Source organism: Macrotis lagotis, chromosome 1, assembly GCF_037893015.1.
Source record: "Macrotis lagotis isolate mMagLag1 chromosome 1, bilby.v1.9.chrom.fasta, whole genome shotgun sequence".
NCBI classification, from domain to species: Eukaryota; Metazoa; Chordata; class Mammalia; order Peramelemorphia; family Peramelidae; genus Macrotis; species Macrotis lagotis.
This window is the reverse complement of record NC_133658.1, coordinates 779073494-779185486: the sequence shown is the minus strand read 5'-3', so window position 1 is coordinate 779185486 and position 111993 is coordinate 779073494. Positions and strand designations below refer to the sequence as shown.

The 111993-nt window shown below is 33.9% G+C and overlaps 3 protein-coding genes and 1 pseudogene across 3 annotated transcripts; all 4 read left to right on the top strand.

Annotated features, from left to right (window-relative positions):
* The first annotated feature begins 19490 nt into the window (after positions 1–19490).
* On the top strand, positions 19491–50118 carry LOC141508190 (caspase-4-like). The gene is made up of 9 exons (XM_074216575.1): positions 19491–19658; positions 23596–23856; positions 26683–26783; positions 28566–28739; positions 34815–35049; positions 38200–38340; positions 39299–39408; positions 40197–40300; positions 40802–50118. The coding sequence occupies exons 1-8, from the start codon at positions 19652–19654 to the stop codon at positions 40293–40295; spliced, it is 1128 nt and encodes a 375-aa protein (XP_074072676.1). The 5' UTR covers positions 19491–19651; the 3' UTR covers positions 40296–40300; positions 40802–50118.
* On the top strand, positions 50029–80465 carry LOC141508189 (caspase-13-like). The gene is made up of 10 exons (XM_074216574.1): positions 50029–50118; positions 51722–51958; positions 57750–57824; positions 58361–58455; positions 65615–65788; positions 69696–69930; positions 70487–70639; positions 75962–76071; positions 77923–78058; positions 80213–80465. Exons 1-9 carry the CDS (start codon positions 50112–50114, stop codon positions 78019–78021), a joined length of 1185 nt encoding a protein of 394 aa, XP_074072675.1. The 5' UTR covers positions 50029–50111; the 3' UTR covers positions 78022–78058; positions 80213–80465.
* Positions 70646–75955, top strand: LOC141508191 (ADP/ATP translocase 3-like; annotated as a pseudogene).
* A 10496-nt stretch (positions 80466–90961) lies between the features above and the next one.
* LOC141506986 (caspase-12-like) lies at positions 90962–107725 on the top strand. The gene is made up of 9 exons (XM_074214229.1): positions 90962–91256; positions 94173–94244; positions 95803–95892; positions 97332–97426; positions 99645–99818; positions 100242–100476; positions 100966–101112; positions 104679–104788; positions 105453–107725. The coding sequence occupies exons 1-9, from the start codon at positions 90962–90964 to the stop codon at positions 105549–105551; spliced, it is 1317 nt and encodes a 438-aa protein (XP_074070330.1). The 3' UTR covers positions 105552–107725.
* Positions 107726–111993: the final 4268 nt, after the last annotated feature.

The window sequence follows — 111993 nt, the reverse complement described above, 5'->3', positions numbered from 1 at the left end:
TTGAACTCAGGCCTTCCTGACTATATGTTTAGTGCTATATCTATTGAACCTTTAACCTTCTAGTAAGTATTCTGGGAATAATTCTAAATGTTTAGAATGAAATAGAATGTTAATAAATTTTCTCATTTTCCAGCCATCAAGAAGCAAGTGGACCTTAGATTTAGAGACAGGATGAAACTATAGCATTTATCAAGATTTGTTCAATTAAACATATATTATTTTGTTTTATTTAGCAAGTATTTTTTTTAGGTGAGAGCAAATGCTAAATTATCAGAATCATCATAAACATTCAGAACATTTATCCTATGTAGTGCTTGGATAAGGGGATTACAGTATCACCTAATCAGCTGATGATAAGGATAGGATAATCTTTCTTTTAAGTTCCATTTGTCATTAAATTAGACCAACTTGATCTCAGATAGCTCTATGAATACACATGGCCATATTATTACTGCTAGAGAATTGATGACTGACTAGAGGCTCAAGTATTTTGCTCATGGAGTTTTATCTCTTCTCCATTGTATTCTGTCTTAAGGCAATGCACAAATTCTATTATGCCACTTGGAACATGATTAGAGCAAGTTCTTAACTTCTTATTCTTTTTTCTGATTTTGCTGTACTAAAACCTAACACAGAAAACTCCACATTTTGGACTAACTACAGTAATGCATATTGCTCATTAAAATAGGTGCAAAACTGAGATCCTGGAATATGGATTATGCTTCAAATAATGGTCCAAGAAACACAAATTGAAGGAAGTTTGGAAGCGTGCTAAAACCTTTCATTCAAAATGAATATATTTAAAAAATGATATTTTTCCTAGACTAAAATTATTTCTAAAAATTTACCATTAAAATATTGGTTAAGATAAAACTAATATTCTTTTTTTAATTGATGTTTTATTTTCCCAGTTACATGTTATGAAAGTTTTTCAACATTCATCTATATGCAAATGCATATTTTTAAGTTACATAATTTCCTTCCACCCGGCACTTCCCAACCTTCTCCCCTTAATGGCAAACAGTCAAATTTGTATTAAAGCATGTTTACAGATTAGTTATTTTCTGTATAAGGAATTAGGAATTAAGGGAAAGAAAGAAAACCATGAGATAGAAAAGAAACTTAGTAAAAAATGAATGCAATGTTCATTCAGATTCTGAAGTTTTTTTTTTATTTTTGTTCGTTTTGTTTTTCTTCCTCTGAATGGGGATAGCATCGTTCATAGTCAGTCTAATAGGGTTGTCCTAACTCTGAACTGTTGAGAGAAACTGCATTCCTCAAGATTGATCAACTCACAATGATGTTAATGTATACATTGTACATCTCTTGGTTCTATTCCCTTTGTTTCACATCAGATCCTGTGATTCATTCCTTGATTCTCTAGAGTTCAACCATTTATTGTTTCTTATAGAACAATAGTATTACATAACATTCATACTCAATAAATAACTTGTTCAGGCATTCCCCAGTTGATGGGTATCCCTTCAATTTCCAATTCTTTGCCACTACAAAAAAAGAACTGTTATGAATACTGGAGCATGTGGGACTTATTCAATTTTTTTTTTATTATTTCCTCTGGATATTGACCTCATATTGGAATTGTTGGGTCAAAGGGAACAATCAGTTTTATTGCTCTTTGGGAATGGTTAGATCAATTCACAACTTCACCAACAAGGAATTAATGCCCCAATCTTCCCACAACCTCTCCAACATTGATTGTTTTTCCTTATCATCTTAGCCAGTCTGATAGGTTGTCAGGTTATACCCCATAGTTGTTTTAATTTGCACTTCTCTAATCAGGAATGATTTGGAGAATTTTTTCATATGATTATATATAACTTTAATTTCTTCATTTGAAAACTGCCAGTTCATAATATTTGACCATTTATCAACTGGAGAATGAAATGGACCCTTATAAATTTTATAGAATTTTTAATATATTTTAAAAATGAGACCTTTAACAGAGTCCCTAGCTATAATAATTATTTCTCAGCTTTCTGTTTTCCTTTGAATTTTGGCAGCATTTGTTTTATTAGTGCAAAGGCTTTTTAATATAATATAGTCAAAATCACATATTTTGCAAATGATACAGTACTCATTTATTGCTTGGTCATAAATTTCTCCTTTTCTATAGATCAGACTGAGGGAGTAATTCTTGGTCTGTTAATTGATTTATTGTGTTGCACTTTGTCTAAATTCTGTTCTTACATAATACCAGGCAGTTTTGATGACTGCTGCTTTATAGTGTAGTTTTACATCTGGTAGAACTAGGTCACTTTCCTTTACATTTTTCTTCATTCATTCCCTTGATATTTTTGACGTTTTGTGGGTCCAAATGAATTTTGTTACTAATTTTTTTCTAGCTTAATATAATAATTATTTAGTAGTTTGATTGGTGTGACAATGAATAAGTAATTTAATTTAGGTAGGATTGTCATTTTTATAATATTAGCTTGACCTAACAATGTGTAGATGACATTTTCCCAATATTTAGATTTAACTTTGTGTGAGAAGTACTTCATAATTGTGTCTGGGTTTGCCTTGGAAGGAAGAATACCAAGTTATTTATTATTTTCTGCAACTACTTTAAATAGAATTTCTCTTTCTATCTCTTGCTTTTGGACTTTGTTGTTCATATATGTACAAATGATGATGATTTATAGGGGTTTATTTTATATCCTGCTACTTTGCTTAATTTGTTAATTGTTTTAAGGAGTTTTTAAGATGATTTTCTCAGATTCTCTAAGTATAAAATCATATCATCTGCAAAGTGTGAAAGCTTTGCTTCCTCATTGCCAATTCTGATTCCTTCAATTTTATTGCTAAAGCTGGCATTTCTATACTATATTGAATAGTAATGGTGATAATAGGTATCCTTGTTTCACCAGTGATCTTATTAGAAATGTTCTGAGTTTATCCCCAATACATATAATATTTGTTGAAGTTTTAGATAGATATTATTTATTATTTTATAAAAATTCCATTTATTTCTAAACTTTCTATTGTTTTAAATAGGATTGGATGTTGCATTTTGTCAAAGACTTTTTCAGCATCTAGTGAGATAATCATATGATTTCTATTGGTTTTGCTATTGATATGTTCAATTATGTTGATGTTTTCCTAATATTGAACTATCTCTGCCTACCTGGTATAAATCTTACCTGATCATAATATATTATCCTAGTAATAACTTGCTGTACTCTCATTGCTAAATTTTTCTTTAAAATTTGTGCATTAGGTGGATTGGTCTATAATTTTCTTTATCTGTTTTGGTTCTCCCTGATTTAGTTATCAGCACCATGATTCATAAAAGTAATTTGGCAGAACACTTTCTCCTTTTAAGTAAAGTAGATTATGTAGAACAGGAATAAATTATTCCTTAAATGTTTGGTAGAATTCACTTGTATATCTATCTGGACCTGGAGACTTTTTCATGAGTTTATCAATAGTTTCTTCAATTCCTTTTTCTGAAATAGTGTTATTTAATAGTGTTATTTTATTTTCTCTTCTGTTAATCTATGAAGTTTGTATTTTATGTAAATATTTGTCCATTTCTCTCAGTTTATCCAATTTATTGGCATACAGTCTGTGAAAATGAATTATCTCTTTAATTTCCTCTTCTTTAGGGGTTAGTTCACCCTTTTCATTTTTGATACTGGTAATTTGGTTATCTTCTTTCTTTTTTAAATCAGATTAACCAAAGGTTTACCTAAATAATTGATTTTTAATGAAACTAACTCTTAGTTTTATTTATGAGATCAATGGTTTTCTTGCTTTCAGTTTTATTAATTTTTCCCTTGATTTTCAGAAGTTCTAATTTGGTATTTCATTGGGGATCTTTAACTTGTTCTTTTTCTAGTGTTTTCAGTTGCATACCCAACTCATTTATCTCCTCTTTATTTTATTCATATAGGCATTTAGAGATAAAAATTTTCCCTTCAAAATGACCATGGCTCCATCCCATAAATTTTGATATCACTTTTGTTATCATTTTCTTGGATATAATTTTGATTATGGTTATGATTTGTTGTATGATCCACTAATTATTTAAATTTAATCTATTTATTTTCCAATTAGTTTTTGATTTATCTTTCCATGACCCTTTAATACATGTAATTTTTATTGAATCATGATTTGAAAAATATACATTTATTATTTCTGCCTTCCTGCATTTGATTATAAGGTTTTTACGTTCTAGTACATAGTCAATTTTGGGATAATGTGTCATGTACAGCAGAGAAAAACAGATATTATTCCTATCCCTATTCAGTTTTCTCCAGAGGTTTATAATATGTGAGTTTTCTAAGATTTCATTTACCTTCTTAACTTCCTTCTTGTGTATTTTGTGGCAAGATTTATCTAGTTCTGATAGAGAAAGGTTGAAATTCCCCATTATTTAGTTTTGTTTTGGCATGGCAGTGGGGTTAAGTAACTTGCCCAAGGTCACACAGCTAGGCAATTATTAAGTGTGAGGACAGATTTGAACTCAGGTCCTCCTGACTCCAGGACCAGTGCTCTATCTACTGTGCTACCTAGCTACTCCAAGATCCCCCATTATTAAAGTTTTGCTGTCTATGTCTCCTTATAATTCATTCATCTTTTCCTCTAGGAATTTGGAAGCTATACTACTAGGTGCATACTTGTTACTAATGAAATAGCTTCATCTCCTATAGTCTCTTTTAAGAAGATGCAGTTTCCTTCCTTATTCCTTTAAATGAGATCTATTTTTGCTTTTGCTTTATCTGAGATCAGGATTGCTATCTCTAATTTTCAGCTGAAGCATAATATATTTTCCTTCATCCTTTTATTCAAAGATTTGTGCATCTCTCTGCTTTAAATGTGTTTCTTTTAAACAACATATTGTAGGATTCTAGTTTTTAACACCATTGTGCTGTCTGCTTCCATTTGGGGGGTAATTTTTCCCATTCATGTTTATGTTAAGATTCCTAAAATTCAGTCTTTCCCTACATGCTATCTTTTCCATTTATATTTTTGCTTTCCTTTTCTCATCACCAACGTTTTAGTCCCTGACCCCTTTAAGTTTTATTTTAAAACTTAATTTTCAGTTTATTTTCACTTATACCTTCACCTTCCCTTCTATCAACGCTTTCTTCCCCTTTCTTTCTACACCCTCCAACTTCCCTTTTGAGTAGGATTTTTTTTTTTAGTTTTCTCAAGGCAATGGGGTTCAGTGGCTTGCCCAAGGCCACATAGCTAGGTAATTATTAAGTGTCTGAGGATGGATATGAACTCAGGGACTCCTGACTCCAGACTCCAGACTCGGTGCTCTATCCACTGTACCACCTAGCCGCCAAGAGTAGGATATATTTTTAAACCCAAGTGGGAATGTATCTGATTCCCTCTCTGTATCAAATTTTTTGAATAGAATTTACTAAGTGTTCTAATATAATAAGTCTAGCTTTTCATTTGGACTTTTTGTCTTAAACATAATGATGTTATCTTGGTCCTTTTCAATGGAAAGACAAAAACCCACCATACGCATATCCTCTAAATCCAGTTTCTTCAATTATATTCAATCCTTTAACTGTCCTAACAGAAATGTAATTCTCAAGAGTTACAAGTGTTAAGATAAACCAAAAACTAATTTGATATGAAATAACTTAATTTTAAATAATGAATGGATTAAATGGCATATAATACAAATAATCAATAATTTTATCCAAGAAATGATACAGTTATCAAACCAGTATTTATGGAATGCAACCAAGACAGTTTTGAGGGAAAACTTCATATCTCTAAATATCTATATGAATAAAATAGAGAAAGAGATCAATGGGTATATAACATAAAAGCTAGAAAAACAAATTAAAGATCCCCAATGAAATACCGAATTAGAAATTTTGAAAATCAAGGAAGTGTTTTATTAATATAAAACTGAAAGTAAGAAAACCATTGATCTAATAAATAAAACTAAAAGTTAGTTTTATGAAAAAGCCAATGAAATAGATAAACTTTTAATTAATCTGATTTTTAAAAAAAAGAAAAAATTTTACCACATTACTAGTCAGTATCAAAACCAAAAAGGGTGAACTAATCACCAATGGGGAGAAAATTGAAAAGATAATGGGGAACTGCTTAGCCAAAGTACATGCCAATAAATTGGACAACCTGAGCATAAAGGATTAATATTTACAAAAATACAAACTGCCCGGATTAATAGAAGAGGAAATAAAATACTTAAATAACACCATTTCAGAAAAAGAAATTGAGAAAACCATCAATAAACTCCCTAAGCAAAAGTATTCATGTCCAGATGGATTTAAAAGTGAATTCTACCTGTTTAATGAACAGTTAATTCCTATGCTACATAAACTGTTTTTAAAAATAGGAAAAGAAGGAGCTCTGCAAAATTCCTTTTACAACACCAACATGGTAATGATATCTAAACTGGAAAGAACCAAAATGTACAAAGAAAATTATAAACCAATTTCCTTAATGGATATTGATGCAAAAATCTTAAATAAAATTTTAGCAATATGACTACAAGATATTATTACTAGAATAACACACCATAATCATGTAGAATTTATACCAGTTAGGCAGGGATGTTCAATATTAGAAAAACACTCAACATAATTGAATATAACAATAGCACAATCAACGGAAATCTTATGATTATCTCAATAGATGCTTTAAAAATCCTTTGATAACATAGAACACTTCTTCATATTAATAACACTAGAAAGTTTAGGAATAAACAGAATTTTTCTTAAAATAATAAATAGTTTGTATCGGAACCATCAACAATATTATATATAATGAGAATAAACTCGGAGCATTTCTGATAAAAATAGGCATAAAACAATGGTGTCCATTATCATCATTATGATTCAAGATAGTAATAGAAATGCTAAGTTTAACAATAAGAGAAGAAAAAATTGAAGGAACCAGAATTGGCGATGAGGAAATAAGTTTTCACTCTTTGTAGATCATATGATGATATAATTAGATAACCTGAAAAAATCATCCAAAAAACTCCCACAAAACAATGAACAAATTCAACAAAGAAGCAGGATATAAAATAAACTCACATAAATCATTTGCATTTTTATATATGAGCAACAAGGCCCAAGAGCAAGAGATAGAGAAATTCCATTTAAAATAACTATAGACAACATTAAATACCTGGGAATCTACCTTGAAAGACAAATCCAGAAACTGTGTTACACAATCATAGAAACACTTCTCAACCAAATAAATAGAAATCTTAAAAAATTGGACAAATGTCAGTTACTCATGATTAGGTCCAGCTAATGTAATAAAAATGACAATTCTAGCCAAATTAAATTCAGTGCCATACCAATCAAACTACCAAATAACTATTTTACCAGGTTAGATAAAAAATAGTAAAACAAATTTCATCTTGAGCAACAAAAAAATCAAGAATAGCAAGGGAACAAATAAAAAAAAGTAACGGAAGGTAGTCTAGTTCTATCAGATCTGAAACTATATCATAAAAGTGGAAGTCATCAAGACTGCCAAGCACTAGATAAGAAATACAGTAATACATCAGTGGATGAGGATAGGTTCTGAAGAAGTCACAATAAATGACTTCAGCAGTCTACTATTTGACAAAGCATTAGCTTCTGGGACAAGAATTCACTATTTGACAAAAAATTGTTGGAAAAACTGGAAAATAGTATGGCAAAACTAAGGATAGACCCACATCTCATAGCCTATATCAAAATAAGGTTTAAAAGGGTACAGGATTTATACATAAAGGATGATACCATAGGCCTAAAGATACTCTATCAGAGCTATGGAAAAGGGACAAATTTATGACCCACCAAGAAATAGAGTACACTATAAAATGCAAAATTAATGATTTTGACTACATTAAATTTTAAAAGTGTTTGCACTAATAAAATCAATACTCCCAAAATCAGAAGGAAGGCAGAAACCTGAGTTCTGATAAAGATAAAGTTCTCTTTTCTAAAATATAAAAAGTACTGCATCTAATTTATAAGTTTATGAGTCATTCTCCAGTTGACAAATGGTCAAAGGGTATGAATAGACTGCTTTCAAATAAAAATTTAAGGCTATATACAATCATATGAAAAAATGCTTCAAATCACTGAGTAGAAAAATGTAAATTAAAACAACTCAGGTATCACCTCACACCTATCAGACTGACTAAGATGAGTAAAAGGGAAAATGACCAATGTTGGAGAGGTTGTGGGAGGACTGGGATGTTGATGCATTGCTGTCAGAGTTGTGAAATGATCCAACCATTCTAGAAAGCAATATGGAACTATGCCTAAAAAGCAATAAAACTGATCATACTCTTTGACCCAACAATTCCAATTCTAGGCCTATATCCAGAAGAAATCATAAAAAAATGGGAACAAGTTCACATGTTCCAAAATATTCATAGTAGCTCTTTTAGTAGTAGCAAAGAATTGAAAACTGAGGGGATGCCCATCAATCGGGGTATATCTAAACACATTATGGTACACAAATACTATGGAATTTCATTTTTTAAGAAATCATAAATAGTTGGACTCTAGAGAAAAATGGAATGAGTTAGAGGATCTGATGGCAATCAAAGGGAGCAGAACCAAAAGAACAATGTACTCATGCACAGCAACATTGTGAGATAATCAACCTAGATGGGACCAGCCCCTCTCAGTGATTCACAGAGCTAGGACAACTATATTAGACAGGCTAAGGATAATGCTAATCCTATCCAGAGGAAGAAAAACAAAACAAAACTAAAACAAAACCACGCAACAAACAAAAAATCCCCTTCAGAATCTGTTGAACACTTCATAAAAATTATCTCATGTATCTTTTCCCCTTAATCCTAATTCCTCATCCTGAAAATTCCTAATCTGCAAACATGATTATTAGAAATATATATATATAAAATGTTAACCTGACAATGAGGGGAGAGGGTACAAAGGTAGGGTGGAATGGAATTTTTAATTTATAATATATACATAGACACATACACACACACAAGGATCAGGGTTTAAAGGATTTTATTTTACTTTGAAAGATTCAATTTTAATGCCATAATCAAGGTACAGATGACAAGAAACAGGAAGAGCTCACAGATACCTCAGATGATAGACTCAGGAACAAGCATCTCTATGGACTTCAAGAGTGGACATTGAGATAAAACCTGATAAGGATAAATGTAAAGTTACAAATAAGGGTTCACATATCAACTGGATAAATTCAGAACAGGGAAAGTATGACTAGAACACAATTTGTGTGAAAGGGTCTTATGTTTTAGTGGACTGCATATTCCATATGAACCAATATTGTGATATGGGTGCTTTTCAGAATACACTAAAGTTCTTTTTGTATTGACAAAGAACTGGAAATTGAGGGGATCTCCATCAACTGGGGCATGACTGAATGAACTGTGATATAAAATTGTGATGGAATAGTATTGTGTTATAAGAATGACAAGCAGGATACTCTTAGAAAAACCTAGGAAGACTTATGAGTATTGATATATAGTGAAGTGAGCAGAACCAGGAGACCATTGTTTATGGTTGGTTGTTGTCCTTTGTTCTTGAAGAGGACCAAAATGACATCATTATGTTAGAGTCAAGTTATTAGTATGTCAGGCTATAACTGATCAGACCAATGTATGTTCAGAATGCTGTACTACAGATTGTACACAAACAGGTCATGTGAACATTTGGGGTGCAGTCTCTGAATTTGCACATCTTGAGTTGAGTTGAGACTGTGCAAAAGCTTTTTAATTTAATGTAATCAAATTCATCTAGTTTGTTTTTATTGATGTTCTGCATCTCTTCCTTAAGCATAAACTGCTTCCTTTTCCATAGATCTGACAGGTAAACTACTTCTTCAAATTCTAGTTTGCTTATAATATTGTTTTTTATATCTAAATCCTGTATCCATTTTTATCTTATCTTGGTATAGGTTGTGAGGTGTTGGTCTAATCCAAATTTCTGCCATACTAACTTCCAATTTCCCCCAACACTTTTATCAAAGAGAGAGTTTTTATCCCAATACCTGGACTCTTTTGGTTTATCAAACAGCAGATTACTATAATCATTTCCTGCTATTTTACCTAGTCTATTCCATTGGTCCATGATTCTATTTCTTAACCAATATCAGCTAGTTCTGATGACTGATGCTTTTTAATATAATTTTAGATCTGGTAGGGATAAGTCATCTTCTTTTGCCCTTTTTTTCATTGAATCCCTGGAAATTCTTGACTTTTTATTTCTCCATATGAATTTACTAACCACTTTTTTGTTTTTAGGATTTTGCAAGGTAAATGGGGTTAAGTGGCTTGCCCAAGGCCACACAGCTAAATAATCATTAAGTGCCTGAGGCCGGATTTGGCCCAGTGATCTATCCATTGTGCCAACTAGATACCAATTTACCACTTTTTCTAACTCAATAAAGTAACTTTTTTGGAATTTTGATTGGTAAGGCACTAAAAAGTTAGATTTTAATTTTAGTAGAATTGTCATTTTTATTATATTAGCTCGATATATCCATGAACAGCTGATGTTTGCCCAATTATTTAAATCTCATTTTATTTGTGTGAGAAGTGTTTTGTAATTCTTTTCAAAAAGTTTCTGAGTCTGCCTTGGCAGGTAGACTCCCAAATATTTTATAATGGGATTTCTCTTTCCAGCTCTTCCTGCTGTATCTTGTTAGTCATATATAGAAAAGTTGAGGATTTATGAGGGTTTATTTTATATCCTACTACGTTGCTAAAGTTGCTAATTGTTTCCAGTAGTTTTTTGGATGATTTCTCAGGATTCTCTGGGTAGACCATCATGTCATCTGCAAAGAGTGAGAGGTTTCATCTCTTCCTTCCCATTTCTAATTCTTCGATTTCTTTTTCTTCTCTAATTGCTGAAGCTAACATTTCTAATACAATGTTAAATAGTAGTGGTAATAATAGGTATCCTTGTTTCACCCCTGATCTTATTGGGAATGCCTCTAGCCTATTCGCATTGAATATAATGCTTGTTGATGGTTTCAGATAGACACTGCTTATTATTCTAAGGAACAGTCCATTCATTCCTACACTCTCTAGTGTTTTTAGTAGGAATGGGTGCTGCATTTTTTTCATCTTACCTTATTTTATTTTATTTTATTTTATTTTTTATTCTAATTTTGTACAAATGTTTTTTTACATTAATAAAATATTCTTGTTTAAGACTAAACGAAATACCCCATCCCTCCCACGAATATAGACTTGCTTGAGCGATAAAGTAAAGGGGAGAGAAAAAAATTAAAATAAAAAAATAGTAATAATTGAAGGTATGGCCAGATGGCCCAATGGACAAAGCACTAGCTCTGGAGCCATGAGCACCCGAGTCCATATCCAGCCCCATAGACCCAACAATCACCCAGCCATGTGACATGTGAGCCACTCAATCTCCACTGCCCTGCAAAAACCAAAAAGAAGGAAAAAAAAGACCCAAAATAAAATAAAATACTAATAATAGTAGGGGTGGCTGGGTGGCAGACAGAGCATTGGCCCTTGAGCCAGGACCACCCGGGTACAAATCCGGCCTCAGACAAACAAGGATCACCCTGCTATGTGTCTCCAGGAAGGCCACCCGGCCCTATTTGCGCTGCACCCTCCCCCAAATAATAATAATAAAAAATGTGCTTCAGTCTTTGTTCCAACACCAACAACTCTGTCACGGGTGGATCACATTCTTTATGATAAGTCCATTGCAAAAGTTACTTCCATATTTTTCCAGCGTTGCCATTGCTGATCTCAACTCCCTCCTTTCTTATTTCTCCACTACCATGTACTATATTTTCTCTCTCCTTTCACTCTGACTCCGCTTTAGGGTCGCTGAGTGGCACAGCAGATAGCTCCCTGGTCCTGGGGCCAAGAAGCCCTGAGCCCCCATACCACCCCTTAGGCCCAGAATACACCTGGCCCTATGGTCCTGGACAAGCCTTCCAATCCCAGCCCCTTGCAAAAAGTATAAAAGAAAATGTGTTATATCTGACCACTCTCCCACCATGGTCCATCCTCTCCTCCTTTATTCATATCCCCACCCCTTCCCCCTGCTCCCCCCTCCTTCTTACTCCAGATGTCTATACCCCATTGAGTATATATGCTGTTTCCTCTCCTAGCCACCTCTGATGAGAGCAAATTTACCTTCATTCCCCCTTCCATATCATTGCAATAGCTCATTGTAATAAAGAAAATCTCATTATATGAAATATTTTGACCTATTCCCCCTCTCCTTTTTCTTTCTCCCATTACATTTCCCTTTTTTTTTCTATTAACTCCATTTTTACACCATATTTTATCTTCGAATTCAGCTTTCTCATGTGCTTCAACTATAAAAGCTCCCTCTACCTGCTCTATTAACTGAGAAGGTTCATATGAGTATTATCAGTGTCAATTTTCTATGCAGGAATACATGCAGTTCATCCTCATTAAGTCCCTCATATTTTCCTCCTCTCCTCCAATCTCCATGCTTCACCTGAGTCCTGTATCTGAATATCAAACCTTCTGTTCAGCTCTGGCCATTCCAAAAGGAACATTTGAAATTCCCCTGGTTCATTGAAAGTCCATCTTTTTCCCTGGAAGAGGACATTCAGCCTTAACTTCTTTCTTTTTATTTTATAATTTGATTTATCTAAATCTGAGAGCATGTGGTTGAGATCTCCCACTATTAGAGTTTTGCTGTCTATGTCTTCCTGTAGTTCTTTCAGCTTGTCCTCTAAGAATGTGGATGCTATCCCATTGGGTACATATACATATATATAGATTCAATATTTAAATAGCTTTATTTTGTATGGTACCTTTTAGTAGGATAAAGTTTCCTTCCTTATCCCTTTTGATGCTATCTATTTTTGTAGCTGCTTTGTCTGAGATAAAGATTGCTTCCCCTGATTTTTTCACTTTAGCTGAAGCAAGATATATTTTGCTCCATCCTTTTACCTTTACGTATCTCTCTGCTTCAAATGAGTTTTTTATAAGCAGCATATTGTAGGATTCTGGCATTTAATCCACTCTGCTATTCACTTATGTTTTAAGGGAGAGTTCACCCCCATTCACATTCAGCATTATAATTACTAACTTTTCATTTCCCTCCATACTATCTTCCTTCTGTTTGTATTTTCCCCCTTTCCCCCCCTTTATCCCTAATCCCCAGTATTTTGTTTCTTAATACTGCCACCTTCAGTGTTTTTGCTATCTTATATTCACCCCCTCACCTTTCTTTCCCCTTTCCCTTTTTCCCTCTTCCCTTCCCTTCCTTCTGTTAATTCTCTTTTTTCTCCCCCTCCCTGCCTCCACCCCCCTCCCCTTTTCCCCTTTCAATACTTGAAAGGTAAAATGGTTTTTAAGTTAACTGTGTTTTTTTTTGTGTGTAAGTTAACTTTAAGCCTTAATATAATAAGATTTACCCCATTCAGTCCCCTCCCTCCTCCCATCTCCTTCCTGTCCCCCCTTTTTAAAGGAGGAAGTGTTTTGAAATTGTTCTAAGTCATGGAAAATCCTGAATATCCATTAATGGGCTTTAAGTGTCAAAGTTATGTTTCATTTTAGCACCAATAGGGAGTCACTAGTTTTGAGTAGGATGCATACAGACCTATTTTAGGAATATCATTGTCTGCAGGAAGGGGATAATAGACTAAAGAGGTAAAGTATTTGAAGTGTAAAAATGAATTTCGGGGGCAGCTAGGTTGTGCAGTGGATAGAGCACTGGCCCTGGAATCAGAGTACCTGAATTCAAATCCAACCTCACATACTTAATAATTACCTAGCTGTGTGGCCTTGGGCAAGCCACTTAACCCCATTTGCCTTGCAAAAACTAAAAAAAAAAGGAATTTGGAATCTATATACTGAATTAGTATGCTGGTAGGAAAACCAGAACAGCTGATAGATGTGAGAAACATTGTGGAGATTGAACCATCAAGATTTGCTGATTGATGGCATATATGAATTGAGGGAGGAAACATATTAAGCATTTACTAACTGCAATTTCTCTGTTGCTAGTTCTAATCTTACCAACCTTCTTACGATAAATTGCTTACCCTTCTTTGATTTTTTTTTTATTCCAATAGAGCCTAAACAAACAAAACAACTTTGTTCTTAGGTACATCAAAAGGGAGAACAATTCTTAACTTTCTAATTTGAGATTTTAACCCCAAAGAGTTCTAATCCTGTTTATATGAGGCAGCTGGGTGTATTGATCTTGGACATTTACTAACTGTGTAACTGTACAACAACTGTACAACAAATACACACACATACACACACACACACACACACACACACACACACACACACACACATGCAACTCCTATAATACTAAATTCTGAGGATACAAAATTCCCTTGAAAGTTCACCTTAAAGGCTACCTCTTACCAAGAAATGTTAATAACAAAGGAAGAGGGGGCAGCTAGGTGGAGAAATGAAAGGAAGACTGGTCCTAGAGTTGGAGGGGGACCCAAATTCAAATAGTTTGACCCTGGGCAGGCCACTTGACATTTATTGAACCCCCGCTCCCACTTCTGATCCCCAAAAGGAAGATTAGAAGGATATATATCTTCACAGAGGATACAGGGAGATCTTTATTTCAGGAAAGAACTATTTTGTCATTGGGTGCACACATATGGAGTTGAGTTGGTGAGGCAGAAAACAGTCTTTTACTGAAATTCTGTTCAATTATTGAGACTTTACTAAGTTTTGAGCTAATGTGCTACAAATATTATCAGTGTAAAGACCCGACATCTCAAAGAACATTTAGTCTAATTCCTTTCCTGCATTTTACAGATAAAGAAACTGAAGCCTAGGAAGCTTAAATGACTTGACCAAGGTGATTCTGGAAATAACTGTCATAGATGGAACTTGAATCTAGGACTTCTGATTTCAAATCATTAGGTGGATGCAGCCTGGAGGCTCTGCTGGAAGAAAATGCAAATATCTGAGCTGTGGGAATGTATGTTTGTGGGGGTCACACAGGCTACATTCCCAATCTCATGCCCAGCTTCCCTAGTACCAACTAACCTCAACCCCAACCCTTATTCTGATCAGGTGTTGGGTGAATCTAGTGGAAAATCCAAAGACCCTTGTGCTTGTCTAGTCCTAGGTCTTTGACTCTGACTTCCAATGGCATGGTTTAGTCTTAAACTGCTGTACTGAGCCTCTTCACTAGTACTTTTCTGTTTCCCTCTAGTTCAACTTAGTCTGAAGCAGAGCAGAACAGGAGACCTATGGTGGAGACTGTTTTTCTATTGGCTGCTTCAGTACTTGGGGCACCTGAAGTCAGAAGAGCTGTCCCTGGTGGACTGCATCCCCTGGGGTCCCCTGGAGAGAGCTAATTTCCCCAAAGTGGCAGATCTCCTGGTCAGCTCTCTAGGGCAGCAAGAGGGCTGGGAATTTCTGAGAGAAGTTGGGCTTGAGGGAGCTGATAGAGCAAGCCAGGAATCGTTGCTTGAGGGTTGTCAAGGTTCCTTTCTTTTTTTCGTTTTTCTGTATCTCCTTCCCTCTCTCCCTCCTCCTTTGTTCTTTCCCTCTTTCTTTACTTTTATCTTCTTTTCTTCCTTGAAATCCTCTTCTAGGGCTTCTCAGACCAACATTATCTTATATTCACTCTGTTTAGAGTTTGTGTTTACAAGTAGTTTCCCCTCTAGATTTCTGCACTTTTATTCCATTTGTTGTTTTTCAGATTTCAGTCACTTTTGATTTTTTTGTGACCCTATCAGGGCTATTCTTGGCAAAGATACTAGAAACATTTACCATTTACTTCTTTACCCCATTTTTTAGATGAGGTAATGAGGTAAGCAGGGTTAAATGACTCAAAGAGGATCACTCAACTAGTAACAGTCTGATTTCAAATTTGAACTCAGAATCAGAATTCTATCCTTTGTGTTACCCGGATGCCCAGAATCTTAATGGGTCACCCCATAGTCATGCAGAGACTTCAGGACTGACCTATGCCCCTCCCATTTAGGATTTGATTTTCAGGTACCCTGAATTAGAGAGGAGAGAGAAAACAGGAAGAGCAAGAAATGTCAAAGTATTAAAGAGGGCATGATATTTGAAATGATGGTGTAATATTTGTGACCTCGCCTCTCTGGATTTCTCAGCCTAGTCCAGCCTTTCCGGGAAATGTTGTCATCTAACAGTCAGTGCTTTATGCACTTACAATTTCCTGTAAGAGCCCTGGTGTTTGCTGAACAGTTTTGCCCACTTAAAATCAGTTTCCAGTTTGAAGATCTGAAGTCAGTCATTTAAAAATTGTTATAGCTTCCCATTTATTCACTTAGAATTCAAAAGTAAGAACCAATAGTATAACAGCATTAAGCCAAGCTTCTATTGTACCAGAGACAAGAGGACCTTAGATCCTTTCCTTTCCTCTACCTGGTCTAGGAAGAAGATCCTCCCCTTCCCTTGAGAACAAGATCAAATTCTACTGCCTTCAAGAAATTTTCTATAATCCATCAGCCTGCAGAGATGGCTCTCCTGAACTCTTTGTTATCTATATGCTTTTTCTATAGGTGTGCCTACTTAATATATATGCCTATTGCTTAATTGATTCACTATATCAATTTTAAATTTTACAAATCATATTATTGTGTTTTTTTCAATCTACAAGCCTTTATTTGTGAAGTCTATGGTACTGATACCCAGCATACTTCATTCTAACTCTTCAGGGTTGAAACTGCATTGCTCCTTAATGCTGCCTTCCAGCTCCATTCCTGCTTTCAATACCCAACTATCTACTTAGGCAACAAATAGATTTCTCATTTTCTTCTGCTTTTCTTTCCTAACCCTTTCTACTTCAGTTCTTCCAGTTTCCTCAGGTAAGTATCCATTGTTCCATTTGTCATCCTGGATCTCAGATTGTCTGTTAATGAGCCCATCAGTAAAATGTAAATGTATGTGCTGCAGGAATCTGGACTATTTCCTCAACTGTTGCGTGAATTAAAGTCTTGCAGGTTATAGCAGATATTATATCTCCTAGGAGGGGAAGATGCAAAAATACTGGCAGTACCCTTGTTTAGTAAGAGAGTGAACCAGGTCAAAGGTGTCCCCGATATCAGAGGTAATGGAGAACTTCTGGAGTTTATTGATAAGGAAAATGACAAGGACTTTAATTATGTCACATTTGTAGTAATAGGCGTATGGACAGGGGAGAGATTTGAGATGAGATGCAAACTACTTAGGAGGTTAATGTAATGTATAGAAAAAAGGTAATGTATTCTTAGATCCAGTGACCTAGCTTTTTCCATGAATAAGCCACTCCATTTCTAGCCTTCTCTGCTTGTCCCCCATTCCTGGAATACTCTTCCCTCATCATCTGCTACTGATTGTCCTGACTTCCTTTAAGTCCCAATTAAAATACAATTTTTACACCTACATCTATTACTGAATGGGTGTTGTCTCTGACAAACTGAGATCCTGAAAAAACCTTAACTTAAAATGGCAAAAGATTTCCCACTGTATCGGGGCCATCTCCAGTTGTCCTAATCTATAGTTTGTCTTTGGATCCAGATAGTTACAGAGGAGAAAGTGAAGCTGTCAACTTTGCACAGTCCCTCCCTCAGATAAATGCAATTCACTTGCAAGTCACGGCATCACCTTCCTGATATCATGGTCCCTTTGAAAAGAAAGCACAAACAATAGCCCTTCCTCTTCCCAATTGCATGGTGGGAATAATCGCCCCCCTTTCCTAAGTTTTGCTTGAAGATTTCTTTTCCATTCTTATATCTAAGAAGATTCAGAAAAAATTAGTGTATGGAAATTCATTTAGGAATTACCGTAAGTGTATAGGGTCAGGCAATGACTACTATTTTATTCTCTACCTGGCTATTACATACACAGTTAAGTGTTTGTAATTGAATTAATACCTCTGGGCTGGACTGGTAATAGACCTTGATGTATTGGTTCAGCTCAAGATGTGCTTTGCCTAAATGATTAACTAAGTCGGTTACACTGAATTTGGGAAAAATAGCTAGGGGATCCAGAACAGGAACCAGAATTATCTAAATATTTCTAGTATTTTATCTTCATATAACTTGAAATAAATATACACAAAGAGCTAGATGATTTCTAAATTCCCCTTTTTTTCTATAAATTTTATGATCTTAGTAAAAAATCACTTAATTTCCTTAGCAACCCAAATAGGAGTCAGAAGAGGAAAATAAGGCATTATTATATACATATAAGGAAAGTAAGGTTTGTGAAGGACAAGTTTTTGTTTGTTATCAAACAGCCAGTGTTGGGACTCTTTTTGCTATGTAGCATTACCCATTGAGTAAAGAAGTGACCGGGAATTGAGACTAAATCTTCTGTTAGACACATTGTTTGAACCTAGGACAGATTTTTCCCTGGCTCTGGAGGTCAGCTAGGTAGTACAGTGGATAAAACTCTAGTCTTGCAGTCAGGAAGACCTGAGTTCAAATTTGAATTATGTGACTCTGGGCAAATCACTTAAAACATGCCTCAGTTTCCTCAACTGCAAAATTGTGGTAATAATAGCTCACAGGGTTATTAGTATCAAATGAGGTAATATTTGTTGCACCAGCCCTGGAGTCAGAAGGACCTGAGTTTGAATGTGACCACAGACACATAATACCCAGCTGTGTGACCTTTGGCAAGTCACAACTCCAGTGCCTTGCAACCCCCTTCTCCCCCAAAAAGAAAAGAGATAATATTTGTCAAACTATGCAGAGTGCTTGACATGGAGTAGGTGCTTATTAAATGACTATTCATTTCATTATATATAAATACATATCAATAAATATATTTATATACATGTATCCACACACCACACACATATATGTAGGAAGAGACAGAGAGAGCTAGAAACAGAAACAGAGACAAAGAAAAAGAGAGAGAAACATAGACACACACACACACAGACAGACACACACACACACACACACACACACACACACACACACACACACAGAGAGAGAGAGAGAGAGAGAGAGAGAGAGAGAGAGAGAGAGAGAGAGAGACAGAAATCATCTTGTTTAGGTGCAAACTTTTACAGATAAAGAAAACTGAGGCAACAAGATATTTGATGTATGTTTATTTCAAGGTATATGAACATAGAAAACTGGAAGTGTTAGATAACTGGCTCTGGAACCCCTAGCTATTTTTCCCAAGTTCAGTGTGGCTAAGGTAATTATTTCTACATAGCATAGCCTGAGATGATCCATATATAAAGGGCTATTACCAGACCAGAGAGGGGTGGTATTATTAATTCAATAGCAAACTTTTAACTGAGTTTGTAAAAAACCAAAAGAGAATAAAACAGTAATTATTCTCTGTCTTCCTGTAAAAACAAAAGTTGGGAGGGGAGAAAAACAGAGACAGAGTCCTAGACAGAAAGAAAGAAACCATATATTAGAAAAGAGCAGGCAAAAGAAAAGAAAGAAAAAAAAAGAGGGAGGAAGAGAATAATAGTGAGGGATCAGGAAGAAGAAAGGAAAGTGAAAGGGTGAAAGATGGGGGCGGGGTGGTGGAACTGACTAGAATAGTGTAGACTTAGAAGGAACTTCCTGATAAAAGCTCGGTATTGTAGAAATCAGCATTTTCTTAACTGGGGATTTTCCAGATCTACTTCTTCAGGCAAGTTTTTAACTAACTTTCGATAAAAACCACTTTCAGACCTACTTTTAAGGGGAGTAAACCAGAAGGATTATGGCTGGTGAGTAAGAGAATTTTCATTTACTTTAAATTCAGAATTAGAAGCAAGACTCCTGGATCTTAAAAAAAAAACATTCAATTTCTCTTTGATTTCATTTTGAAGGAGGAAGAAACTAAGGTAGACCGATAGCAAGTTGTTGTCTGAAACTAAAATTGTTTTCATACCACTTGGCATTTCCATGATCTGAGCAAGTCTGTTCTTAGACACAAATGAAGATGATCTAACTGATATCGAAAATCGAGGGCCGGCTTATTCCCATCTCACAGATCCAGGAAACAAAATGGAGAGAAGGGCAAAGACTGGCTTTTTTCTGTGTGGAGAATACTCTCAGGGTGTCACTACACATTTTCAAATGCTTCCCTGCTTTCATCAGATATCCCCCTCTTCAAAAATTTTCACCAACTCTCTATTGATTATCATATACTGCTCATTTATCTTTTTACCTTTCAAGAATCTTTATATTCGCCACCAATTTACCATACTGAAATCTTTCTGCTCCTATTGTAGTAGAACTTATAACTGTCTCTAATAAACAACTTCTCCCTCCCCCAACTCTGTAGCTGTTTTATTTAAACTTGTCTCCTGATTGGATCAATCTCAACCTAACTCCTATGTTTTTACTTTCTGCTGCAATCATGTTTCCTTTCCTTTCTGACTCTGTAAATTGTTCTAATTATTCAAGTTTCAACCATATCATTTCCCCTCAGTTCCATAAAGAATTACCTAATTAAAAAAAAAAGTAAAGCAAAACAAAAGAACTTTTTTATTATTATCTTGGACACCCAAAATAGGACATTTCTAGTTACAAAGAACACAAAATAAAAGATGCAAAGAAATTTAAAAAAATGGAATAGTAGTACTCCTGGTTCAGAGTATAAACAGTTTTATTGTCCTTTGGGTGTAAATTACCTTTCAAAATGTTTACCTATATAATTTTTAAAAAAAATTATAAAATTGCTGTATGTTACTTTCAAAATTGTCCTGCTTGTCTCTGATTTTTCCTGTCCACTTTCTTCAGTGTTTTTAAGAAATATTTCATTGACTCTCCTTTCCCTCTCCCTCTCCCTTCCCTCCCCCCCCCCCCAACTCAATGCACAATATGAGACAGAGAAATTTTGGGAGACCTTTGGAATAGGCTAGGTCAGAAAGCCTAAACTAAGGTGCTAACTGCATGAATAGAGAGAAGGGATTAGATTTCAGAGATGTTTTAGAGGTAGAAATGGTAAACTTTAGCAACTGAAAGATATTTGGGATAAAAAAAAGTGAGGAGTTGAGAATATTAGGGAAATTATGAAAAAAGGATAGTCTATGGCAGCAATAAAGACATTTTGAAGGGGAGAAAGTTGGAATAGATGAGTTATTGTAATTCAGCTTTGGACTTAGTGTTATTTCTGTTGAACTCTTCTCTAAATTCATTAACTGGAAGCTAATATTATATAATTTATAATAGAATTATAGGTTTAGAGTGGATTGGAACACAAAAATTTAGTCAGTCGAACTCTTCCCCATTACCCACTTTACAGATTAGAAAATAGACACCTAGAGATCTTTTGACTTGCCCATTGTCACATAGATTGTAAATAGAAGATTTAGGATGTAGACACAGCTAGAGATTAACTTTTATATTCTTTGTGCTTTCACCAGAGCTAGACTCCAAAGTACAAAAAAATAAGCAAGCAAAAAACCCCCCTACAAGGTTGAGTTCAAAGATTTTATCTCTAATCCTAGGTATGCCAGTAAAATACTAAATTATCTTTTGTAAATTTTTTTTAAAATTTTTGATTTAATGCAATGGCTTCAAGTGACTTGCCCAAGGTCACACAGCTAGGTAATTAATAAATGTCTGAGATCATATTTGAACTCAGGTCCTCCTGACTTCAGGGTTGGTGCTCTATTGACTGCACCACCTAGATGCCCTTATCTTTTGTAAATTATTAACAAGTTCCTTGATCCATTTACTTTTCCAACTTTGCAGTATAGTTATTAGAAGGCAAAAAAACCCCAAACAAACCTGGGTTTCAATCATATCTCTCATTCTTTTTAGATTTCTGATACTTTGGGTAAGTTCAGTTTTATTATTTGTAAAGTGAAAATTATATTCTTACTCCACTTACCTCATAGGATAGCTATGAGGTTGGACTATGTAATGTAAATGAATATAAATGTGAATAGTTATTTTTCACACTTTCTGGGAAGATAAAAGATATTTGATATCAAAATACTTTAATGGAAGTAAAACTTCTGTAAAATAAAAGGGAAGTATGGTGAAATAATACCATAAATATTTTTTACTATAACATGGTACAATGGGAAGAATATGAAGTTTGGGAAGAATTTGGAGTTTGGTGGTTATTCAGTCATGTCTGACTCTTTGTGACCCTATTTGGGGTTTTCTTGGCAGAGATATTGGTGTGATTTTCTATTTCCTTCTCTAGAAAGTAAACTGAGTAAACTGAAACAAACAGGGATAAATGACTTAGGTAATGTAGTAATTGTTGGAGACTGGATTTGAACTGAGCTCTTTATTACTTCAGATCTAGAACTCTAATCACTGTTTCACCTATCTACTCTGGAATTTGAGGAACTGATTTCAAATCCTGACTCTTGTATGTATAGCTTTATGACATTGAGCAAATCCCTCAAGTAGGAACACGTCTCTCTCTGTGCCTCTGTTTCATCATTTATCAAATTAAACTGTTAGACCCCTTAAGGTCTTTTATGACTCTAAATCTTTGATCCTATAGTTTTAATAGATGGTCACACCAGGGTCTTTTTCTTGAAGTCAATTTGCCAAATGCATGATATTTGATCACTGACTTGGTCTTAGGATCCTCCTACACTCTCATGAAATTATTCATCACATAGATTTATCACTTGTTTTACAACAAACATTAAGGTATCTATGAGGACCATACTATTTACTTCATAGAAACTGTCTTATGATAAACCATAATAGCTCAGAGTATTGCATTCATTACTTTATGTTTGTCTGTTGAGACAGTTCCTGAACTCATTTCTTTGCTCTGAATCCATTGTCTCTCCTTGTATGCATCTTTAAAGTAATTTTCATGAACCCTGGCCCTGATCATATCATGCTTTTGATAAAAACAAACTTTTAAATAATGCTGTTAATTTTTACAATTGATTAATTTGAATCATCAAAAATCATTGACATTATTATATATGACAAAATGAACACATCATACCCCTGTCCTTTCTAGACTATCACATTCATGAGGTCAGGGAAAAGAACACTGGATTTATAATCAGAGGAACTAGATTGAGACCCTGTCTTGAGGTGTTACTATGTGTATAATCTTGGGGAAGAAGTCAAGCATTCTCATGTAAAATGAGAGGTCAACTAAATCTTCAAAGTCCCTTACAACTCTAAATGTATTATCCTATGAAAGCCATTTAAAGTCATATCTTTTGAAGCATCTAGCATGGTGCTCCTCACATAGTAGGTTATTAATCTGTTTGTGGAATTGAATTTTTTGAGAGATTTATTTAGGATAATTCCTAATAAAGCAATATAGTGGTGGGGGAGAAAGAGAAGTTTTAAAAGATTATTATTATTTTAGACCAGTGCTTGTAAGTGATAAATAAACATTTCTTGATTGATTGGAAATAAATAGAAAGAGAATAAAGAAAATGAACAAGGACTCTGAAGGGGAGGAGGAAAAAATCAAAGACAGACTTATCTGTTGACTGTCCTTTTATAAAATAGTCAAAAACTGTTTTGAGTGAGAGTGCAGACATGGAACTGGGAGAAGAGATTTTTAAGAGATTAAAAAAGGACTTAAAAAGAAAAAAAGTATTGGGCATAAGAATTTAAAAAGGACCTCAGGAATCACACCATGTAGAGAATTTCCTCTAAAATTAAGGAAGGAGATGTATCCATTTCCAAGATTAAAAGTGATATCTTTGGTTTCAACAGATAAGAAAATCAAGAAAAACCCATTAAGGGCTCTTGAATTACTGGGGAAAGGCATAATCAACAGTGTTTTAGATGATGTTCTGGAAAAGAATATACTGAAATTGGAGGAAGATGAAGAAGAGGAATACCGTGAAGCTCAAGCCAATGACAACCCTGAAAAGAAAGCTAGAGTCCTGGTGCATTCTTTGACTAAGAAATTGACCGGCAGCCTGCTTAACAAAGATGAACAGGATGACAATGAGGAGAAGTCACTATCTTCTGGTAAGATTCCTGACTCAGTGAAAGGAGTTGCTAAATAATTTCTGAGATGACTCAATTCTCTACCTTTCCAAGACAAGGCTCACTTATCAGTGATTATCTCCACTGTGCTCTATGTTCCACTTATTTCTCATCATCATGCCAATATTTTCTCCCTCTACCCTTTATTTTCTTTCTTGGGCATGAATGTTGATATTTCTTAGGAGAAGGAATTGGCTACTGAGGAAATAATTTGTATTGTCTCATGTAGTTTTCCTCAATATTCAGATATGTCTTTATATTTCTGACTCTGTCCTCTAAGTTGGTAACACCTAAGGGAGATGCCAGGAGTTTTACAATACCCATTCTATTCCTTCCTCCTTTAAGCTTTTGCTCCAGAGAGTTGTATAATGCAAAGATCTTGCAGTCCTGAGTCACTATCTATTCAAGTTTTGATTTGTGCATTTGTGTGGACCTAGAATTCCATGATACTCAGATAAGGCCTTGTTCTACTGTATCTCATTTATAATAACATTACCATGAGAGAAAAGCTTTTCTCAGGAGTGTCTTTATTCACATCTTTGCCCAGTCTGGAGACAACTCCAACCCCTAAGTAAGTGTTTTGAAAATCATAGGGCACCATCTTCCTCTGTCCCTTGGAGTCCTCCAGTTTCAGGTCTCAGCTGGAACAACATTATATTGAAAGGAAAAAAAAACATATAGAAAGAATTAATACGAATAGCACTCAAGTGAATATAAAATTCTATCATGCCTTTTGACATTTTACTTCTTTCTATATTAAATTTCATTTTATTAACTTTGTTTCATTTTTATGCATTAGGTATGTTATGGGAATTTGATTTCATCATAAAGCATATCACTCCCAGTTTCATGTAATCTGCAAATTTAATAGACATAAGATTATAGACCTTTATCTTTGCTGTTAATAAAACTTTTTAACAACATAGTATCAGACACAGGGATGTGGCTCTCTTCTGAGGATTATTAATACAAATAACAGTGCCTTGATGATATAAATAAATACTTGGTTGTTTGATTTTGATAACCTGTTGCTCAGTCATTTTAGTCATTCTCAATTTTTTATGACCCCATTTGGGCTTGGCAAAGATAGTAGAGGGGGTTGGCATTTCTTTCTCCAGTTCATTATATAGATGAGAAACTGAGGCAAACAGGATTAAGTTTCTTATCCAGGGTCACTCAACTAATTAATATATGAGGCTAAATTTAAACTCAGATCTTCCTGACTCTAGAAATATATTTACTGTACCAGCTAACTGTCTGATAATCAAACTGTTTGCAATTATTAAACACTAACTGTGTGCTAACTGCTGTCCTAAGCATTAGTCCTTGATAGCTACAGAAATAGCAAGAAAGGGATGCTAGTGATGAAGTATTAAGTAACAAACAATAACTTTATGAAATTCCTTCTTTGTTCAGAAAACTGTATAAAGTTCTAGGTAAGATACAGAATTCAGATTAAATAGGTTTTCTGTCTTCATAGATCTTCCCGCCTAGTAGAAGAATAATTTAGGATAAGATATAAGTACTTTTGAAAACTATGTAAACTCTGAGAGGGAAAGTCACTGTTGACCAGAAGGATCACAGAAGACATCTTAGAGGTGTCTTTTAAATTAGACTCTAAATGATGATAGAAATTTAACACAAAGTAATTTTGAATTGGAGGATATCTCAGGCACTGGGAATAGGTGCCTTAGAAATGGGATAATTAGGTGGTGCAGTGAACATAGTACTGGACTTGGAGTTAGAAAGACCTGAGACCTCCCTCAGATACTTATTAACTATGTGACATTAGCAAGTAACTTAACCACTTGATTTCAGTTTTCCTAGGTATGAAATGAGTTTGAAATATAACTTTCCTTACAGGATTATTGTAGTATATTAGTTAATATTTGTAGAATGCTTCACAAACCTTAAAACACTATATAAACATTATGATGATGATGATGATGACAGACAAGGAAATGTCTTTGGCGGTATTATAATGTAGACAAGTTTGGATGTAGTATGACTAGAAAGTATAATATAAGGCTAGACTGGCAAGGCAGCACCAAATTGTAGAAGACATTGAATTTTTAGTAAAGAAGTTCGACCTTTATTGGGAAGTAAAAGGGAGTCACTCAAGATTTTTGAGTACCTTAGTGACTTAACCAGATCAATCCAGAGGAAGACATTGGGAAGTATAAGTTACTGGAATATCCATGAATAGTAGTGCCTTCCTATAAGCTAGTAATTGTGCTTTGGAATCAAGAATTACCATGGCATTCTACAACCTCTGCCCTCATTGGGTATTTCAAAAAGAATAACCACTAAGTCATATCTATTTTTTGATGGGCCAGGACAAAAAGAAGGGAATTTAGGATAGCTAGCAAGAAAAGATTTAAGAAATCTAGAAAGTGAAATGTTTGACATGAAATATGAAAAGGGAGAGTGTGAGTCTAGAATTAATATTTTTTTCCACAGTGCCCTGAACATAACTCCAAAGAATTGCATTTATTTTATAAGAGGTTGTGACTTCTCTGCATGTTTTCTTGAGAAGCAAAAATTCCTATGGTTAAAGCTTGGACATTTCTGCATATCACGTTTGTTTCTTCACTAATTCTTCTCTTTATTCTTAATGATTTCACTATTTTGGTCATGGTCAAGATACAATTTTTAGCCCTGTGGTTTCAAAAACCTTCGAAAATGTTATCTCTGTGGTTGATATATGCTAACCTCTTACAGTCTTAAACTAGGGCAACAATTAGGGCAGAAGATCAGTTTGATTACCAAGACAATCAATGTTACTATTAATATTTTTATCTTTTGCAGCTTCTGCAGCAAGCCAGGTCATTTCAGCTAATCCCACAGATATACTCAAGCTCTGTTCTCCAAAACATTTTCAAAGACAGAGGAAAGAGAGGGAGACAGAGGTACTATGCAATTTATTCTTTTTTCTTTTTTTTTTTTTTTACAAGACAATGGAGTCAAGTGACTTGCCCAAGATCACATAACTAAGTATAAAGTGTCTAAGAATGGATTTGAATTCAGGACCTCTTGACTTCAGGGTCAGTGCTCTATCTACTGCATCACCTACTTGCCCAGGTACTGTCAAGTACTTAGCATTTAGCTTTTTCTCTCCCCTATTTAGAAAGAAAAACAGAATAGAAAAGCAAACGAGCGATATGCATAATCAAGTCAAACAACTTCCTATATTGATCTCACCCAAAATGATGTCTTATCATATATTTTGACTACACCACCACTATTAAATAGAGGGCTATGAGTTTTATCATCAGGACTTTGGAATTGTTATTGATCAATGTGCTGATCAGAGTTCTTGAGTTATTCAAAGTTGTTTAATTTTATATCCTGGTTCTAGAGGCTGGAGAGAGAAAAACAGAAAATTGTTGTCATAGACATTTGTTATATGAAATGTGAATTTCTTAGATATTTCAAAATTACTCTAGCGAGAGGTCATTGAGCAACCTCAAAGCCTCTGTGGATCAGACTTTGGATGTCCTTTCCTTTTAGCCTGAAAGGTATATTCTCCAAGCTAGTCATTCAATATGCAAGCATATGTATGCATGTAACTGAATTTGTATGCACAGATGACCTATGACACTTATGAATGGATCTGTTCTAGATACAAAGAACATTCTATTTTTTAAGTATAATCTCTTCTGTAAAAGAGTTTGCGATTTAGTTGGAAGAGGAGATAGAGAAGACATATATATATATATAGAATGAAGGGTTTAAAAAGTAATAATAACATGAGGTAAGAAACCATATTGTTCTAAATATATGTTTTTCTCTCCCACCCACAATATGACAAAATTTGGTTTATAATTCCATTATTTTTCAGATAAAACTATGTGTGCCCCCCCATCACTGATACTTCATTATAGGGGAATGGTTTACATTTGCAGAGGGCCTATTTTCAAACAAATTTAGTACTATAAGTGTCCTATCAATAGAGATAACATATTGTCAAAGCTCAAAAAAAGGGGAAGAACATAAATTGAGAAAAAATTTGTAATGCAAATAAGACTAGATCTAAACTTGAGCCAAGGGTTAGATTTGAATGTTGGAAGACCAGGTAAAGAATGTTCCAATTTTGCTCAAAAGCCTTAAAAATGAATATCCATTCCTATTATTCAAGCATACAAGTATATATGAATACTATATAACACTATATATTCATGTTTATGCACAAATTTTTATATATCTATACATATGTGTATAAGTATTTTATATACATATAAATTTACATATATACTTAGAGTAACCTAGTATTTTAAACAAATGTGTGAATGTGTATCCATACTTTATCTATATCTCTCTTAAATAAGTATCTATATACGCAAATATGCATATCTGTATTTCCATTTACATGTCTTTGTCTATATTTATCACCACATCATTCAGATCTATTTATATATGTATATATATGCCTACATCTAACTGTGTATGTATGTACATATGTATGTGTGGATCTACATACACACACTCATGTACCCATATACTCCTCAGTTCTATAAACTATTTTCCACATTAATCGCTTTCTTTAATAGACAATATCTATGAGCAAGAAAGAATGAAGTATCATCTTTTTTTGCAAGACACAGGGAAAAGGACAATATATAAAGGCACTATGATTGGAGAATGAAGAGGAGAGTGACTTGATCAACTTACCCCATATTTTTTCTTCACAGATATACCCAGTGATGGAGAAGGAAGGCCGTACACGTTTGGCCCTCATCATCTGTAATATACAATTTGAACATCTCTCTGAGAGGAATGGAGCTGAACTTGACAGTACAAGGATGGAAATCCTTCTTAAAGAGTTAGGATACAATGTGGATGTCTTAAAGAATCTCACATCTTTGGTAAGGGCCAGAGGTAAGCCCCTTGCCCCACTGAAAAGATCCCAGTCTATTGATCTGGGTACCACCAAGATATACTTTTACTGTTCTATCATAAATTTGATTCAACTTTAGGAATTCTTGGGTCTTTGCACAGTTCACTTTCACAGAGTATGACTCAGCACATCAATGGACTGTTTGACCCTCTTCAGAGTTGGTGCCCATAGTATTTGATAAACTGTTTATATTCCCCTTTGAGAAACTGCTCTCTGAATCTCTCAGAATTATAGTATTTATACAGAACTTCAGAAAAGAAACTGATGTATAGTAAGAAAAATGACCTACTCAATGACAAAGAGAGAGTATGTCTCCTCTGACTCTAATATTTCTATTTAACTAAGAGGTCCTGATTATTGGAGACTTTTATTTATTGAGTTATTTGAGTGATATTCTCCCTCTTGTTTCTAGTACTGTTATCTGAAATGTCCCCAGGTTATCTTGGCTATGAAGTGCATTATTTTTCAAGTGCCCTAAATACTTTACTGTTAAATAGCATATTCTGTATTCTCGGTCAAGATCACTTAGCTTTGCCACATGTCCATTATCTAACTGCTCTTGCTCTCAGTCAACATTTTACTAAAATAACCAGATTTCAGATATATTAATGTTTTATGAAGGAATGAACCGCATTGACCTTTGTATTATAGATTTAGAGTTTGTAAATAACAGATCCCATTAATCTTATACAGGAGGTTAGAAATCTATCTGCACAGTGAATTTGGACTATTGTGATTTGTTTAATGGCCTTTTTACTTAATAAGTCATTGGCTTTGGGTCCATCACTCAGGCTCCCCCCGGTCTCAGATCCCTTATATATCAAATATGTTGGTGGGATTAGGTGACCTCTAATTTCCCTCCCAGTTTTAAATCTGTTAATAAGGGAGTAAGTGAAGAGATTTGACAATTCTTTGGCATTAGCAATTCTTTTAATTTTTTTTGTTTTCTTTTCTAATTATGTGTACAGCATTATATCCTGTCAACATACATTTTTTTGTGAGATTTTGAGTTCCACATTTTCTCCTACCCTCAGCCCTGTCCCCTGACAATAAGTAGCCTGATACAGGTCATACATTCATGTTCAGGTAGATTGAATTATGTCGACATATTTTCATGTTACTCACTTTGTGAAAGAAGAATCAAAACAAAAGGGGGAAAAACTATGAGAAGAAAAAACATGAAATAAGTTTTAAAAAGTAAAAATAGTATGATTTGATTGATATTAAAGCTACATACTTTAACTCTTGATGTGAATGATATTTTCCATAACAACTTCTATAGAAGAACTGAGTCTATCATAGTTGATCTCTACAATATTTTCTTGGTTCTATTCACTTTACTCAGCACCAGTTCATGAAGTCTTTCCAGGTTTTTCTAAACTTAATCTGTTCTTGATTTTTTTTCTTGCTTTTGGCAAGGCAGTGCAGTTAATTGACTTGTCCAAGGTCACACAGCTAAGTAATTATTGTGTCTGAGGCTGGATTTGAATTTGGTCCTCCTGATTCCAGGGCAGGTACTCTATCCACTTAACCACCTAGCTCCCCCTACTCTTGATTTCTTATAGAATATTAGTATTCTATCACATTCATATAACACAGTTTGTTCAGCCATTCCCCAATTGATGGACATCCTCTCAATTTCCAATTCTTTGCCACTATAAAAGAACTATTATAATGTGGATCTTTTTCACTTTTTATGATCTCTTTGGCATTCAGACCTAGATCAAAGGGTATGTACAATGTTATGGGTTTTTGGGCATAGTTCCAAATTGCTTTCTAGAGTGGTTGGATCAGTTCAGAACTCCACTAACAGAACATTAGTGCCTCGGTTTTCCCACATTCCCTCCAACATTGATCATTTTCCCTTTGTGTTAAAGTAAACAATCTGATAGGTGTGAGGTAGTCCTCAGAGTTGTTTTAATCTACCTTTATTCAATAAAGATTTAGAGTATTTTTTCATATGACTATAGATAGAGATTTTATTTCTTTTTCTGAAAACATTGATCATTTTCCCTTTTTGTTAAAGTAAACAATCTGATAGGTGTGAGGTAGTCCTCAGAGTTGTTTTAATCTACTTTTATTCAATAAAGATTTAGAGTATTTTTTCATATGACTATAGATAGAGATTTTATTTCTTTTTCTGAAAACTGCTTGTTCATATCCTTTGACCATTTATCAACTGGGGTATGATTTGTATTCTTATAAATTTGATTCAATTCTCTATAAATTTTAGAAATAAGTCCTTTTTCAGAAATGCTGATCATAAAAATTATTTCTTAGCTTTCTGTATTCCTTCTAATTTGGTTGCATTGGTTTTAATTTGTGCATATATATTTTTTTAATTTAATTTAATCAAAAGCATACATTTTGCATTTTATAATGTTCTTTATCCCTTGTTTTGTCATAAACTACTCACTTCTCCATAGATCTGAAAGGTAACCTTTTCCTTGTTCTCCTAATTGACTTATGATATCATCCTTTATATCTAAATTATGAATCCTTTTTACCTCATCTTGATATAGGGTATAAGATATGAATCTATGCCTAGCTTCTACCATATTATCTTCCAGTTTTCCCCAGCACTTTTTGTCATATAGGGAGTTCTTAGCCCTGAAGTTAGAGTTTTGGGGTTTATCAACAGTAAATTACTCTACTCTTTAATAATTTCTTTTTTTTTAACCTAATGTATTCCACTGACCCACCTCTATTTCTTAGGCAGTACCACATTGTTTTGATGACTATTCCTTTATAATATGGTTTTATATGTGGTATGGCTAGGTCAGATTCCTTTGTAATTTCTTTTTTCATTAATTCCCTAGATAGTCCTGATCTTTTGTTCTTTTCAATTAAATTTGTTATGATTTTTTTCTAGGTTAATAAAATAATTTTTGATAATCTGATTGGTATGACCTTGAAATAGTAATTTAATTTAGGCAGAACAATCATTTTTATTATATTAATTTGACATTGCCATGAGAAATTGACATTTTTCCAATTCTTTAGATCTGATTTTATTTGAGTGAAAACTGTTTTGTAATTGTGTTAATATTATTTTTGAATTTGTCTTGGCAAATAGACTCCCAAGTACTTTATGTTGTCTACAGTTAGATTAAATGAAATTTCTTTTTTTTTCTCTTGCTGCTGGGCATTTTTGTTCATATATAGAAATGCTGATGATTTTTACCTTGCTTAAGTTGTTAATTGCTTCTTATACATGTTTATTCTTAAGTATGCCATCATATCACCTGCAAAGAATGAAAGTTTTGTCCCTCATTACCTGCTCCAATTGCTCAACTGACATTTCTAATACTATATTGAATAATAATGGTGAATAATGGGCATCCTTCTTTCACCCATGATCTTATTGGGAATGCTTCTAGCTTACTCTGATTACATCTGATGATAGCTGATGGTTTCAGATATACACTGCTTATCAGTGTAAGAAAAACTCAATTTATTCCTATATTCTTTAGTCAATTTAAATAGGTATGGGTGCTATATTTTTTTCAAAAGCTTTTTCACCATCTGTTGAGATAATAATATGATTTCTGTCACTTTTGTTGATGATATAATCAACTATGGTGATTGTTTTCCTAATATGTCACTAACCCTGCATTTCTGTATAAATCCTGATAACCTTATCCTTTTGATAAATTTCTGTAATCTCTTTGTTAATATTCTGTTAAAATATTTTCATCAATGCTCATTAGGGAAATTGGTATATGATTTTCCTTCTGTTTTGGTTCTTCCTGGTTTAGGTATCAGTATCCTATTGGTATCATAAAAGGAAAACAAAAGCAACATTTATTTTTTAAAAATAGTTTATATAGAATTTTCTTAATGTTTGGTAGAATTCACTTAAAAATACATTTGGCCCCAGATTTTTTTTTAGAGAGTTCAATAATGTCTTCCTCATGTTTTTTCTGAAATGAAGATAAGTATTTTTTCCTCTTTTTTTTTTTTTGCAAGGCAAGTGGGGTTAAGTGGCTTGCCCAAGCCCACACAGCTAGGTAATTATTAAGTGTCTGAGACGGGATTTGAACCCAGGTACTCCTGACTCCAAGGTCGGGGGTGTATCCACTGCACAACCTAGCTGTCCCTCCTCTTTTGTTAATGGGACAATGAATATTTGTGTAAATATTCATGCATTTTACTTAGAATATTAGATTTATTGACCTGCATTGGGGCAAAATAGTTCTGAATTATTATTTTAATTTCCTCTTCATTGGTGGGGAGAGGTTATCCTTTTTTTTTTTTTTAGGTTTTTGCAAGGCAATAGGGTTAAGTGGCTTGCCCAAGGCCACACAGCTAGGTAATTATTAAGTGTCTGAGGCCAGATTTGGACTCAGGTACTCCTGACTCAAGGGCCAGTGCTCCATCCACTGAGCCACCTAGCCAACCCAGATGTTACTGTTTTGATTTTCAGTACTGGTAATTTCAATTTCTTCTTTTTTTTTTTAAATCAAATTAACCAAAAGTTTATCTATTCTATTCACAAAAGCAGCTCTTAGTTTTATTTATTATTAATTCAATGTTGTTCTTACTTTCAATTTTGTTAATTTCTCTTTTATTTCAGAATTTCTAATCTAGTATTTAATTGGGGATTTAAAATTTGTTCTGTTTGTAGCTTTTTTTAGTTGCATGTCCAATTAATTCATTGATCTCCACTTTCTCCATTTTACTCATGTAAACATTTGGAGATTTAAAATTTCCTTTAAAAGCTACTTTGGTTGCATCTCACAAGTTCAGTTATGTCTCTCATTACTGTCATTGTCTTGGATGAATTTATCAGTTATTTCTCTGATTTTTCCAATTGATGTTTAGTCTATCTATCCTTGATGCTTTATTATACATAATTTTTATTACATCTTGATATAAAAAGGTTGTATTTTATATTTCTAGTTTTCTGCATTTGATTGTTAGGTTTTTATGCCCTAATATATGGTCAGCTTTTTGTGTAGGGGTCATGTTCTGTAGAGAAAAGGTATATTTTTACTTTCTATCTTCATTCAATTTCTCCAGAGGTCTATATCTAACATTTAAAACAATTATATTCATCTCCTTAATTTCCTACTTGTTTATTTTGTGATTAGATTGATCTAATTCTGAAAGAGAGATGTTAAAGTCCCCCATTAGTATAGTTTTACTTACTATGTCTCCCTGTAACTCATTTATTTTCTCGTCAAGAGTTTAGTTGCTATATCACTTGATGCTTATGTTTTATTATTGGTCTTACTTCATTATCTATAGCATTCTTTGGAATATGTGATTTTCTTCCTGATCCTTTTTAATTAGATAGATTTTTGTCTTTGCTTTGTCTGATATCAAGATCACTTCCCATTTCTTTTATTTTATAGCACATGAAGCATATATACAACTGACATGGCTGAACCTTAGTGAAACAAATTAATAATATCAAAGTATGTAATATACTTCATTATAACTTTATCTACAATCATTCTTAACCAAGATTTTATTTTTCCCAATTATACTTAAGTACAAGGTTTGGCATTCATTCTTGCAAATTGTATATATATATATATATATATATATATATATATATATATATATATATATACTTCCTCAGTCTTTTAGTCTTTTACTTCTACTCTGTAGGTATCTCTGCTTCACATGTGTTTCTTACAAACATCATATTATAGGATTCTGATTTTTATTGCACTCTGTTATACCATTTCATGGGAGAGTTCATCCCATTCACCTTCATAGTTAAGATAACTAACTCTACATTTTCCTCCATTCTACATTTCCCCATCTGGATGAATTGGTATATATTTATATATAAAACAAATATGTATTAATTTATACATATATTAAATATATATATATATATATATATATATATATATATAATTAAAGAGAAAATGAAGAAATAAATGAGATCCAGTAAAGTATGTGTACTCCATTTTGTGCAGTAAGCTTTGGAAGTTCTTTAAAAGGTCATGATTGCATTACCTTATATAAGTATGTTACTATACAAATAGACTGCATGTTCAAAGTAAGAGACTTTGCTAATTTCTTCTAGGAAATGGAGTCAGCTCTAAGGGAGTTTGCTGCCTGTCCTGAGCACAAGTCATCTGATAGTACTTTTGTTGTGTTCATGTCTCATGGTATTCTGAATGGAATTTGTGGGAAAAGTCATCAGAAAACAAATCCAGATATACTATCTTATGATACCATATTCAAAATTCTAAACACCAAGAATTGCATCAATCTGAAAGACAAACCAAAAGTCATCATAATCCAGGCTTGTCGTGGGGGTGAGTATTATGTTTGAATAACCTGAAAAATATCTAATAATTTTCTAACAATGAAAGAGAATTATTTTATTTTTCTATTGAAGGTGACAATTGACATGGCTAAACCTTAGTGAAACAAAATAATATCAAAGTTTTTAATATAGTTCATTAGAACTTTACCTACAGTCAATCATTCTTAAATAAGATTTTTTTTCCCAATTATACTTTAGGACAAGTTTTGACATTCATTTTTGCATATATATTTGTAAATACATATATATATATATATTCATATAAAGCATTTCCATATTAGTCATTTCATAGAAGAGAACTCTAAACAAAAAAAGAAAGAAATGAAAAATAGTATGATTTGTTTTGTATTCAGACTCCAATAGTTAATTTTCTGGGAGTGAATAGTATTTTTAATCATGAGTCCTTTGAGTCGTTTTAAATCATTGTATTGTTGAGAATAGCTAAATCATTCACAGTTGTTCATCATACAATATTTCTATTATTCTGTGCAATGTTCTCTTGGTTCTGCTTACTTCACTCTACATAAGTTCACTTCTTTTTGTCTCTTTTTAACAAGTTGTTGACTGATTTTTAATGATTTTTCTTGCATTGTTCTCATTTCTCCTCTCTAACTTGATTTGCAAAATCTTTTTTGAATTTATCCACGGCCTGAGAACAATACTTTTCTTGGAGGCTTTGGATGCTTTGACCTTTTTATCTTTCTTTGAGTGTGTGTTTTGATCTTAAATATCACCATAATAACTTTTTTATGGTCAGATTATTTTTGCTATTGTTTGCTCATTTTCCCAGTCTTTGACTTGTTTTTAAAATTCTTTATTAAAGTAGGACTTTGCTTGCAGGTTGAAGCGTATATAGTTCCAAGTTTCCTGGGTTTTATGCAGCTATTTTTGGAGATACTTCTGGGACCTACAAATTTTCAATTCTTCCAAGGTGGTTTGTTCTAAGGAGAGGTGTTTACTAATCTTTTGGCCTGCATTCTGTTCTGTGAATGATCACAAATACTCTTTTCTGCCCTGGAAACTGTGATAAGGGTCCCTGATCCCCTGCTGTTTCAAGTCCTGGTGTGCTCCTGTCCTCTCCCTGGGACTGAGACCTAGGACTGCAACCAAGATCCTAGTTTGGGCAGAACAACAGAGTTTTGACTTGGTGTTAGCAAAAGGACCCCTGATAATTTTCTGACCAGTTGTTCAAACCCTTTACTTTCAGTGAGCTGAGAATTCCAATAGCAGCTGCTGCTCTTAATTCACGCTCCCAATACCTGTTTCTGTTTTAGTTTTTTTTGCACCCTTATTGAGATGGCACAGCCTTCACTGGACTGGCAAATCTCACCAGGTGCAGCAATCTTTCCTAACAACATTCTAAGATGTCTTGGACTGGAAAATTTCACCAGGTTTTTTTTTTCTTTCTAGAACATACTACTCTAGCATTTGTTTAGAGTCATTATTTAATGATATTTTGAGGATTTGAGGGAGTGGTTGGGTGAGTCCTGGACTTTGCCATTTTGACTGGTCTCAGGAAGAGCATGTCAAAGTTTGATGTTGGAAGGATGGGCACAATAAAACAAAATTTCCTAACAACAATTGATGTACAAAAATGGAATGGAGATAGAGTAGGTGACTTTCTCCTTCCTGAAGATATTAAGGGTGAAAGTATTAAATCACTTATGGATGATTTAAAAGTTATTCTTGGTTACATATTTATTGGACAAAAGAAGCACTGGAGTCAGTTCCTGATATTCTGTGCCTCAGGTTCTATCTGCAATGAAATGATTGTCCTGCTCCTCCCAGACACTGAATAACTTCCAATTCTGAAAGATTAACACTGAAAATTGATATGGTATAATGTGTTGAATGATCCTTTAGATAAGAGTAATGTGATCCATTCAAAAAAATTATGGGTATATAGAGAGGGGACCTGAATTCAAATATTGACTGTCCCATTTACTGTCAGATAGCCCCTTAATTTATCTGTGACCTCAGTTTTGTTATTTGTGAAATGAAATGAAGGTTAAGTTAGATACTCTAATGTCTCTTCCAATTTGAGCTATAAATTTATCAGACCATGATGTATGAGAAAAGTCCTTGTTATGGTGTGTGAAAGATGAAAGTATAGGGGAAACAAAGCTCAATCTTCCAAACATATCAATTTATTAAACAATATGTGGCAATTGCCCAACAAAACAATATCAGCCATTTTTTTAAATTATTATTTTTTTGACTTTTGCAAGGTAGTGGGGTTAAGTGACTTGCCCAAGGGCACACAGTTAAGTAAGTATTAGGTGTCTGAAGTCCTACTTGAACTCAGGTCCTCCTGACTCTGGGGGGAGGGGCAGTGGAAGGGGGTGCTTTATTCACTGCCCAACCTAGTTGGCCCAGGACAAAACCTATTCCTCTGGCTTAGAGCTGGACCCTGGATATAGGGAGAGACAGCTTTTTATACTTTAAAAACAATCAAATAAGACCATTTAATTAAAAGTAAACAATACAACAGTAGATAACTGATTTCCAAGTAGATGAAAGATGAAAGATTTTCCAAGTTGAGGAGAGAATGAACAACAGATATAATTTCCTGAATTCAGAAAAGGAGGTGCCTTTCACCTCTCATGTGTCTGTGAACAATCAAAGGAACATAAAAAGAATAATTGATTAATCAACTTGGGACTAGTTTTCAAGTAAGATATATGGGTTGGTTGAGACATACAATTATGAGAAAATTCCTTGTATACTTTCTTCGAATCTTAATAGGTTTCTGATCAGAATAAACTTAATTAACTAATGATCTCTAAATATTGGGTAGTAGTGATCTAGTTTTCCATCATGTAGGGCTAGGTTCAAACAATGCATCAAATTTTTCTCCAAATTCTTACAACTGAAAAAAAATTTTTTTTACAACACAGAACTTGGACTAGACCCATAATTGAATAGAAAAAGAACTGAACTAGTTTTGGAATTCAGTGTCAATATGAGATAGCTGTGGTTCATATTATTCCCATAATTAACTACTTTCTCAATCCCCTCAATTTTCACATGGATCTTCTTAAGTTTTGGGAAATAATGATGAAAATAAAACAAAAACTCACATCGGCAACACAGTCAAAAATGTGTAGATGATACAAATAATGCATTTCCTTTTACTCAGTGAACAGTGGGCAAGTGTGGGTGAGTGATACCCCAGAAATTGTTGAAGATAGCCAAAGTGAACTGCAAGTCTTTGAGGAGGACTCTGTCCGGAAGACCCATTTAGAAAAGGACTTCATTACTTTCTGTTCCTCAACTCCACGTAAGTCAATAAACCTAGAATGTCAGGTGTACCAGATACAAGTACAGGAAAGGTAACCTTAGGATTTTTAGGAAATGAAAAGAAAAGACCACTTAATTTCCATAGTCCTTTTCTGCTAGTTACTTGTTTTCCCTGTCATATTAAGATCTGAATTACCAAATGCTTCAGACACTATTTTTGCATGTCCTCTTTTCAAATGATTTATCAGTTATTCAATAAACATTAAAAGAAATATGCACATATATATTTGCATACATTTATAGACACATTATCTATATATGTATGTATGCATTTATGTATATCTGTATATCCTATTCACAATGCAGCAGCATGCATATATAATTGCTTGCGTAATACATGTGCTTCTGTTTGTATTGTTACCTATAGTTTACACCTTAACTGGATAAGAAATTCTTTCTGAAATTATAGTAGCATATTTAGCAAGTAAGATAATAGCATTAGCAAATTATGAGAATATTTGCTAAGCACAAAAAGACAGAATAAATACAGACTGGAGTCTAATATGATTTATTAATAAGGGTTTCCTAAAGTTTAGTTGTAGGTTACTTTTTTTACAAGATGGTGGATATAGCTATGTAAAGGAAAGAAAAATATTTCAGAGAGGTGGGGAATATATAGGCAAAGATTATTACTGATTATCATTTACTTTACCAAGTTTTTTGATAAACATTATCTCATTTGGTCCTCATGACAACCCTGTCAGGAATTATTATTATCCTCATTTTACCTTGAGGAAATGGAGGCAAACAGAGGTGACTGACTCAGGGTCATGAAACTAGAAAGTGTCTGAGATTGAATTTGAACTCAAGTTTTCTTACTCACTGCCAGCTCTCTGTCACCTAGATTCCTCTAAGAAGTCTCTGAATGGTATTTCCAAATATCTCTTTGTCTAAGTGAGGCCCATGACCCTGAAGATTAAAAATCTCTTTCTTTTTAGATAATGTTTCTTGGAGAGATAAGGAAAAAGGATCAGTCTTCATTACAGAGCTCATTCATTGTTTCCAACAGTATTCTTGGTGTTGCCACATAGAAGAAATCTTCCGAAAGGTAAAACTTGTCTCCTTAGTTTCTTTCATTCATTTGCTCACCTATTTGAAAATATTTGCTTAATGCCCATTTGTCTGCTTTATCTGGCCAATACTGGGCAGAGAAAGGAATAGAAAAATCTACCTTCATTGATTTTAAGGTCCTAAGGGGACTCAACAAGTATTTACAAACTGGGAAGAAACCAATTTAGGACAAAATATAAAACCAGTACAAGATTATTGATATAGACTATCAGCAAAATACAACAAAGAAAAAAATATCACTTTGAAATATGGTTAATGAAGGAGGGCTTCAGTGAGGAGCAAATTTTACTTGAACTATGAAAGGACAGTAAGTTTTACATTGCCTAAAGGAAGGGGATAGGGAATTTCAGGGAATATAGGAATACCACAAGGAGACAGGTGATTTCTTTTTCTGTTTTTTTTTTTTTTATCATTTCTTCTAGTTAGAATTTGTTCTTTTCTTCAAAGCACAACTCAAAATGTTATTGTCTTTCCCTTTTTTTCTGTAGTTGAAAATCATTTCTTTCTTTTCAATGTTTTTTCTTTCTTTCTTTTATTTTTTTGTAAGGCAATGGGGTTAAGTGGCTTGCCCAAGGCCACACAGCTAGGTAATTATTAAGTGTCTGAGGCTGTATTTGAACTCAGGTACTCCTGACTCCAGGGCTGGTGCTTTATCCACTACACCACCTAGCTGCCCCAGTTTCTTCATCTTTTTATACTACATTTTGTTCCATCTTTCTGTTTCTTCTCAAAAGATGATTGCCTCGAAATCTATTTTCCTTTTAGGTTCAGAAAGAATTTGAAATTCCCAAAGTTAAGGCTCAAATGCCCACCATTGAAAGATTGTCCATGACAAGATATTTTTACCTCTTTCCAGGCAATTAAAACCAGTAAGTAAATGTAACCCTTGCAAAGGATTAAACAAGAGGTGAAATATGTGTGTGTGTGTGTGTGTGTGTGTGTGTGTGTGTGTTTGTGTATGTATTTTTTTGGGAAAGACCATCCTGCCTGAGCATCTGTCAGAGTTAAGGATACCTCAGAAAGATATGGCTAAGCTACTATGATGTAGCCATTGTTGTTCATCTGCACTAGAAATGGTTTCTGACCCATCGAATTTTGTGAGGTTTGGGGAGGAATATGGCATGGCAAATAATCAGAAAATAAAATGGATAATAATTAATGAGGTGACAACCAGGGTATACTCTCCCTCAGCTTTAAAAAAATTAAGCTCCATTTGTTAAAGTCCAATTACAATTATTCCTTTTTTATTACACTTGGGAATGACTGGGAAGTCATACTTTTGAGAGTGTTTGTTACGTGAGGTACTGGTGACAGTTGCTTATCAATTCTGTCACTAACTGAATTCACATTTATTCTGTCTTTTTTTTTAGGAAAATCCAAGTTACTGGGACCTTAATGTATCCATCTTTTTCAGAAGAACGTTGCCTGAGACAACTAAAATAGGAAGGAAAGGATTCATTGTTAATCTAAACATATATCAGGCATATAAACACATATATATGTTTGTACATGCACATATATATATCACACTTGTGATAGTTCTAATAAAGGTATAATTTCTAAGATATGCAGGCAACTCATAGAAATATATGAGAACAAAAGTCATTTCACTATAGATAATTGGTTAAAGCTGTTCTCCAAAGAAGAATCCAAACTATTTATAACCACATGAAAAAAAATGATCCAAATCAATAAGATAAATGCAAAACTAAAAATTCCTGAGATTTCTTTCCTCACAACCATAAAAATTAATAAAACTTATTAGAATGTGAATAGTCAATATTGGAAGAATTGTGGAAAGGTGGACACAGTAATACATTTTTTAGTCAAGGTTTGAATTATTCCAATGTTTCTGGAGAGTGGTTATGAATTATTCAAATTAAATGACTAAAACAGCTGTACTCTTGACTCTAGAACCTCCAGTACTAGTTGGCTGTTGTCCTCCTTGAGGAGGATCAAAATGACATCATTATATTGGAATCAAGATACAGTGTGTCTGACTGTTACTGGTCAGACCAATATAAACTTGGAAGGTTCTATCACAGTCAGGCACAAATAGTCTATATGAATTTTCAGAGTTGAAATGTCTCTAAATTTGTAGATCTCATGTTTCTTTTGAGTTACTGCAATTCTTCTTTGCTCATAAAGCATAGCATCTTCTTTGATGTAGTCACAATATACTAAGTTGTCCTTTGCCAGTGTATCCCCTGGTATTCTGTTGATTCCAATATTCTTCAGAGAAACTCTGAGGGTGGCTTTGTGGCAGTTCTGAATTCCAGGTGAGCACTTGCCTTGTGTGCGTTCTCTGTAAAACAGTCTTTAAGGCAAACATATGTGCTAGACATACATGACAGTGCTAGGTGTATATACCAAGAAAATTAAGGAAGACAAAAATAAAGGGCCCACAATATATTTATAGTAGCTCTTTTGTGGAAGCAAAAAAAAAAAATGATCTCAGCTAGATGCCCATTAGTTATGTAATAATCAAATTGCTATACATGAATGTAATGAAATATGATTGTGTTTTAAGTAAATGTAATTATCAACATAGAGAAGCATGAAAGTACTTATATGAACTGATGAACACTGCAACAGAATAAGGAAAATAGAATTAATAATTATTACAGTACTGTAAGCAGAAAGAACAATGGTAACGACAGCAAAGGAATGTCACAACATTATTATAAATGACCAAGCTTGATCCCCAAAAAAGATATTAAAAAGATACTTCCACCAACTTCATTGCAGAGGTAGAAGAATAAATATTCTATGTAGCAGTACAGATAAAACTGGACTTTTTCAATGTATTATTTTGTTTTGTTGAATTTTTTCTCTCTTTTTAAAAATATTCTTCTAAAATAAGTCATTTCTCTGTGAGACATTAGGATGTGAAGGGAATCAGGGATTTGAGTGAAAAAATGAAATAATTTTTTTTAATAAAATAAATCTTGTCTAAAAGTCTAATAAACATGAAAACATAAATTATTGGATTTTATCAGAGCTAGATTTTATTTCACATGGTATGAGAAATGTCATCTAGGTCTTAGTTTGGGAAGTGATGCTACTTATACCAAGTAGTTTGGTAGAGCAGAAGTTAGAACTTGAGTCAAGAAGACCTGAGTTCAAATCTTGGCTCAGATACTTTCTAGGTAGGTGAACCTAGCTAGTCATTTAATTCTGTTTGCCACTTTCCTCATGTGTGAAATCATTTGAAGAAGGAAATGGCAAATCTTTCTGGTATTTACCAAGAAAACTTTAATGGGGTCATTAAGAGTCAGACATGAGTTAAAAATAACTGAATACACATTAATTTATTTATTTACAAATTTTGTCATTGTTAATGGTTTTGTTGTTAAAGTAAATATAAACCCCCTTCCCCCTGACACAAAAATAGAGAATCCTTAAGAAAAATAAAGTGAGAGAAAAAAATTATACTTAAGTCTGTGGTCAGATAACATCAGCTATTTCACTGGTATGGATGCTATTCTTTATCATAAGTCCATCAAAGAAGTTGCTTCAATATTTTTTCCCAAGGTTTCTATTGCTTGTTGTATTTTCCCTCCCTTCTATTCCTCCCCACTCCCATTTATTCTATTCTCTATCTCCTTTCATTTTGTCCTTCCTCAAAAGTACATTGTGGAGCAGCCAGGTGACCCAGAAAACAGAGCACTGACTCTAGAACCAGAAGAATTAGAGCCCAAATCTGGCCTCAGGCACCCAACAATCACCCAACTAAGTGACCCCAGGCAAGCCACCCTATCCCAGTGCCTTGCAAAAAAAAAATGTCTTATATTTGACTACCCTCTCTCAGGATCTTCCCTCCCATCTATCACCTACAACCCACATCCCATTTCCCTGTCCTCTTTCTCCCATCCCCTTCCTCTCATTTTTCCTCTAGGGTAAGATAGATTTCTATACCCTATTCAGTGTAAATTTTGTTTCCTCTCTGAGTCATTTTTTTAAGGTTTTTGTAAGGCAAATGGGGTTAAGTGGCTTGCCCAAGGCCACACAGCTAGGTAATTATTAAGTGTCTGAGACTGGATTTGAACCCAGGTACTCCTGACTCCAGGGCTGGTGCTTTATCCACTGTGCCACCTAGCTGCCCCTCTGAGTCATTTCTGATGAGAAGGAAGGTACACTCATTCCCCCCACCTTTCCCTCTTCCACTCCACTGTAAAAACTTTTTCTCGACTCCTTTCACTTTCTCCCAGTACATTTCTTTTTTTGCCCATTGACTCCACCTTTAATATATTACACCCTCAGAATCAGCTTGTCTCTATATATGCTTATTATTCTACATTTTAAGGAGTGATTTTCTTCAGAGAACTTTTTTATGTCTTTTTCTATCTGACCAATTTAGCTTTTAAAGGTATTCTCCTCATTGGCCTTTTTGGATTGTTTTTTTTTCAATAGCTCTAAACTAGATTTTAACAAGTTTTTTTCTTTGAAATTTTTTTTGTATCTCCTTCACCAGGTTTCTGTCTTAGTTTTCATGATTTTCTTGCATTGCACTTATTTATTTTTGCTCTACCTCCCTTACTTGATTTTCAAAATCTTTCTATGCTCATCTGTAACCTGAACCCAATTCCTATTCTTCTTGGAGTCCTTGGATACAGAAGCTTGGACTGTCTTTTGACTGTGTGTTTTGATCCTCCGGGGACCAAAGTAATTATCTGTGGTCAGATTCTTTTTTTTCCCATTTATTCATTTCCCCAGCCCGTGACCTGGTTTTAACATGCTCTCCAAGTTTATGAGTGTTATTGCGATACCCCCAAAAGGACCTCATTTCCTTCAATGTCTTATGAGAGGTTCTGACTGCTCTCTTGGTCCGTGTTCTGGTTTGGGGATGACCACAACAACACTCCCTCTGCACTGGAGCTATAAGGAGGGTCTCTGCTCCATTGTGGCAATAGGGAACCCAGACTGTGACCAGGGTCTGCATATGAACAAAGTCACAGTCTTGACCCAAGTATAGCAGAGAGACCTCAACAGTCTTCACCTACCCCTTATACCTTCTGTGGGCTGAGTGCTCTGGGAGCAGCTGCTGGGATGCTTGGGTGGCTCCTCAGGCCTGCTTCCATTTCCCCGGGGTTGGGACAGTGCTGAGGTCTGAGCTGACCTGGGCTCCTCACTCACTCTGGAAGAGTTTTCCTGTGGGCCTTCCAAGCTGTCCTTGGTGATCCCTGGATTGGGAGGTCTGGAAACTGCTCCCACTGCCACAAAACCTGGCACCCCTAGGGACCCAGGCACTCAACAGGTTATTCCTGGAATACTGGAGTTTATTTGCTCTCAGCTCTGCACAGTACTGGCTGCACAATGGCCCCTTCTGACAATGGTGAAACAGACCCTTCTTGCTGATCTTCCAAGTTATCTTAGGCTGGAAAATTATTTAACTTGGTCTTTTCTATGGATTCTGTCACTAAAATATGGTTAAAGTCACAATTTTAAGGTAGTTAGAATGTTCTTGAAGGGAGCTCCTGGGAATTCCTGCCTCCACATCACCAATTTGTCTCTTACCCCCATGACCTCTTTTAAAAGTGGTTAAAAAATTTTTAATCCTTATTGATAAATGAAGAAGGAATTCTGGACCAAAGTCAGAAAATACAACTTTGTGAATTCTCAAGTCATATTCAAATTAAACTTTGAATCTAGAAAATCATTTAGCAGTCTCTATATTTTATTATTAACTCTTTCTATATGTCATTCCAGTCAGAAGAGGAGTCATTAATTTTAAAATATTTTCAAAAGATTTAAATTGAAGATTTCTTTTACTCAGTGGTGAAACCCTGTCCTAGTGGGTGAAGCAGAATAAGGTCTTACTATGAACTGTCAAATAAGGGAACTTTTGAGTCTACTAAAGTTTAGGTTGGAGTGAACTATACATAATTCATGGCTCTAGAACTGCATGAGAATAGGAGTGGAGGCACAACTTAGAGTGGTGTTAGAGTGGGTGGGAAGGAGTTGGGATACATCATATGGATGAAGCAAATTGCACATGAGAAAAGTAGTCTGCTTGCTCTGGCCTCAGAGTTTTAAATATCAATTTAACCAATTAGTAAGGATCTATAAAATAGTCACAGGCACAGGGCAAAAACTACCACTACTCAGTAAATGTAGAGTTGACTACCTCATAAGAAGACTTAAATGGCTGAGTAGTCATTTGTTGTTTGAAGTAAATTGTTTACATACTTTCATAAAAATCAGATGAACACACTGAGAAATCTTATTATGGATCAAAGTAGCTAGGGAAGGGAATATCAGACCTAAAATGATTTTAAGAAGATATATTTAAGATTCTCAAAAGAAAGCAACATGAGATTTAAGATTCTCAAAAGGAAACTTAAAGTAGAATGAGAATGTTAACAAGAAAATTTTAGTGGCCTAGTCAAATTTTTCAGGATCAGCAATTTAGAGTTGAAAGGGATTTTAGCAGTCATTTAGCCCAACTTGTTACTGATGTCTCATGTAACTCATTGATTTGATAAGTCTGAGTAGTTAGTAGATTTTAGATATGGAATTTGAACCTAGGTATTCCAAATTCACAGTGAATAGAGTGTTGGACCTGAAATTAGAAAGTCCTGAATTCAAATCCAGCTGTGAACTAGATGAGCCTTCACAAGTCACTTAATCCTGTTTGTCACAGTTTCCTCATATGTAAAATGAGCTGGAAAAGGAAATGGCAAACCACTCCAGTATCTATGCCAAGGAAACAATAAATGGGATTGGATACACCTGAGACATCTGAACAACTTTTGTTTTTTAGGTTTTTGCAAGGCAAATGGGGTTAAGTGGCTTGCCCAAGGCCACACAGCTAGATAATTATTAAGTGTCTGAGGTTGGATTTGAACCCAGGTACTTCTGACTCCAAGGCTGGTGCTTTATCCACTATGCCACCTAGCTGCCCCTGAACAACTTTCTTAACTCAAAGTTCAGTATTCTATTCAATATACTACATTGCCTTTAAAATTAATGAATGGAGGAGGAGGAGGGTTGGAAAAAGTGAAGAAAACTAAAATAGTGCACAAAAGAGAACAAAAGAAAAACCTAGATGGAAGCAGAGGAAAAACTGTGTAATTTGAAAAACAATGTATAGTATTTATTATATAGGTTTTCTTGAAAAATAAATTTATTATTTTATATTGAATCCTCTCCTAAATTCTACTGTATGGATAGCAATATTCTTTTTTATTCTTTTCGCATTCTGTATCTAAGTTTAAAATAAATAAAAAAATGTATAAAATAATTATGAACAAGGTGGGGGAAAATAGAATCTTCTAGAGAGCTTGCTGTAATTAATCATCAGATGTAAATATGCATGTGCAAGATGTATGAAAGAAGAAATAACAGAAGTAATTAAAGGTGAATAAAAGAGGCAAAATCTTACAAAAAATAAAGTGAAAAAAGACTAAAGTATAGTTTAAGCTGAGAATGCAACCCTAAAACAACAAAAAAGGTTGTTTTGATTTTCGTTTTTAGTTGAAGGTAACAATATTGAAGCTTAGTAGGGATAAATATGAAGCCCCACACAAGTTTAAAAGTAAATAGATCAGAGAACATCTTTATATTATCTATGTCCATTTCTGTTTATAATGCATTTATTGAGAGAGAAGAGAGACAGACACAGAGAAAGAGAGAAAGGAGGGAGAAGAGGGAAGAGGAGAGAGCCAGAGACAGAAACAGAGATAGAAAGAGAAAGAAATAGAGAAAGAAGTGAGTGGGGAAGCATACCACCTGGCAGAAGAGAGGTAATTAAAAGGGAAATAAAATTTAGAAAGAACAAGGATTAGAGTCCAGTAGTTGTCATGTAAGACTTATATTAATCCTTAATAGCCCCTCTAATTTGTAAACTACCCAGCATCCCCCCGAGCAACCTAATCTTATTTATTTAATATTCATTTATCTTCATTATTTATTCATTTGTCTGTCTGTCTATATATGTTTATTTATACTAATCTACATAGTACTGTAGATTGCCCACAGTAGTGAGTGAGCATTCCACAGAAATTACATTTAAATTTAGGACTTTCTAGCTCTATGGACTGTGGGACCAGAGGTGTGAGTTTCCTTGACAACATGCTTCCTACATGTGTACCTTACAGCCATTACTGTCTAAATTGGGCCTACTCTTTTTTATGTATTGTGTGTGAGAAACAGAAAGTTGACAAACAATTGATGGAGAGACAGAAGCACAGAATCAGAGTACAGTTTTTTGGTTTTGTTTTTTGAATGGTGTGGGAGAGGGAGAGGTATATTTTGTAGCTCTTATGTTTAATCATTTCTGTTGTGTCTTACTGTTCATGATTCCCATTCCCATTGAGTGGTTTAACTTTTGCTTCTCCAATTCATTTTACAGATGAGGAAACTGAGTAAAAAGAAGGTTAAGTGACTTGCCTAGAATCACCTGGGTACTAAGTGTTTGAGGTTGAATTTGAATTCAGGTCTTCCTGACTCTGGATCAAGCACTGCATCCATTGAGTCACTTAACTGTCCCCTATTATTTTTACTATGTGATTTTACAAAATTTGTTGCTTAGAACTAATTGTTTTTGCTCTATGTCACCAAAGAGGAAGGAGTGAATTACAGTGTGGGAGTAAAAAATGAATATTGAAAACTATTTTTACATGTAATTGTGAAAAAAATTAAAATTAAAAAATATATAAAAAAGAATATCCTAGGAACCTATGGGACTAATATACACTGAGGATTGTTTGGTTTTCTAATATATTTTCCAGTAGCATACACTTTAAAAGAGACGGGGTGGGGGGAACCTTATTGTCGTTAAGGGCTTTTTTATGTTTATAACATCATTCTTGGACCATACAAAATTGTCAGTTTAAAAATGAGCCTACTGTATTTGGTAAAACATTTAATTAATTCACCCTTAAATAGCTCCTAGAGTCATTGAATTTCAAGTGCCACTAGCAGTTGTCCTGGCAGCACCAAACCAAATTATTTCTTTCTTTTTCTTTATTTAATTTTATTTTTCCAATTACATTCAAAGGTAATTGTCAATATCCATTTGCAAGTTTATGAGTTCCATGTTTTTCTACCACCCTCCCTTTCCTCCCCACTTCCCATGGCAGCAAAAAAAAAATCCAAAAACAAATGATTCTGAGGATCTTATGCTGTCCAATGTCTGGGCATTCCCTGTCCCTGCTTTAAAGCCATTTAAAGGAAAACCAAGTGTCTTGTTTTTAGTGAGAAAAGGCAAAGAATATAAGAATATTAGTTGTGAACTGTGATACATTTTTAGCTAGAATTATAAGAAGCCCAGTCCAGAGAACTTTTATTTATATTTACATCTCAGATAGTGGTGTCCTTCAGGGTGCCCATGGTAAAATGTTTATATAATAATGATGATGATGATGATGATAATAATAATAATAATAATAATAATAATGGAAATTAAACAATGAAGTAAAACAAATCTGCACTAATTTTAATCTACATTATTAATATTTTCCATAACATTCCTATGCCTAAATTTACAAAATGATAACTCAGGCCTTGATTTGTAATATTTTCAAATTTATGAGGTATAAGTGTTCTTTACTTTCTTGTTAATTTTTAATATATAATTATTACTTACAGGTAATGTCTAAACATTTTACCATGAACACCCTGAAAGATACCACTTATCTGACAGGTCTAAATATGAATAAACTTTCTCTGAACTCAGCTTCATATAATTCTAGCTAAGGATGTTAGTCACTGACATCTAGCTCCAATCCAGCCTTGATGGTAACCCATTTCACTGTTAGAAAATTTTTCTTCAGTTCTAGTATCTTTCCCTCATATTATCGGCTAAGTACTCCATCTTACCCCATTTTTCTGTCAATATTTTTTTTAGAAAACATAAACATGTATAATTAATAATTTTTAGATTTTTATCAAACTTGTTTTTCAACCTCTCCTTAATCATTATGCAAAATAAATTGGATAAAATTTTCCCAGAATTGACACCTATGGATAAAAAAAGAGAATGAGAAAAAAAGGTATAATTAATTTTGTTAATTTTCACCCAAAGTGTTAGAACATCTTTTTGGGCATACTTCATAACTCTACATACCTACTTCAAAGTGTGCACAGGAAAATGGGAAATAGAAAAGAAGAGGGACTTTGTAACTATGTGGAGATTCAATGTGACTTTCAATCTAATTCCACACAGATCTTCCTGGAAATGCCAGGTAATTGGATATTCTGAGAGATCAGGAGCAAAAGATGATCTGTGTGGTTATAGTATAAAACATTCCAACAATAATCAAAATAATGACCAATTCTACCCTAGAGTTTTAAGATTTGCCATTCATTTTGACCAAAGCTTCTTTCTTATTTATGTATATGTGTGTATGTGTGTGTGTGTGTGTGTGTGTGTGTGTGTGTGTGTGTAAGTGATGCACCAAATATGTATTTTTCATTTTTTGTTCTTTCCCTCCCAGAAAAAAAAGAGAGGGAGAGTATCAGTTTTATATCTTCATTCTGCTAAGGGAAAATGATTCATTCCAGAGGCCTATAAACCACATTCTCTCCTCCCCTCTCTTTTTCTGGCAGAAATGTACTTACTGCATTTCAGAGGCAGAGGGTTACAAATCCTTAACTCTCCCTTTGTCTAACTAGAGTTACAGAGCAAGCGTAACTTTCATTTTCACTATCTTTTAGAATAAGTAAGTCAAACAGATCATGGCTGGTGAGTATGAATCTTTTTATTTTTCTTTTGGTTTTGCTGTGGCGGGGGTGTTGTGAAGTAGGAGGACTTTTGCTTAATTCTAGTTCTAAGCATTCTTTTTCTTTTGTTGTATCCTGGGAGCACCAAAAATAGAAATATTCTTAAGAGTAGTTTTACGATGTTGATGAAAGTTTGAGAGCAAAGGAAAAGGGTTATCACGTGTGAAATAAACCTTCCTGATATTAGTGTTGTCTTGGTTTGGAAATTATAACAGGACCAGGTCCAGAAGCAGGAGACAAGAAAGATAAACTGTCTCTATGCTGATTTCTAAAGGTTTTCCTGTGGTTCCTGTTCCAACAGTTCCAACAGCCCCCCCCCACTTTCCTCATCCCTAAATCCTTCCAGTAACTATTCCCCTAAGTTCATATAGTCATTCAAGTAATAATTTATTTTAAAAAACTCCTAATTAAAAGTATTTGCAATTAGCTGGAAACACAAAAGTGCACACAAAGTGAAGTTGTGACCTAGACCTTGCAGCATGCAGAGAGAACCAACAAAAAAAGTCAATATTGAGATGTGTTTTCTTTTAAAATAAAACTAGGCATTTTCAGGTGAGAGATAGTGGTGAACAGAGGCCTAGCCATAGTTGGAAGATCTGGATTTGCCTTTTTCACATATTTAACTGGGAAAATCACTTTAACTCCCATAATCCAGATAATTAAGATTATTAAGTACTTAGGAGTTGATCACCAACAGTAGAGCAAGTTTGCATACTGCTCTTATCTTTTAATTATTGATCAGTAGAAGTGCAGGAAGTTTGCATACAGTTTTTGCCCTTACAATCAGGCGAAGTTCTTACAGTGATTAGGACAATACAAACTAACAAACAAAACCATGTCACAATATGCAAACCTAAAGGGTTCCATAATAGTTTAAAATAACTATTCCCTATAAAAGTCAGATGAATAAGTGGAAAGAAAAGTAAACTGTATATATATATATATATATATATATATATATATATATATATATATATATATATATCAAAAAGTCAAAAGGATGAATTTTATTCTTTGCTGTCAGACTTCTGAATATTATTATTGTTAAAAAGTCAGTTAACATCTTAACATCACAGGGTAATGGTTTCCTAAAATCACAGATCTACAGGTCTTCATAACTTTCAGGGACCCCCAGCATTCATCTAGTCCAAAGTATTTTTCATACAGATGAGAAAGATAATGCCTTGAATGATTTACCTACTTAAGGTACTAGTATATATTTACAAAGCAGGACCAATTACAGGTACCTGATCATTAGTCTTCTATTATTTAGCTTTTTTTCCCTATTATTTGGCTTTTTTCCCTCTATCAATAATGACTGAGCTAGAAGATGCTCAAAGAACATTCATGGACAAATTATACTATATTTTGTAATATATTCCCTCTCTTTTGTTTTTGTCTTTTTGTTTTTGGTCTTTGCAAGGCTAGGTAATTATTAAGTATCTGAAGCTGGATTTGAACTCAAGTCCTCCTGACTTCAGAGCCAGTTCTTTATCCACTGTGCCACCTAGCTCCTCAATATATTTTCAAATCATAATTGTAAAGTTATCCTGTCTTTTCAACAGAACAAAATGAGGAGGATCCATTGAAGGCTGGACTAGCCATGTTTACAGGCCTGCTTGGTAATATTGTAGATAACCTAATAGATAAAAATGTGTTGAATATAAATGAATTTGAGAAGATGGAAAAGGACTTAACTTCTGTGGTAAAATCAGCTAAAGGTATTATGAATGCTTTCACTCAGAAAAGTCACCAAACATATGAAATCTTGAAGAATACTATCGACAAAAAAATTGATTCAGGTAAGATGCTAAGAAATTTTCTCCATATAAATAGTATATTTTATTTGAAACCTAACAACTGGTTTCTATTCCAGTTAGTATAGGAAGAATGGAATAACTCTGTCCTGAGGGTCAATAAAGTACAATATTCCAAGGATCTACTTTTTTTATTACCATTTTGGGATCTCATCAATCTTGTCTGATTTCTTTCAATTCTTTATTCTCCTGCATGAGCTCACCTAAAAACTTTTCCCTCTTTAGGAGAGAAACTTAGTACTTTGAGAGCAGTCAGAATTCCTCAATAGACAGAAAGTTGTAAGTCTTCATTACAGTAATTCATATCCCTCCTCATTCTTTCCCCTTTAATAGACAGTATTCTTTGAAGCAGAGATATGTGGGAAACCTGAAAGGTATTTTCCATCCTGTACCTTGTCACATTTTGGACAGCTTTGGCTCTATGAACATTGTTTTATTGTGATATTTATTATTTGTATACCAATTTTCAAAAGTTAATTAGCCTAAAAACTAATTTCAAACTTTTCCTAGTTTCTGTTCTTCTTTAGTTTAGTATTTATAATGACAGATGTAAAGAAATGAGCTTTTTTAGTGGTCATGTTGACTAGCAGATAGAGCTGTGGACTTTCAGATGGGAAAACCAGGTTCAAATCCTGCATTTGGCAAACACTAGTTATATAGATGCATCTCTCTGATCCTTTGTTACTGCCGGTAAGGAAGCAAACATGTGGCAGACATGTAACCAAGCTGTTTATTTTTTATCTTCACAACAACCCTTGAGGGAAATGGAATTATTTCCATTTTAGAGAGGAGGAAATTAGAGCAGACTGCAGACTGAAGTTAAGTGACTTCAATAGGGTCACATAGCTAGTAAGTATCTGAGGTCAGTTGTTCCTTTTCAGACTCATTTCTTCATCCACAATACTAACCTATTTGCCTCAGTCTCCTTGTCTTCCTTGAGATCTTTGTCTCAGGGGCTAGAACTCTCTTTAGTTATTTAGATCATTTCCAAGGTAGATCTAGATTTCTAAAATCTCTATTTAAAAAAGGTGTAGGCAAGAGGGAAAATAAAATAGTTTAGTACTGCTTAATTGAAAAATATTATTTTTAATGTCAGATGTGGTTGATATATTGATTATGTTAAATGATACTTTTTTCCTTTTTCTTCTTATTCTATATTTATCATTTGACTTTTGTATGTTCATACAAAATATTTCTTATTTTGTATATATTTATACATATATATTATATAAATCAAGAGATATAAAATTTTAAATTTCTAAAAGTTTAAATAAATTACTTTTGAAACTCAAACTATTTAGTTCTTGGTACAGTATCTTGAACAATATAGTAGTTCCTAGCTCATTAACTTGAGCTTAATATATGTTGTTTTTATTTAACTTTAAAAAAGAAACTTCTTTATTTCTTTTTTACCTCTTACCCTCATTCAACATAATGAATGATGGTAAACTGCTTAAAGTCTGGGATTTTCTATTGAGAAAAGAAAAAGGCTGATTTTTTTTTAGGGTCATAAAGTATCCTCCTTAACTCATTTCTACTGTTAGGAAAATTCTTCTTTGTATTTAGCCTGTATCCCTTTTTATTTTCTTATAGACAATATATTTTTTTCAGTGCATTCTCTAAGAATGGAAACATGAATAACAATTGATCAATATATTCTTTAAAATTAGAATTTTCTGAGTGTCTTTACAAGTACTAAAAATTAATTAGATAAAATATCCCCAGATTTTTTCTGTCTGAAGTAATAAAAATCAGGATGAGATAAGATATAATTAATTTTTACAGTTCTCAGCAATAGTATCTCAGCAAGGATATTTTACTTTCTTGAAATCCATTCTTAATGGGTGAGAAAGTTGTGTGTGTTTTAGATGACAAAGGGAGGTCAAAATGAAGAGCAGTAGGTGGTATGGTGGGTAAAAACAAAACAAAGCAAAATATAAAACATTACATCTGATTTCTGAAGAACAGAGTTTAAATTATGTACTTGACTAGGTAAAGTAACCTTTTGAATCTTCAGTTTCATAATCTGTTTGATGAGGGGATTGATCTAAAAGAATTATTCTGTGGTTCTAGTGTACTTCTATTTTCAGGTTTGGTTATATGCAAATCTTACCCTCATTTCACAGTGAAGTTATTACATTGTGTTTTGTTGTTTTTTTTGTTTTTGTTCTTTTGATTCACTGGTTGAGATAAGGCAGCAGAAGCAAAATTCTGTTTGTATGAGTATGTATAGTGTTCACACATAACATGCAGAATCTATAGGTCTCATAAAGACATTTATTTCTACGTCCTTTTGAAAAGTGAAAATGCATGTGTTCTCTTCATTCAGTAAAGTACACAAGAGACCTGGGAGCCAGACTCTGCTTATCTGGCAAAAAAACAATGGAATACTTTGGCAGCTGGGTTAATGTTTTATTGGCCTTTCTTCTTCTCTTCCAGAAGTGTGTCCACAGGAAAGATAACCTGCACTCTGATTTTCACATATTGGTTTCTTATGCTTTTCCTATGATTTTCTTCTAAGAAATTATCCTTCCTTCCTTCTTTCCTTCATTCTTTCTTTCCTTCCTTCCTTCCTTCCTTCCTTCCTTCCTTTCTTTTTTTATTTCTTTCTTTCTCTTGTTCTTTTTTGTTCAGTTCTGCTACTTTCAAGGAGTAAGGCTGATTAAAGCACTGGAGGCCTCTGGTCCTCAGTTTTATAAAATGATATTACTTTAGAGATAGAAAGAAATGGTTTATACAAATGTGTCACAAACTCTAATCTTTTAGAGGACACAACTAAGGTCCAGGCAGAAGACATAACTTGCTGTGGGTCATATGTATAGAGTGAGAGGCAAAGTCAGAAATAAAATTAGGCCTCCTGGCTTTTTGTCTGGTGTCCTTTCCCCTATAATATAATTGTAATTTTTGAAAGAAAGGAAAGGCAATGAAAGAAAGAAAACTGTGGCAACACAAACAAAAGCAAAAAAAAAAATCATTCTACTTTCAAGGAACTCACAACTTCATGAGAACAACTTGCAAACATGTACACAGAAACAAACGCACACACGCACACACACACACACACACACACACACACACACACACACACACACACAAAGTCAAGGCAAAGGCACTAGTAATAGTGGTGACTGAGAAAAACTTCTTCCAAAGAGTGGAATTTTAGCTGAAGCTTAAAAGAAACAAGGAGAGCCAAGAGGCAGAGATAAGTAGGCAAAGATTTTCAATCATGGGGAATAGAAAATAAAAAATATATCAAGAAGAAAGTATTAGGGAGAAGAAAGTGATAAACAGTGTCAGAGAAATTGTTGGAGAAGTTGGTTAAGGCTAAGGATAGAGAAAAGACCTTTAGATTTGATTATTATGACTTCATAGTAACTGAAGAGAGCAATTTCATTTTACTGATAAATTTAGAATTCAAAGGGTTAAGAAAAGAATGAGAGAAAAGGAAATGGAGCCCTTTTTTTTTGTACACAGACTGCTCAAAGCATTTAACCATAAAAGGGAGGAGACATATGGAATGATAACAACTGGAAATGGGTGGCTCAAGTGAGAGTTTTTTGAGGATGGGAAGTCATAAACATGTTTCCAGACAGTATAATGTCAATAAACAGAAAGGGAATGATTAAGAATTAGTGAGACAGGAGCCATGATTGAGGTGAAAGTGAGAAGATATATCATTTTATCTTTCTGAGTCTTTTTATCCCTTTTCTGTAAAGTGAAAATGATAAAAAATGCATATCCTAATTACCTTACTGGGTAATTGGGAGGGGATGCACATAATAAATACAAAAGATCTTGACAAGTTAGAATTCTGATCTTAACCTAAAAGATAAAATAGGGAAAAATCTATGCATTACACTGGGCTACAAATAATCAACCTCACAAGTCTAAGATAGGAATGTGCTAATGGATAAAAATTGATTTAAAAAAATCCAAGATTTTAGAATCCTAGAAATTCATTATGTGTCATTAGTCTATTATAGTAGTCAATAAAATTAATTTAATCTTTACATGAAGAAAGGTATAGTGTTTAGGAGTAAGAATATACTAGTACTAATATGATGCTTTGCTCGGGTCACCATGACAGTTGTGGGCATCACATTTTTCTGAAGACCTTGATGAACTTGAGGGTATTCCAAAATAATCTACATAGTGGTAAAGCATTAAGTTCATTCCACATGCATATCCATGGGAGGAACTGGGAATGTTTGGCTTGGAAAAGAGAAGACTCCAGGGGAGGGAGAAGATAATTTTATTATCAGTTAAATGTTTTGAACATTTAAAGAGCTATCACCTAGACAAGAAGTTAGATTTTCTTTCCTTAATTGGTTTCTGAGAATAGAATTAGAAAAAAATTGATTGAAATTGCAAAGGAAAAAAATGACTCAATGTAAAGGAAAGCTTTCTAAACATCAGTGTTCTTCAAAGGCCCATTAAAGATTTTTCTATAATAGGCGCAGTCACTTGTTGAGTATGTGACAGGCATTATTTGAATAAGATTAAATGGGTCCTGCCAGCTCTGCAATTCCATGTCTCTTTGATTTGCTAAGGTATTACACAAATATGAGGGCTTTAATAAAATTATTGTTATTTTATGAATAAGTATGAGCCTCTTTCTCTTTGCTCTTTGGAAATGAATTAAATCATATTGTAGTTTATATTTCCTAACTTTTCCTTCTTGACTTTAACTTTTATTGTATTTGAAAATGTAAAAATAAAAGTGGTTATAATTTATAACTTAAAGGGAAGTCAGAAGTCATATAATTCAAACTACTGATTTTATAGATAACAAAAGTGAGTTACAGAAAAATTAGGTAACTTACCTAGGGTTGCTCAGATGATGATGAAGCTAATATTTCAATATTTCTACTGACCTTGGAACCAGTGTTGTTTGTTTGTTGTGTAAAAATTTAATTTTAAGTAATCATATCATCAGAAAACATAAAAACTCAGCAAAATGGCATTATATTAAGGAATTTACAGGTCATTTAGTTCAATCTCCTAATTTTATGGTCCAAAAAAAATTAAAGAACAGAAATGTGATATGACTTTCCACTGTTCATGAAGTATATAAACTTGGTAGTAGTAATCATGGATCAGAATAAAGACCTGGTTTATACAATGAGTATGATAAATCAAACAAGTCGTTTTGATGGACAGATTTTTTTTTAAATCTTAAGCAACAAGAAGATTCAAGTAAGTTTCCATGATTCTATCTAACTTCTGTTCCCATTCATACTTGTTATATTGTAAGAACTATGTCCCAATTTGCCTTGAATCCTCCAAAGGCCTAGAGAAGAATGCTTTGGATGGTGATAACTGAGGAATGAACATTTTCTTTCCACTCCTTTTCAGATTCTTTATACATCTCATGTGCCTATAGATTCCCTTTTTTTCTGGTAGATATCATCTAATCTGTAAATAGGGCAATTCTTTCATTATTCAACATGTATGGGGTATACTCATTTACATGTATTTTGAATTATGATAATTTTACATCTCTTACCCCATATTCATAACCACTATAAAATAATGCAATATAAAATAATTTCTTTCATCTACTTGTTCCATGTCAGCTAATAAGAACTGACCTTCTAATTTAATGAACTGGCAGATCCTGACTTCAGAAATGAGCTTAAATTTAAAGAATAACCATGACCAATCACAACTCAATAATGCCAACTAAGTAGAGTTCAATGCAGTTTGGAGAATGTCCTTCAGAAAGATACCAGAAAGATATCACACTGATAGTCTTTTCCTTTTTTCCCCCCTTTAGATTCTGAGGAAGAAGAATGCACCGTGGTGAAAGAGAAGGCAGCAGAGTCACAGACAATGGCTTCCTGCTCAACTGGTACTTTTTTTTCTTCTTAAACTAAGATTAAACACTGAATTTCACATCTGCTTCCTTTCTCAATGAATCATTAAATTAACCCAGGATTATTTGCAGGATTATCTTTAGGTAAAAAGTGTGATGTAATGGAAAAAAAACCCATTTTATTAGTTATATAAATGCATGTAAGTGAATTAAAACAAAGGTGTCTCTATGGACTCACCTGTAAAATGGAACTAATAATTTCCACATGCCCTTTTCCCCAAGGATATTGGGGAGATCAAATGAGATAATGAGTATGATAATTTTTAAAAGCTACAGAATATTGAAAAAGTATAAAGTACTGTTATTATGCTAGTGTCCTTAGTGCATTATTTCCACACCAAGTAAAAGAGTCTTTTATAACTAAATTTTAAAAAATATCTTTCCATTTTATTCAGTTCTTCTCATGAACATGAAAATATTGCCCTTCCCCAAGATGACTTAAGTTAATCATATAGAATATCAATGAATGGAAAAGTCAAAGAATGATCCTGTTTGCTTGTTTATTTGTTTAGTTCCTTTGGTAATCAAGACTCCTGAAAATCACAATGAGGTCACAGTCTGCTCCACAGATCACTACCAGAAATTGAAGACAGAAATGGAAGGCGAGGTAAAATATTAGTGTTTTTTTTTAAAAGATAGAACTAATAATCCTCCTCAAATATCAAAAATTGAGAAACTTATCAGTTTGTTTTTGTTTTTTGTCTGGAAATAATTAGATCATCTGGAAGATAAAGAAAGTTCATTATTTGGTCATGTCTAGGCCTTAGGTTTCTGGTGTCTCTCATTTATATGGAGAAAAATATCTCCCATTATGAGGTTCCATTATGAGGTCCTAATCATTTTTAAATTTGCTTCAACAGATATTTTAAAGTACTTACTATTTGTCTAACATTCTTCTAAGTAGTGTGAATGTAACAAGATAACTGAAGGATTTGAAAGAGGATTGAAGAGATCACAAATGCAAACATTTCCAACCAAAGGAAAGAAAGGGAGCTCTCCAAGGCAACAAATGTGAATGTAAATGGAGCTTTTTAGTTGACTTAGTTGTTAAAGAAAAATCTATAGTACATGGAAGCAAGGACAGTTAAAAGAGCATGAAAATGTTAACCTGGAAGAGTTCAATAAGAATAATCACTAGAATGATAAAGCTACTGACACAATTCCTAAATCTTTTCTCTTCATTCACATGACAAACTTTTTAGACTTTTATCACTTTCATGTGTATTTTTCCAATATCTTTTTAGCATCCAGTCTCATTTTTAAACCTTTCCTTTCAATAGATGCCAAGTTGGTCTCATCGATGTAAAGATTTCACCTAATCTCTTGCCAGCTCAAAAACATTCTGTGGAACTTTATTTTCTCTAGGACAAGATATAAACTAATTAAAATAAAACCCTCTCTAACATGGTTTTAATCTATTTTTCCAGGCAGGTTGCATATTACCTCATTTCACATGCCTTTATATTCCAGTCAAATTGGTCTATTTGACATTCTCTTTCACAATTCCTTTACCTTTGCCATTGAATGTCTGCTTTCTATTACTGTAAAGCTTTCTCCACTCATTCCCATGTCTTGGAACCTTCTTAGTCCCCTCTTTGAACAAATTCAGATGAGAGTGAAGTTCAAATATGGCCAACTTACCATCAGTCTCCAATACATTAAAGAAAACTTTCTTATGTAGCTCATTTATGAGATGATTTTCTACTTTCCTCCTCTCTGCTCCCTGTTTTTCCATTGTATGTCCTTCCATTCTTTTTTTTTAGATCATTCTTCTATAATAAACTTACCCATATAGAACTACCCTAATAATGATAAAGTTCCTAGGCATTACATATGTCATCTTTGCATCCACTCAAATAACTTAACCTTGTGGAGTCCCTTATGATTTCTCTTTCATTTTTATATTTTATACTTCTCTTTAGTCTTTTGTTCAAATGGCAAATTTTCTATTGAGTTCTGGTTTTACCTACAGAATTGCTTAAAAAATGTCCCTTTAAGGGGTGGCTAGGTGGTGCAGTGGATAGAGCACTGGCTCTGGAGTCAGGAGTACCTGGGTTCAAATCTGGCCTCAGATGCCTAATAATTACCTAGCTGTGTGGCCTTGGGCAAGCCACTTTAACCCCATTTGCCTTGCAAAAAAAAAAAAAGCCTAAAAAATAATTTCTCTTTCTTTAATGTCCATTTTCCCCATATGATTACTCTTAGGTTTGCTAGGTAGCTGAATCTTGTTAGTATTCCTCTCTCCTTTGCCTTTTGGATTATGACATTTGAAGACATCTTCTAAATCGACAGAAGTTAAACCTTGTGTGATTCTGACTGTGCTTTGTTGGTATCCAACTGGTTTCCTTCTGACTGCTTTCAATATGTTTTTCTTGATCTTGGAGTTCTGGTATTTAGTTAAAAAATGGGACTTTCGTTTTGGGATCTCTTTCATGGAGTGATCAGTGAATTCTTTTAATTTGCTCTCTTATCTTATTGAGTTTTTCCTTATATTTCCTTAAGTATGATTTCCAGTCTATTTTTAATCATAACCTTGAAGTAGTACAATAATTTTTAATTTATCTCTCCTCAATCTGTTTTCCAGGTTTATTGCTTTTCTAATGAAGTTAATATTTTCTTCTATTTTTTTACTCTTTTGAATTTATTTGCTTCTTGAATTTATTTCCTTCATCAGTTTTTGTTTCTCAATCATAATTTTTAAGGAATTATTTTCTTCAACGAACTTTTATAGATTTTTCCCCATTTGGCCAATTCTGTAATTTTCTTCAGTATTTTTTCTGCCTATTTTAGCACATTGTTAATTATCTTTTCATACTTTTCTTCCTTTGGTTTCATTTCTTTACCCATCTTTTCCTCTGTCATTCTTATTTGATTTTGGCAATCATTCTTCTAGTTTTTCAAGGAAATCTTGAGTTGTATACAATTCATTTTTTCCTCTTTGTTTATAGCTTTGCTTTGTTTATACCTTTCTGTTTGCTTATAACTTGTTTTATTTCATTGTTTACTTCTAAACTTGTTTCTTTTTTTTTTCCGTTTTTGCTAGGCAATGGGGTCAAGTTACTTGCCCAAGATCACACAGTTAAGTATCTGAGTCTGAGGTCAGATTTGAACTCAGGTACTCTTGACTCCAGGGCCAGTGCTCTATCCACTGCACCACCTAGCCACCCCCTAAATTTGTTTCTTGATCTTTCCTATCACTTAGAGAGATTTTTATGGACAGGTTTGGTTTTTTTTTTTACTTTCTCTTGACTTATGTACATTTCTTAACATTGGGTTCTGTTTCCTGCAAGTTGGGGAAAGGTATTATACTGAACTTTAGAATTTGATGTATTGCTGTTTTCAGACCTAGTTCTGGGGATTAGGAAGTTTTCAGTGCTTCTAAGGTTATATGGTCTGGGATGAGATATGGTCACTGCTCTCTCTCTTGCTCTCTCTTTTTTTTTTAGGGTTTTACAGGGCAAATGGGGTTAAGTGACTTGCCCAAGGCCACACAGCTAGGTAATTATTAAGTATCTGATGCCAGATTTGAACTCAGGGACTCCTGACTCCAGGGCTGGTGCTTTATCCACTGTGCTGCCTAGCCCCCCCCCCCCCCCCCCCCCCCCCCCCCCCCCCCCCCCCGGTCACTGCTCTCTTGATCAATATTTTGGACCTTAGTTGGGAAGAGTGCAATGCTGCTCCTCAGGCTACCTATTCTCTTGGGACAGGAAATGATACTATTTCTCTGAATACTTCCATCCTTGTCATCAAAAATGATTACACACCTCTGGGTTCTCCTGACCAAAGCCACTCCTTTACTCCCTTGAATTATAACCCAGAAATAGGTAAAAACAATGGAGTTGCCTAAGAAAGTCTGGTCATGTGTCTACTGCTAATGGTTTCTTCTAATAGTTTTCTTATTAGTTACCAAGTCCCCTTACCATCTCTGACTTGAGAATCCCCCAAACTGCTGTTCCATCTATCACTACCATCTAGTCCAATCCTTGGTGTTTCATCCATGTGGGCTCCAGACTAACCTGCTCCCTTGTCACATATCTCTTTCCAACTTCCTAAGCATTCTGACCTGGAAAAATGCTTTACCTTGTTGGCTCTGCCATTTTTAGAATTTGATTTGTGTATTATTTTAGAGTTGTTTGGAGGGGGATGCTGGGAGAACTCAGTTGAATGTTTTCTCTGCTATCTGATTCTTATTTCTTTCCCTAACTTTCCCTTGTTTGATATTTAAAATATTTTTTTTTACTTTATCTTTTTCATTAATGCTCTTTAAGGAATTCTTATTTTTGTTTTTTCTTTTCTTCAGTGTTTGCTATTTCCTGTGATGGAGGAGAGTTTTTTTGGTCATTCTCCTTCTGATCTGTACTTTGTGCTTACCCAAATTATGATTCTGCTCCCTTGGACTTACCCAGATAGGGCCTTTGTGCCCCAAATCATAAACCTCTCTCTTTACCCTGGAATTGTGTCCTGTTCATGAGTAATGGGTAAAGAAGCTACCAAATGGCATTCTGTTCTGGTCCCATGGTTAGCATAGAGCTTCCTTATAATAACTTTCTTATCAGGAGTTTAGTTGCTTTGCTATTCTTTTTTTTTTTTAATTTAAGGCAATGGGGTCAAGTGACTTGCCCAAGGTCACAAAGTTAGGCAATTGGTAAGTGTCTGAGATTAGATTTGAACTCAGGTCCTCCTGACTCCACGACTGGTGCTCTATCTACTGTGCCACCTAGCTGCCCCTTACCTCACTATTCTTGATGCAGATTTGAAGCATTAAAAAAATGTTTACAAACTTAGTTTGGGAGAACTCAGCAGAAATACTAAATTTGCTCTTGCATCTTGTTCTATCCTTCTCTTCCCGAGAATAAAATTGGACTTTTGATGCAAAAGGATGTTCAACGAATATGTCAGAAGAATATTGTAGATATAATTTATCGAGTTATTGACAGAATAGTACAGACAGCTTAATGGGAGAGGCAGGCTTAGAGTAAAAGATGAGGGAAATGAAATTAGAGTGATTGAATAGTGAATATCAAAAAATAGTCATTCACAGTACAATGTCAGTGTGGAAATAGATCTCTAGTGAAGTGCTCTGGGGCTATGTGCTTGAAGCTGGACTATTTAACATCTGATACATTGTGCTTCTTAAGTATCAAGGATTCTTTTTAAATTCCTCTATTATTTTGCAAATGCTTTAAATTTGTAATTCAGTTTTTGAATATGTGTAACTCCTTCAAGAATGTAGGCTCTTTGAAGATGATAATTTTTTTTGTCCTGTTGTTTATTCTGATTTATCCTAGATCTTTTGCACTTGTTAGGTCCTTAATAAAATTTAGTTGAATTAAAATACAGATGGCAGAAACCCCTTTTGACCTAGCTAGTCCTGAATGTGATTGAATATGGAACAAGCACTTTCTTACAGTTTTGAGTCAGTCACTCTCAGTCTTTGGGAGTAATCAGTGATAAGATCCCACTGTCCTTGGACCAATAATGCTGAATACTGGTAACACTCCTACCTGGTTAAAGATTATAAAGGATTAAGGTTAAGGATTACAAAGTTGCTTCCCAGGACAGATTCTCCATACATGATTCTGCTAAGAGAAGGCTTTCAACATAGTCTAAAGTTCTCCAAAAATGTCTAAAGTTATAGGATATGAATATGATGGAATATATTATACTGTAGGAGATAATGAAGGAGATGGTTTTAGTGGGGGGGAAAAAACCTAGGAAGAATTATATGACCTACTGTAAAGTGAACAAAATCAGAACAATGCACAAAGTAGTGGCAATTTTGTAAAAATAATACATTGTGAAAAGCTTAGTAATTGATCATGACTATGATTCACTGCATCTATTGATGAAGGGTGCCTAGGAAGTAGGGTTCCTTGGTAAAGAACTTAAGAGACTCTGACCTAGGAGTGTGAGAAAAGCCATAAATTTTAATTAGCAGTTTTCTATAGAAAATTACAAGTTAATTCACAGAGTTCTTTAAGGAGGAAGCAAGGAAAAGAAAATGATTTATTGATATTGATAGCGGAGCTATGAAAAGAAGGGGCAGCTGTCATGAGTAATAGAGGGGGAGGAGGAGCATGAAGAACAGAAATAAAGCTGTGTGGCTGAATTTAGGCTAAGAACAGTAGAGATCAGTACAAGATAGAGAAGGGGGAGAGCTTTTAAAGAACCCAGCCCACCATCTGTGCTGGGAGGAATCAGAGGGAAAAGCTAGAAGGAATGACTCATACCTGGACCTCAACACCTTGGCAGGAGTACTAAAAGGATAAAGGAAGAATAGTGGGGTAGGGACTGAGGTTGTTCCTATTATCTCATTATATTTACATTTCAGAAGAGGCTGAAAAATGGGGAAGATGTCCACAGAAAATGCCAGATCACAGGTATATTTACTTAAAATTGGAAGATAATATTTCCTTAATATTCCAAAACACAGAAGTGCCAGATGAATTTTTCCCCTAATACTTTTCTTTCAATACTATGAAAGACTCATGATAAAAAAAAAATCTACCCACTTCTAGATGGAGAACTTATGGTCTTAGCACATAGATTGAAGCACATTTTGTTTTTCCTTCGTTTTCCTTACTTTTTTTTCCTCCTAGCTAATGCCAGAATATGCTTTTCATTGCATCATTTATAAATATGTGTATACATTTATACATATGCATATACATTTATGTATGTATGTATGTATATGCATACAGATATACATTTATACATATAAATATGTATATAAGCAATGGATAATATTTTTCTGCCTTCTCAATGGGTGAAGATTGGGGATAGAGTAAGGGAGAGAATTTAGAGTTGCAAATAAAAATGTAAAAAATAATATATATTTAATACATTAATGTATATAATATTATATATTATAATATATAATAAATATATTTTAAGAGAGTTTGTATAGAAAGACTAGGCTTCACACTAAACCTTACCAGTGGAAGGACAAAATTCCCATTCTTATATGGGTGATTGCTGGTGTTCTGTAGGGAATAATTATGTTGTAGGAATAAGGGATCACTTCTTAAGAATCTGGTATTTAAGATGAGCAGTGGCAAGCAAACAAAAACAGGGACTACTAAACTATACATAAGAATCTTGCAGGTCAAATATTGACTTCATTTTAAACTATAATATTGTGTATGTTTTATTGTATTTTTGCTTAGTTTATTAAATATTTTGAAAATCCATTTTAATTTGGTTTGAGAGTTCTCCGAAATAATGTGGATGACAGTTTTTTGACACCTTTGTTTGAAGGGATTCTTAAATAATGTGCACGATTCTATGAGTGGAAAAGTTTGGAACCCAGTAGTTTTCAAACAGAGGAAATAGTAGGAAAAGGATGTTTGGAAAGCCCCAAACAAGTAAGAGGAAAAACAATGAATTCCATGAATAACAATGATAATGATAACAACAACAACATCATTTATATACTGTTTTGAGGTTTGTAATACATATTATCTACTTTGATCATCACAACCCTGGTAGGTAGGGTTAAGTTAGAGATGAGAATTCTATCTTAACCACAGGTCTCACACTCTAATCGTTTTGCTGCCTAATTGGCACTTTCAAAGCATTAGTTAAATCTAGTAAAGTTGAAATAAGACTTCACTTCTATGCAGTATTGCTAAGTCTAGTATGCCAATAAGTTGTATGACAATCAGTGGTGTTAACAGTTCCTAGGGTTTAAAGTAGCAACTCTATCCAGGTTCAACAGGTAAAGAGGAAGCAATGGAGTCAACTTATCCTGCATCCATTCCCTACAGATATATCCTATAATGGAAAAAAGTATCCGTAAACGCCAGGCTCTCCTCATCTGCAACTTTAAATTCGATCACCTCCATGAGCGACTTGGAGCTGAGCACGATGTTTTGGGAATGACTAAACTACTACAAGACCTGGGATATAATGTGAATCTTAAAGAAAACCTTACAGCTCAGGTAAGGACCACAGCCCACCACCCACTTTACTCACTCTCAGAGACATAGAAACACTAATTGATATATATCATCAAAAGTCAATCTCACAGTGCTACAGAAAACAAGTTCAGTGTACTTCAATGGGACTTTTAAAAGGACCTAACATATATCTGATCCTCTTGGTTCTCTTTGAGAATTGGATACTGAAGAATTAGTGACTTATGAAACAGTTAACTATAATACCTAGGGCAAATACTATTTCTTGACTCTTGTATATCTATTCCTTGACATCTTATATATTTCTTTCCTGCATTGTGGTTTCACTTTCTTGTTTTCTTGTCTTTTTGTTATAATTCAAATTGTGCTTTCTGTGTTATCAGTCCATATGACTTAATTTCTCAGCACTGGTCTCTAATTTTTATCTCACATTTCCTGTCACAATGAATTTATAATTAAGATCTCTTTTTCAGGTTTTATCTGTTTTGTTTGTTTCTTTTCATATTGATTTCATTTCTAAATACACATCTACTATCTGGACTAGTCAAAGACTAATCCCCTATAACAAGATCAAAAGTAAAAATTTAAGGAAAAAAACAAACAAAAAATAAAGTTCAACAAGACTAATCAGTATAATCAGTACATAAACTGAGATTGAAGGTTTTATACAATTTTTTTTAGGTTTTTGCAAGGCAATGGAGTTAAGTGGCTTGCCCAAGGCCACACAGCTAAGTAATTAATTATTAAGTGTCTGAGACCAGATTTGAACTCAGGTACTCCTGACTCCAGGGCCAGTGCTCTATTTACTGCGCCACCTATAAGCCCCAGGTTTATACAATTTTAGTCATTTATTATCACTCAAATCTATAAAGAAGTAATAGGTGTATTTGGGGTCAGCCTTAGCCATAATTACAAAATATTTAATTTCATTTTTATGTGATAGATATATTGTACAAAGTTTTAAAACTGCATGTTTCATTTTTTTATTATTCCACATGGCATCAATTATATATTTTCATACATTTTCAGTATTTTTGTATTCATTATTTCTTACAATAGAACATTCACGAAATATCTTTGACCATTCCTTAATCACCAATCACTTGTTTTGTTTCCAGGTGTTGCTTAACTAAAATCACTGCTGTAAATATTTGTACTTTTTTGCTTTCTTTTCTATATTTGATCTTCTTTGAGTATATATAATATATATATATATTGAACTAGGATCTCTGGAACAAGGTTTATGGACTTTTTTTCATGTTCTTAGAATAATAAATTGTTCTTCAAAAAAAATTGAGATTCTTTTCTCCAATAGTTAAAACAAATTCAGAGCTCTACCAAGACTATTAATATTCCTGTCTTTTCACAACTTCTACAACAAACATTGGTTATTACTATATTTTCTCATCTTAGGCAATTTTATGGATATGAAGTAAATCCTCTGAGTGTCTTTGAATTGAAATTCTTTTATTATTGGTGATTTAGAGAAATCTCTTATAAAGTTCTCAGTGGTCCCTATTTTTTGGGGGGGGATAATTGTTCATTTATCTCTGTTGACAATTTATCCACTTGGGAATTGCCTCTATAATTGGGATATATTTATGTGTTCATTTATATTCTATTCATTATTCTATTTTATACTAATTATATATCTATGTAGTGCAATAAATAATGTCCTGGGCTTCAGATCAGGAAGACATCTTCCTGAGTAAAAATCTGGTCTCAAATTCTTACTACTGTGTGACCCTGGACAAGTCACTTAATATTATTTGCCTCAGTTTTCTCATCTGTAAAATGATTTGGAAAAGAAATGGCAAAGCACTTTAGTATGTTTGTCAAGAAAATGTCACATGGTGTCATGTTGAGTTAGACACAGCTGAAATGGTTGTTATGTAACAATTACAACAAAGTTATATAAATGAATATAAAAATCAAATAACCATTGAGTAGGCCATATACATACATACATATATATATATATATATATATATGTGTGTGTGTGTGTGTGTGTGTGTGTGTGTGTGTCTGTGTATGTTGGTGTATAGGTGATTGATATTATGCCCATATTAGAGAAATATAATACAAATATTATTCATCAAGTAGTAACTTCCATTCTCATTCTAGAGATATTGATTTTATTTATATAAACTTATGGAAACTCAAGCCCTACTTTGGAAACTTGGACTTCTGTTAAAATGGTTCATAAGAGTAGAAGAGGAATGAGATTCCCATATGACTTCAGCAGGACTTAGCTAGGTTCAGTGCTGTACATGTGTAAACACTGTGCTTGCTTTGAATTTTCATTTCCCCTTTCATTCCCTATATCCAATCTATTTCTGAATCTATTGATTCAAACTTTGAAACATCTTTCAAAGTTTCTCTCCTTTGAAACTATCAACCTGCTGCAGACCTTTATCAAATCATGCCTAGAATTTTGAATTCTATTGTGCCTCACTGCCTCCCTCTTCCTAAAGTTGTCAAAGTGATCTTTCTGAAGTATAGGTTGATCATATCACACCTCCCTGCCTCCCTTCAGTAAAATATGATGGCTTCCTATTATCCAAGGATCAAATATAAAATCCTTTTTTTTTGCTTTTAAAGTCCTCCATAATCTGACCCCTTCCTAGCATTATAGTCTTCTAACCCTTTAATCATCCCATATATTTCCCCATATATTCTGCAATTCAGTGACACTCATCTCTTTGATATTTGTTATACTCATCTCCCAAATGGAAGATTTAAACTTTCTGGCCTTGGTTCTTGGAGTTCTCTTTCTTCATGTTTATTTCCTGACTTCCCTGATTTCCTTAAGGTTTCCTCTAAAGTTTCAACTTCTACAAGACTTTCATGGTCGCCCTTAATGTTAATGCCTTCCTTTTTTTGGTTTTCTCTTAATTACCTTATGTGTATGTATATGTGTATATATATACATATATATATACACATATACATATATATATATGTGTGTTTGTGTGTGTGTGTGTGTGTGTGTGTGTGTATCTTGTTCATATATTTAACAGTTTATTTGTTATCCAAACTCCCCCATTAGACTTTGAGTATCTTGGGAGCAGGGACTGTGTTTTGTCTTCCTTTCTATGCCCTACACTTGGTATAATACCTGTTACATTGTAAGTACTTAATAAATAATAAATATTGATATCCTGGAAGAAAAACCTCCTCCTCCTCCTCCTTCTTTTCTCTCTCTCTCTCTCTCTCTCTCTCTCTCTCTCTCTCTCTCTCTCTCTCTCTCCTTGTCTCTGACTCTCTCTGTATATGCAGCCTTTTAGTTTTCTGGAAATCATGCTTTACATTTTCTTTCCTGCATATATTTTCTTGTTTCCTTAAGTTACATTTATTTAAAAAAGGAAAAATATGAATTCCTGGGAGAAACAATTTATGTCATATAGAAGTAGTGTCATAAGGCAGTGCTTACCCTATTTCTCAAATAACTAGGAAAGCTATATCCCTTTGTCATCCTTATGAAGTGTTCATGTCAAATACCATATTTTACTATGTTGTTAGTTTTTCCTTCAATTCTTGGTTATAATTAACCACTAGCATATCACACATTCCTTCTTCAAGTGTGTCCTAGAAACAAATCATTCTCTCAGAAAAGCATATCTACCAGTTTACAAACTCTTCACTGACTAACCTCATGCCCCGACCAAGGAGATCTCACTTGAGAAACATACTTTTTTTCTGTAGAAATACACTTCACCAGAAACTCTTGGCCTTTTTTGGGTAGTCCATAGTTGGGATCCTATTTGGCTGCCAGTTTGTATCTTATTATCCTATGAAATCAGTTATAATTAATTTGCACCTGAACAATATTTCTTTCTTTTGATGTGTTAAGGATTTATGACTTTACAGAAGATAGTACTCTGCCATTATGCTGGCTAGTCTTAATCATTAACTTTTGAGTTTCTCTCAGGAAATGGAATCAGAGTTGCGGATATTCGCTGGACTCACAGATCACTGGTTATCTGATAGCACATTTTTAGTGTTCATGTCACATGGCATCTGGGATGGTATCTGTGGGACAAGACATGAAATGCAAAACCCAGATGTTCTGGCCATTAATACGATCTTCCAGACTTTCAATAACCATAATTGCCCCAGTCTGAGGGGTAAACCCAAGGTTATCATCATCCAGGCATGCCGAGGAGGTAAGTGTTTGGATATAAATTGATCTATATATGTTCAATTATTAACATCATATTACCTGTAATTTCCCTTGAACAGTGGGGCAAGGAAGATACCTATATTCATCCAGAATTCTTTCCTACTCTTTAGGGAAAAAATAAATACATCTCAAAACTTTATGTTACTATGCCTCAGAATTATAATTGAATGATCTAGAATTCTAGGAACTGGTATGTCCTTCCAGAAAGATGTTGTCCAATATGAATACATAATAAATTAAGCTTTGCTCCTTGCCCCCCTGTATCTTCCAGTTTGGAAACACTCTCCATTTACTCTCTCTTGGATAGGATTGAATATTAGTCATGGTCAACAAAAAATGGTAGTAGATTAGTAGAAGATTCTAGAAAGGGTGTCCACATTTTGTGTGTGTGTGTGTGTGTGTGTATGTGTGTGTGTGTGTGTGTGTGTGTGCTGTGTGGATTGGAATGTACATGTGCCCACACAAGGGTCATGGATGAATACTTTCAGGGATAATGTTCTACTTTGATTAGTGACTGTGAAAATTTGTTTTGTCTCCAGAGGGCATTGGCCTGATTTGGGTAAAAGATAAAGAATATTCTACTGACCATGGCCAGTCCTTTCAAGGTCACAGAGAATTTAACTTTTCATGTGATTCTATTCGATTGGAGCATGTGGAAAAGGATTTCATTGCTTTTTGTTCTACAACCCCACGTAAGTGATTTCTTAGAACTCCTTTAGCAATATGTGGATGCTGGTTTGGTAGAATTTCAAATGTTCTTGTCTTGTGGTATCATAGAATATATGATGGATTAAAATTCAAAGTTGTTGGTCAGTTGTTTCAGTCATATCTTATTTTTTTATTTTTGGTTTTTGCAAGGCAATGGAAAATTAACCTCAAGGCAATGGGGTTAAGTGCCCAAGGTCACATAGCTAGGTAATTATTAAGTGTCTGAGGCCACATTTGAACTCAGCTCCTCCTGACTGCAGGGCCGGTGCTCTATCCACTGTGCAACCTAGCTGCCCTGTATTTCAGTCATATCTAATTCACTGTAATCCCATTTGGGGATTTCTGTGCAATACTGAAATGATTTACATTTTCTTATTCAACTTATTTTAGAAAAAAAGAAAATTGAGTTAAATAGGGTTCAGTGATGTATCCAGGGTCACACAATTAGTAAGTGTCCAAAGCCAGACTTGAACTCAGGCAGATGAATCATCTGATTCCAAAGTTGATACTCTCGATGTACTATGGTACTCCCTAGATGCCCTAAAATCCAATGACCTAAATTAAAATTTCAATTCCACCAATTGCTTTCTGTCATATTTTAAGGTTACTTTGTTGTCTCTGGGCATGTTTCTTTACCTTGGATTGGATGAAAACTGAGGTCCCTTCCAGGTTTAAATCAGTGACTTTTCAATCTATATTTCAGAAGAACTGGGAAGTTCCAGAAAACAAAGTGGGTTTGCATCTATTTTCCTTCTGGTCATTATTATTGTAATCTTTTACTATTATTGGATAAATGGAACTCTTTCTAAGTACTGTTGTGGCTATTAAAATCATTAGGACCACATCCATCACTTACTGAGTAGGGTCTTATGGATTGTGTGATAACAGAAAAATCCAGACAATCAGGTGTGAGCATTATAAGCCTCACATGTGTCAGTATCTTTGTGCAGTTGTCTAGCCATAATTGTCAAAAGTAAATGGGAGCCCTTTTTTTCCGCTCCGAGCTGTAGCGAGTGGCTGTGCGGGCGGCAACGACTTCTCCGGCTTTCGGCCCTCTCCCGCCGGCTTTCTCCTCCTAACTCCAGCTCCTTCTCCCGCCGCAACCATGATGGAACAGGCCATCTCCTTCGCCACGGACATCTTGGCCGGCGGCATCGCCCCGGCCATCTCCAAGACCGCGGTGACCCCCATCCAGAGAGTCAAGCTGCTGTTGCAGGTGCAGCATGCAAGTAAACAAATTGCTGCAGATAAGCAGTACAAAGGCATTATGGACTGTATAGTCCGAATTCCAAAGGAACAAGGGATGCTTTCTTTCTGGAGGGGCAACTTAGCCAATGTCATCAGATATTTCCCCACCCAGGCCCTTAACTTTTCCTTTAAGGATAAGTATAAGCAGGTGTTTTTGGGAGGAGTGGACAAGCACACACAATTTTGGAGGTATTTTGCTGACAATCTTGCCTCTGGTGGTGCAGCTGGAGCCACTTCTCTCTGCTTTGTCTATCCCTTGGATTTTGCAAGAACCAGCTTGGCAGCTGATGTTGGGAAGTCTGGCACTGAAAGAGAATTCAAAGGCCTGGGAGACTGCCTTGTAAAAATAACCAAGTCTGATGGGAATTCGTGGCTTGTATCAAGGTTTTAATGTCTCAGTTCAGGGTATCATTATTTATAGAGCAGCCTACTTTGGAATCTATGATACAGCAAAAGGTATGCTCCCAGATCCGAAGAACACTCACATTGTGGTAAGCTGGATGATTGCACAGACAGTGACTGCTGTAGCAGGTGTAGTCTCCTATCCTTTTGATACCGTAAGGCAGTCTCGATGCAAAGGAGCTGATATCATGTATACTGGTACAATTGACTGCTGGAGGAAAATCGCTAAAGATGAAGGTGGCAAAGCTTTCTTCAAGGGTGCTTGGTCCAATGTTCTGAGAGGCATGGGTGGAGCTTTCGTGCTTGTCCTGTATGATGAATTGAAGAAAGTAATCTAAGAACATCCTAACTAAAAATGGAACCAGTAAATACAGATCACGTAGAATATTTAACCATATTTAGCATTTTTCGACCATTGACCTTCAAGAAATTCCTGTTGTCTTTTTATTCAGGCCAGATCATATTTGTAGAAGAGCCAAGAACAGCTCTTAGAGAAAGGGACTCATTTATTGTGATCCATTATTCACACAGTGGAACTGATGATGATTCTGCATATTGATTTCTATTGTTTTTTGGGAAAATAACAGTTACTGTGGGTCCAAGAAAGCAGATCAACTTAGACCATCTAGTTTAAATGCTCTTTTGTAGGACCATAAATTTGTGTTTAAGTACTTATTTAAAAAAAATCATGTCTCCCATTTGTACTTAAGCACTATATATATACTATTTTGCACAGCTGACTATTTGGCAGTTATGATGATCTGTGTTGGGCCTTCTGCTGTAAAACAATAAATACACAGAAGACTCTTAAAAAAGTAAATGGGAATCATTTCCACAAATCTTTTATCTGTAATTAATTTTCTGTGAAGTATATTAGTAGTGAAATAAGAAGCATCCTTCATGATGGTGGAGTGACACTGGGTGAAGGAGGAGAATACTATTGGAGGACCTATTAAAATTTTTATTTAAATATTCTTTGAATTCTCCATTATATTAATTATTGTTTAGTCTAATACTATCTTTTTTACTCTTGCATATCTTTTGTTTTTTTCTAGATGTTTCAGGGATTAGAAATAAATAGAAGAAATAAAGGAAATGGAAAAGCAGAAATCACCTTAACCTACTTTCTAATTATTAAAAGAAAAGATGGGAATAAGCTATGTGCAAAGAAAAGGTTTCTTATAGGCCTAGGATCAGAACATCTGGAGCTGAATCTCAGTACTATCACATTCTACTTAACCTCTCTGGGCTTCATATATGTGTGATGATCAATCAATGACTGTTAAGTTCCATATGGCTTAAAATAAATATCCTTATTAAAAATGATGATGAAACTCCCTCTGTCAATGCCAGTTAGCCCTTCTCTGCAATTTATGGTCTTAGAGAATTGAGACATTAAACAATTTGTTCAGGGTCACACAGTCATTATGAACAGAGAACTTGACTCCAAGACCAATTTGTTTTCTTCTCTAAACTAATAATCATGTAAAAGTAATTTGGAGCACTTATAAAATAGTATAGCTCACAGTTCAAATTATGTTAATTGAAATAAAATATATAGATATACAATTCAAAAGTATATTTCCACATTATATACATTACTGTTCAATGCCCAAATGTGTATGTTCATATGGATATATGCACGTATACATTAATTGTATAGAGAGTTAATATATATATATAAAGTATACATATACATTATATTTGTATTTAAATATATGCATACATGTATGTATATACAATACATTCTTTCTGTTACACGTAAATTTTAGAGATATATATAGTATCTGTATGAGTATATGCATATATACAGAATAAGAAGTGCATTTATGTATACAACTTATATCTATCTATATATAAATGGTGCAGAAGGTTTGCATAAATAACTTCAGAAGTAAATTGCTTCAATCTCATTTTAGAAGGAACTACATGTATATGTGTAAACTCATGCATACCTCTGTGTGTGTGTGTGTGTGTGTGTGTGTGTGTGTGTGTGTGTGTGTGTGTCTGAAGACACATATTCATTAAGTTTTCATTTTGGGGAATCTAGTTCTATGTCTTTATCACTTTGTACATTGACCAGCATTATTTTGTCCTCAGTTCAAATTTAGGCTGCCTTAAAATCACATAGGACTTTGAAGAAATAAATTGATATTGGAACTGGACCTGTGATTTCCTTGAAATGGGTAGTCTTGGGAAGTCATTTCCCTCTACCAAAACAGTTCTGTAGCTTCTCTAAATTCTAGATTTCTCGACAATGTCTTTCACTGCATCTGGGGCTATCTCTGGTAATCCAGATCCATATCTAGACACTGAACCTAGATGACCTCAGAGGAGAGAGTGAGGCTAGTGAATGCACAGCCCTCCCTCACTTAAATCCAATTCATTTGAAAACAAATCATGGCATCACCTTCTTGATGTCATGATTCTCTTTCCTCCAAGTGATGTTTTCTGGATGTATGAACACTAGAGATCAAAGACACTTAATTTCTTTTAGCCTTGGTTTTCTCATCTGTAAAATGTAAAATATGTAAAATTATTATTCAATAATTGCACCTATTTCAGAGGTTCATTGCTATGCAATCCTTATAATGCTACATACATCCTACTTATTATTCTTATATTACTTTTTATGACTATTATATATGTCTCTTCACTCACAGCCATTTCAGGTTTAAGCTTGGCATTCTGCTTCTATGACTCAGGTTCCCTGTGTGTTCTTCCTGCTATATTCTACATTTCCTATGCTATAAGTCTCTAGTTTGCTCTTACTACAGTCAAGGCTCCATCATACTTCTACCAAAGAACTATCACTCCATTTTCATCTTTATCTTGATGTTGTATTTTGTATTTTTTTTTTTGTCACTCTCGTTGACCAACACTCATCCAATACTGTCAGAGGACATTATGCACTGGAATATTACACATTCCAATAAAACCACAAGTTTAATCCCTATTCTTATTTAGGAAGAAAATATATGAATTTAGACATTATAGAATAGGATAAGATATATGACAGCTACTCAGTTTCAAACTATCAAATAATTAAATTTTTAAAGATAATCTTAACTAGAAGGTTAGACTATATTCTACTCTCTGTCACCACAAGTAGTTTTTCAATTTGTTCTTCTGATGTTCTGAATTAAATATCTAATCCCAAATTTTCTCTGACCTAATCATGGAGCCTTTTATTTGCAAGTGAGTCTGGGTGTCTTCTACTCATTTTCCATCTAATGAGCTATTATATGCTTTCCCTCTGCCATTTCCAAAAGGGAGGGAAAAAAAAAAAAACCAAAGTAGACTAGGAACCTCTGAAAGTGTTCAAAAAGAGATGTATTTATTATACCTAGGCATTTACCCTGCCCTTCTCAGGCAATTTGATCTGATGTCTCTAAATCAAAACCAAAATAAAACAAAACTTACTTGTCATTTGTCCTTTTTAACCCTTCAAAGATTGTTACTCTGGAATCTATCTGCCATGGTGGCTTCTATACATTAACTATTGACTTGATTTAGATTCTCAATAAAGATTAGTTAAATTAAATTTACTTTGTTTCTATTGCCCATTCAACTTAGAAATAGTTACAAACTTTCACCTTTCAGTTATCATCAAATACAAATTCAGGTCTCAATCTTAATTTCCTTTTTATTTTCAGATAACATTTCTTGGAGACATGATAAAGAAGGCTCTATCTTCATCAAGCAACTCATAGAGTGTTTCCAGCAATTTGCCCACTGTTGGCATTTGGAGGAGATTTTCCGTAAGGTCAGTTTCTTCTTACATGTAGGTATTTGGAGATCGGGATCCGAGCCTTCCTTTCTGAGCTTTTAGACTTTCCATGAAACTCTTAGATGTCTGGAGTAGAACTAAGTTGGCATTTTCATAAAAATAATCAAAAAACCCTTATTCTAATAATATGACTCCTCTGGTATCTATATGAAGAAGTTGAACTGTTGGTAGTTATGTAATATTCTAGTTATATATCTAAGTATTATAGTAATTAACTAAAATATAAAATAGGTCTACTTTGCCTCTGGTATTCCTCTATTGGCTTTATTTTTTTTCCCTTTTTGGGGGTTTTCATTGGCCTCATCCACCTTGCCTTCTACACAAATGCTGCTTTCAGTAATTCAATCACTCATATGATTCCCAAGAGACCTCCATGTTCCCAACACTAAATCCCCCCAATTCTCTTTTTCCTCTCCATTAAACTTTCTCTGACTTGAATTCCAACTCCTCAAAGCAGTAAGCTCCTTTAAGAAACTGACAAAGTAGTTCAGTAAACATTTTTCACTAATGACCTTAGTCTATATTTTCATCTTAGAAGCTCAACTATGCACTGGCCCTGAATAACCTGAATTCCCATACAGCCTCAGACACTTAATAATTGTTTAGGTATGTGACCTTGGGCAAATCACTTAACCACATTTCCTTAAACAAATAAAATTTTTAAAAAAAGAAACTCAACTATGGTCCTCAACTCTTCTTCCATTCTCTTTGCTCTGATCCATTGCTGTAGACATTAGATTTGAGATGTTGAAAGTTAGGTTCAAAGAATTTGGCCAGATTTGGTACCTACTATTCAGGGTTTCATTCACTTCAGATGGAATATTTGTCATAAACTACATCTTCATTAACATAGATTAAGTAGTTATGTGTTCTAATATGTTCAAGGGTATTTTATGTCTGAGATGGGAAGTTGATGATCAATGGAAAAGTCAATGCTATTTCTGAAGAGCATGATTTTATGAATTTTTATTTGGGACATGATGGATTAGAGTCAACTAGTGCCTTTACCACTTTGCAAAAAGTTGGGGTTCTCCTGAAGGGGAGAACCTAAGTGTATTATCATTGCTGTTCTCTTATCAGTAAGATTATTAGTAATGCCTCTTTTTCTACTACTGCTTTGGCTGCCCTGACCAAGGCTATGACAATGTCATTATTGCTACTCAGAAGATAGTTTATGAACCTCTTGGAAATTGTGGTATTACAGATGTGGTGGTCATACCCAAAAATATCATGCTTACTCTGTCTGATACTCTTAAGATTGTGAACAAGTTCATGTGTGAACTGAATGGAAGTTTTTCAGGCTTAGACTTCCAAGTTTTAACACCTAATGTATCTGTTGCATATTTGACCTGCCTCCTGAAGAGATCTCAATATGAGATCAATAAAATGGTAAAATAAGCATCAAAAGGATATTTAAAGGGAATTTAGACTTACACAGAACACCAGGTTGAATTCTGTGACTTTAATAAGAATATCACATATATATCTTCAGTGCTAGTGCTGATATCATGATTAAATATAATTATTGTAAAGTTCATTTTCTGCAATGGCAATGAATATGATTATTACAGCCATGCAATGGACCTCATAACCTCCATGACCTTCAAAAAAGTAAGTAGAAAGTAGTGAATTTTTATACCCACTCAAAAGAGTATTTCTATCATTAGAGAGCAGATAAGAGATTCCATGCCCGATCTTTATTCCAAGGCATCCTTGTATTAGAGGAGGAGAATCATACATGTACTAGGTACAGTCAATAATGTTATCAAATTAAATATAGAAAAAAACTCATCTATTGAATTTATTTCTTTATTTTCTCTGTTTAAGGTGCGGAAGGCATTTGAGACTCCAGAAAAAAACTCCCAGATGCCAACAGTAGAAAGATTATCTTTGACAAGACAATTTTACCTCTTCCCAGGAATTTAAAACTAGAACAAGGAAATAGCAGCTAATGGCAACTCAGGTAAATTGATCAAAGGGATGAGGAAACAACTGCATTATTCAAATTCTAAATGGGAGGCCAATAGTCTTGGCTGTGCCACTAGTTCCAGTCACTTATATGAAACTTGGTAATAATTTATACCACTTAATTCTGGCATTTATATGACCTAGGTCATTATAAGATCAGTCCAATTTGAGTGAATGAAGCATTCCTAAAGCTCTTAGTGCTAAACACTGGGGATACAAAAAGAAAACTAAGACAATTCCTGCTATTTAGGAGCTCTCATTTGGGAAGATAACACACTTGGAAAATTTTAGTTATAAATCAGATATAGAAAGTGCCATAATTTCTAGGAAGAACTGGCAAAGCAGATATAAATGCTTATGTGTTATTTAATATTACTTTCCCTAGGGTTCTTGGGTTCAGGGTCTTGGGAAAAACCCATTACAGTTTGAGGGAAGATGATGGTCACATAAGGGGTTCAACTGTTTTGGCACATGCTGCCTCTTTTCTTTCCCTCAGTGTACCTTACCATCTCAAATAGACTGAATTGATTGACCTCTGTGTCCAGTTGACTATTGAGGATTTCTGGTCCTTTCTCCACAGAAGACGCTTCCTTGAATGATAGCTATGAGGGATGTATTGGAAGAAGAAAGGGGAGTTTGGGAATTTGGGAATTTTACTTTCAGGCCTCCGATGTCTTTGTCTTTTGGTGGCAATTGGTAAATAGGTATTGCTGGGAGTGACAACAAAGATGGTTGTGCTCTTCACAATTATTTTTTCCCTCAATGATTTTAGGGAGTACTCATTTCCAGGACTACTGTGTACCCTGAACACATCAGCATCCAAAGGATATGGTTGTCAACAGGGTGGTAGTGATGGTTTTTCTTGCTGCCACATGCTGCTTCCAGCCTCTCTTTCTAAAGACTTGGCTGCTTCAGGAAGGCTAATTTTCCTGCCCTATGCCTTGATTGGCAGCTGGTGGGTATGATGTCAATTGCAGTGGCATTATCCTATCACCAAAACATTAAAAGGTCAATATTGAGGTTTTGGCTGTACTCATATCAGCCTAAGAAGGGGAAACTTTGTTGATAAGTTCAAGTTTGACCTTAAGACTACACAGAAGCTAGTGAATCTCTCAATTGCAGGAGGCCCTGTACATCTCCATTTTGATTTGTGCTCTAGAATACTTATGTATGGGATGATTTTATTGTGGTAAGAAAATTAATTTTATTAAATTTTTGAATACAAAAAATCATAAAATACATTATCCTGTCCAATACAAGACTAGTTAGGAAAAAATCAACTGCCAGTAGCATGTTATGTCTCTCTGGAGTAAATGGGGTATGGCATGTATTTAGGGAAGACTAGTACTTCTGGTATGAAGGTTGCCTTTGATATCTACCTGATCTACCTTACTCTCATCTATGGTTCCAAGAAGCTGTAGCATATGCATTGATCATGCCTCAGTAAGAGCTAAACCAGGTTGGGATCTGAAACCCATGAGTTGGGGGAGGGGAGCTGTCTTACTCCAAGCATGTGATGGAATGGGAAGATGAGAACAATTTGCTCTAATAGCCATGAAGTAGGCATTGTAGAGTGCTCAGAGCTTTGTTAGACATGAAAGGCACCAACATTATCCACTGAATTTTGAACCATCATGAGTCATCTTGACTCTGTGGATGCGGAATCTTGGTTGTCATGACTCTGGAAGAGTGAGTAAGACTGAATACTTCATGCAACTCTACTTCATTTAAATTCATTTTATGCTCAAATCTGTTATTTTGTTATTTTCCTCCTGTTCCTGGAATAACTTTTTTGAATGGCTTTTGTTTGGTCATTCTCGAGAGTACAATTAATGGAAGGGAAACAAAGATTAAAAGTGATGACCCATTTAACACTGAAAATGAGTTCTTATTATAAAATGACATTACTCATTTCAAGAACACAAAGATGTAATGATCCTCTTTCCTGCCATCTCACCCCTCCCCAACTCCAATTTCATTGGGATAAATATAAGTGCTACTATAAGTTATGAAGACTCTATTTCAAACCTTTTTAAATATGATTTTATGTTTTTATGTGGAAATCCAAGGTAGATGCTGGTCCTATGCTATGGATTGACCCTGTTATGATGCCTTTTATAATACCCTTCCCTGTCTCTCTTTCATCCAGGAAATAATACGTTATGCAGTCCTGAAGAACTTCATTCTTCCAGAAAGTTGTCAGATACAGAATATTTCTTCAAATCTATTTTATGTCACTCCCTCATGTTTTTCTGTAAAACCTGAAAAGCTCAGACCAAACATGAAATTTGACATCATCCAAGAAAACTTTCCTGATTATCTCCCCTCCTGTCTTAAGTGCTTATAATATTATAATAAATGACTGTAATCCATTTACATTTATTTTTACGTTTTTTTTTATTATTACTTTCTATTGTTTTGTGTGAAAAATGACTTTAAAGTTTTTGCTTGTTTTTGCAAAACAATGAACTTAAGTGACTTGCCCAAGGTAACATTAGGTGTCAGAGACACGATTTGAACTCAGGTCTTCCTGACTCCAGGGCCTGTGCTCTACATGTGCTAACTAGTCCCCTGACCCCCCCCCCAAATGCCTTCATTTTTAAATTAAGGCTAAGGATAATATCTTCTCCCTTTTTTTTAGTCCTTTCCATTTCTTAGCATATTTGTTGGATATAAAATAGGTCTTTAGTTATGATTTTTGAATAGAATGTAACTACAACAACTAAACAACTACAACAACAATTAAAAAGTTGCTACTTTTTCCTTTGAGGTCATCAGGCAACAGATTATCACAAAAGTGATCACTAGACCAGTGCACATTAAGAGAAATGGATACTTAGAAGACTAAATTCTTTGTGCTTAGAGTATTCTAGACATTCTAAACTCCAAATAAGTTAGTTTCTAAAGAAGACTGGGTAGCATTTACTATTTGATTATAAGCATTCCATAATAAACTCTCAATGGGGAAACTCCCTCTACCATTGCAGATCAGTCATGAAGTGAACAGCAACCATTAAGCATTTAAGAGGTCAATTTGCTAAGGAATGAAGAAGCAAAGCTAATATATGGTCTAGCAGCTGGTCTTCAACTTATACTATCAGAGAATAGCCTAGAGTATTTAGAAGGAATGTGACTTGGTCAGGATCATATCACCAAAATATGTACCAGGAAGGACTTGAAAACAGGTGTTCAAGTCATGAAGCTGTAACTATCCACTAGGCCACATTTATTTTTGTCCTAAACATAGTTAAAATGTTTGATGAATTTTTTTTATAAATTTTAGAATGGTTAGAATGTAATTCATTCATTCCATTCACCACAAATTCATGGAAGAATATGAGAGGTCCTGAAAGAGGACTGACATTTGTGACATTTTCTTAAACCCTTCCATTACAAGTCTTTCAGTATTGAGAGGACCACAGCAATCAATCAAATGATTTAAGGTATGAGTTGCAACATTATGTTTATTATGTTGAGAGGTCGTCTGTGCAAACCATCCTTCTCACTTGTCTTTCCCAGAATCATTCCATTCCATAGTCTGATCTGATATAGATGATAATCTCCATTATTTCTCACTGATATAGATGATAATCTCCATTATTTCTCATTAAATATTCTCGACAATTCTGTTATATTTATAAAAATGTTTATCTTTTATTTTTATATCATCTATTTATCCTCCATATGTATTCATTTCCATTTTATGACCTTCATTCATGTACAAAAATGATAAAAAATCATCAAAATAAGCAACTAATAAAAATATGATATTCCAAATATATTGATTTCCATCTTGGCAAAAGAATAAGAAATTTATGAGAGAATTTTAAAAATATATTCCATATTTTTCATGATATTGACAAAGACATTTCTCATCATCATCCTTCATGAGTGTACATTCACTCAAAGGTACAGATATTCATTCATACTCACGTCATATATAATGATCCAGGCTGCACTGCTTTCTTATTTCCAAAAGATAGTCTTTATAATACTCTTCTAACAAATAAATTTCTTTTCTTAATTATCCTTCTGGATTTTTAGCTGCCTTTAAGAGTTGACTTCTTTCATTAGAATGTTAACCATATCCCTACCATGTATTTCACTATCTAACACACAGAAAAGGCTTAATAAATGCTTACTACCTGACTAACTGATATATAGTTATTATATCAGCCCTTGAATATTATGGAAAAGAATTTAAACACCATTCAATTGAAACTAATGCAACGTTTCAAGAAAAGGGTAAAAACCTTCACTTGTTGTGAGGAAAAGTTTCTAATTGTTAGAATATCCAAAAGTAGAATTGCTGAGCTCAAAAGAGAGTGAATCCCCTTCACTTCCTCTTAGAAGGGTCTTCATACAGTGGTTGACAGCTACTTGTCAGATATGAATGAAGATTGTTTTCTGAATGGATGGCTATTGAGACTTCTTCCCACTTTGAAACTATGATTCTTGGAATGTGAGATACACACATGCATGTATATGTATATGCATTTATTTATAAATGTATATATATGTATGCATATATATCATAAACCAGCCACATGATTATATTCTTACTTCTCTTCTTGAAATATGAGAGACTCAATTTCTCTGAGATGCCTTTGAAGTTCTGGGAGAAATGGGGAAACAACTATTTAAGAAGCATCTTGGTAAATTCTTTTATTTTATAAAGGAGGGAGCAAAGACCCAGAGTTAGGTTCAGATCTCCTTACTCCTAGGTCAGTGGTTTTAGTCAAGCTATTCATACTTTGATATTTTCTAGGAACAAGGACATGGGAGCAATAGTTCTTCCAGAGTATCAACTTCTAGTCTTGGGACACATAATAATTCAGTAGGGTGAAAATCCTTGTGTGTTTTAGTCACAACTTGGTCACAAACTTACCATCTACATCTTCATCCTGATGCAGGAAATTTTAACCAATATAGGAGAATTTTTCATGGAAGAAAATCCTGGAGATGAGATAATCTCATGCTTCCCCCCCCATTTTTGCTTTAAATGTTGCCAATCTCTTACCAACACCTTCTAGGATTATTTTTTTATATCATGTCATGATCTTTTACTCTAGGGAAACCTAGAATCATGGGTTGGAGGACTCAAAAGGACATTCATGTAACTTATAACCAAAAGACACTTTAAGGACATTGGAATCAATCCAGTGCAAATGAGACATGAGGACATCTGGTTCAATAAAGTGAAGTAATTTTCTTGAGATCAGCCAAGTAGCTGGAGGAATATCCAAGACTTGAAAAATAATCACCTAATTTCTAATCCAATGGTTTTAAGGTTAGAGGGTGACAGAGGAAAATTGATAGGTTCCAGCTAGCAATTAAATTCAAAGGAGTTCCATTTGATATTTTATGCTCATATCAAAATTGATGCACCACAATGAAAGATTATCCACTTCCTTTTGATGTTTCAAAAATGTGTGGCCAAAGGTTTCTCTTGTTTTACTCAATGAGTAAATGAAATCCCCAAAATAATCAACACTTACACACTAAGTACAAGACATTTTATTAGGAATGAAAGAAAGGAAAAATGAGTCCTTTCTGCCCAGGAACCTAAATCTTTCTTTTTTTTTCATAGTATGAGTTTGAAAAGAGAAAAAGAGAAAAAAAATGATAGAGAGAAAGAGAGAGAGAGTGAGAGAGAAAGAGAGAGAGAGAGAGAGAGAGAGAGAGAGAGAGAGAGAGAGAGAGAGGAGGCAGAAAGACAAAGAGAAAACTCAATTTTTCACCATATAAAAATTTTAATAATGGAGGACATAGAAATGATAAATCCTAAAACCTAGGATAATTTGGGGAAATGATAGTGCAAAATGTCTTTCAGAGTCAGTAGATAAGGAAATTATTTCACTAAACTTATTGTTCTATTAATTTGGACTTTATCAGTATGCAGCTACCAAGGTATGATGTAGCAGAAGCTATGTAGAAGAAGTCATGAAGCCTGTAACAACCATTTCTGAAATGTAGAAGAACAGGGGGAGATAAGAGGAAATCACCAGCAGCAAAACAGCATTCCAACATACAGACCTGGAAGTGAATGAACCAGAGTCTAATAGGTCAAGACTCAATTTGTTATTATGTTGTTTTAAATTCACTTGGGATATAGGGTTTGAAAAGAATTAAAAACAAGAACAATACCATGGAAATAGGTCAAAAGAGAGAAAGATTGTCAAGGGGGAAATGTAGTTGTTTTCTGTCAACCACTTTAGAGATATACGCACACAAACACATGCACCCACACACACCTACACATATGCACACATACAAACACATACACATACTAGACAAGTATGTATATATGTGTATATACATTATATATTTACATATGCACACTTAATGATGTTATAAAGTAACTAAATCTGAATTCACAAGGTAAGAATTTACCTCACAAAATAAAAAAAGAAAAAATTCCTATCATAAAATGGCTGTTGTGATGATTACAGTGATTTGAGAGAGATGGTTTCTAGGTAATTTAGTCATTTTATTAATAAGACCATCATGTTTATTAATAAGAGGATGATCATTAGGCTGACTATTAGGCAAAAAAGACAATCATGGCAGCAGGCTTGATGAGTTTATTTTGAGTCTTAAGGAATGAAAAATTCAAGAGACTGATCTAGAGTTATGAGCAACAGATAAGTGTATTTATGTTTCTCTAAGTGGGCTGTATCAAGGACTAGCAGTGGGGCTGGGGATAGGTAAGGATTTTTTAAAGGGAATCCAAAGCAAAGAGGGCTATCTGGGAGAGATTAGAGAGGCTTAGGGAAGGATGCCTTCTGTTCAAATATAGTTTAGGAAATCACATCAGAGATAATAGTCAAGGGTAGTTAGCTCATTATTTGTGCAACATGCTGTTATCTTAACATTGTTTGTATAACTTAGTCTCCTTTTCAGGGGGACCAAGGGGATCAGATGATTGACATAATGTACAGGAATGGTCATTTAGAATAAAACCTACCCCATTAACCCCAAAGTATCTTATGAGGTTTCAGTGATGAAAATTTACATTCCTTTGGGCAGAGCATCAGTTAATGGGGAAATGATATCCTATGAAGATAGAGGAAAGGGAAAGATGGAAAAGAAAAGAAGGCAGAAACAAAGGTAAAAAAAGAAAGCAAGGAAAGAAAAAAGAAATGAAGGAAGGAAGGGAGGAAGGAAGCAAACAAAGAAAGCTGTGCTGCTCAACTAGTTCTAACTGAGTCTCAGTGTTATAGCTCCTTAGAGATTCTTCTGTCCTTCATTCTCAAAGAGAACCCTGACATCAGGGATATGATGTCATGACCTGAAAATGACAAGACACAAAATAATAATAGTTCTTCTGGAATAAGAGTGTTCAAAAGGATAACCATCAACTCGAATTAGTTACTAATTAATAAGGGAATAAATATTGCAAAGAAGGACTGAATTTGAACTTTTATTAATTCATATACTTTTAAGTTCCTTTAGGCCTTGGAAAATCTATGCAAAAAGTGTTCTGCCCAAACCTGAGCAAATCACAAAAACAACCTCCCTACATTGGATCTAAACAAGAAAGTTGGCCCAATCCCATTATCAGCTATGTCCTTCAAGAAACTAGACTTAGGCAAAAAGAGGGAACTCTGATTATTAATAAACATTACTAAAAATTTCCATTCAGTGATCCAATTTTTACTTTATGTTCCATTATCAGTGAGATTAAATTATTAAGTCAATTTCCACAGTACTTACTTTTGATCTTTACCCAGTGGCCCCTTCATGGTAACTCATTATGATCATTTACTTCAACAGTAAAAGACATGGTAGACATTACTGCTTTTATTTTTACTGTTCAGCTCTTTTAGTCATGACCAATTCTTCATGACCCCATTTGTGGTTTTCCCATCCCAGATTGATACTTAACTAAGAGTACTTTGTCATTTATTTCTCCAGTTCATTTTATAGTTAAGGAACTAAGGCAAACAGGATTCAGCAACTTGCCTGAAGTCAAAGAAATAGTAAATGTTGGAATCTGGATTTGAACTCAGGTATTCCTGATTCCAAGACTGGCACTGCTCTGCCCAGAAAGTAATTCTACTCACTGTAGAAAAAACAATGAGAAAAACTGAGAGTATAGAGGAAGATTTAAGCAAACCAAAGTTAGGTAGAAGGGAACCCTATGAACTTCTCTTTATTTTAGGGAAAAAGGAGAAATAACTGGGGTCAGTCTCCTTTTCACATGGTTTATTCTGGAAAGGGTACTGAGTGAGCCACCATGTCATCAAGTATGAGGAATGAGTTGAAAACCTAGAAAGCAACAGATGGAGAAGGGAACAAAAAGGGGGAAGAAAATTAGAGCCTTCATGATGGATTTAAATGTGATCAATAAAAAAATACAAAATTTAGAATATCTAACAGAAAAATTTTGCAAGGAAAGAGAGACTAAAAGACAAAACAGCACATTTTAAATATGAAAACAAAGAAATAGAAGCTACACAAACACATATTACATATACATATATTATGCATATCTTTTTATATATGCTTATGTGAAATTACGAAAGAAAAACAGAGATGAGGATAATAGATTTAATCAGAATATTTTTTGATTAAAAATAAATAATATGTAGCAGGAAATTCAAATTTTAAAAAAATTTTCTGAAAATTTTACATACGCAAAAAAAAAGATTGTGTTAAAGCAACCAGATATATAGATGAATAGCATAGGTGAGAGAGACCTGTAACTTGCTTATAGTAGTTCAATTTCAAAAAAACTCAAAGTCCTCAGACAGACAGGTATTCAAAAATGCACAAGAAGCAAATTTTAAAAATTAAGACTACATAAAAATGAAGACAGGAATACATAGCAAAATTCACTATGGTTTAACTGAATTAAAGCAGGAGTTATAAATATGCTACCATAATTTTTAATTGAATTATTAATAGAGATATAGAGGAAACTATATTATGGTTAAAGGAACCACAATGAATCAATGTGAATACTAAACAAATATATATATCAAATGATATAATACCGAAAACCATAAAAAGTGAATAGTATATAATAATAGCAGAATTTTTTAATATTTTCTTCTCAAAAATGAGCAAATATAAGAGAAAATAAAGAAAAAAGAAAATATATGATTAAGTAATCTTGGAAAATTTAAAGCTGAAAGATTTATAGTATCATCTGAATACAAACATTGAAAAATATTTTTCATATATTTTGTTTGTTTAAGTGACTTTCCCAGGGTCACATAGCTAGGTAATTATTAACGGTCTGTAGTCAAATTTTAACTTGGATCCTGCTGACTGAAAGGCTATGCTCTATTTACTGTGCCACCTAGCTTCCCCTATTTTTCATATTTTTGAGAACTAATTTATATCTTTGTCAAAATGGCAAGGTATTAAAACACATAAAATCATAAATGAACATTTTAAAACAAAATTAATTAAAACATCTGGAGATACAGTGACATCATCATCATCATCATCATCATCATCATCATTAGTTAACAAAAGTTAAAGGTGTATAAACTATCCTAAAAGGATAGTTAAAATAACATCTGAAAATTTTACCAAATTTTTTACAGAAAAAACAAAATTTTATATAGCACATATACAACATATACATATATAAGACATGAATATTTATCTCTCTCTATATATATTATATATATGAATGGACTCACAATATGCACATTGTGCATCCATGCATGCATATATACACTCATCTTTATGCAAGCTCAGATTATATAAATATATTATATGGAGGTAGACATATATTTATATAAAATGTACACAATTATAGACATTCCTTTTTATGTACATGTGTATGTATGTGTAGTTCTTCCCAAAGTGATTTATATTTTCAACTTTGTTGAATAGTTAGTTATTTATTGAATATCAAATGAATTCAATAATTTTTAGCTATGATCAACCTGAATTTAAAATAGAGTTTCAAGCATGTCTTAATATTTGGGAAAAATTAAAAATAAACTATCTTAATCATACATGTTAAAATAAAAAAAACTTAAGTCATATAATTATAATCAATTTTTCCAAAAAAAGAGAGAAACCTTTGAAAAAAATCATATTCCTAGGAATAGGAGTCAGTTTTGATATGATAAAATTAAAAAAAAAAAAAACCAAAACTCCAAACCCAGCATTGTGCAAATGCAATCACTAAAATCTGTCTCAATTAAAAAAAAATAAGGATAGGGGAAGTTAGGTGGTACAGTGACGCTGGAGTAAGGAGGAACTGTATTCAAATTCAACCTCAGACACACATTTAATATTTACTTAGCTGTGTGACCTTGCCCAAGTCATTTAACCCCATTGCCTTGCAAAAAATAAAAAAAATAACTATATCCATTTTCCACCCTTTCATTCTGTGTAGAAATTATATTGTTAGCAATAGATGAATACATATTTTAAGAGAAAGATTTATCTATCTTTATACTGGAAATGTGGGTTTATTTAGAAAAAAGAGAATTGTTGAAGATTCTTTGGATTATTTAATATCTTTTGCAGAATAGTATGCATTGCAAAAATACTATCAATTGTACTCCATTAGGGTTATTACAGAATGAAGATAAAACAATAGGAAGAATCCTATTCAAAATAACAACACAATAACATAAAATATGAAGAATTATAAAAAAATGAAATGTGCACAACCAAAAATATAAAAGCAAAATTTGAGCAACTATAAAAAACAACCATGGCTCAGGTAAAAAGAAATCCTCTTTCCCTTTTTCTAATACAAAATAATTTTAGTAATCACCAGTATTTATATCATGCTTTAAGATTTATAAAATGTTTTACTATCTCATTTGATACTTACAATAACTCCATGAGGTAGTCATTATTATTTCCTTTTTTACAGATAAGGAAACTGAGACTGTGAAAGATTAAGCAACTTTTCCACATCACTCAGCTAGGAAGTCTGGGGCAACGTCCAAACTCAACTCTTCCTCATTCCAATTCTATCCTCTACTGAGCTGTTAGACAACAGGAGGGATGAAATATTGCATGTTTTGTCAGATATGGTAGCTGAATTAATTAGTTTTAATAGCATATTTTTAATTCTTCATGGGTTATACAGAATTGACTGTGATGTAAAACAAAAGTTCACTTTTTAAAAAAGGATAAAAAATTTTTATTTATTAGCTTATGCCTTGCATAGTATTTTGAACATAAGGACTTAATATTTTTGTATTTTTTTTAACTTTTCAAATAGAAATTTTTGCTTTCATTTCTTAAATTGTCTTTTATATACTTCAGGGTAGTCAATAGACATTTAAAGGCCACACATTTTCTTTTGGAAAATCCAAAGTGACTCAGAGTCATAAGATATTTTTCTTTAATTCATTATTCAATTGGACCCACCAGGAAATTTTTCCTCATTTTCTTTCTCATTTTGCTTTTGTTGTAGACTAAGATTGCTTTTCTCTTAGTCCTTTCTCTGAGAATATTAATGTCAGGAATTGATGATGAACAAATATTTTATCACTGATGTTTTCAGGTTTCCTTATATTATGAAAAATGAATCAGGGAAATATACCAAGAATTTTTCCTGTTTTAAGGTAATAAAAATGAGAAAGAGAAAAGATATGATTAATTTTGATAACTCTTAATAATAGGATGGGGACATCTCTTTTAATTGTTTCAAAACTATAAGATTGGAAAGTTGTTTTTGATGGGAAAGAGAGGTGACAAGGAGGATCATATGTGACAGAATGGAAATAATCCTTGATATTGTTTGAAGTTTGAAGACCAGGATTTCAATCCCTGTTCTTCAGTTTGGTATCTTAGATGGTCTTCAGGAAGTCCCTTTAGGATCTTACTTTCCTTATTTGTTTGATGAGAGGTTTGGCCTAGAAGACATCTGGAAGTTTGATTCTATTCCTTGTTAAAGCTGGCCTAGAGTAAAGCTTATCCTTTTTCTAAAGTGAAGGTGCTAAAAACATTGGCTGGTTTGATTTACTGAGATGTTGAACCAAGGATAAAAGTCTGTTTGTATGAGTTGCATGTGTGTGCCAGAAATAGTTTATTTCTTATTTTCCTACTTCCTTTTGAAGATAGAAAATGGACTTTAACTCTCCATTCTACAAAGGAAAAAAAAAACCCTACATTTTAGAGACTTATGAGCCAAATTCTTTTCATCAGGTAAAGACCAAGGAAATTCTTTGACAGCTTTATTAATCCTTTAATTCATTCTCTTCCTTTTCCTGAGACGAGTGTATGTATCAAGTTTAATATTCACTTTCATTTTCAGTCAGTGGATTTAAGAGCCATGGCTTGTGAGTAGATTTTTATCTTGATAGTAGGGTATTTGAGGGTGATTATGGAGCTTCTGTGAGACTTGGATTCAGTGTGGAAGGAAATAGATGGGATGGGATGATGGGGTGGGGGGGTGCGGCTCTACTCTTTTGAAGTTTAAACTCTCCTTGTACTGGTTTTGTGTTGGGGGAAGAGAATGAGAATTCAGGAATTAGCTCCCATTTCCAAGTTTCTTAAAAGAGATAATGAGAGGAAAGAGACTTATTTTGATTCTTTGTTTTTTTCTTCCTGTGGTTTCTTTCTGAATGGGATTTTTTCCTTCTTTTTGTCTTTTCTGATGATTTCCAAGAGTATGACTAATTAACAGAAACTTATTCACTTCAGCTTCATACAAGTATATTATATTGGAGCTGGATTGTATGGTAAAGTTCATTTTTTTCTTAAACTTTCAATTTATACAGGAGAAATTTGGCCTAGACAGATGAAATTACTTACCCGGATTTACCTAGCAAGTTGGTGACAGGATTAGAATCTAGTCTAGTCTCCTGACTCCTTGACTGTGTGTATTTTTCCTGGTAGAAAAAAGGCTCTATTTTTCTAATTTGGAAAGGAAGAAAAAAAAGACTTAAATGTGCTTATCTATTGTAAAATGCATGATTTTTTTCACTGTATTTCCATTGAAAGAGTGAATGATTTGTATTTTTCAATAGAACAAAAGCAGATTTATTATTCTGTGAAGATTGTGAAATGCTTGATCAATACCTTTGTTGATGGTGTTATTGATGACCTGATAGAAAAGGATATTTTGAATCAAAATGAGATGAAAGAATTTGCTATAATTACAGACCAGAGTGAGGACCTGGTTAATACACTGGATCAGATAATTCAAGGAAGCAAAATTATTATGAAGAAATTATTACTTCCCTCTCTACAACTGAATTCAGGTAAGTTTCACTGACTCAATCAAAATGATAGACATTAATTATGCTTTCTCCCTGTAAATCAGAGGTTTTTGGCTTCTGTTATGAAAAGCTTTGAAAATATGAAACTTTTATTAGAACAATATATTATGTATTTTAATGAAATACTACAAATTAGTTAAATAGTAGCAAAAATAAAAATAACATAATATTCTTATCCGAATTCATTAGCCCCAGGTTAAAAAAGATTTTGTTCTAGACAGTATTAAAAAAAATTTTCCTTATCTCAAATTCCTGTCACCATGAGGAATAGAGTATGGGTTAATTCCATTCTGGGAACAATTCAAATTTAATGTCTGGAAGATTTTGCTTGTTTCAAAATCCATTCTCCATGCTCTTATCAAATTGATCATACTAAAATATAAGTCTGGACAAATCATCCCTTCTCCAATTCAGTAAACTCCAGAGATCCTCTATCACCTCATCGATCAAACAATCCTATCTTTGGCTTTTAAAACCCTTCATAACCTTGTACCTTCATTCTTTCTTTTAAACTATATTTTTTAAAACTGTATTCCCTTCCATGTATTCTGTGATTTGGTAACACTGGCTAGCTTACTTTAGCTCAAATAGGGCACTTCATCTTTTATTTTGAGCATTTTCACTGGGTATCCTCCATGTTTGCAACATTTTCTTTTAGATTCTTGACTTTCTTTAAGGCTCAGATAAAGTCTTATCTGCAAGTTGCCTTTTCCTAATCCTTCTTAATTTTGTTGTTCTTGGAAAGGAAATGGCAAACTACTAAACTACTCTATTACTTTGATCAAGAACCCCGCACCTCAGCCCAAAAAGGGTCACAGAGAGTTTGACATGACTAAAAAAAACTGTTCAAAGCAAAGTTCTCCTCGCATTTACTGCCTTTGCTCTGAGACTACTTGCAATTTATTGTGAATATATCATGCTTCCTTAATTAGATTATGAATTGCTTGATAGTAGAGGTTCTCTTTTGTCTTTCTAGTTCTCCTGGTAAAGCACTTGCCTGGTATATAATATATATGTAATAATGTTACTTACTTACTCACTATTCCAGTTCTAGAAGTTTATCTTCTAGCTCAAGACATTTTCACTGTCTGTCCCCCATAACTGGAGTCTTTTTGATCCTGACTTCCTTTAAGATTTAGCTAAAATCCCAACTTTGAAGAGAAGCCTTTCCTCATGTGCATCAGTGAAAGATCCTTTTCTCAGTTGAATTTTTTCAATTCTTTCTATCTCTTTCTTGTTTGCACATAGTTGTTTTTCATGTTGTCTGTGTTTTTAGTTTGCAAGTTACTTAACAGAAGAAACATTCTTTTGTTCTTCTTTTGTATTTTTTTTTCTGCAAGGCAATGGGGTTAAGTGGCTTGCCCAAGGCCACACAGCTAGGTAATTATTAAGTGTCTGCAGCAGGATTTGAACTCAGATACTCCTGACTTCAGGGATGGTGCTCTATCCACTGACTCACCTAGCCACCCTTCTTTTGTATTTCTAGGTGTTTAGTACAGTGTCTAGAATATTGTGGTCACATTATTGTTTTATTATTGATTGTTGCATACAATGCTTCATAGGAAAGTTCCAGTCATTCAATATTAAATCATTTATTTAGGTCAAATCTTCTGTTCTCATATTCATCTACTACATTTGGAGCACCTTATGATTTCCAAAATTACCACAAATTCTAAAGGAACTTGTCCTAGAAAATATTGACCAAGTAGTAGAAGTTGTTATTTACTATTCATATTTTTCCACTGTAGCCCCAATGTCTCTGAAGTCAGCCTTAGATCAATAATTATGGGCAAGAGGAGATAATTAATGATTTAGTAGAACTTCATTATGACTCAGTTCCAAAGATCAAGTTCTTTTGAGATCACCTACCTTATGGGATAGACGTTATGAGTGGTGAATATTGTGGTGGGTGAGAAAGGAAAACTTTCTTTGCATTTCCCCAACTTTTGCATACTTCTCTAGTATTTATGAATTTCCTTTGTGACTTAAAATATTATTTTTGCTGTCAATAAGTCCCTTCCTTCATTATTCAATTTCATGCTATTGATATTTTGGAAAAGAAGCATTTTTATCCATCTTTATGTTATAAGTCAGTCATTAAAAACTTTCTTTCTTGTTGTATGATGAACAACTATGCTAGACTTACTTCCTCTCAGCAAGACAGTGATCAAAGACTAAAGAATTTGTGATGGAGAATGCTATTCAGATAAAAAAAAAACCATGGAGTCTGAATGCAGATCAAAGCACACATTTTAATTTGTTTTTTTATTTTTATTCTTTTTCATGATATTCACTTTTGTTCTGATACCTCTTTTTCAAAATGACTATTATGGAAATAGTTAAATGATTGTGTATATATATATATATATTATATATATTCTATATCAAATTGCTTGCTTTCTTTGGGATGGGGCATGAATAGAAGGAAGGGATAAAATTTTACAGAAATGAATGTTGAAAATTATCACTCTGTATTTGGACAAAAATAAAATGCTAGTGTAATAAAAATAAACGTTCTAGAGATTTGTAAATCTATTGAGAACCATTTCAGGATAAAATTTCAATAAAATTCAGTTTAAAAAATGAAAAAGTATAATTTGAGAGAATTATATTTATATCTGCACAATGGAGTTTGTATATCTGCAAAAAATGTATTCTACCCAAATGAATAAAATATTATTCCTCACCAAATGAATTTGCTTATTTATTCATTGGTCAGGAATATTCTGACATCAGAAATGAACTTTCATGTCAAGAATTCCTGTGACTTGCAAGTCAGTCAAAATTTCAAGAAGTGATTGATTTTTAGTGCTGTTTAAGGAGATTCTAGTAAACAGGAAGAACATTTTTTCTGAAGAATGTGAGACACTCATAGTCTCTTCCTTCATTTCTCTTTAGGAAATCCACAAAGTGAGAACAAAGCATTGGTTACTTTCCAGCAGTCAAATGGTTTAGACCACATTTTATCAGGTAACAATATCCTCAAATAAAAATAAGTTGTTGTTCACTATCTCTGTTATATTCTTTGCACAATTGTGAAATGAACCCTAAGGGTGTTAAGGGCAACTGTCCTCAAATAAGTGGTATGATATGATCAAAAGTGCCCTAAAATAGGGATCAGAAGATCTGAGTTTGAACTGTCTCTTCCACTTCTTCCTATATATGTTCATGGAAATAATTTAAAGCAAATGACTGGTCAAAAGAGAGCTAATAATTTTGACCCTACTCTCTCCCCAAGTCACTGAGAAAGTCAAAATAAGATAATGAAAAAGACATCATATTGCAAACTACAAAATAATGCATAAATGTCTGGTTCAATGAATAGAGAGTTGGACTTGACTCCAAGTCCAGTGTTCAAATAAGTTGTGTTCTAAACATTTACTAGCTGCATGATTCTGAGCAAGTCACTTAATTCAGTTTGCTTCAGTTCATCTGTACAATGAGCAGAAGAACGAAATGGCAAATCATTTCAGCATCTTTCCAAGAAAATATCATTTGGAATTTTAAAAATAATGTATGCAACTGCAATGCTTAAGCAACAATAGTTCAAAGGTATAGAGTTCCCTTTCCAAAAATAAAGGAAAAAGTTTGGGGAAAGATAAGTTCAAGAAGTTTTCCTGAATTAAGAGCTGGTTAAACAGAAGCTTGGCTAGCAAGGTCTGTGGTCTTTATTGAAAATTTCTCTAGAGAGGACAGACAGGACTCTGTGACCCCAGAGGGAAGTCTTTGCTTGGAGAGCACAAGTGCTGTCCACTCCCCTCATTCTATAGCTACCTGCGTCACAAGCATGTCTGACTCTGTGGTTTCTGAAAGGCTGGTTTTCCATGGCTGAAGCATAGGGATCCATGAAAGTCATGCCATCCCTCCATAATATATAAAAAAGATAATGATGACTATCCTTCATTCTTTAAGAGGACCATGGTATCAGGGAGGTGATGCCAAGATGCAACCTCACTTTCTCCTCCAGAATCATCTGGAGTGGCCAGATGGCCAGATACAAACTGGGATGACTAAAAATGATCCTGGTTGTGAGGCAACCAAGGTTAAATCACTTGTCTAAGGTCACATAGCTAGTAAGTGTCACTCAGGTTAGTATTGTGCTTTAATCCTGCTGATTCCAAAGCCAGTGCTCTCTGTACTATTCACTAAGACACTGGGAAAGGTATTATGTATAGTCCTGGTTCTTTTGTTCTATTGTTTCAGATTTGATCTTTAGGAACTTAGAATACTATTCCAATGAAATTTTAAGATTTAACATTTGTTAGTGACCCTAGAGGCCAACTTAATCCAATTCCTTTCTTTTGAATAAAGATACTGAGACTCAGAATAGGAAAACAATGTACAAGACAGAGTTTATGCCATCAAAATTGGAATACTCAATTGAAGTCCTGATCCATAACTTATAGTGAATTTTCCAAAGAATCAATTTCCCATTCTGCTGGATTTATTTTGCTTTTATCTAGGAAGAGCCTAGACTCAATATTTCTTGTTTGGAAAATCAAATCAAATTAATGTTTTTCTCTTCCAGTCCTTCATACCATATATAACTCACCAGAATCCTTACAAAGTTACCAAAAGAGACTTAGCAGCACAATCCTTCAGTTCTTTAAGAAGTTGGGTATGTCATTTGTTTGCCTCTAATCATTTAAATCATTGAGAGGATAGTTTCTGTCATTCTTTCCTTGAATTTTTTTTGTAAAGACTTTCTTATATGTAGTCTTACTTTTTGCTCATTCTAAAAATCTTAAAATCTTTTTTTCTTGAAAAAAATAAAAACAAAATAACATTTGTGAGGCTTTTTGTGCCATCTATTTTCATGATCCCATCTTTCTTCAAGAGCCCTAGTCTTTTCATTCCTTGCTTTAACTTAAAAAAAGAAGCAAAAAAAATCCCTCTTTAATAATCCTGGTCATTTTTTTCATACTCTCCTCATGTATGGAGTCAATATTCTTTTGGGGGGGGAAGGAAGTTGCCACCTCTTTAATGGAAATGAATATTTTCTTCTTCAGAGGTTATGCATTTATGAGAATAAACTTGCTTTCTCTTTTGGAACTGGACTTTTTTCTGAGAAAGCAAAAATTTTCCTCAGAAGGCAAGAGGGGAACCAGGGTCATTTTCCTGCAGAATGGACATATCTGAATAGCCCCTGAAACACTGGGTATAGTTCCAAGATCCAGAAGTGTTGATGGTCCTTGTGGCAATCAGGATGGTGAACCTGACATATTGGAGGGTTCCTAGTGTTGGTCAAATGATTCTTTATTGTGAAGGGGTAGTAGCGCTCCTTGAATTCCATGTTTTCTTGGCTTTTTGCAGTCAATATTCTTAACATTTTTTTTTTGATAGAGCGATGAAAGTTTGAGTTCTACTGGAGAGATGATAAATAGATGCATCTAATTGGGGCATCTAGTTGGAGCTAACAAAACATTTGAAAAGTAAAATTATAATGTTGAGTACAGATTAGATTTTGGGGAGTCTTGAAAATGAAGATTAGGTGTTGTAATTTTATATTGTAAGCAATTAAGACCAACTAAAGAGAATGCAATGATAAAAGACTGCCTTTGTAAGACTAAATTGGCAGCACATTTCAGCACAGATTGGAAGAAAATGGTAAAATCAGAGCTATCAGATAGGATACTGTTGAAATAAAAGAAGTGTCAGACGGCAAGACCTTAGATCAGAATTATAGTAGTGGGAATGCAAAGGAAGGGATGAAGGGACATTACCTGGAATGAATCAAAAGAAATTGGTACCACAGGATACAGAGGGAAACTTTCTGTCAGGATCAAAAGCCACCGAGGTTTGGGGTCCAGTGAACTGAGAGAATGGTATTGCCATTCTCAAAAATTGGGAAGTCAGAAGAGCAAAAAGATTATTAAAGACAGATGAAGATTTGAAACTCAGAGTAAGAAGTGTTCTTTTGTCCAAAACAATTTGCATTCATTTTTTCAAATATCCTTTAAAGTGATATTTTCTCAACATGACAAGAGATAAGTGTACAGAGTCAGGAAATAAAATCAAAATTAAAAATAGTCTTAAGTGTTTTCTTCATTTCTCTAGATTCTAATGCAATACAGGCAACTGTACCCCCAAACCAAATCAGACTTTGCAAACCAGATTTCTATCATGGACTGAAGAAAGCAAAAGAGGGAGAGGTACAATGCTGAATGAATATTTGTTTTCAAAAAAGGACATTTGTCTTATTCAAATATAAAAGAATTGTAAACATTGCAGGTTTCTTTCTAAAATCTAAATATTCCTTTAGATTTTTTCAAAGGCTAGGAAGATATCCCTGATTTCTTCATTTTAATGCCTTAGATTTCCAGTTTCTTTTAATCTGAGTTTAAAATACACTCTTGATTCTTCCCTGAAGTTACCTTAAAAATGTGTATCTGATACTGAATCTCATTATAGGTCCTATTGAGTCTTAATTCAATTTACAAAATATCCAATTAACAAGAAAAACAGGTATTTATTTTGTCTCAAATGCTCTGTTTAATTCTTTTTTTTTTTTTTTAGGTTTTTTGCAAGACAAATGGGGTTAAATGGCTTGCCCAAGACCACACAGCTAGGTAATTATTAAATGTATGAGATCGGATTTGAACCCAGGTACTCCTGACTCCAAGGCCGGTGTTTTATCCACTACGCCACCTAGCCACCCCTGCTCTGTTTAATTCTGCAAGGAATACTGAGATAACTAAATCAGAGAGCTTTTTTTCTTATAAGAGTTTACTCAACAGGATGAAGTGATAGACAAGGACATAAGTAACTATATGCCATATGGAAAAAAATAAAAGCTAATCTGTGGTTGGAGAATAGGAACAGATATTTATAAAGCACCTCTTATTTTCCAGGCACTAAACTAGGCAATTTGCATATATTTCATTTGATCTTCACAACAACTTTTTGAGATAGGTAATATGATTCCCAGGATTCAGTTGAGGAAAAGAAGGCAGGTAGAAGTTAAGGGAGTTGGTCAGTATCACATAGCTGGTACATTCATGAAGCTTCATTTGAACTCACATTTTCCTAAAACTAAGTCCAGAGCATTTGTGCTATCTAGCTAGAGTGATTCAGTCCTACCACATAGGGAATATGTAAAAACCTGATGTAGAAGGTAGAACTTGAGTTGGCATTGAAAGAAGATAAAGCTCCTGAGTGGTCATGGTTAGAGAAGAGTGAGGATGGAATATTTTCAAGTAAAAAAACCAACAGTGAAAAGGTGGAATGTCAAGTCTGGAGAACTATTAGGCTGGTATGCTTGAAACAAAGAATGCATGAAGGCAAATATAAAAGTTAGACTGGGCAGATTGTGGTATCCATCAAATGTCAAGTTAGACAATTTGTATTTTGTATAAAATGACATAAGGTTTTGCATGAAGGGAATATCAAATCCATATCTAGGTTTCAAGATATTTTAGGCAGCAATGTGAAATAGGGATAAGAAAGAGGGGTATGGAAGGACCAATTAGCAAACTGGACAGAGAAGAGGCACTGAGTAATTGAACAAAGATAGGGACTGTGTGAGTAAAGAGAAGAAAATGAACAACAGATGTATGAAGGTAGATTTGACAAGAATTTGCAATTTAATGAATTTAGGAGGTGAGGGAGAGACAGTAGTGAAATTGAAATGACTTAGAGATTGCACACATTGTTGACTGAAGGAATCTAGGAACCCCCAGATAGAAATAGAAATAAATAGTAGTTGAGAGGTTTTAGACTTCAGAAAATAGAAAGAGTTGTGGTTGAATATGTTGGATCTGAGATGCCTACAGGATATCCATCTGTAGTATTAAACACAGTTATTCAGGAATGACTAATATGGTTTGTGGTGGTCAATTCTGCAGAGACAATAGAATTTGTGGGATACGGTGAATTACTCAAGAACAAGAAAGTATTAGAAGTCAGGACAAAGAGTTAGGGAATACCTGTGTTTAAATAGCTGAGTGATGGATGATCATCCATTTAATGAAAATAAGAATCAGTCACCCTTGTTCATAGAAAGCTAAGGTAGTATTGAAGTGAGAATTAGTCTTGAAGTAATTGTAGAATATCCAAAGGTAGGAAATATTTTGAAGGATCGAAAGTATTACAACAATCTGAACAAAGACATGGAAGTTATAAAATAAAGGATATGATAGAGGAGCAATTAATAGTTCAATATCCTTTCATCATTTGATACAAGTAATAGAGAAATAAGAACTAGAAATAACATTGCTCTCTCAGATACTCTTAAATACAATTCCTAAAAATAGAGTAGTGAAAGAGAATTAGTTTCAGCTTTTATGAGCATCAGTTGATAACTCTATCTAGGTGATGGAATTGAATGTAGGGAAGGATATGACTAAATCATTCAATATATCTTTCTTGCAGATATATCCAATCATAGAGAAAGGCATCAGGGCACGTCTAGCACTCATCATCTGTAATATTAAATTTGACTACCTGGATGAAAGACATGAGGCTGCCCATGACATTTGGGGAATGTGGACACTACTTGAAAACCTTGGATATAGTGTAGTTCTCAAAATAAATCTCACAGCTCAGGTATGGATCATAATCTTCTCTATTCAATCCAGACCCACCTCTCTAGCTGTATCAGTAGGACAGAATCTCATAAACCAGGGACTTTATGGTCAGATTACTGACATGTAATAATGTAGTTTCATAGCATGACCTGGACAAACTCTGCAGTGAGTTGATGAGCCTTGTCTTTATAGGATGATCTTATTGAGATGCTCTTGCCTCTCTTGTACTGTCTGCAATTGCTTCTAAAAGACACAATGTTAATTTTATTCCCTAGATATTTATCTACCTTTCCTTGAGTTTTCCTGTCTCATTTCAACATTGAAAGTTTTCCTATCCACTATCCTTATCCATGTCTGAGAATTTTCAATATTTATAATAATTTGAATATCTAGTTTATATCTGGTGAGGATTCCTAGTCATTAACTTTTGAGTGTGTCTCAGGAAATGGAGTCAGTGTTGAAGGAGTTTGATGATCATCCAGAACCGTGGTCCTGTGATAGCACCTTCCTAGTGTTCATGTCTCATGGCCTCTTGAATGTTATCTGTGGGAAAACACAAACAAAGCAACAACCAGATCTACTGTCCATAGATACTATCTTCCAAATTTTCAATGATGGCAACTTCCCTAGTCTAAAAGGCAAACCCAAGGTCATTATCATCCAAGCATGCCGAGGGGGTGCGTGTTTGCTTTTATATTGTCCTAATTATTTTCAAATATTGAATTGGATGTCCAGAGTTATAGTCAACACTTTCCCAGAAGAAATGGACCAGCTACCTTGAAATGATCCTCTTTTTAATTCCCTAGAGTAATTACAGCAATTCTATATACCATTCCATAACAATATCAATGGGTGAGCTGGCATTATGTCAAATGATCTTTCCTAATGGACATATGCTATACTATGATACATTCCAAATTGAATTGAGAATTTTGTTTATTCTTCTTAAGTAAACTCCTTTTAGTTTAGATTTATGAAGCTCTAATTTGATTCCCACTTGAGTAGTACTAGAAAGTAGGGACAGAGGTAAAACAGAATTATTATTTGTGTGTGTGTGTGTGTGTGTGTGTGTGTGTGTGTGTGTGTGTGCACATGTGTCTGTATATGTATGAATAACTCTGGCTGATAACTAACACAGAAGAATGATTGATAAATCTCTTTGTCAGAGAAACTTGGAATCACCTATGTGATGGATGCTTCAGACACTTCAGCAAACACACCCAAACAACCCTTGCAAGATTATTCAAGGAGTTATTCACTGGAACAGAAGCAAATGGAGAAAGATTTCATTTCATTTTGTTCTACAACACCACGTAAGTAAATTACAAGAGAAGAGTTTTCAATATCTTCATTAGTTCCTAGGCACTCTTTTTGTTCATTTTTCTTGCTTTTTCATCTTGATTTTGTTTGCAATTTAAGGTTGCAATTTATCATTAATTTTTAAAAGTACACTTAAGTTTAAATGCCTTTTATTGAATGAATAAAAAAGTTAGTATCCATTCGCCTTAAAAATAAAGTCTATCAATGCATAACTTAATGAAATAGGGACACACAACATAAGGTAGAATGCAATACAAATAGTTTAAGTTTGAAGTATATGGGGTATTTAGGGAGAAATAGCATTGGTGTGAGGAATTATTGAATTCTTTTCAGGGCCACTTGTCTATCTTTAGTGTCCACCTGTAACCCAACTGTGGCCTAGGACCTCAAGAAGTTGTAGCATGTGCAGTAGACATATCCCAGTAAAATATCATCTTGGTAGATGCATTAAATCAGGTTGAAGCTCACCAAAGGGCTCAGCGTTACAGGTATGTCTGCTTGAAACATGTAAACGCTTTTTCCTGGAAGAATTGGTGGCTGAAGAGAAATATTTTTTTCCAGTGGCCATGGAGATGGTTGGAGCAGGCATTGTTTAATATATAGAGCTTGTATAATGTATAGATATTAAAGTCATCCAATGAATCTCACACCATTGTCAGTAATCTTTTGATCTGCTATTGGACATTAATGACTTTAATGGAAGTAAGAGTTAGGGTGACATCATTGCACAAGCCTACCTCACTTAAATCTAATTCACATGTAAGTCAAAGCATCATCCATGATGTCATTAGTCTTCTTCAACAATGAAGGACAAACAGCAACAACAATAATACAATTATATGATTGCAAGAATTTTTTTCTTTTAGTGGTATCTAGGGAATTCCCTACACAAATGGGCCAGAAATAAAGATTCATGCTCAAGGCAACCATGTTCTTTTGTGTTTCTTCTCAGAGAACAGGGTACATAGCATCTAATAATATGTGAAGACATGGATCATATGCAGGCAGTAAATTAAGACAAATAATGTAGCTGCACTACTTGTTTTATGCCTTGTGATTTCTTTGACCTGTCATAACAATTGCAATTGGATAAGAGAAAGGGGGAAATTCTCCCTAGCTTATCCTTTATGTCCATTTCTTTTAGAGCATTATAGTATATGGGGTGAAGTTCATTTAGGGGAGGGCTCAGGACAGACATTTTCTACATCCTGGTTAGGAATACACTTTTAAGATTTTTTAAAATTTTTTGCAAGGCAGTGGGGTTAAATGTCCAAGGTACCACAGCTAGCTAATTATTAAATGTCTGAGGTCAAATTTGAACTCAGATCCTTCTGACTCCAGGGCCAGTGCTCCAACCACAGCACCACCTAGTAGCTAGTAGCTCCCAAGAATTCACTTTAAGAACTTCATGAGAGCTATTCTTCCATGGGTCAGTCAGATAGCAAACAACATTTGTTGATTGCCTGTTCTATATAAATAATGGAGAGAAGAAAACAGAAGAGCAGGGACCCATTCTAATCCACATTCTAATTACATATAGAAAAGGAAGGAGATAAAGTGAAAAGAATCCTAGATTTGTCAATCTTGCATCAAATACTAAGTATATCTCATCTCTTATGTAATTTTAGGCAAACTATTTAATCTATTTGGCCATAATTTCCGCATCTGAAAAATTAGGAGGATGAGCTAGATGATTTCTAAAGTCTATCCCCTAACTCTATGATGCTAAAGCAGAAAGATTTTAAGTTATGGTAATCAGAAGAACTAAGTTAAAACTACATCCTTTTTTCTTATCTATATGACTGCAAGTCAAAAAATTGAATTTCCTTGGCCTCATTTTCTACTTATGTAAATGAAGGTTTTTAGTTATGATGACACCTATGGTTTCTTCCTGGTATAGATTTATGATCATGCAAGTTAAATTCAGAACTTTTTAGGTCAGTATAAGGAAGTGAAATTTAGATTAACTCTAAAGTCTATCTATCTATCTATCTATCTATCTATCTATCTATCTATCTATCTATTTATCTATCTATCTATGTATATATAAAATACAGCCATATTTAGTATTTAGGTCCCCTTTCTATTGTAAATAATAGTTCAAACCCTGAATTCACCTGCATTGCTATGACTTTTGTTTATTTTTCATAAACTTTAGACTACCTTTCTTAAACCTAAACCATTCAAGTTACACTATTGATACATTTATTAGCATGGGAAGTGGTGATGAAGCTCTCCATAGCTAAAGGTATTTTTTTTTAATTGAAGCCTTATTCAATGGAATAGAATTGCCTTTTATTACACAAGCTTGTCTCCTTGGGGGGGTCTCACTTTTTGAAAGATCTCTTCCTGTTTCTCTCCTTTCCTTTGACTTCTTTCTTGTTATTTGCTCTCTTACAACAACAATGCTAGACTCCTTTTTCTGTCCATTACTGGAACTATTATTAACCTGTTACTTTCTTGCATCTATTCCAGTTTCCTTTAACATCCAAACATCTTTCCTGTCACTCCCACTGTGTTGTCCTACTTTGTATTTTTCTTATATTAATTACAAGAGTTTCAAATGAGGTTATCTTTGATATTATATTATTCAAGGAATCTTGTATAATTTTTACATAGAAGTGGGAGAGAACTTGTGGTAAGGGAAACTTTAAAGCAACATTTTGTTCTTTAAAAAATCAAATCATCTTTAATAATCAAAAAACAAAAAGTAAAATAAGTTCTTGCACTTTTAATATTTTTGATCAATTGTGTGATGGTAAGAATGTGATCTACTGTGGAATATCATGTGTGGCCTGTCCCTTTCCAATATCTACATCAAGGATGCCCTATGTCTTGATTGAATTTTTAAAATTAAACTGTTATATAAAATGCATAGATATGTAAATATGTACACATAGAGGTATTTACAATAGACATATGTACATACATAGTTATTATCAATATATGAAAGTAGGCATGTGATATAGTTAATGTACTATTTGATAATATTTTATAGCCATTTTAAAATCTGAGGTGTTTCCCATACCTCTACTTTCTTCTTTCCATGTAAATATCATAAGGACTGATCACTGAATAACTCAAAAACAGAATCCTTTCTAGCACAGACTTCTTCTCTGTACCTTTGTATTAATTTCCCTACTTCCCAACTTATCTCTCATTGATATTTCCACCACCTTTATAACATCCAGGGCTATATGATATTAGGCTTCCATTGAATTTGTTATTGAGATGAGTCTATTTATAAAATGTTTTCAGGTTTTTTTTCCATTTCTTATTTGTTTGATACCTTGCTTACTAAGTTTCTTCTTCGAATGTCATTATTCTTAGGTGATTCTTTCTCTCAGGGTTGTGTCTCAATATATTGCACTGAAATTACTTCAGAATATTTGCACATGCTTGAGAAATAGTATTTACTTAATATTTTCACTGAATTATGTTTATTTGTTTTTCTCTTTTCTAATTGATCTAGACAGAAAAAATGCCAAATTTTAGTTTCCCATTCATCTTCTAAAGTGAATGTCATAGTCATGAACTTAATTAACTCTTTTATTTTCAGACAATATTTCTTGGAGAGTTGACACAATCGGTTCTATCTTCATCAAGAAACTCATTTGCTGCTTCCAAAAATATGCCTGGTGCTGTCACCTGGAAGAAGTTTTCCGAAAGGTCAGTGTGTTGCTATCATGTTGTGATTTCCATGGTATTTGTAGATTATCCTCCCTTCCCATCTCATTGGGCACCTCAAGGGGTAAGAGAAATTTTTGGATCAACATTTTCTTTCTAGTTTCTTATAGATCAGGAAATAGATTATAAAGATAGATGCTGATTGAGGTTGCCCATGCATGTAATCAAGAACTAATATATCCCCATACCCCCAATTCTACTTACAGGAACTAATTAACAAGCTGAATTTTTACTTATTATACCAGAGATAATAGAGAAGAAGTTTTATTGTCACCTATTTATCATGCACATCAGCAAATATGTGAACATTTTTCCTTTTGTTTTGCCTAATGTGACCCTTCATTCCTTTTACTAAATCTCTCTTTTTTAGTTTTTGGCTGGGATACATTTTTATTTGTCTAGCATCTGAATGCTGTCTTTTAGACTCAGGTTCCCTTAATGTGATGATTCAACATCACTCCTTCTCAGCAACCTTATCTTTTTCATTGCTTTTATCAGTAACTTTTTTTCTAACTTGACCCTGATCATCTCTGTATTATGTTCACTGCCAGGAAACTGACAATGTTACTCAAGCTACATTGTTCATTTAATAATCCAAAAAAAGAATTTTCTTTCCATAAATTTACAGTTTCTTTCTTCATTGAAGGTCCAGAAATCATTTGAGATTCCAAAGACCATGGTCCAGATGCCCACCATTGGAAGAGTTTCAATGTCAAGATATTTCTATCTCTTTCCAGGAATCTAAAATTAATAATACTTACAATTAGCAGCATTTCAGATAAGTAGTTCTGAAGTAAGAGAACATATTCTCTCTACTCAGGGTCAATAATTAGAAAGTCACACTACATAGAGAAATAGTGGTTATGTTCTACCTGACCAGCAGCCAGCATTATTCCAATGACTTAAATTATTTGACAATGATACTGGTGAACCCACTAATTTTATTTGATCTCAATCACTACATGACTGTATAGATAAATCCCTAATGTTATAGTCTAGTGATTATGCCCAGAATAGTGAGTGGTTAATATTTATTTGTTGTATGCATTCAGTTATTAAAACAATGGAGGTAGACCATTTTGTCAAACTCCTCTTTAACAAAACCACCTAGCTTCAAATGACACAACTGAGGTCTGAAGTACTGATGTTTGAGACTGTCCTCATTGCTTCTTTCTCCTAATCTCAGGCTGAAGTAAGAGGAATGTGAGTACAATTGTAATGTAATTATGACTATTGGTCCAGTCAATAATTATTAAGTATTTATCTATATAATAAATTGTGGCAACCTTTGAGATGTACAAAACTGACACTTAATTCACATTCTAATGGGGGCATACAAGATATAAATAACTAGATAGAAACAAGACATAAAGAACGCAGTCTCTGAGGGGAAGTCAGTGGGTAATCAAGAGACTTCAAAAGATTTTCAATAGAAAGTTGGATTAGAGTTGAACTTTGAAGGAAGTTAGGGAATGAAGAAGACAAAGGTAAGTGTGGAGGGAATTTCAAATATTGAGGACTGTAAGCACAAATGGTCAGAAAAAGGTGAAAAGAGTAACATGATTCACAAATGTCAGTCTGGGGAGGGAGGAATGCATAAAACAATAGAAAGTTAGGAAAGCTCCAGTTTGCAGAGAGTTTTAATGGCAGAAAAGTTTCTATTTGACATAAAATAGAATAAGGAGCCATCAAATTTTATCAAGTAAAGAAATAGCATAGAATGACAATTTAAGAAATATATGAACTGTTCCATTTAAGATATCCAAGGGACTTCCAGTTTGAAATGATGAAAAAAAACCCCAAAATAAAACATAAGTTAATGATGCAGGACTAAAGTTCAGAATCATTTTTGGTGGATTTGACTTCTGGGAAGCTGAGTTCTGCTATAGTTCAGTTCTGGAAATGCAGTTTCTAATGACTATTTCTCTTATTTTTTTTAGGTGATGCTATGCTAGTTCAGAAAAAGTGATTATTTCCAGAAGAACATTTACGGATGTTAACATACTTTTAAATATTCAAATTTAACATACTTTAAAAAATGTTCATTATCATCTCTGTTCTTTTGATTTATTATTCCCACTCAAATGATAAAATGCTCTGTCCAAGGTGATCCCATTTCCAAATACTGTCTTACCTTGCATATCTTCCAAGAAGTAAACTGGCAATTTAAGTCCTCACTTATATTTCTCTTTCTCTTGCCTAAAGACTTTACTGTTTACAACATATTTAGTGACATTTGATAATAAGCTGATTGTTTTTTGTGCTGGAGAGCAATATGGAACTATGCCCAAAGAGCAATAAAACTGTCCATACCCTTTGACCTAACAATTCCAAATCTAGGTCTATATTCAGAAGAAATTGTAAAAAATGGAAAAGTCCTACATGTTCCAAAATATTCATAGCAGCTCTTTTTGTAGTGGCAAAGAATTGGAAATTGAGGGGATGCCCATCAATTGGGGGATGGCTAAACAATTTATGGTATATAAATAATAGCGGATACTATTGTGCTATAAGAAACCATAAATGGTTGGACTTTAGAGAAACATGGAATGACTTAAAGGATCTAATGCTGAGTGAAGGGAGTAGAACCAAGAGAACAATCTACACATCAACTACAATGTGAGATGATCAACTTTGATGGACGCATCTCCTCTCCACATTCAAGTAAGCTAGGACAACTGTATTTGACTGGTTATGGACTATAGTATCTCCACCCAAAGGAAGCAAAACAAAACAAGGCACACAGAAAAAAAGCAAAAACAAAAGCAACCCTTCCTAATCTGATGAACACTTTATTAAAATTATCTTTTATGTATCTTTTTCCCTTAATCCTAATTACTTATGCCAAAATTTATTAATTTGTAAACATGTTTAAATATGTATGTAAAATGCTAACCTGATTGCTTCCTGATGAGGAGGGGGGGGGTAGGAAAGGAGGGTGGAGGGAAATTTTGTAACTTACAAATATGCATGTACATATGCATATTTATATGCATATATACATGTAAATAAATGAATTTAAAAAGCAAAGCAAGATAAAATTGTTTTATGTATATATACCTTGGGTTTTCATGACTATTGCTAGCTATTTCTGAAATCAGTGATGAACCTTTCAGACTGTTTTATAATCTTTGCTTTTCCTCCCATAGTGTTGGTTACATGATAGGACTTCAGCTAATAGGAACTTCTGATATTTGATGGACTGAACCAAAAAAAATGGATAAAACACCTGAGACTTAACCTATTGAGACACAACTGCAAGATTTATACAAATACATGTGCAAAACATTATTGGCAGAAATAGAGGCAAGTAAAAAGTTATTCACTGTTGATGTCTGGATTGTGCTAATATAACAAAAAGTATTATAACGTTAATTAATTAACAGATCAAATCAACCAATAAAGCAATCAAGAAACATTTCATAAGGACCCACCATGCTAAGTGCTGAGGATACAGGAAAAGGGAAAATGTTCTGTCTGCCTTCATATTGGGAAGGATTTATTAAGAAATGCTTTTTTAGAATCAGGCAAGAAAAGAACTATAATGTATTCAAAGGAACAAAATGCTCCACATCTGAGGGGAAAATAATAAGAAAAAGCATAAATGAATGAGATTTAACATTACAAGATATCTTAATATATTATAAAGAAGTAGGAATAAATGTATCCATTAGAACACAGTATTGCAGATAAATAGAACCAAATAGAACCAATAGAACCAAAATAGAAAATAGTTTCCTGTTTAAAAAAATAAGAAACATATTATAATTAAGAGTAGAATTCCTTATCTGCCAACAACTTCTAGGAAAATTAGAAAGAAGTTTGGGAGAATTTAGAATGAAAACAACAACTTAAAATATATACCACAATAAACATTAATGGATAGGCAGTCTCAATATAAAAGTTCACAATAAAAGTAATTAGAGGAAAGAGGTATTTGTAAGTAAAGAAAAGTGAGGAAGTTATGCAATATAATACTGATGCTTTTCATTACGCAAAATTAAAAATTATTTCATGAGTAACATCAATAATATTAGGGAAAATAATAGAGAAAAAGACTTACATCTTACATCATCAAGCATATATAATAAAGGGAAGCCTATTAGATTCCCATTGAAAATATATAGGGAATTGACAAATAAAATATCAAAAGCATTCTCCAGAAGAAAACCATTCAAAGGATAGAGGCAATCTGTTTTTAAAGGAAGATTTTTAAATAAAAAATAACTACATTAAAACATGTTCTTAATCATTAAAAAAAAGAGAAATGAAAAAAAATTCTGAGATTTCACTTGTTTCATGAAAATTTAGAAAAATAGTTAACAGATATGTAGGGTAACTGGCAAAAAGACACACTAACATGACTAGATTTTCCATATGCTTTATTTCAACAATTCCAATACTAGGGAAAAACTACAAGGAAGTAAAAGATAAAAAGAGCAAGATATGAAAACATTCATAATACTCCTTTTTATTGTACTAAAGACTGGAAACATTATTTGACTTATGAATGTAATATAATATTATTGTATAGCAAGAAATGATAAATATATAAGCAAGATCAATATCACACCATAATGTATATGAACTTTTTCTTTGAGAATATTTAATTTTTTCAATTACATACAGTTTTCAATATTCATTTTTGTAAAATTTTGAATTCCAAATTTTTTTCCTTCCTCCCTTGTGCCCCCTTTTTGCAAGATGGGAAAACAATCTGATATAGGTTATACATGCATAATTATGTTAAACATGATGTGTTTAGTTGACAATTCCATATTAGTCATGATATGAAATAATCTGGGAAAAAGGGGGAAAAAGACAAGAAAGAAAAAAAAATTTAAAAAGTGAAAATAATATGCTTTGATCTACATTCAGACTCCAGTTCTTTCACTAGATGTGGATGACATTAAATGAAGAAGATATAACATTATTAGATATCTGAATATTTTACAAAGAAGTAATAAGATATGCATCCAATGGAAAATAATAATGCAGATATAGAAGCAACAGAAAAGAATTTTCTAAATGTTTAATTAAAAAAATAAGGAACATATGAGGCAAAGGATTTCTTGTTTGTCAACAATTTCTAGGAAAATTAGAAAAAAAGGGCGACTAGGTGGCACAGAGGATAGAGTACTGGCCCTGGAGTCAGGAACACTTCAGTTCAAATCTGGCCTCAGACACTTAATAATTACCTAGCTGTGTTGCCTTGGGCAAGCCAATTAACCCCATTCCTTGCAAAAAAAAAATAAGAAAATAAATAAAAATTAGAAAAAAGTCTGAAAGAATTTAAAATCAAAACACCTAAAAGCATATATTACAATAAGGATTAATGGATAAACAACCTGACTATAAAAGTTCACAATAAAAGTAATTAGGGGATAAGGGGTGATCTCTTAAATCATTGTATTGCTAGGAAAATCTAAATATATCATAGTTGATCATCACACAATGCTGCTATTACTGGTTAGCATTCATCTGGTTCTGTTCACTCTGTATAAGTATATGCAAGTCTTTCCAGGCTTTTCTAAAGTCTGACTGCTCATGATTTTTTTCAGAACAATATTACTCCATCACATTCCTATACTATAACTTCTTCAACCATTCCCCAATCCATGAATATTTCCTCAACTTACAATTTATTTCCCCCCCCAAAAGCTGTAAAAATATGTTTATATATTCACACCCTTTTCCCTTTTCCATAATTTCTTTAAATTACAGACCTAGTAGTAGTATTGTTGGATTAAAAAGTATGCACACTTTTATATTTCTTTGGTCATAGTTACAAATTGTCATCCAGAAAGGTTGGATCAGCTCACAATTCTACCAACAATGCATATGTGTCCCACTTTCCTCACATCCCCCCCCCCCCCGCTACATTTATCATTTTCTTTTTCTGTAATATTAGCCAATCTGGTTGGTGTGAGGTGGTATCTCAGAATTGCTGAATAAGTTGAATTTCTCTTATCAATAGTGATTAACTTTTTTTCTTTTTAATTGCTTATTAAATTCTTTTATTTTAACATCATTGTTAATTCTCAATTATTTCCCCCACCCATGCCCCCAGTGGAACTTTCTTTGGAACATATAAGTACAAGTCAAAAATATCTGCAAGTGTGTACCCCATTTCATATCCAAGGACCTCCATCATCTGTAGAGAGGTGAAAAGTGTACTTCACTGTCAGGTCTCTGAAGTCACCATTGGTCACTCACAGAACTAATCTGTCCAAGATCGTTTTCATATCAACTGCTATCTAGTAACAACTCCTTAAGTCTGTCAGAGAAAAGAATCCCAACATAAAGGACTGGTTTGGAACCTGTGTTTTACTTTTAGAAGAGTTGTTCTTGTCCTGGACTACAGATTTATCTAAGGGATTGCCATTACAGAAGAATATTACTCCATCACATTCCTATACTGTAACTTGTTCAACCATTCCCAAATAAATGACTATTCCCTCAACTTCCAATTTATTGCCACCCCCCAAAAATGCTGTTTACTCTGAATAAAGGAGGAAATCTGTCTGAATTCAGATTGGAAGAAGACCTGCCTTATGGGTAGGAGGCATTTTAATCAGGAATAAAGATGGCAGGTGGGGGAGTGGTGTCCCGATGAATATGATATCAAAGAAGTTGAATGTCTGTCCTGGGTATCTATTTGCTCATTCATCCCCTCAGAGCAAGCTTGGAAAACATAAGAACTCAAACCACTGGACAAAGCTAAGGGAGGAGGAAAAACTTCTGGGGGCTAGGGTCCTAAATAGTATAGACCTTCAAAGGGAAACGGTTTCCAAAGTAATGACATAATGACCTGTTTTATGGAATCAATCTAATTAACCGCAAATGTTTATTACCCTCCTACTCTGGGGCACTGTTCTAGACCATAAAGTGGGAGGCAAAAAAATATGAAACATGGTCTCCACCCTCCAGGAGCATATGGTTTAGCCAGGGAAGTTAGATAAATTAAATATGCTATGGAGCTGGATGCCCTCCTGTAATCCTAAATGACTGGTTGGGGGTAGGGGTGGGGGGGATTAGAGGAGGTATGGCATGCCCTTCCATTGTGACTAATGAGCAATAGACTGGGAAGTCTTGTCAAGCTCTATAAGGTAGCAGGAAATACATGAAGACCAAATGCAAAAAGCAATACCTCAACAAAATCATAATAATTCTAACTTACTCTGGGG

Excerpts from the sequence above, each read along its gene's own strand:
- LOC141508190 (XM_074216575.1), top strand. Across the intron at positions 26,784-28,565 it reads GGAAAGAGAGGGAGACAGAG|ATATACCCAGTGATGGAGAA; the intron begins GTACTATGCAAT and ends TTTTCTTCACAG. Across the intron at positions 39,409-40,196 it reads TAGAAGAAATCTTCCGAAAG|GTTCAGAAAGAATTTGAAAT; the intron begins GTAAAACTTGTC and ends TTTTCCTTTTAG.
- LOC141508189 (XM_074216574.1), top strand. Across the intron at positions 70,640-75,961 it reads TTTTTGTTCTACAACCCCAC|ATAACATTTCTTGGAGACAT; the intron begins GTAAGTGATTTC and ends TTTTATTTTCAG. Across the intron at positions 76,072-77,922 it reads TGGAGGAGATTTTCCGTAAG|GTGCGGAAGGCATTTGAGAC; the intron begins GTCAGTTTCTTC and ends TCTCTGTTTAAG.
- LOC141506986 (XM_074214229.1), top strand. The coding sequence starts at position 90,962 with ATGCATGATTTTTTTCACTGTATTTCCATTGAAAGAGTGAATGATTTG. Across the intron at positions 100,477-100,965 it reads CATCCAAGCATGCCGAGGGG|AGAAACTTGGAATCACCTAT; the intron begins GTGCGTGTTTGC and ends TCTCTTTGTCAG. Across the intron at positions 104,789-105,452 it reads TGGAAGAAGTTTTCCGAAAG|GTCCAGAAATCATTTGAGAT; the intron begins GTCAGTGTGTTG and ends TCTTCATTGAAG.